At 44.6% G+C, this 144,179-nt stretch overlaps 1 protein-coding gene across 3 annotated transcripts; it reads left to right on the top strand.

Moving 5' to 3' along the window:
* The first annotated feature begins 83,534 nt into the window (after positions 1–83,534).
* NPFFR2 (neuropeptide FF receptor 2) lies at positions 83,535–127,015 on the top strand. Of its 3 annotated transcripts, none has more exons than XM_007065513.4 (6): positions 83,535–83,659; positions 112,617–112,720; positions 114,400–114,459; positions 117,059–117,398; positions 123,233–123,332; positions 125,199–127,015. In XM_007065513.4, exons 4-6 carry the CDS (start codon positions 117,071–117,073, stop codon positions 126,040–126,042), a joined length of 1,272 nt encoding a protein of 423 aa, XP_007065575.2. In that variant the 5' UTR covers positions 83,535–83,659; positions 112,617–112,720; positions 114,400–114,459; positions 117,059–117,070; the 3' UTR covers positions 126,043–127,015. The 3 variants fall into 3 exon arrangements, with proteins under 3 accessions (XP_007065575.2, XP_043401597.1, XP_037752610.1); XM_043545662.1 differs by having other exon boundaries at positions 83,546–83,659; positions 114,400–114,455; XM_037896682.2 differs by lacking the exons at positions 83,535–83,659; positions 112,617–112,720 and adding an exon at positions 116,293–116,399.
* Positions 127,016–144,179: the final 17,164 nt, after the last annotated feature.

The raw sequence follows: 144,179 nt of genomic DNA, 5'->3' as shown, positions 1-144,179 counted from the left end.
ATTCCATCCCCCTGAGCAATATAAGTTACATCAACAAAAGTGCTTGTGTGCACAGCGCTATGTCAGCAGGAGAATTTCTCCGGCCAACATAGCTTCTGCCGCTTGAGGAGGCGGTTTTTTTATGCCCACGGGAGAGCTCTCTCCCATCAGCATAGAGCGTCTTCACCAGACATGCTGCAGGAGTGCAGCTGTATTGGTACGGCTGCGCCACTGCAGAGCGGGACATGTAGACATGGCCAAAGTAGTCTTTAATCTGTTCTGTCCCTCTTCAGGCCCAAGAGCCTTCTCCCTTACTGTGAATAGTGTGTTAACCATCAGGTCACAATTAACTTTTTTAGTGAAGACTAAAGTAAAAAAAGGCATTAAAACTTCAGCCTTCTCTGTGATTCATCGTGTTATATATGGTTCAATGAATCAGAAACTGGCGAAGAGACAGAAAAGAGTTTAGGGATAAGTCATCATTTTTTGTCATGGGGAAAGGTTTACAGTGGGCTGCTACCAGGTTCTGTGTCTTGGCTGGTGTTCTTTAATATGTATTAATGATCTGGAAAAGTGGTTGACCTATAATCATTCAAGAAAAAGACCTTTGTGTCATTGTGACCAGTTCAATGAAAAATTCTGCTCAACATGCCTCTGCAGTCAAAAAAGTAAACAAAATGTTAGGCTTCATAGGGAAAGACAAAAAATGCTGAAAATATTAAGACATTATTTAAGTAAAGGGCATTCACTCACCTTGAATACTGTGTTTAGTTCTGGTCACCTACTATGTCTCAGAAAAGATTTATCAGAAATCAAAGGGGTTCACAGATGGGGAAGAAAATGAATAGAGGTGTGTGGAGAGACTTCTGAAAGACTGAACATTTGGGACTGTCTCCAGCGATCAGATGACAAGACTGGACTGTGATAAAATATACAAAACAATAGGTTGAATTCAGAAAATTTATCAGGCCCTTTCATTTACCCTCTCATAACACAAGAACAAGAGGACATTCAATAAAAGTGAAAGGAAGCACATTTAAAACTATCATACATATTTCCCCCCCTACAATAAGCTTGTGGCACTCACTGCTCTGAGATATCATTGACATCAAGAGCTTTCCAAGATTCAGAAAAAGAGTGGTCATTTGTACTAAAAGATTGATGTCACAGACCTGGTCAAAATCCCCTTGTCAGACAGTCACCAGGCAGGCGTATTAGATCCAAGCACTAGACCCAGGCACTTCTAAGCTCTTCTTGGTCTGGGTAGTCTCCAGGCACTGTTTTTCTTTGGCCTCTAGGCTCAGTCCCTGAACATATACTCTCAGATTGGCACCCATCTTTGGAGGTGGGGTCCTGCAGTCCAGCTGCTCTAGCCCCCTGAGAGCAGTTCTGAACCCCCCAAGACTCCCCAGTAGTTTAAGTGCAGCTTCAAGTCTTGTGGGTACTCTGGATTATAGTTTAACGCTCCAGAAACACATGATAGTTGAAGGAAGAACACACAGACTTTGCCAAAGGAGCTCTAAACCAGTCACTCTTTACTTTTAGACAGCACACGAGATATACAGATCCATAAAAAATAAACGCACGTATGCACCCACGGTCCCCTCTTCCGGACTGCCCTTCTCCCTCTCAGGTTTCTTTTCCAGGCCATGGAGTTTCCTCTCAGTCCTGCCATGGGCTGTTTCTACACTATGGAGACTGGACCAGCATAGCTATGTTTGTGCAGCTATGCCAGCATAATGTTGCAGTGTAGAGGCCACCTACACCGACAGAAGGGGTTTTTCCATTGGTGTAGGAACACCACCGCCTAGAACAAAGTTAGCTACATCAATGGAAGCATTCTTCTGCCAACATAGCTGCCTCTACACCGGGGATTAGGTCAGCATAGGTGTGGGTTTTTTCACACCCCTGACTGACGTTGCTATGTTGGCTTAACTTTTAAGTGTAGACCAAGGCTAAGTTTCCTCACCAGGCTTAAGCATTTCTTGGGATTTGGTCAGTATACTTCCCGCGCTCAAGGTCCCCTCTTCTGGACCATCCTTCTCCCTCTCAGGTTTCTTTTCCAGGCCATGGAGTTTCCTCTCAGTCCTGCCAAAAGCTCCTATTTTGTTGTCCCCTGAACCTCTCAGTTTTTAAAGGCCAGTTCTAACCCCTCTGTATGTTCTCTTGTCCAGCTGGGGAAATTCCACTGCTCCAACTCCCACTCCCTGCAAACAAGCTGGAGAAAACTGGTATTGCCTAGGTTACAGTTACCCCATTGTTCTGATAGGGCAGGCCATTCCATTGTTGATGATCCTTAACAACAGACTCATTCAGAACAGACACCCAGATGACGTTCCCATTCTCCTCCGTCCAAGAGGTAGGATGCAATATTGCAGTACAAGACAACCATGTGGTCATAAAACACTCAGAGTTTATAAAATCAAACTGGAATTCAGAAGTTAATGAAGAGGATTTCCAACATCGTCACAATTAGAAAGGATATAAGCCTTCATGCTTCAAGACAAAGGTTAACCTGTGACTGGGAAGGTTGGAAAAAAGTTTAACTTTGGGCAGGTCACACCACAAGGTCCTGGTCCTGCTTCCACTGAAAACAGGAAAGCTCCCATTGATTTCAAGTATCAATTGCCTATTTTAAAGCGTTTCTTGCCTCTTTCTCTAAAAGAACTGATAATGGCCACTGTCAAAGACAGGATACTCAACTTATCAGGCATGACAATACTTCTGTTCCTATTGCAGATGACTGTTTACCCTCAATAAATAACAATATGCTGTCGGAAATGTGTTGGTGACACAGAGTAAATGCTGACACTATTATCCCTATATGGCATTTGAGGAAAATGTGCAATATTCAAAGTGCTTTTATGTAAGTGATGTAGTACGTGAACAGAGATCCTGAACACGTCTGATCATCGAGAATCCTAGGGCACTTCAGAAGAGATAGAAATATTACTCCTGCTGTTCCAATCTGTTCTGCCATAAAATCCCCCTGTGGTTTCATTGCATTTGGCATTTTGAAACACACCCTAGCCTAAATTTCCGGTACAGCTCAGGTTCAGTTCTCAGGATGGGCTGAAAATGAAAGGGGCTCTTCTTTGGGGCTAGTTCTATGAAGGGAAATCAGCCTTCTGAGACTTACCAATAGTTGAGATGTTGAGATGGACAACCCAAACCATTCCTGTGAGCATCCATGGAACATTCATTATATGATGTCACAGTAAATCAACACATTGTGATGCAATGTATAAATTTAATCTTTGGCTCTGCCTGGAATCAGATTATTTTCTTAAGATGACAATTGTTGTCCATGGACAGTGTTCAGAAAGTTCAGATGCTCACATACTACAGTGGGGGTTGACATATAGGATCATTTAGATGATGTGAGGAGTGGCGCTGGACATTCTGTGGATAGCACTTATCCCTCTGCCGGGCCACCTCACGACACCACTATAGAAAAGTGCATTCCCAAGTGTCAAGGTTCCTCCCCCACTCTGAACTCTAGGGTACAGATGTGGGACCTGCATGAAAACCTCCTAAGCTTACTTTTACCAGCTTAGGTTAAAACTTCCCCAAGGTACAAATTAATTTTATCCTTTGTCCTTGGAATATCCACTGCCACCACCAAACTCTAACTGGGTTTACTGGGAAATGTAGTTTGGACACGTCTTTCCCCCCAAAATCCTCCCAACCCTTGCACCCCACTTCCTGGGAAAGTTTTGGTAAAAATCCTCACCAATTTGCATAGGTGACCACAGACCCAAACCCTTGGATCTGAGAACAATGAAAAAGCATTCAGTTTTCTTACAAGAAAACTTTTAATAGAAATAGAAGTGAATAGAAGTAAAGGAATCACCCCTGTAAAATCAGGATGGTAGATACCTTACAGGGTAATTAGATTCAAAACATAGAGAATCCCTCTAGGCAAAACCTTAAGTTACAAAAAAGACACACAGACAGAAATAGTCATTCTATTCAGCACAATTCTTTTCTCAGCCATTTAAAGAAATCATAATCTAACACATACCTAGCTAGATTACTTACTAAAAGTTCTAAGACTCCATTCCTGGTCTATCCCCGGCAAAAGCAGCATATAGACAGACACAGACCCTTTGTTTCTCTCCCTCCTCCCAGCTTTTGAAAGTATCTTGTCTCCTCATTGGTCATTTTGGTCAGGTGCCAGCGAGGTTACCTTTAGCTTCTTAACCCTTTACAGGTGAGAGGATTTTTCCTCTGGCCAGGAGGGATTTTAAAGGGGTTTACCCTTCCCTTTATATTTATGACACCAAGATTAATAGGAGCACGGGGGAAAAGATAACACAGGGTTGATACCAAAGTAGAGAGGAAATGCAAGTGACTCCACTACATGAAAGCAAGATCATTTAGTCTTAGAGAACTACAGAGTGGGGTAATTCTCTTTTCTCTGCAATCCCCCAAAGAGGCTTTACAATTACATCATATTGTTTCAAGTTCCATTAATAATTTCAATGCTGTTTTATGGCACCATACAGACTTCTGTCCAAATCAATTCACAATTGTAATAAACCAATGTACACACCTATTAAAAGTGGCATGTGATGGGCATACAAGGAAAAAAAACGGAGCTTTTAATTCCATATGGATAGCACTAAAAACCCATTACTGCTTATCACTAGTGTGTGACATTGCATTGCCTGCCACATTTATCAGCCTTTTTAGATAAATGCCAGAGCTGCTAGTTCATCTCACAAGCCCAGGAAATCCCACCAAAGACAGGTTGCCTATCTCTACCAAGAGGTAAATGGTGGTAGTGCTCCAACTGGTGAGAGCTTGGAAGCCAAGCTGGAGATGCAGCTTGATGAAAGTCAAGATGGAGATGCAGCTGGAGCAGGAAGCAGTGCAGGAGATAAGTAGTGCTGGAAGGTATAAAGGAGGGAGAAGATGACAGCATAGGAGAAAGAAGATGCCCTTCCTTATTTTTCTGGCCCACATCCAGGCTGTTTTGAATGTCCAAAATAAAGTTTCATAAGCTAAAAATAAAATAAATAATAAATAATAACAATCAGATCCTTACAAACTATGATGAATCACTTGGTCACTTTCTATATGCAGAAAACTTACGAGCACTGAATAAGTTCTGTTAAAGTTGCATACCCAGAATAGACCCATGGTTTAAATAAAACCATTCAAGCATTTTCAAAATTAAGCCTTCTACCCAAGGATAATGTACAGAATGAAGTCTCAATTGTTGCACAGCTGGATGCTTCCTCAAGAAGGCACGAATTTAATAAATGGAAACTCTTTTAAAGGCAAGCAATTTCCTGTTAATAATTGGCATGGAAAGCCAAAGGAGACAGATGAACACAATAGGATTGTGATATCAGACTGAAGTCAGCTAAGCGTCACCTGGCCTTACACATCTCCTCACTTCCCCAGCTATCTGTTTTCCCAGAAGTTTCTCGGCTACTCGCCACCTTCATCTACTTTACACTTCTTTCCTTTCTGGCTTTATATCTATACAGAATAATGCGTAGCAATAATTAAGCCTGTTGGGGACACTGGGGCATGGCCACTAGGTAACTCGAGGGGATGGAAGACCACGAGTGTCGATGAAGCCCCCTCGCACTAGGCCCAAGTGTCCTTGGCCCCCCCGCCCGCCTGGAGGCACTCGCAGCAGCTATGCGTACTAGGCCCAAGTGTCCTTGGCCCCCCGCCTGGAGGCACTCACAGCAGTTATGCTGAGGATCTGCAACAATATGTTGCAGAGTCAGACTGCCTGAAACTAAACAAGGCCAAACAGGGCAGATATGGAAGAGCAATGCTGAATAAAGCAGCTTTATGTATAGTTTAACAAATGATACAAAAAACAAGGGAACTAGCTGGGAACTGGATTGGCTGGCTATATGGATACTTAGGGCAGCTTGCTATTGGATAAGTATGCTGGGAAAAAGGATGTTTAAAAGCCTGCGTAACTTCCTGCTCTGGGTGCAGGATTTGAGATTCTATTCTCCCTGTACCTTTTTGCAGCTGCAAATAAACTTTTCTGCTTCTCCACCCCGTTGTGATTATTGGGTGAAGCATACCGGGTAGCGAACCAACCCCTGCTGTTGTTTTGCCTCTCGGCACTGGGTGCCGGCAACAAACCCTTCTTAAAGACCAGTTGTGCTTATTTTCAGTAGCTCAGGCAGTAAAACATCAACCACTGTAAAAGGCTAAAAGGCTCTACTTGAGATTGAGAACCAGAAGAGAGACAATGGTCAGATACATATGCTACCTCAGCACATGCAGGTGAGGGAGGCCTTGAAGGAGAGCAACGCCTTGCAGGAGGAGAGCCATGAGAAGAAGATTCAGGAGAAGGTAATTTGGTATTTCACATTATTGTCTGAAGTTATTTAAAATTGCAGGGGGGAGAGAAATGTGTGTGTGTTTCACGTGGTGAACAAGAGCAATTTGTCCCAATGAACCTGAGCCAGAATTCTGCCACATTTCTTCTGGTTGCACTGTATTTGTACCTTTCTCACTTTTCTTCCCAGGCAGACCCCATTACCATTACACTAGTGTGATGTTCTGAAGTGGTCAATAACATCCTTTCTTCCATTTCCTGCAGCTTATGAATGAGCTGCCACCTCATCACAGAACAAAACAGATGTAAGACCTGGACAACTTGCCAAAATCCAAGAGAAACTGCCCTTCCCCTTCAACAGAAGCTGATGACCAATAAATCAGCTCACTGCAATTCTTGCTGTGACTTTTGCTTTTGTCTGCAAACTGTCTTCCTCACTTATTAAGATGATCTAGTTTTCCAGGGTTAAGATTAGTCTAAGGACGATATGATTATGCATTTGTCATAATTGGTGCAGCTACAAAATTGTTAGTAAAACATGGCTTGAGAATAAATAGATGCTACTGAATGTGCTGGGAAACCATCAATAAACTACAATGGAATTCTACAAGTCCACTGTGATGCTTCCCGGGGTAGCCAGAGCGGCGAGTCATCTCGCTGCCACCTGCCCTTAGCCCAAACTTATCCCAAGCTTTCCTATTTAGTCTCAACTTTTTTTTTTTTTTAAACAATAGGTTTCGTCATTTTGACATTTTAGTAGGTTCTGAGTGTGATGAAAATAACTAGGCCGATCAGAAAAAAGCAACGCAGTTTCAGGTTTAATGACAGGTTTGACCATTGCTCCTTTGGTAGAAGGGTTCCTAAATCTTGGAAAGATTGCCTTGATGGTGTTGATTCAGTGACTTTTCAGAAGTCCCTAGGTAAGAGAATGGGAAGTTATCTGTTTTTGCTGGAGGAATATACACTATGAGTAATGATTGCTAGGCAGAGGGAAGAAAGAATGAATAAGTAAAAAAGGGTTTTGGAAGTTTACCTGCTTACAATTCAAAAGCTTAAAATTCTAATTAAAAATCAGTGGAGCACGTGGGAAATTAAACAAATTAGATAGAAGCTATTTTTTTAGCCAAGAAATTGCCAAGCTAATTTCCTGGGTTTAGTGAGATCTTTCTGCAAAATTATCTAATACCTCTCTCCCCCGTGTCCATAGCTAGAACAAACAAATTAAATACATTCAGTCAGATTCTCTTTACTTCTTTCTCTTCCCTGCTAACCTAGGTCTCTTCCTTCTTCTCCCACACTGCCGCCATCTCCTCCTCTTCCTCCTACTGGCAAGAGGAGGCCTAGAGGGGCATCCTACCATTTCAAGGCAGCTGTTGTAGTAAAATGGAGAATGCATTTTAGGCAGGGCCGCCCGGAGGGGGTGGCAAGTGGAGCAATTCGCCCCAGGCCCCGCAGGGGCCCCCACGAGAGTTTTTGGTGGCACTTCCGCGGTGGGTGGTCCTTCAGTGCTGCCGAACACACACGGAGTGAAGGACCTGCCACCGCTTCTTCCGCTCTGGGTCTTCGGCGGCAATTCGGCAGCGGGGGTCCTTCCGCTCCATGTCTTCGGTGAAGTGCCCCAAAGACCTGGAGCAGAAGGACCGCCACTGCTGAAGACCCCTGGCCCCCTGAATCCTCTGGGGTTTTAGGTTCAGCGAAACCAAACCTGCCTTTCCTGATGCAATTTCTGAGCCTCTGAGATGAACTTCAGCTGGTTCTCATTTCAAGGGGCTGGCACCTATGAATACATACAGTGCTTGTGTAAGTGGGGGAATGATCCCACCGTTGGGAACTTTCCTGGCTTCTGCACTACCCCAGTGGAATTGGATAGCGAATGAGCGGACTCGCTCCAACTCCCGTTAGCTGGATGCCTGCCTCACCTTGAGGACTCCCCTTCCACTCTCCTCATAACCCTGACAAGGCTGGGCTTAGGATTCTTGGGAAACCTCACCCCCCAGTCTCGTCGTGGTCAATTAGGACAGGAACTAGGGCGTCCCCACTCTGGGGTACTCTCTGCACACCGGCCACTTCCCTGATCCCCTAATCACTACGTTAAGTTCAAACCAAATACAATGTATTAAACAGTGACTGTAAGAAAAATAAGGACAAAAAATGGAAAAGGTTGAAGGAAACAAGGGACCCCACCCTGGGCACTGGGAAGACCACAAACAGTAGTTCTATATGACTTAAAAATAAGCCTCCAAGGCCCTCTTGTCTGGCGACGTCTCCCTGCACTGAGTCCTCTCTGCCCAGAGTCCTCACCTCATTCTCCCCAGCCATTCACTGTGCTCGGCTGTAGTGTTACTTGTGTCACAGCCGGCATCCACTATCCTGGCCCTGGCCCCGGCCCCGCAGCTCCCTACTGTAGTTTAGCCCTTCATTCCTGACTCCCTCATTGACCTACCTGCCCTGTCAATCAACCTGACCTAGAGCATTGTCCTCTCCCCATTGGCCCTGTGTACTGTCAGTCTCAGGATCGTGATTTGTCTTCGGCTCTTCCCCTGTCTTTTGGTATTGGAAGAGGGCCAACCAACCCCCGCCACTAAATTTCAGTAAGGGGCCCCCTTACATTTGTATCATCCTATGTCATTTTAAAGTGACCACATACAGGAAAGACAATTTTAGTTAATCTACTAGGTGGTAGTCATGAGATACATGATTAAGGGTTAGATCGTACTTTCAGAAGCATCTTAAGATGGGGCAAGGAATGAAGACTTAACTTTACCACAGATTTTCAAAAACATACCTCAAGTGCTTGCTACATTTTACATTTTTTAATCTGGAAATTCAATTATTAACTGACATGGCAAAGCAAAGTGCTGTGAGTAACACAATATCATGAATACATACGCTGATCCCAAGCTTGCATCCTATCACCCATTATTACCAGATGGTCCGGTTGCAAAAAGGCAAATCCAAATCCAATTTAATTACACTTCCAAATGGATGTCCACACATTGGAAAGGGTTAACAAAAGAGCAACAGGAATGATTTGGGGTTAGAATACCCTCCCTTATAGCAAAAGACTTAACAGGTTCCATCTCTTTAGTTTATTCAAGAGAAGGTTCAACTCATAAGCTCTATAGTGAACAACAACAGTGACTAAATTTTAAAAATAGCAGTGACCGAATTTGGCCAAGGGGCCAATGGTAAACTGTTAGACTCAGACCTGCATTTTGTTCTGCATGTGTTCGGTGGTCACCCTGCATGGATCACAGAGTAGAAATGAGATAAGAGACAAGGTCAGAGATATAGGTTGGGCAGAAGCTACAGCAAGGATTTTGAACTTGATACCAAGGGCAAGAGGGAGCCTAAAATATCAGTGATGACAGTGTACAACAAAACAAATGCATGCCGGGCCAGATTCTTGGCCCTGGCTCCAACAACTCAGAGTAGGCAGCCGAGGATTCTCTCTCGCAGAAAGGAGTGTTCAGATGGTGTTGAACTGATGTAACTAGCTTTATGTCACATGCCCCTGGCTCTGTGTCTGAAGGGCAGGTGAAGGGAGGGGGTGAGAGGCAGAGATGAGGCAAAGTAATGATACTTGGATGTTGCAGCATTCCCTGTGATACTGATTTTGCCAGGGGCCAAAACAGCTCCTGGTTGGCCCAGGATCAGGAGAAAGTGAAAAGGTAGCTTAGCTTTTCCTTCTGCTCTCCTCAGCTCAATCAGGTGTAAAGTCCACTCAGATAAGTATATGATTCATCAGATTTTTAAGATGTTTGATTTTTCATATTTGATTGTTATATTTATTTAGCACTTATCTAAGTATTTTGGATTATATTGGTGGAATAATTGTATCAGGGACAGGATAGCTCTTAATTCTGTAAGTGTTGTGATAAGGCTGACATTGTGAAATGCTGAGCACCTTCATTCATTATATATGTGAGCACTTGAGAAAGACATAACATGTTAAGGTTTTCATACTGTGCAATTCCTTAGATGTCCATTTTGGATAACAAAGAATCTTCTGTCATTTGCGCGTAATTTTAGACTATTTTCTCCAACAAATGGGGGATTTCACACATCACGTCCTCAACTATTGTGAAGTGTTGATACACCACGTTGGTTGTGAAGTGACAGCAGTCTGGGATCTTCAGTTTAAAAGCTTTTTATTTTTATTATTATGGTTCAGCAACAGGATAATGAGGAGAAGGCAGAACGACAGAAGAAAAGGAGTTTAGAGAAACAAGGGTATAAGGGTGAAAGCAACACTGATCACATCCAACCTGGTTCTGCCTACTACCTAGTAAATTAAGGTTATTAGGGATTACTAATAAAATGTCTGTTTCATTACCATATATGGTCATTTTTCAGCAACAAAAGGGACCTCTTGTGTGTGTTCATATTACCAGACCCTTTAAAATTACATACAGGCTTCACTTCACTTCACAAGCTCAAAAGTACCATCAGAGTAGGCAGGTTGGCTTGGCTCAGCCAAGAGATGGTCTCTCTCTTCTTCTGAAATCTTTAAACAACTAAATTCACTGGAGGATGGCAAGATACAGAAGACAGCGCCGCACCCGCGGCAGAAGAGAGAGGAAAGTTCCTCCAAGTAGAAGGAACAGGAAGAACAGGAAGTTCTATAATGAACCACTCGGAAAGAAGAAAGGTAAAGGTCAACCCACATTAATATTCTCAAACAAAACTATGTTAAAATGGAGTTGCGGTCAAGAGTTGCAAATAAAAGATCTCTCTCCCGCCTATAAATCACTGGAGTAATTGTTTGTTGGCTATAAACAAGCCCCACGTATGGAGCGTCAATATAAAGAACTAAAGTAGCTTTATGAAAAGATACAGTTTCCATTCGGTGCACTGCATATGGAGTCATCCTGTGGCATTGCCACTCCACTTTGGAGACCTCAACCTCAGTTCCGATGAACCATCCATTGGCCCTATGGCCTTTTACTTCCTCTCACCATTAACTTTTGGTTTTTAGGGTAAAAAAAATAAAATAAAAATTGAGAGATGGTGTAATTATCCTCAAACCAAGCCTTATAAACCCAGGAGATTTAGAGTTAAATTTACACTGAAAAAGAAGTTTCAGCAAGTTACTGTAAGGAATCCACAGTGAAGGCACTACACCACCTTAACTCTGCCCAGTACTGACTATATCTCTGTCCTGTTGTGAATAAACATGTGATTATGATTAGGGCATTTTAGAGTTTGGGGTCCCAGATTAGATTAAACTGATTTTTAAAGACATATTTGATTCTCTGCTTCTCCCATATTTTTCTCCTCATGGCAAGTTAGCAGTACAGGAAGAATGATTGACTGAGTTACCTCTGATGTCACAATGGCTCCATTTAAGAGTAACCTGAGGCTGTCAGTAGCTTTTCATAATCATGAAAATTGGATAGAAGGCCCAATAAGTAAGCTTCATTACAGTCTAATTTCTTCAAATAAAGCCTATGCATTAGATTTCAGTGAATTTTGACTATAGGGAAAGTTTGACCTATATATATATATATATATATATATATATAATTCCATTAAGACTGACACAGATGCCACATTTCTTTAAATACATTCATTGTAAACGTAAACTACTTGAGAGATTTACTTGTACAGACTAAAAAAAGTTATATTTTTTCATGCAAAAGAGATGTTGAATCCCTGCTTTAAGTGCAAAATAGAACTCAGCCTTAAATATAGAGTTGAAACTAGCACCTCCATAATATTGTCTTCTAGCCACTTAATATGAATTATTTTGGTGTGTCAAATAATTTCAGAAGAAGCCACCAGCAAATATGTGATTTGGGAGGGTCAATTTACCTGTCTGAAGGAAGACTGAATAGTTTTATATCCATGTGCTTTAACTTCCCACACACTATTTACCAATGAGTCACAATTAGTTAAATTTCCTCCTCCTATTTTCTTAACAGGGTACATACGTGTCTGTGCCACGTACTACTACTGGAAAAGAAGTAGATAACCTCCTGCAATTCCTTTTTTCATTCCCATTGATCATCATCACCATCTTCATTGTGAAAACAAGCAGTTCCATTGCACAAGACACCAAGAACCAGATAACCAGATGGAAGCCGTGGCAAGTTCCAGGAGCCCTCCTAGTATAGGACAATGCCAGATCTGTCAATAAACCCATAGAACGCATCTCTTCTGTGGTGTGGCCTGTCACCTCTTACAGATTTTATTATTTTCTAATTGTCTGAACTATTTAAGATTTTCCAGTAATGTTTCAGTAAGCTGTTTTGTTTTAATTCGGGTGAATTTAAAGTTAGTTTGAGAATAAAATCCAAAGCCATTATTCTTGCTACAAACGGGAAATCCCTGATTTTGATGCAGTCCACTTTCCTTCAGATTTCATAGATAGTGATATCTTTAATGGCTCTATAACTAATGACAGAAAGCAAGAAGCATAAAGAACTACAGTAGAACCTCAGAGTTATGAACTCATCGGGAATGGAGGTTGTTCGTAACTCTGAAGAAAACATGATGGTTGTTCTTTCAAAAGTTTACAGCTGAACGTTGACTTACTACAGCTTTTGAACTTTACTGTGCAGAAGAAAAGTGCTGCTTTCCTTTTATTTTTTTTTAGCAGTTTATGTTTAACTCCGTACTGTACTGTATTTGCTTTTTTTTTTTTTGGTCTCTGCTGCTGCCTGATTGTGTACTTCCACTTCCACTGAAGTGTGTGGTTGACTGGTCAGTTCGTAACTCTGTTGTTCATAACTCTGAAGTTTTACAGTATGCACTTCCATGAACAAAGGATGGAATTAGTTATAACAATAAAGGGGCCTTATATCACAGCACCTTTCAGTAACAGTCTCCAATAAATCACTATGAAATATTTGCTCAGTTCTCGTGATTGCTAAGGTCTCTATGGCCTATGTAAATAGCAATGGTGATAATAATACTTAGGCCATACATAAAGGGGCAAAGCTGCAAGCACTGCTATAAAGAAATCCATTTAGCCCAGATGTAGGGGGGTAGGGTGCAGCTACTTTGCATCGCACCACCGGTGGATTCTAGACCTAACATTGGCTATGAGACAATCAAAGTTACCCCCCAGGGTGTCTCTTTCTTCTATTCCTCTTACGAGGACACAGGCAGAGAAGTCCTTCGCAGTGGTGAGGTAGATAAATAACATTATGCCCATTTTACAGATGAGGAAAGTGAGGCAGAGAGCATTCCCAAGGTGTGGCAGAGATGGATTTAAAACTCAGGAGTTTCTAGCTCCCCATTCTCAGTCTGGTCCACTAACTATAAAGCTTCTGTGCCTCTTGCACTGCCACATTTATTTTCACGATGAACTGTACTATGTAACTCAAGATATCGTTCTCCATCTTCTAAGGAGGGGGTTGAAGTTCTGCCATGGGTTAATTCCCTTTTGGGAGAGAAATGAATGCACACAAACTGAGGCTCTTTTTCCTATGCTAGTCAAACAATTATTTACCATAGCCCTATTTCAGCATGAAACCTAAGCACATGCTTAATGGTAAGTCACATAAGCAGTCCCTTTAAAGTCAATGGGACTACTCATATTTAAAGTTATGCACGTGCATAAGTACCTTACTCAAAAGGGACCATATGCACATATGGACTGATCCAAAGCCCATTCAAGTCAATGGAAATCTTTCCATTCCGCTTCTCTTACACAAACAGTCCCCAAATGCTGTGCAAAACCCCTGACTGTTTCCACCCTGACACTTCAACATCCTTTGGTAAGAACATGTACTTGGGACATCATTTAAAAAGCAACTACGCATTAAGGGCAGGCAGGCTTAAGCTGAGGGTTGCCTGGCTTAATCAACACAAAGCAACTTTATCCTTTTACATTTGAAAGGCACTTATGTGTGTGAGACAATGAATGTGCTCCCAATCTCTCCTGCCTCCCCAGACTCAGGAGCCGCTACATTGAAAGGCATGCTGGGAATACCATGGTGTCTGATGGGACAGAAATTTCCCTGTGCTCTCTATCCTCCTTGTACTCCTGAATCCAGCACAGTATAGTCACATTCATAGCTTTTCTCCCTTGTCCGTCTTGTAGTGTTGCTTCCTCTTCCGATTTTCATGTAACTCTGGAACACGGGTGGGTTTAGCTCTGTCAGGTAACTCTTCGGGGCTGCTGCCACCTGTAGGGCAATATCGATACAAAATAAAGTCGCATTGTTCCTGCCAGCACTGTTGCTGTTATAGCAGTCTTCTCTCAGGGAACAGCCAGAGTCCTGGTGCTTCCGACCCGTGACGGAAAACTCTGTGTGTATGTGGGGGGTTGTCATAGACTATAACAGGCACTAGTGCACTGCACCATTTCATCCGGGGAAGCAGTGTATTTCCCTGTGTACCCTGTAGGGGTATTCTACCTACCACATTTCTCCACAGGCAGAATGCCTATAGCCATGCTGTCACTGCTGCAGGGCTCCCTGCCTCTAAGCAAGTTTGGTTTTAAAAGCCACAAGATATACCCCAAATGGAATGACTTAGAAAATGTTTTGGACTGGTTTCAAAGAGCAAGCTGTTCAGATGAAATGATTGCATTTCCCTGCAGATCTTTGCCCAAGCTCAGATACCATATTTACACAGAGTTAGTTTACCACTGTGTTCACTTATGTACTACTGTGCTGGACGTCTGCACCAATTACACACTTCCCATGTTTTACAGTTCAGCTACAGAATGCAAGATTCTATTGACCAGACAGCTGGCTGCTTCCATTTTCGATAAAATTAGAAAAAGTCACATAAGTCCTGGGAGTTAGGGGGACAATTTAGAAGATTTTTCAGTGCACGCTAGTGGTTCTAATCACTATTACATCTACTGTGGGGCTGGAATTTCCAAAGATGTAAAGAAATAGTTCCATTTTTATTCTGAATCTCAAAACATCTTCAAACTTTTTGGTAGCAGCTCTGCTGTTAGTGCTTGGACATAGCATGTAAAGAAGATTTGCATTTATATGTGAACAGCTCAAGGTCAATGTGCTTAGAAGCACTTTTGATTTTTCTTTTAACAATTGTTTTAAAGCAGATTTCACATTGTACAAGTGTGTGGGAATATATAACACCAAAACTGTTAATACCAATACAGTATGTAAGCAAGTATAGTGCACAACTGCCTGCTTCTGTATTCTATTGCCCTTATCCAGGGAACAATATCATAGAGAGGACAAGACAAAAGCTGCTTTCTTGATGTTTTATCCTGCAACCTTTGTGTGGCACTAGAACACAACAGCTCATCTCAGATTGATATTAAAAATGGAAGTGAACCCAATTTCAATAAAGGCTAATAGATTTGCTTTCAGCAGCATCCAGAAATGTCAGGTAAATTGATCTATTAATATGTGATTTATTATATACCCCCAAATATAGAAAACTACCCAAATATAGCAGTCTGCAATGGATCTGACAGTATGATGGCTTATTATTTAACAGCTGTATAATGATCCCTGTGCTTTAAATAACATGTTAGACAGCGAGGACCAAATTCTTCCACTCTTACATCCAGTAGCCTTAATCTGTGGATAGTCCCCTTAACTTTTTGAATCTCAACATCTGTTGTTACTAAGTTATTGTCTGACCCCTGCATAAATTTCCCAAAACTGTGAAAATTTAAATGTATACAAATCTAAAAAAATGCTTAAAAACAAACATTGATATTATCTGCCAAAACCATTTAAAAAAAATCTAATTTTCCAAGCCTATACACAACCCACTACGAAAAGACTTAGGACCTGATCTAAAACCCATTGGGTCAATTCGTGGGAGTAGCTCCATGGATTTCAATAAGTGGTTGATTGGGCCCCCTGGATCTATATGAAATGCAGCAGTTTGCTTCACATAGATTCTGGCAAATATTTTCTTCAATTTCAGTCCACGTGGATTGACACCACTTGAGTTTGTTTCAAATGGACCCAAAAATCTCAAATCCGGAACTTAGTCAAAATCACCAAGTTTCACCTATATATATTGTCAATATCTAGAATTTCCCATTATTTTGATACAAAATCATAATTAGCACAGTTTCTCTTGAAAGATCAATGAACCTTAGCAAACCTTTTCATGAGTTTGGTCTGAGTTTTGAGTTTGTTAACAAAACTTGAAGGCATGTGAATATTATATGTGGACATTTTAGTTCTCGACTGTGAATGCAAAATTCACTTTCCACAAATAGCCTCCTGTCATAAATATAAAGGGAAGGGTAACCACCTTTCTGTATACAGTGCTATAAAATCCCTCCTGGTCAGAGGCAAAACCCTTTCACCTGGAGAGGGTTAAGAAGCTAAGGTAACCTCGCTAGCACATGACCCAAAATGACCAATGAGGGGACAAGATACTTTTAAATCTGGAAGTGGGGGGAAACAAAAGGTTCTGTCTGTGTGATGCTTTTTGCCAGGAACAGATCAGGAATGCAGCCTTACAACTCCTGTTAAGTTAGTAAGTAATCTAGCTAGAAATGCGTTAGATTTCCTTTTGTTTAATGGCTGGTAAAATAAGCTGTGCTGGATGGAATGCATATTCCTGTTTTTGTGTCTTTTTGTAACTTAAGATTTTGCCTAGAGGGATTCTCTATGTTTTGAATCTGATTACCCTGTAAGGTATTTACCTTCCTGATTTTACAGAGGTGATTCTTTTACCTTTTCTTTAATTAAAATTCTTCTTTTAAGAACCTGATTGATTTTTCATTGTTCTTAAGATCTAAGGGTTTGGGTCTGTGTTCACCTATGCAAATTGGTGAGGATTCTTATCAAGCCTTCCCCAGGAAAGGGGGTGTAGGGCTTGGGGGGATATTTTGGGGGAAGACATCTCCAAGTGAGCTCTTTCCGTGTTCTTTGTTTAAAACGCTTGGTAGTGGCAGCATACGGTTCAAGGACAAGGCAAAGTTTGTACCTTGGGGAAGTTTTTAACCTAAGCTGGTAAGAATAAGCTTAGGGGGTCTTTCATGCAGGTCCCCACATCTGTACCCTAGAGTTCAGAGTGGGGAAGGAACCTTGACACCTCCAATATGTGCGTAAAATTCATTGTTTCTGCAAACATTCCTGCCAATCAACTCATTGATGTAAAAAGTGGACTGCCTTTTTGGAGTATTGCACACCAGTTTCTTATTAGCCAGAAAATTTCATTACAACTTAGTATCAGTGTTCTGAGTAAATACGGTTTTGTTGATTAGCACCTGTGACAAAGTTCCTCCTCTGCCTTGGTGAGTCCTGCGCTTATTGGCAGATTTGCTCGCCTCAGAGGTTCACGGCAGCCCTCAGTTTGGCCACTTTCGTGGCTCAAATCTGCCATTCACTCAGTTAGCCTCATCGCTGGCCAGCCTGGGGAAAAGGAAGAAGAACAATCCCCGCAGTCTCTGCTGATCCACCTAGTGGACTGGGGAAGAGGCCAGAGACCTTCCCCTATGGTGGAACCCACAGTCTAGGTCAACTCCTCTGGTATCAAGTCCGGAGCTGGGAGGATGGAGGGATGGGGGGAACCCGGGCCCGCTCTCTACTCTGGGTTCCAGCCCAGGGCCCTGTGGATTGCAGTTGTCCAAAGTGGCTCCTGTAACAGCTGCGTGACAGCTACAACTCCCTGGGCTACTTCCCCATGGGCTCCTCCAAACACCTTCTTTATTCTCACCACAGGACCTTCCTCCTGATGTCTGATAATGCTTGTACTTCTCAGTCTTCCAGTAGTACGCCTTCTCACTCTCAGCTTCTTGTGCCTCTTGCTTCCAGCTCCTCGCACGCCCACCACAAACTGAAGTGAGCTCTTTTTTAAACCCAGGTGCCCTGATTAGCCTGCCTGTCTTAATTGAGTCTAGCAGCTTCTTGATTGGCTGCAGGTGTTCTAATCAGCTTGTCTGCCTTAATTGTTTCCAGAAAGTTCCTGATTGTTCTGGAACCTTCCCTGTTACCTTACCCAGGGAAAAGGAACCTACTTAACCTGGGGCTAATATATCTGCCTTCTATCACTTTCCTGTAGCCGTCTGGCCTGACCCTGTCACACACCATAGAAGATGACATATTTAAGCAATAAGCCATAGCAGACAGCTAATTTCCTCAGTAACTAAAGAATCCAGACAGCCTGTTGAAGCACAGAAGAACAGCAAAGGAAAAGGTGACAGGACTCCTGGGAACAAAGCACAAATCCCAATTAAAACAAGAACTTCAAAGGCTTGTTCAAGATGTGGGCCAGTCTTTGAACTCACACTGGTTTTATGTCAGTGTGACTCCACTGACTTCAGTAGATTTATTGCCAATTTACACCACAGTGAGAGCCACCTCAGGCTTGTAATTTTCTGAGTAGAAAGGAACAAAGTGGAATTGATTTAATATTGCAGTATTACTTTTCTCATTGCTACAGAATAATACTTTGCATTTCCATAATGCCTTTAATTCAAGGATATCAGTGTTACAAACATTTAACCTTAAAATGGTTTAACAGAGGCACAGTGAAGTTATGGTTCAGATTTCTAAACCTGAGCACATATACTTACGCAGTTATGTAACTGGGGAGCAGTCTGATTATCAGAGGTGCTGGGCACCTGCTGCTCCCTTATTTAGTTGCCAAACTTTATGCACTGGGATTTGGAAGTTTGATTAAGTCATGTTTCTCCCAGGCTATTCATCCATACAGGTACTGATGAAACTTGCGTGCTGCAAAGATCACTCCCAATTCTTCCATTTTCAATTTGTACGAGTTGCTTTGTGCTTTGCTCAGTGCCCTTGAAACACAAGCAAATGGTTTTCTTGTTGATATTATGTGGGATGACTGCTCCCACCCCATATAGGGAGGCATCACAAATCCACTGTACTGGGAAATTGGAATCAAAGTGTGTTAACACCCCATGCCTAGCAATGAGTCCTCAGCCTTATACTCATCAGTTTGCATCAGCTGCTGGAGTGCCTGAAAATATTTCACATTTATGTTTGGGAATTCTTAGGCCATAATCTTTCAGCGTAAGAGGAGATGCAAAGAACTTTCTTGTTCCAAGTTATTTGTTTCATCGGCCTGAACTTGATGGCTACTGAGCACTCAGAACTCCTGTGGGAGCTAAGGAATCTTAGGAATCATACTGTAACATCTTTCTGATTCTGCTGCAGAGAATACAAGCCTTTTTTTCCCCTTGCCACACCACTGTTCCAGTAGCCAATGGAGCAGTGGATACTAACTCCTGCTATCTAACAGGGACATTAATCTTTTGTAAATCTGACTCACGTCATGTGACTGGGGCAAAGAATTCTTCCATTGACTTAGAATGTCGACAATGGGGCTTAGATCAGGTTAACTAACTAATTTTTCACACCCCTGAATGATGTAGCTAGGTCAACCTCACTTTAAGTTGAGACCAGGCCATATTCTTATTACAACTGGTTCTGTTTTGTTTTTAAAAGACAGTCTTTCCTGCAGTCAGTCTTTATTCATTGTGCATTCAATGGGACCCTTTTCACCATGTTGCTGGCACGTCTGGTCTTTACACTAGCACTTTGCATCTGAACTACCTAGTTTGCCACATTGGTAGCATTCCTTTGCACCAGACATTTTGCTTGACGATTCAACTGTCCTCTTGTACATTTTGGAGATACATTTAGCTCTCAGAAGTCTCTTGTAGCGGTTTCATAGGCAGTGCAATTTCTACAGCCTTCTGGGATGTAAGACCAAAGACAGGCATCTCTGTATTACCAATTCTGTACTGTAGAAAACAGACCAGCCTCTCACAGCATCATTTAACACAGCACCTCACTGACATTTCAAGAAGCTCACTGTATAGACTGTCATGCATTGTGAAACCAGTTACCCCGTTTTGTTTTCTTTAATGAAACTAATCTCTCAGCAGTTAACAATGAATCCAGGTAAAAGTGACCAGAGTACTTCCATAAGACCAACATGTGTTTGTTCCAATTCTGTCAGCTCATAATAGGATGAACATTTTGTTTCCCATCACAATATGGAAATGAAAATGTAGATATCAAGACCTCCATATGGAGTTTGCAGCTGCGAAGTATTCAAAACATTCAGTTTTGAAGTTCCACCATTACAGTGACTTTCATTTAACTCAGGTTCTTTAGTGTATCTCTCATCAACTGCACCAATAAACGGTCTTTTCTCTCAGGTTCTGGTCAGTTGTAGCCAAAGTGGGTTTGCTTTGCTATTGTTACTAGTGTTTTAATCTGTTTTTCTCCCCATATGCATTTCTCTAATTTTTTTTTTTTGCCACAGATGCCATACTCCCAACTTTCTTTTCTCTTCAAGAAGCTTTCTTTCTCATACTCCAAACTCTAAGAGACTTTGGGACAATGACAGTGAAGATATTCACTCCCCTGTGACAAAGTAACAGGGGAGTGAATATCTTCAGAGTAACAAGCAACCCCTACAGCCGCTGAGACAATACAATTTATAAGTACAGCAAATCAAGGATATCAAATGAACAAGGATCCAACCAATGCCACAGCTGTCCCCTGGCTCCTGAAGACCTACCAGGCCTAGCTGGTAGTCAGTCCTCACAGGAGCAGCACAGTTTTGAGCCTCCGTCCCTTCGTGGAGCTGGGGATGCCAGGTCAGTCTCAAGCCCCTTTGGCTGAGAGAAACAAAATGGCATCTGCCCGCCTGCTGCAGGTAAAACTCTGGGGCTGCTGCTGTAACCCAACCCCCAGCAACTAGCTCTCCCACATGCAACCGTCCCTACTCTGGCTCAGCTCCCACTTTGGGGCAGTCCCAGCCATGTGCAGGCTGTCTGGGGCCTACAGTTGGGTGCCTCGCTTGTCCTTTGGGTTCCTCGTCCAGCCCCTGCAGCCCATTTGTGCTCCTTCAAGCGCAGGCGAAGCAGCCAATCTCAGTTCCAGTTTCTGCTTTTATAATGCTGGGAGCTGCCCCCATCAAAAGCCCAAAGTAGCCAGGGGGCCACAGAAGGCATTCCAACACCTTGAATTTCACTTGGACACTGACTGACAACCAATATTTATCCCAGAGTACGAGTGTGAAACTAAATGTCACTAGCCAGCACCAGCATCCTGCACTAGCCCCGGAGTGTACTCAGTATGTAGCCCAATATTGTGCACTTGCTGAAATTATATGCTGTGGCCAAGCTTTTTAAAAATGGGTGCTGAGACTCCTAAATCCATATTTAGGAATCAATGGTCCAATTTTGCAAAAGGTGCTGACTTCCCAAAGTTCAAAGTGAATTAACTAGGAGCTGGTGGGTGCTCAGCAAGTGTAAGTGTAAATAGGAACACTTGATTTGCCTTCACTATATTACTCATTAGTTTGTACATATAGCTTATGTCCTCTCTTATTCATCTCCCTTCAATCTCTTCTCCTACACAGCTCTGTCTCTAGTCTTCTGTTCATCACATGTCTCTGCATCCCTTCTATATCCGCTCTACTGGCTTTCACATTTACGTATTCCCCTTTCTAAAGATTCCCTCCTCACAATTGTTTTTATTTTATTTTTTTTCTAAAAAAAGAGAGCACTCTCTCCATGTTCCCCCACAACAAACAAATAAAGTAGGCACGCTAGAAGACAAGGGTAATTGAGAACCGTCTCAAACATTAATGAGCGAAGCAACAATGCGTGCCAAATACAAGGGGAAAAAAATGAACAAGCATTAGCAAAAAGCGTAAATAAAATAAAGTTAGAAAAAAGGGTAAGCAACGTCATAGAGGTTTAGTAGTTCCCAATACACTGGTACTTAAGAGCCTGATCAGCAAAGCACTCAAGTACATGCTTCAATGTGAGTAGCTGAAGTAGTTCAACTAGTTAACTCATTTAGGAGCTGAGATGGAGAGGGTAAGGAAGGAGAGGAGACAGGAGGAAGTGTTCAAATCCTTTGGTTTTCAGAACAGCTGCATGATGGAGAATAAATCCTAAATAAATTTGATCATCAATATTAAAACAATCAAATAAGCTGTTTGCAGAAAGATATTGAGTCATTTACAGAGTACTAGAGTAATGATAGAATTCATAATTTTTTGAAGAAAAAATACCAAAATGTGATGGAAGTTATTAACAAATAATTTGACCAATTCCAGTTCTAAGGATTCAGGAAATAAAAATTGCGAAGGAGGAATGATTTGAAACCTGATTGTGCATATTTGACATTACTCATGCTCTCATTTGAGAGGCTATATTAAGGCCTGCCACTGTGCATAGAATCCTGTTAATCAGTAACAAGAATAAATAATGTATTTACTGAGTGGAAGAGGGTAAAGCACAGAGAACAATGAGCTGTGAACAGTAAAGACATGGAATCCTTTCCTTCATGAGTATTGAAAATCCATGTCCATTTGTTTTCACCTGTGAGTAATGCAAAAAGTATTTCACATAAAATATACATACAGCAATGAACTAAAGCATATTTCTCTTATATCTTAAGGGTTCTTTTTGTCTTAACTCAGTGCCTGATCCATCTCCCAGTGAACTCAATGGGAGCCTTTCCAAAGGGTTTAATGAGTGATGAATGATCAGTCCCTTGGAGCCTACGAAATAGACCTTCTAATCTGCACAAGCTTTTGCCAGGTGTATTGCAGACAGAGACATCTGAGCTTCCTCATGATTAAACCTTTGGCTTCTTCTGAACAGAGCTTGCCAATCATCATGAATTGTGCCAATCTGTAAACTGATTTAGTGGTATTGCCAACTGGGAACTAGTATAAGAGCTTTAAGTTTTCAACACAAGAAACCTACCAAGAACAGCAGAAATTAGATTTGTGCCTAGGATTTGATAGCATTTTACATCCACTTGGAACTGGTATAACCGACTACATAAAGTGCAGGGCAACAGTGAAATGGGCCCATGACTTTTAACTTTCTGCTAACTCATCGGTGTATGTCAAATAAATATTTGTGGGTGTGCCCTGAAACTCAGAAGCAACCCTTAGATCGGGTGTGTTTAGCAAGCACGTCTTTAGTATTCAAAGCCTTTCAAAATGTATATTTTCATATACATACTTTGAGTTAAAGGCTGCTTTTCTACATTTTATATATATATATATAAATAAAAATAAAAGAATCAGGGGAAAACAGCTAACTTTGGAGGTCAAGCTTTATAAATATGATACAATAGGACATGTACTGTATTAAAGGCTTCACCCACGGGGGACCCAGGGGCTGGGCTACTGGGTTCAATAGCTTGGCAAAGTCATCACAAGCTTTGGGACCTGGCCTTGACTCCAGCAAACAACCAGGGTCATCCACTAAGCCACCTGGGTTGTCTCCTACTCCTATTTTATAGCTTCTCTCACCCGCCACCCCCAGCTCTTCTTGGCTCAGTTCTCCAGTTATGAATATTTATGACTCCACCCATGATGGAAACTTACTCTCTAGCTCATGGAGAAACACTGATCTGCCCAGTAACACCCAGCCATGGTTTCTGGATAGTTCAGGGTACATCAGGTAAACGGCCTTGTTCTGTCTCCTTGCAAGTGTACACAGACAGATACAAACAAACAGGAATCCATTAATTTCTCAACTGCTTCCCTCTGTGTCTAAAAAAAAATAAATAAAATACTGCAATGCAGTTACATGAGCAGAAGCTTTGAACTGTTAGTTCTTTTATTTTCCTGGGGGTGGGGTGGGGCTGGGGAGTTATATCACAAAGGAGAAGGAGCAGAGAGTGCAACCAGAAAAAGGAGCCACAGGAGTGGTGTCAAAGCAGGACACTATGGGAAGAAGGGACAATATTCTTCAGAGTGCAGCACCTAACCCCAACACCTGGGAACTGGAGAAAGAACTGCCATGGCTGCAAATCCTAAAAAGAGATCCTATTTGGAAATACTTTCAGCAAATTCCTGTTCCTCTGCGTAAAAAAGGAACACATGCCAAATGTAAACAGTGCAACGAAGGGATGCGAGGCCTGGCTGTCAGAGTGAAACATGTTTCTCAGAAGGCAATGACTCAGAAGATGGTGTGGAGATGTCTGAACAACCTGGATCGACTGGTTAGTATACTTATTTTTGTACCGTCCTTGTGGACTGCCTACCATGTCAGTAAATGATAACATAGGTTATCCTAAATTCGTGTTTTGGGTGGATTGCTTATGATTTTCAAAATATTTGTGTCCATATATAATTGTTGGAATATTTATCAATTATATTTTTATGGTTCCTGCTGGACTTTTGAAATGATTTTTTTTATGGTTCAATATAATCAAACATGCTAGGTGAAGATTTCTTATTTAAAAGTAAAGTTTGATTAGGCATTTATGAATGTTAACATTTAAAATAATTTTTCTTCAAGCTGTTTGGTATGTTGCAAGAGATAAGGGTTTAAATACAAGTAGGTAACCCTTACGATTAACTCATTATTTTCCCTGTAAAAATGGATTTAGAATAAAATTAAATAATTTAAATAGTGGTACAAACAGCTGCTAAGTTATACTCAGTGAGTGAGAATGACTTTTTGTTCAAAACCATTTTGTCACGGGACTAGCTTAGATATACGTGTTATGAACGTCCATCATCTGTAACGTCTACAACTTCAGAGTCATCTGCTAGTACCACCAGCAGTGCTGTAACTAGAAATACGTCAGATAGTAAATTACTTGTATAAAAAAAAAAAAAAACTTTGTTCCTCTTCTAGTAGAACCATGGATGAGTTCGTAATTGGAACTTGCAAGATTCCATATATGAAAAGATTGCTCAGTTCATTTATGAAAAATTTCTACCTTTTGTCTTGTTCAGAACAAAAATTTCATTGACGTGGTTCAATCATTCTGACCAGGCTAGACTCCACCTGGCAGAGCAGACACTGGTGAATTCAATGTAAGAGAAGGAAATTGAACAGTGTGCAAAAAACATTGACCAGAAATCTGTTAATCTGAGTCTTGATGGGTGGCGTAATACACTCAGTAATCCAGTAATGTGTGTTTGTGTGACAACAGAAGATGAGACTGTCTATGTTGCAGAAATGCCCATACTGCAGAATACTTAAAAGAAGTAGCAGTCAAAGCTATAACAAACTGAACAAAAAGTGAGGTAAATAGCTTTCTCCCAGAAAATGCTGCAAATACAGCAAAGAAGCAAGTTAGAAGAAGATAATGAACAGAATCTGAAATTAATAATACATGAGTGTCGTTCTTATTTGATGTATGTTGTAACCAATGGCTTAAGTACAACTCCAGGAACAAAGGAAAAGTGTTGACATTGCAAAATACTTCCATAGCAATCACTTTGCTTCAGCTTCAATGGAGAGTGCAAAAGGATCCAAACGGATTCTCCTCCAAGATGTATGATGGAATTCAGTGGTTGACTGTTTTGAGCGGTTTAAGAACTGACCCATTCTGATGACAATTTGTGAAGAAAATCGTGACTAAAGTAGATGAGATGATCACAGCCGAAGTAGTAAATACTGGACTAAAGAGAAACGTAGAAGTTGCGTTGAATCTATTTTCCATGGCCTTAAACAAACTGCAGAAAGATCGCTGCTGTATTGCTGATGCTGCTGAAATTTGAAAAGAACTTCAAGGGACACTGAAGAATAAAATACCCAGTAACAAAGTTAAACTGCAGGCAGTAAAGAATTGGATGGATCAAGCACTTATTCCACCTCATTTTCTTGCCAATATGCTTTACCCAAAGTACCAGGGTAGATACCCAACTAATGAAGATGCTGCTGCTATGACACGGGCATTTAGTGGTCACCTTTAGTCATGCCACCCGAATACATTTCAGGGCTGGAGGTGAAGTATTCAAGCAACACATGTTTGAGAAAGTCACACCACTGAACTGGTGGAAGTCACTCACTAACGCACCTGGAACCAGAGTCTGTTGAAGTGCTTAACCAGCTTTTGACAACAGTAGCTTCTTCTGCAAGCACAGACAGAATACTTTCTTCATTTGGACTAATTCATTCAAAGCTGAGAAACTGATCCGATGAAGTGAGCTGTAGCTCACAAAAGCTTATGCTCAAATAAATTTGTTAGTCTCTAAGGTGCCACAAGTACTCCTTTTCTTTTTGCGGATACAGACTAACGCGGCTGCTGCTCGGAAACCTGACTGGGAGTTAAAACACAAAGTTTTCCTGCCCTTTCTCATCCAGCCTATGAATGAAAATGACGGAGGGAAGGGATGAGATCTACTCATTTTAAAAGTTTGAAGGACAGCCTAAGTAACTAAGGAGACTGCTGTCTCATTTTCAAGAGACTTAGGCGAGTAGGAACTTAAGTTCCAGTCACTTCCACTTAAACATATTTCAAAATGTTCCTGGGCTGACCTGAAATAATCAGTTTAATTCACTGAGTCTGATTAATCCATCTGTTCATTTAAGTCATTTAGTTGTAAATGTGAAATGTGCTTTGATAAAAGAAGTTTATCTATCCAAAACATTTAAGGTTGTTTTGTTTAATAAAAATAAATTTTATTCGCTATTGTATGCTTAATTAAGTTCCAGTTATCCTAATGCAGCTTGACACAAATCATAAGCAAAAAGTTAAGCTAGTAAATAAGCAATATATCATTCACTGTTTTCAAATATACTAAAAACATACCATTAATAAGAACCTAAAAATATTAAGCTATATAATTGCTTAAATAAATGTACATAGTTATAGTGTTTCCTGCTAGGTAGTAAAATGATGTACCAAACCTAGTGTAAAGGCTCCATTTAGTTGTAAATCAACATGCTTTAAAATGGCTATATCAACCAATGAGAATGCATCTTTCTTTTGAAAATAACTGAAGTACAAATGAAAAAATGTATTCAAATTGTTTTAAATCGAGGCTTTCCACTGTGTGGTTTAAATCACTTTGATGTTAATCAATCCACCCTGCTCTTAAGTGGGTATTGACATATTGCCCTGGAGTGACTGACTCACATAGATGTTAAGGAATGGAGATCACTTTTAGCTCAAATAGTAGATCAGTGGGTTTAATCTCTGTCTGCCTGTGTTTCTGATTTATCCAATATCTCATGTCTGTAGCCTACAGCACATGGATGGATTACAAAATGACACTTAGATGTGATTTGAACTTCTGTAGCCTTCAGATGTTTGTCTAATAAATGATGTACATAATACACTGGCTAAGTGTGCGTAATCATGTCTCTGCTACTGCCACAGAAAACAAGAGCCTGCTACTTACTATTAAATAAAACCGTTGGCTCAAGGGGTTTGGAGCGTGGGAGGGGGCTCCTGGCTGATTCTGGGGCAGGGGGTGTGGGGTGCAAGAAGGGCATGAGGGGTGTAAGCTCTGGGAGAGAGTTTGTTTGCTAGAGGGGGCTCAGGGCTGGGGCAGAGGGTTGGGGTGCAGGAGAGGGTGTGGGATGCAGGCTCCAGGAGGGGGCTTGGGGCTGGGGCAGGGAACTGGGGTGCGGGACAGGGTGAGGGCTCTGGGAGGGATTTTGTTTGCAGGAGGGGGCTCAGGCCTGGGGCAGGGGTTGGAGTGCAAGTGAGGGATGCAGGCTGTGGGAGGGAGTTTGGGTGCGGGAGGGGGCTCTGGAAGGGAGTTTGGGTGCGGGAGGGGGCTCAGGGCTGGGGCAGGAGTTTGGGGTATGGGAAGGGGTGAGGGGTGCGGGCTTTGGCCGAGTGGTGCTTACCTTGGGCGGCTCCCGGGTGGCGGCGCAGCAGGCAAAGGTGGGCTCCCTGCCTGCCCTGGCCCGGTGCCACTCCCAGAAGCGGCCGGCACGTCCCTGCGGCCCCTGGGAAAGGGGACAGGGGGCTCCGTGTGCTGCCCCTCCCTGCTGGCACCACCCCACAGCTCCCACTGGCCCCCCTGCGCTGCCGGACTTTTAACGGCCTAAAATCTCCTGGTTTGGCTTCAGAAGCCTCTGGGAGATAGAGCCCGATTCCGGGAGACCCCTGGCAAAACCGGGTGGTTTGTTAACCTTACTGCTCCTGTGCAGAGCTGGATTAACTTTTTGTGGGCCCTGCACCCCCACTCTGCCCTGCGGCCCCGCCCCCGCTCGGCCTCTTCCCCTTGAGGCCCGCCTGCCGCTTGCATGGCGGGGAGGGGGTGGAGAGGAGCAAGTGGGGGTGTTATGGGGAACAGGGCAAGTGGGGCCGGGGCCTCAGGGCAGAGTGTAGGTGGAGCAGGGTGGCCACAGTCTGGGCGCTGAGGCCCCTTCTGAGTGTGGGCCTAGCAACGTGGTGCCACTGGCACCATTGTAAGCTCGATACTGTTCCTGTGGCAGGAGCTGACTGCCACTGCTCCAGCCCCAGAGGGGCTGACCCAACCCCGACTGCTGCTTCATCCATGGGGCTGCTTCTCCAGTGGCCCCAGGGTCAATCACTGGCCAGCTGCTCCGGCAGCCCCAGGGCTGGCTGCAGATCTGCCACAGAAGTAGTCATGGAGGCCCTGGAAAATCACAGAATCAGGGATCTCTGTGACACAATCGCACCCTTAATCATATCACTAAAGTGCAATTTGAATTAGAATGTATTTAATCCTTTTCTGCAGGACTTGGTATTTTTAGTCAGTTCAATTGCTACTTTCAACATATATAATTTCACCCCTCATTATAAGTAAAGTTTCTTCCCCTCCTCCTCATCCCCACTTATGTTTCAACTGGACTTTGATCAGTGGTCTTAGTGGACACTGATGAAAGCTTTAGAAGGTCAATCTTAAATTTCCTATTAAGTCAAATGACCTTTGAGAGTGTAATTTGGAATGAGTGTCTTCCTCATTATCAGACATTACAGAATACATTGTCACAAATCAAAGAACTACCTGACAATCACCACTGAATGAGGGAGCATTTCGTTCTTTGATACTTACACCATTAAATCTGGTAAAACTAAAAAGTTAAAGCTTTTTACATACCGTAAAGCCAAAGAGCGAGCGAGTGAAAGTGTAGTCAGTCTACATTTGTTAACTCAAACTAATCCTACCAGGCCAGATTGTGAGACCCTTACATTGCATAGCACCTTGCTTCACAAAAGTCCCAACTGAAGGCAACGAGACTACTCATGGAGTAAAGGACTACTCAATGTGAACAGAGTGTGCAGAATGGAGGGGGGCAGGGAAGTAAGCAGAAAAGACGGGGAGACTGCTGAGGCCACCCCTCCACTGTCAGCAACCCCTGAACTAAGAACTGCGCAGGGAAGAGGTCCCCTCCTCTCTGGGTACACTGGGGTCCCACTCAGGGCCCTGCCATACATTTTTTGTAGCCATTTGGGTTTAGGGAAAGAAGAATCTCCAGGCTGGAGCCAGACAACAAACCAGAGAAATTCAAGCCAACAGGAGCAAACACAAGTAGCAGCCTTCATAGGGACCATCAGACACACATGATGTCAGGTAGCACGTTACAGTTTGAACTTGCTTTCTCTGTCGATTTGACTGCTGGCTCCCAGCCCCTCCCCAACAGTCTCTTCATACCAACTTTCTTCCATGCACCTCTGAAGCCTTTCCTCCCCATTTCCCAAATAAAGTTAACCAAACCCCAAACCAAAGCCAAGTTATTTAAAAAACAGACCAGCCAAACAGAACCCCAGCCTTCAGCAATTTTTGGAGAACCTAAGGGAAATCCCTTCTGATTGGCTGCCTTGTCTTGCCCACCACTTCCCCACCTCCCGGGGAAGGACAGCCAGTCAAAACTGCTACAGGAGGCAGGAAGAGCTTTCTTGTCTCCCTCTCCCTTCAGCAACTGAGAGAAGGTTTGGGGTAAAGGGGTGGGGGGAGGGAAGAGAAAAGGAGCAGCTGTTATTATCACAAAAGGGGAGAGCTCATGGTGGCTCTGCTCCCTGCTTAAGCCTCTGCAGTGCTGCAATACCCGCCCTGGCAAGAGGGAGAAAAGGAACTGTGGGAACTGCCCCTCCAAGTCCAGCAGAGGACCGGATAAACCTTTGGAGCTGGAATTTCCCACCCAGGCCTGGAATTTCCTAACTTTTGAGAGCTTGCAGCCTTCACATTCTTGTAACCATTTTTTTTTTAAACGTAGTAAGCTGTATATACCTATGAAGGCATACTAATCCACCCCAAATAACTGCTCCTCTGTTTCCATTCTGCTCCGTGGACTAGATACCCGTATGTAGCGACCAGACTGGAACGACTCCATGAGTCTGTTCTGTCACTCTCATAAATATGTCTGATGATTCCATCACAAATACTTTTCTTTCCCTGTCTATTGTTTGCTTGAAAAACTGAGCAAACATTTCTTCCTTCAGAAGGACGAGGCCGGGCTCAGCAAGATTCTGAGTCAGACTTGACTGAACTCTTATGGTCAAGCCATAAACCTGCAGGCAGGGTTTATAATGAACATGTTGATATATAGCCTTCACTCAACCACTATTGCCATGTGACTAGAATGTAGTTGAAAATCCATTACTCTAGACAGCTGCCACACTGTTACCATCTATTATACAAAGTAATAAATTTAAATTAAAATAATAAAGTGTCTGGCTAACTCTGAATTGGATATATTTGCTGAACAGATTCATCTGCTCTTTTAGATCTTTATAAAAATTGCCTGAAGGGAGGAACTTCAAAGTAAAAATCTCCCTCTACATTTCACAATGCACATTTGTTTTAGTTTGTTCAGTAGCTGCACGTTAATCTTTCTTCAGCCTGGTCTACACTAAAAAATTAGGTTGACTCACCTATGGTCGCTCAGGGGTGTGAAAAATCCACCCTGTGAGTGACATAAGTAAGTGGACCTACTTCTTCCATCCATCTAGCTGCTGCCTTTGGAGAGGTGGATTACCTACACCAACAGGAGAACCCCTCCCCTCGGTGGAAGTAGTGCTCTGCTGGCACATCTCCAGAGCTGCAGATGCGCCACTGTAGTGTTTCAAGTGTAGATAAGCCCTTAGTGTCAGTGTTGGAAAGAAGTCTTTAAACTAAGGCTCTGTCTACACTACAACCTATGTTGGCAAAACATATGTCACCCAGGGGTGTGAATATTCCACCCCCCCCAAGCGACATAAGTCACACAGACATAAGCGCTCGTCTACACAGTGCTGTGTTGGTGGGAGTGCTGGTATAGCTCCTGCCTCTTGCGGAGGTGGGGTTTTTTATGCCGATGGGAGAGAGACCTCTCCCATCGGCACAGAGTGTCTTCACCACACGCGCTTCAGCAGTGCAGCTGTATCGGTACCTCTGTGCCTCTGCAGCACTGTATGTACAGGCATACCCTGATACACTATTCCAAGAGATTAGCACCGCTTCAGTAGCTACTTAATGATGCCGACTCCACAGAAAACCCCACACAACTGGCTCAGGAGAAAAAGGCCACGAGGTCCCGCATCACAGTGGAGTCGTACCCTTTGTGATATATGTGCTCCTGTGCTCCTTGAGGGCAACCTATGGGCATGAGTCCCATCAATGGCCCAGGCAGAGTTTGGAAAGCCCACTCTCTCAAAGCCAGCAGTTACCTCAGCAATATCTTTTATGCCTGCCACCTTGGGTAAACCAGATGCCTGATTTCCTCAGAAACCTCTACTTCCACTTTCCACACTATCAACTTTCCAATGCCAAAATGGACCTGTAGCAGTCTGGGGTAACCAGGTTCCAGATGGCTATAGCAATCCCACTTCTGGACCGGCAAGGGTGTCCTTGTGTGTCTCTTTACGCTGGAGGGTGGGGGCAAGCTGCTAGATCGAGTCTGCCATGTCTGTGTCCTCCTCCTCCTCCATCATAACCTGTGTCAGGTGCCTTCAGTGGGTCAGAGTTTAGTGGGCTGTGCAAACTTTCTGTGATGGGCAGGGTGGACAGTCAGGTTTTCCCACCCTGCATGAAAACCAAAGGGCTAGAGCAGCCACATTTCAGGAGGGCACTAGGGAGTCTGGGATATGGTTGGTTTGCCTCAGGTCTGTGTGCTGAAGTGTGGATGCTAGATCCCCTGGTTTGAAAATTCTTAACTTTAGATTGTTAATCACTTAGATACTCAAGACCTCAGTTCTCTAACTCAAGGTGAGCTGACTTGAGTACCACTAACCCTGGACTAACACTTGGATGCTGGCACTGTGTCTTTGTGTTTGTAAAGTGCTGTATAAAGTTTATGATGCTATAAACAAACTTCCATCTCCTTTAACAGGAGCTCTAATCTGTTATGCAAAGAGATACATCGATGATGTCTAATCCTGTTCGGTTAAAATCATTTAGACATAAATGTTTACCAGTCAGAGGCCTTATGAAAAATGTAATGTACCTAAGGAACGAAAATTAAGTTATTTATGTATAAAGGTTATACGAGTGTTCAAGCAGGTAAGATGACTTGATAGTGAAACACTTGGAAGTTTAAATCTTTACCAATTAGTTATAACATGAGAGTTACACTCTGACTAGGGTTCCGTTTTTTTATTTTATACAAATATGATCCCATGCTTTAAATGCTGAAATGGATGAAGCACAGGCTCCAACTTCTTTGGAAGTTAGTCACACATTTTAAATCATTCGGGTAAATTAAGTTTATAACTTAATCTGTTTTTATTTATCATTAGGAAATTCGAAAGTCATTCTAAATGGACAAGCTGACTAATATAAGACCATTAGAGGATTACATGCTGAAAAACTCTGCTGTACACCGTGAAGAAATAAATGAAAATAATGACACTCATCTTCCTAAATTGCCCCAGTGACATTTACTGCTAACATTTATTGACTCCCGTGGCAAATATGTCAGAAGATCAAGCGATAATTAGGCTATTGGCCCTATCTTCCTCCAAGAGATCATAATCTCCTGGAGAGAGATCATAATCTATCATAATTACTGTGTCTTTCAGTTATGGTGTTTTTTTTTTTTAAAAGTTCCTTCATTGCAGCATGACATCTTTATTATATCATAATGGTTTATTGCACCTCTACTGAACAATCTTTTTAACAGAGTTCTTAAAATGTTTAAATTAAAGTGAAGTACTAAGAGCCTGGATGAGCACAAGGTGCATTGCAAATTAAAATATTTTACTGTGTTCATCATTTTACAGGAAATCACCTTGTTTCCAGCACACCTTCTGAGGTCCATTTCCTTAGTAATGTTGCTTCAAATATCTCTTGGATACAAACAAAGAGAGAGAAAAATTCATCAGTCCTAATTCTAGCACAGAGAGCTTTGTTTCAGACAGCTAATGTTGTTAAGTGAAAATGCAATCCTCAATCAAATATTTACAAAGCCCACTTAATAGCAAGGAGATAACTGAAGGGCATTTCCTTTGTATAATGGAAATCTGCTGGTGGCGTATGCCCAATGTTCTGGCTCTGTGGGGACATGGTGGGAGATAAGTTAATGCGGCCAAAGTGCCACTCCGCTCTAGTGATGATTGATTTCCGAAACGGTCTCTGTTGTGTTGTGGTCCAAATTGGCCCCTGGAAGTCCCCTGGCATCAGGGACTCACAAAGGTAGCATAAAGCCACCTTTAGTGCCTCCAATGACCTCTCCTGTTCTTGGACTGAGCACAACTTGGTCAGCCCAGAGAATCTGAGCTATTATCATCAATAGAACGAAATGCGCATTTCATCATAACTCTCACTAAAAACATTTGAAGGGAATTGTCAGGGTTCCCTCCTGACTCTGAACTCTAGGGTACAGATGTGGGGACCTGCATGAGAGACCCCCTAAGCTTATTTCTACCAGCTTAGGTTAAAAACTCCCCAAGGCATAAATTCTCCCTTGTACCTTGGATTAGGCAATGCTGCCACCACCAAGTGATTTAGACAAACTCAGGGAAAGGACCACTTGAAGTTCCTACTCCCCCCTAATATCCACCACAAGCCCCCACACCCCCTTTCCTGGGGAGGCTAGAGAATAAACAAGATGAGCACAGACCAAACTTGGGGTTTTTTTAGGACACTAAAAAAAACCCCCAATCAGATTCTAAAAGAAACAGAACTTTATATTATAAAGAAAAAAGGTAAAAGAAGCACCTTTGTAAGATTAGAATGGAAGATAATCTTACAGGCAATCAGATTAAAAAAAAAGAGGATTTCCCTCTGGGCCAAACTTTAAAGTTACAAAAAGAAAACCAGGAATACACCTTCCTCTCAACACAGAGAAAATCATAAGCCAAAACAAAAATAAGTTAACACATTCTCTTAGTACTTATTTATTCTAATGGAGTTGGATTGCTTGCTTCCTTGATCTGTGTCCGGCAAGCACACAGAACAGACAGACCAAAACCTTCCCCCCCCCACCCCAGATTTGAAAGTATCTTGTCCCCTTATTGGTCCTTTTGGTCAGGTGCCAGCCAGGTTACCTGAGCTTCTTAAGCCTTTACAGTTAAAAGGATTTTGTGCCTCTGGCCAGGAGGGATTTTAATAGTACTGTATACAGGAAGGTTGTTACCCTTCCCTTTATATTTATGACAGGAGTGATTCTCAGTGAGGTCCAATCCATCATACATGCAGTGCTTAAATTATTTTACTTCACATGTATTGTATTGTGGTCATGAAGATAAGTTTCATGTAGGTATAGCCACAGAAAGTACAAGGCTAATAAGTAGGACTGAGCCACTCCACTAGTCATTTAAACTGTGGTTCAGGAGAACAGGAAACCAAAACACAATCTTCATTCAAAATCCCTCTACTTAGATACTTTGCACTAACCATGAATAATACTTTCTTTAACGACAGATGCCATTAAACTCTATGTGCTATAATATTGCACTGAAAAGGAAACCTACAGTGAATTCTAATGTGTAAGAACAAACAATGGATTTATGGGTACCTACCAAAACTAAATGTCTCCACAGTGGAGAATAGCTAGCATATGGCTCATAATACGTTGCAGAAAAAAAATGACTCAGACCGATGCCACTGTCGAACCAAAGATCGGACTCCTTTATTTTTTGCAGCAATTTAAACTGCTAATTAATGTGCATTGAACGAATATTGCTCATCAATACTGTTTGTTTAGTACACAGGTATTTTAGAGCCAACAATGTAATTTCTTCGGCTCTCTGTCTCATCATTAGCAATGATGGCAGGATATACAGAAACAGTTTGTGTTGTGTCAGTACATTAGCTGAAAAATGAAAAGATATCTGTGGTTCCAGCTGTATTGGTAGAATGAGTTGTAAAACTACTTCCAACAATCAATCACAAGTATACTGGTGGTCCTTGCCTCATCAGCGTGCATGGGCAGAACTGTTTAAGGGATTTCTGAAACCAGCTTTTTTAGCTGATACCCACAGTAGAGTATAATCTTTAATGAATAGTGGCATCAATTGATGTTACACTTCTGCAGTGAATTATGGTTTCCCTGAGTCATATGCCAGGTCTTTGGAAATCTGTATTAGACAATACCTAATATTATCAATGCTCTGCCCACAGTGGTTGACATTCACCAACACAACTATGCTAATAAAAATTGTTTTTAAAATCTGTGATGAAGATGGGATGCAGAAAATGGATGATTTCGCCCTTTAATCGTGACCTAAATTGTCAATTTCCCCTCAGTAATCTCCCCATCTAATATTGGTTCTTTTTATGATTCTCTATCATCTGCTGCTTGGAATATCAGACCTGCTGAAATTAATGTGATTAGCATTCTGCCCAACAAAGACATAAGCCATGCTTTGTAAAATCTGATTGTTGTGCTTGGCAACTGAAGACAAAAACCAAAACCCCATAACCACTGTTGGTCTTCCTATTCCCCATGATTTTAGGACACCAGAGTTTTGCTTTAACTTTGAATTCATACAACAAGACTCACCTGGAGCTACATTCTCAAAGGCAGCTCTCCTAACAGGTCCTGTATGTTTTATTTTAACCATCCTTGATCATGGGGTCAAGGTGGGGCGCACAGTGGAAGAGGAGACCAGGCGGTGTTCTCTCTGTTCACCATCACTTCAGCTGTCATCAGGGGAAGCCAGCTGTCTCCCCGCGCCCATCATCTCCCTCAAGTTCTCCATTAGCTTCTTCTGGAGGAAGACAATCAACCCATTTCCCCTTTCTGCAGTAGCAGGACCAGATAGGCTCCCTTCTGGTCCACTGCTGCCATTACAACTGGTCTTTTAACTCTGCTGCTGAGACACACTGGAGTGCCCTAGGCTAAGGAAATCCCTTTCCCACACAAGGACAAAGTTTTCCAGGATTAACAGAGAACTCTGGCACACCTCATCATCATAGTAATAGAGCTAGTACTAGAGGACCAGCTGCAGGATCGGAGGAACCGTATCACTAAGAGAAGAAATGAGACAGGGAGCTTGGCCGGCTGCTGCAAAGATCCTTCCTGGAAGATTTAGAAAGGAATCAGGGTTACCATGTGGCCCCTCAGTGGATCAGGATGGGGAAATGGGCCAGTAAGCCATTCCTGAAAGGCCAGGAGAAGAGGTGCATTGAAGACACTGGGGCCACCAGACCTCGTCTAGGAGCTGTCTAAGGATTAAAAAAAGGGTAGCCAAGGGCCTGTTGGCGAGTAGGGAAGTGAGGAGGATCTGTGCTTTCAGAGCACATGTTTGAGTTCTCTCTCTTACACTGCCTGTGTGATTTAGTTGGTGTGATGTTCTGGGGATTACCCAGATCAGTAAGGGGTTCTGACACCACCTGCCTTGTAACTATAAGTGCCTTATTGCTGTGGCTCAGAGCTCTGACCCCAATAGCCAGCCTATAAGAATAAAGGTCTCAACCCTGGCTTCCAGCAGCCCAGTTACTCCTGCAGAATGACCTCACAAGCCCTTCTGGTCCTGAGTCCCTCCACATCCATCTCCCCACGTTCTTAATTACCAGACCCATGGACTGTTCCCCTCTGGTTCATCACCCTAGAAGGAGTAAAACCTGACCCCAATTATCAGTTCACTTTAGCACACATGCTCAACACAGTTTGCACAACAGAGAAAGTGCTTGGGGGGGGGGGGGAAATAAAGTGTTTATTTACTAGAAAGAACATAGATTCAAAGATGAAGTGGTAAGGAAAAGCAAACAGACAAGCTACACAGAAAACAAACAGACGCAGTCTGGGGGCTTGTCTACACTTAACATGCTACAGCACAGACTCTACCTATGCTGACAGGAGGGACCCTCTCGTTGGCATAGTTAATCCATCTCCCCAGGAGGTAGTAGCTACATCAACAGAAGAATTCTTCCATGGACCTAGTGCTCTCCACACAGGGACTTAGGCTGGCTTCACTATGCTGCTCAGGGGGGTGGATTTGTCACACCCCTGAGCGATGTAGTTATGCCAACCTTATTTTCGAGTGTAGACCAGGCCTTGGGCTTTACACTTCTATGTGAAAAGGGAAATTTAGCTACCTAGTGCTTCTAAACAGTTTCCCAGAGTGCCCTCTGTCCTAGAGGGGATCCAGTGCTTCACAGACAGCAGCCCGCTTAGATCTGGCTCTTTTAGTTTCTAGACAGCTGTCACTTCAAACCCTCTTCCTTTTAACAGAGTTTGCAAATGGTTTCACAGAGCTGTGGAAATCGCCTCCCTTCCTTAGTTTTCCAAGACTGGGGTTCTCTTTTCACTTTCAGTTCCTTTCCATTGACTGGTTTCAGAGTAGCAGCCATGTTAGTCTGTATTTGCAAAAAGAAAAGGAGTACTTGTGGCACCTTAGAGACTAACCAATTTATTTGAGCATGAGCTTTCGTGAGCTACAGCTCACTTCATCGGATGCATAAAAGTGGAAAATGCAGTGAGGATGCTTTTATATACAGAGATCATGAAAAAAATGGGTGTTTATCACTTCAAAAGGATTTCTCTCCCCCCACCCCACTCTCCTGCTGGTAATAGCTTATCTAAACTGATCACTCTTCTTACAATGTGTATGATAATCAAGGTGGGCCATTTCCAGCACAAATCCAGGTTTTCTCTCCCCCCACCCACTCTTCTGCTGGTAATAGCTTATCTAAAGCGATCACTCTCCTTACAATGTGTAAGGAGAGTGGGGTGGGGGGAGAGAAAACCTGAATTTGTGCTGGAAATGGCCCACCTTGATTATCATACACATTGTAAGGAGAGTGATCACTTTAGATAAGCTATTACCAGCAGGAGAGTGGGGTGGGGGGAGAGAAAACCTTTTGAAGTGATAAACACCCATTTTTTCATAATCTCTGTGTATAAAAACATCCTCACTGCATTTTCCACTTTTATGCATCCGATGAAGTGAGCTGTAGCTCATGAAAGCTTATGCTCAAATAAATTGGTTAGTCTCTAAGGTGCCACAAGTATTCCTTTTCTTTTTCCATTGACTTTAATGTTTCACCATTGTCTTTCCCTAGGTTGTAAAATGGTAGGTGCTTGCAGTTAGTTCTGTGTAAAAAACAAATCTAGGCGGTGACCCTCCCCGCCTGATTTCTTCACCCCCTGTTGTGAGGTGATGTTGCAGTTGCATTCTAGGTACCATTACAACGTTCTACACACGGACATTTGTAACCTATATACAGAACTCCTAATGACCATCAGGTTCAGAACATTACAAAGTTTTATAAAAGACCTTATTTAACATATAACTGTATACAACTGGATGATTCAATTGCTTATTCATTGAGGGTTCTGATCCCCTGTTCTCCCTGTGAGATTTCCGGACCCTGATTGTCATACCTGGTATCCCTGATTTCATATATGCCTCCAGATATTCATTACAATGCAAGTTCCATTAAGGCATGTGAATCAAGAGGGAAGAATAGCAGAGGCATTATTTCAGAAATATTCAGGTGGTGGGTAAAGCTGTCTCAGTATATTAAACATTATATGTGATGATACTGTAGTCTTGAAAGTTGGGGAGGGAAGTAAGAAGTGGAAGACATAATGACAGATCTAGATCTACGAACAGTCAGGGGTACAAACAAGTTTGGGGGGGCAACGGCCCTGCTTGCCCCATAGCAACCGATGGCCCCAGAGAATGGATCCATAAAAGAAAAAAGAAAACCAAAGGCATTATTTGCCATTTTATTCTAGTGTTGCAAGTCTTTTACTGGAGATTTTCCTTCAGCTCTGACCAATTACCAGCTAGAAAAGTAGCAGATAAAAGTAGTAATTGCTCCCAACTCTATTATTCCGCATGCCATTTCATGCTTTAATGAGCCTGGTGGAATCTCTGCACAGCCCAGTGTCAGTTATCTGAATACCTATTGTACGGGAGAGAAACACTCACAGGGTGGTAATTAACTAAGCGAATAGTAGCAATAATCTGGACTCTATTATCCCTTACATTACATTATATATTTTCCACCCTAAATTACAAGCCTTAGTATCACTTCCTCTTTTTTCCCCTAAAATGTACTTAGCATGTTTTTTTTCCTCATTTTCATTGGTACATTGCTGTAACGCACTATATAGACTGATGCTCTGCGTAAATGGTTAGAAAGAAGAAGGTTTCTTCCAGATTATTTTTCCCAGTATACCTCTACCCCTATATAATGCGACCCAATATAACATGAATGCGGATATAACACGGTAAAGCAGCGCTCTGAGGGGCGGGACTGTGCACTTTGGCAGATCAGCGCGTCAGCGTGTCTGGCTCCGACACGCTGTTCTGAGCGGCATGTTAAGGGTGCCGGGCCGGGGCCGAGGAGTTGGATAAGGGGCAGAGGGTCTCGGGGGGCAGTCAGAGAACAGGGGGGGTTGGATGGTTTGGAAGTTCTGGGGGAGGGGCGATCAGGGGACGGGGAACAGGGGCGTTGGATAGGACATGGGAGTCCTGGGGGGGCCTGTCAGGGGGTGGGGGTGTGGATAGGGGTCAGGGCAGTCAGGAGACAAGGGGGGTTCGGGTAGGGGGTGGGGTCCTGGGCACAATTAGGGATGGGGGGGGTCTCTGGAGGGGGCGATTAGGGGACAAGGAGCAGGGGGGCTTAGATAGGGGGGTAGGGTCTTGGGAGGGGGAATTAGGGGCAGGGGAGTCTCTGGAGGGGATAGTCAGGGGACAAGGAACCTGGGGGTTGGATGGGTTGGGAGTTCTGAGGGGTCAGTCAGGGGGCGGGAAGTGACTATTAATAATGAAAATGCTCAAGGCCAAAGTAAGTTCAATATAACACAGTTTCACCGATAACGCGGTAAGATTTTTTGGCTCCCGAGGACAGCGTTATAATTAGGGTAGAGGTGTACTTCATTTCCAGTACATAGTCTCATGAGGGCCTATCATCTCCTAGGGACTGAGGTGCTGGGCCCTTTACTCCCATCACAGAATGGGACCATTGGTATGTATAAAAGTGGATAAACTGGTAAAGTTAGCCTGGAGAGCCTAAGGGGTCTGACTCCATGGAAAGACTGTTATAGTGATCCAGGAGTTCACATTTGTCATTGGGTTGGTGAAATCCAGTTATAGACCATACCACCAGTTTGGAGTGTCTGCCCTGTTTCCTGACAGTCTGCCCTGAGGTTGGCCCTCACTGTCGTGAGCCACTCCAGAAAGCCTGACAATCACTACCAATGTACTCCTGTTGCATAACTCCATTACACTGCTGCAAATTGTCAAGATAAGATGAGTCTTATTTCTTCCAAGACATGTATACACCCACCCTCTCAAAATGTACTCAGAGAGACATAAGACTTGGATTGAAAGATCTGCCATAGTTTGTCTGCATATAAACAAAAATAGACAAAAAATTCATTCCCTGGAAATGTTAAGGTGCATTAACCCGCCCACCCCCCAAAATACCAGTGGTTGTGACAGTTTGAGGAAGAAGCTTTTCTTTAAAAAGGATGTGTAAAAAATACAGTTATTCTTCAGTTGGTTTCTTTTATTCCTAAATGCTGATTGCTATAAACAAAACAGACTGTAGCTTTTTAAGATATAGATCTAGTGATCTAGGGTGCATGTTTGTTTTTTCCAATGCACAACTACGCACAGAAAAATTTGTAAAATTGAAAAAACTGGCCTAATATTTACATGCACCTCAAAAATACATACTGATTTCAAAAGCAGCATGTATGCATGCTCTTATTGTGGTCAGTATTAGCGTCAGGATATATGGACTTTTTTACATCTATACCAGAGAGCCAGGAAATTTTAATGGCTGAAACTCTGCAAGGAAAGAGAGGCTTTAGAGATCTTACTGTTTTGTTTATATTAAAAAGTTCCCTGTTTAGTGCTAGAAGAAACTATTTTTTCCTGGGATTCTTTCACGTCACATGACAGTGTCAGAAGTGGACTCATTTTTAGCTGGCATAAGAAAGAGGAAAAACACCCCAAACCCCTGAAGTTCAACACTCTACAAAAACCCACAGAATGGGGTAAAGTGGAAGAAGCACGTCGTTATATTCTCAACCACAGAGAAGCTTAACAAAGGATTACTAGGACATTGCTCTTAGATTTATCAAAGTGCTTATCAAACACTCTAACAGATGAAAAGGGATGTGTGAAAAAAAACAAATGGACGAAAACGTAGAAAAATCACCAAATGAACATGAGCTCCCAGAGAGACTACAAGAACAAACACAATCCATATACATAGAAACAGGAGACTATCAAGTAGGAAGGAGGAGGCAATATTGCCTCTGCATATGGAATGCAGAGACCCCTACTGGAATACTAAGTCTAGTTTTGGGGTCCACACTTTAAAAAGGATGATGAGAAATTGGCAAGGAAAAAGAGAAAAGAATGGTTGCAAGGCATGGTTTTCCAGACCTCAAATGTGAGACTTAAGGGAGTAATGTATTTATCTTTTTGAAGAGGTAGTTAAGAGACAATGTGATCATGGTATGCAAGTACCTACTATCAGGTATCTTCTCTGTATTTAGAGGGCTCTTTAATCTGGTAGACAGAGAATGAAATACAGTGGCTGAAAGCTGGAACTAGACAAACTGAATACTGATAGAAACAGAATTCTCTTCATTTTGTAAGATTCCCAAGTAATTTCCATAGAAGTCTTTTAAGCGTCTATAGAATTTTTCCACAAAAGCAGGGCCAATATTTCTAAAGTTCAGAAATGTTTGATTCTGGGATGTTGTTGTGGGCCAATTTACAAGAAGATATGGCAGCTTTAGTAGTGGCAAGTATAAAGACAGAACAGATAATAGGGCCAGTTTTGGCAAAAGCTTCCAGGGGCCACCTCACACAAACCCTTTTCTCTTTTAAAAGAAATTGCATGGCTGCCTACTTAGAATGAATGTAGACAGTGACAGGCAAACAATAGACCTTTCAGGAACAAACCATGTCAGCAAGAACTTGGAATCTCTCTCACATGACGACTTTTATACCAGCTCAACATCAGTACAGCATTTTGGGCCAAAGCCCACTGAAGCTGATGGGAGTCTATTGACTGCAGCGAGCTTTGGGTAGAGACCTTTATGCCTACTATCTTTGCCTCTTTTTGGAACAGAGATGTGATGATGAAAAACATAATATTTTTTTTTTTAAATTAAGAAAAGTCAGCCGTTTAACGTGGTATTTGCTATGCTTTCCCCATGATTGGTTTTACTGGTCTACTTACCACCAAGTGTCAGATATTTTCAGATAACTGCCCTAAGAAAGGGAATCCAATTACGATAAGAGATCTCTACTTCTATACCCCATTTCAAAACGCACATTGTACTGTACTATCAATATAATTAGTATATTACTGGAAACACAGTAGACATTTTATTCAAGGGTACTGAATATACACATTTATTTGCCCTGTGATGTTGGAATTATAATCCCGTATACATGAAATTATAAAAATCTAGTTCGATCCTCAAACTAAGACTCCAGTTCAGCAAGGTTCTCACCGATGTGCGTAACTTTAGAGTTTGTCATGTGTTTAAGGACCTTGCTGAATCAGGACGCAAGTGTTCAAACCAGAAATTTTTGAATTATTATTATTTACAAACTACACTGCCATATACATGACGAAGAAATTATTCAAATGTTATTCTGCACATTCTTGTGAGGTGCATTACAAATATTTTTTTACTATAGTTCCTGAGTAGTCTACTCATTTTATATCAGGGTTAGGGCAATATTTAGGAGCGTCGTTATATCATTTAAACCAAGAATTGCACACAGAGCTCCTTGTTGAAATTTCAAAACAATCATGTTACAGAAAAAGCAAAGTTTTAACAATGTTTTCCATGAAAATGCCTCAGATATGAATAGAACCTTACATATGATATGTGAAGGCCAATCTAACAAATTTCTGGAAAGAACTTGGCTGATAGCATAACTGGAAGTGAATGAAATAATTTGTGAATTGCCTGCTAAATACCAGTGAATAATTCCATATTATATTATAATGTGTTGTGTCCAGGGACTCTTATTTTTACAGGCTCATATATACTCAAACAGTTAAATTTAATGTATTTCCACTCAAAAACATCAAGAGATCAAAGGCCAAGTACTTCAGCCTTCCATAATCCTTGAGAAATCCCCTTGGACCAGCATTTTGTCAGCTTCATTAATGCCATTTGTGGAACATAACACACACAGCAAGAATGGGAAGCCACCTGTATTTGCAGTTAATGAGCGCTGTTTAAACGTGAGTTTTGTTCTCAAAAAGAAATAGAAAAATTTGAGAACAACTAGTTTATCACTTCTATCAAAGCACATCAACTCTGGCCGCACCTTGATTTGTGTTAGGGGAATATTCATAGATATTGGTTATTAATACAGCACTATGATACTGAGATATAAACAGCTAAAATGGACTTTACTTTGGCATGTATCGGTGATGAGGGAGCTGCTTTGTGAGCTTGGACTTCAGTTGGTGCCAATTTTTCAGAGGTGGCAAGTGACCTGAAAGTCTCCCAGGAAGAGGGGATACAACACAGGGACAATGGCTAACGGGAGTCCCCATTCGGATTCCTCCAGCTTTTTCCTTTCTCAACGCTACTCAGCTCCCCCTTGAGTCCCTGTCCCGTCTCTCACCCTTCCTTGCCAGAAGGGCCCTGAGGCTTTCAGCTACTGCCTCTTGCAATCCCCAATCTGGGCAATTGTAGGGGGTGTGCTGACAGAGTCTCCTTATGTTCAATGACAGCACCAGTGGCTCAATTCCAGGCACTCAGTGGTAGTGTAACAAGGTGGCTGGGTCAGCGTGCACGGCAGTGAAAGATCCCTAGACAGCTCCTGAAGGGTGTAGTTCCTTCCAGAGAAGAGGGCCCATGAAGTAACCCTGAGAGGAAAATCGGGAGGGGGGGTGATTCCTGCCTGGGGCAAAGTGAAAGCTGCCTCTGTCCCCCTTACCAGTAATCAACACATGGTCTTTTGTTACTGAGCTGGTGCCACCACCCTCAGTGTCTATGTCAGCACCTGGTCCATAAGCACTAGGACTGTTCAAATAAACAGGAACATGGCGGGGACTTGGCCTGCTTGAGCTAACCCACCACGAAGGAGACTGCAAGGTTACACAGCAGTATGTTCTTATTTTCACATTTGTAAATAAAGACAGATAAGAATTTCAGTCAATAATCTGAGAAAGCCTTGTTTAAACAATTTAATTCTCATGAAGGCAGTAGTAAGGGTATCTAGGGCATACAGTTAATTGAAACCAACCAGTGCTGGCTAGACTGACAGGCAGTCAGTGGTACCCTGGTTGAAACATAATTTATAAAAACAAAGGAATTTAAGTGATGCAGAACCACTGAGCTGTACCCTTAACTAACCTATGTAATTATGTGCGCTAGTTACTGTTACCTTGTGTTCCCTGTTCTCTTGCCTCCCATTAAGTCTTACACCCTTTGTGTCATGTTTCGAATAAAATGGCAAAGCCCTTCAGGTCAGGGTGCACAGGGCCCTGTGTAATTCATATATTTCCCAGCACTACAAGCTCCATTCTGATTGGGGTCTCTGAGCAAGACGACGACCGTTTTAAATAGCATCACTTTGTCCCTGTAGAAATAACAGAAAGTCATCCAAAATAAAGAGCTATAGCTGGTGGGTACAGATTATTTTACCTTAGAACAGATAAACCCAAGTATTTCTTTCTACCTGGAGACTAAATCTAGAGAAGAAAGTTTTCTAAAGGTTAATAAAACCCCAAAATGGGTATCCTAAATCCAGTTTAATAGAGGTATCTGTGTAAACCTCCTATTTTCATCAGGGGCATTTTATTATCCCTAGTGTATAAAATTCCAGTGACAATGTGATGTATTGTCAATAAAAAATAATACACCAATACAACTTGGTCTTTTACTAGCAGCACCAGATGGGGAAGTAATAAAAGTTTAATAGTACAATGGAATGATATAACTGGAAGTAGTTTGAGAGAAGGTAGCTGAAACAATTGTTCTAAACAGCTAGATTCTTATCCACATCTAGGATTATTATCATGGAGATCTAGGTTACTTTACAGCTTGATAATATCCCCAGAAGTCATTGGTTTATTTCCGAGACTTCAAAATCAGCTTACCTCAGTAAAAGTTAAATTATGAATGGATGAGGTTCAGCATCCTTGCAGATGGAAGTGATGCTTTTTTGTGTATAGGGCACAGAGATACAGTGAGAATGGGACTGATTTTCCTCTGCCTTACTGCTTATAAAGACTTTTACACCACTGGTGGAGTGCAAAGGGAGTGTAAAATGCTACCATGCTGATAGGGTGCCATTTTACACCACCTGCATGACAAAGCTTGTTGGAACAATACATTGCCACCTTTCATACAGAGCCGAGTCATGCATTCTCAGAAGTTCAGCTGAAAGGAATCCTAATGTCTGATGTGATGTGGCTCACTCTAGCTAGATAAGCAAAAAGAAAAGGAGTACTTGTGGCACCTTAGAGACTAACCAATTTATTTGAGCATAAGCTTTCGTGAGCTACAGCTCACTTCATCGGATGCATACTGTGGAAAGTGTAGAAGATGATCTTTTTATACACACAAAGCATGAAAAAATACCTCCCCCCACCCCACTCTCTTGCTGGTAATAGCTTATCTAAAGTGATCACTCTCCTTACAATGTGTATGATAATCAAGGTGGGCCATTTCCAGCACAAATCCAGGGTTTAACAAGAATGTCTGAGGAGGGGTGGGGGGGGGGAGGGGGAATAGGAAAAAACAAGGGGAAATAGGTTACCTATCTCGCGGCCTCTCCTTCTGCCCCTCCACCCCCACGAACATGATACAGTTCTGTGGTGACCTAGAATCCTATTTTCGACGTCTCCGACTCAAGGAATATTTCCAACATACCTCTGAACAACATACTAATCCATAGAGACCTCCCTACCAACACTACAAAAAGAAGGATTCTAGGTGGACTCCTCGTGAAGGTCGAGACAGCAGACTGGACTTCTACATAGAGTGCTTCCGCCGACGTGCACGGGCTGAAATTGTGGAAAAGCAGCATCACTTGCCCCATAACCTCAGCCGTGCGGAACACAATGCCATCCACAGCCTCAGAAACAACTCTGACATAATCAAAAAGGCTGACAAAGGAGGTGCTGTTATCATCATGAATAGGTCGGAATATGAACAAGAGGCTGCTCGGCAGCTCTCCAACACCCCTTTCTACAAGCCATTACCCTCTGATCCCACTGAGAGTTACCAAAAGCATCTACAGCATTTGCTCAAGAAACTTCCTGAAAAAGCACAAGATCAAATCTGCACAGACACACCCCTGGAACCCCGACCTGGGATATTCTATCTACTACCCAAGATTCATAAACCTGAAAATCCTGGGCGCCCTATCATCTCAGGCATTGGCACCCTGACAGCAGGATTGTCTGGCTATGTAGACTCCCTCCTCAGGCCCTACGCTACCAGCACTCCCAGCTACCTTCGAGACACCACTGACTTCCTGAGGAAAATACAATCCATCGGTGATCTTCCTGAAAACACCATCCTGGCCACTATGGATGTAGAAGCTCTCTACACCAACATTCCACACAAAGATGGACTACAAGCCGTCAAGAACACTATCCCCGATAATGTCACAGCTAACCTGGTGGCTGAACTTTGTCCTCACCTGTAACTATTTCACATTTGGGGACAATGTATACCTTCAAATCAGCGGCACTGCTATGGGTACCCGCATGGCCCCACAGTATGCCAACATTTTTATGGCTGACTTAGAACAACGCTTCCTCAGCTCTCGTCCCCTAATGCCCCTACTCTACTTGCGCTATATTGATGACATCTTCATCATTTGGACCCATGGAAAAGAAGCCCTTGAGGAATTCCACCATGATTTCAAAAATTTCCATCCCACCATCAACCTCAGCCTGGTCCAGTCCACACAAGAGATCCACTTCCTGGACACTACAGTGCTAATAAACAATGGTCACATAAACACCACCCTATACCGGAAACCTACTGACCACTATTCCTACCTACATGCCTCCAGCTTTCACCCTGCCCACACCACACGATCCATCATCTACAGCCAAGCTCTGCGATACAACCGCATTTGCTCCAACCCCTCAGACAGAGACAAACACCTACAAGAGCTCTATCAAGCATTCTTACAACTACAATACCCACCTGCTGAAGTGAAGAAACAGATTGATAGAGCCCGAAGAGTTCCCAGAAGTCACCTACTACAGGACAGGCCTAACAAAGAAAATAACAGAACGCCACTAGCCGTCACCTTCAGCCCCCAATTAAAACACCTCCAACGCATTATTAAGGATCTACAACCTATCCTGAAGGATGACCCAACACTCTCACAAATCTTGGGAGACAGGCCAGTCCTTGCCTACAGACAGCCCCCCAACCTGAAGCAAATACTCACCAGCAACCACATTCCACACAACAGAACCACTAACCCAGGAACCTATCCTTGCAACAAAGCCCGTTGCCAACTGTGCCCACATATCTATTCAGGGGACGCCATCATAGGGCCTAATCACATCAGCCACACTATCAGAGGCTTGTTCACCTGCACATCCACCAATGTGATATATGCCATCATGTGCCAGCAATGCCCCTCTGCCATGAGCATTGGTCAAACTGGACAGTCTCTACGTAAAAGAATAAATGGACACAAATCAGATGTCAAGAATTATAACATTCATAAACAAGTCGGAGAACGCTTCAATCTCTCTGGTCACGCGATTACAGACATGAAAGTTGCGATATTACAACAAAAAAACTTCAAATCCAGACTCCAGAGAGAGACTGCTGAATTGGAATTCATTTGCAAATTGGATACAATTAACTTAGCCACTCCCAGTCTCTATTCAAGCCTAAGTCATTATGCAAGGTAACCTATTTCCCCTTGTTTTTTCCTACCCCCCCCCCCCCAAGACGTTCTTGTTAAACCCTGGATATGTGCTGGAAATGGCCCACCTTGATTATCATACAGATTGTAAGGAGAGTGGTCACTTTAGATAAGCTATTACCATCAGGAGAGTGGGGTGGGGGGGGAGGTATTTTTTCATGCTTTGTGTGTATAAAAAGATCTTCTACACTTTCCACAGTATGAATCCGTGGAAGTGAGCTGTAGCTCACGAAAGCTTATGCTCGAATAAATTGGTTAGTCTCTAAGGTGCCACAAGTACTCCTTTTCTTTTTGCGAATACAGACTAACACGGCTGTTACTCTGAAATCTCCTAGGGAAGTGCTTTAGGTTGGACTATTGCCAGAGTGTTAGTGCTCCCAGCTGTTTACAGTTATTACATAGCAAAATTGATATTCATTCACTTAAGGTTAAAAGGGGATAATATTCTGTGCACAAAGGAATCAGGCACACCTCCCATACAGCTGCATGCAATGTTGTACACCAATTATCTTACTTTTGTAAGGGAACGTCTTACATTCCATCCCCGCCCCCGAAAAAAAAAATCCAGTTTAAGGAGTGAAAAAAGTGAGCCTCAGAAGGAGTGGAAATCAGTCCAATTAGAGAACAATACTTGTAGAATCTTATTGTAGTCCACAGTCATCACTGACAGTTCATTTGGCTCCCTGCTAGGCAAAAATGGGCTGAGAAACTGCCATGTGCAGAGGATGGAAGGTTAAATGGGAGAGAGTAGTGAAAAACCAGAGTTTAAAAAAAACAAACAAAAAAGTCACATTATGTCATAAGCAGCTGCTTCCCATTTATGACATTCCTTGCCATTTATCCCCTTTGTGTACCAGAAGTTCAGTACTTGGTACAAAGACTGAATAGTGGTTCTTTGACCAGTTTCCGGTGGAGTGCATTAAAATGTCTGATCACAGTGAGCCTCCCCAGGTAAGCTTTCCAGCTAATCATAAAGACGGGTTCAAAGAGAAGCTTCTACTTGATGTGAAATGGAAAAATATATACATATACACACACACACACACACATACTCCTTATGCCAGGGGTGGCCAACCTGAGCCTGAGAAGGAGTGAGAATTTACTAATGTACATTGCCAAAGAGCCACAGTAATACATCAGCAGCCCCCCAATCAGCTCCTCCCCCCTGCTCCCAGCGCCTCCCGCCCACCAGCAGCCCTGCTGATCAGCACCTCCCCCACCCTCCCTGCACCTCCCGATCAGCGGGCATGCAGGAGGCTCGGAGAGAGAGGGGGAGGAGTGAGGGCACGGCAGGCTCAGAGGAGGGCATAGGAAGGGGTGGAGCGGGGGCAGGGCCTGGGGCAGAGCCAGGGGGTTGAGCAGTGAGCACCCCTGGCACATTGGAAAGTTGGCACCTGTAGCTCCAGCCCCGGAGTCGGTGCCTATACAAAGAGCCGCATATTAACCTCTGAAGACCCGAACGCGGCTCCGGAGCCATAGGTTGGCCACCTCTGCCTTACGCAGTGCGTTTTGCCTCAGTGAATACTTGTTAATGCTGTTTTGTACCCAGAACCCTACTGGATGAAATTCCTGTGATTTGGATGTCTAAGAATCAGATTTCTTCCATAATTTGTGCTAGCAATTGTTTTTGCCAAGGAGAGGCCTTTTTTTTTTTGAAAAAACTAAACTGTCCCACTCTGTCAAAATATTAGGATTCTGCATATACAATTTTTTAAGTTGCGTGTTTTCTTTTCTTCATTCCTCTTGCTTTCCTTCCCTGTCTGTCTCTTCTCATTAGTTGGTTTATGTCCATTTCCTCTCAGTCAACTTACATTTTGAAACATCCATTTGTTCTGTTAGAACCAGCTTTTCTTCCATCCTAAACCGTGTCTCTGTTTTGAATCATCCTTTTCCCTAATAGCCAAAGAGATATATATTATGTATTATGCCTGTTTTTTCCTCTCTTCCTAGTTTTCTTCCCCAGGGGAAATGTCTTTTTCCTCCTCTCCTTCCCGTTTCAATCTTTAGCTCTCCTTCCATCCCTTTTTCAAAAAAAATCAACAGCTTCCTGCTTCCCCCGGCTCCATTCCTTCCATTGTTCACCCACCTTCTCTTTCTTCTTCCTCCTCTTTCCATTTTCCCTTTTCTCTCCTGACCCTTAGTCCACTCAAAGAATCTGCTCCTCTCACCTGCCTGGGTAGGAGATCAGGGCTGCTCATTGCTTCCTCCTCTCAACTAGCAATGACTGTCACTCCCAATTTAGGAGAAAGACAGCTGAGTGGCAACATCAAAATGAGCAGTGGGGTGGGCAGGAGCTCTGTACATTACATATCTTAAATTATCAAACCCAAGGCCAGATTTAGGGGCAGGTGACCCAGGTGACAGTCTAAGTCAGGGGTAGGCAACTATGGCATGTGTGCCAAAGTCGGTATGCGAGCTGATTTTCAGTAGCACTCACACTGCCTGGGTCCTGGCCACCAGTCCTAGGGGCTCCGCTGCTGACCTGGGGTACCAGCCGCCAGCCTCCTGCCAGCTGGGGTTCCGTCTGCTGGCCCCAGGTCCCAGCCACTGGTCCCAGGGGCTCAGCTGCCGGCCTGGGGTTCTATCCGCCGGCCCCGCTCAGCCCGCTGCCAGCCCTGGGTCACGGCCACCTGTCCCAGGGGCTCCGCTGCCAGCCAACCCACCGCTGGCCCAGGGTCCTGGCCCAGCCGCCGGCCCAGGGCTCTGCAGCAGCCCCCAGCTGTAGCCCTCTAGCCCCAGCCGGGGGCAGTGAGGGTTATAGACAGGGCCAAGAGAGGCCAAGACAGCTCAGCATGGATCGCAAAGATTCTTTTACTAGCACGCGAAACCTTAAATTAGAGTGAATAAATGAAGACTCGGCACACCACTTTGGAAAGGTTGGCGACCCAGGTTTAAGTCAGTAAGAAAGCACTAGTTCAAAAGTGAGATTTCCCATGAGCATAAAATGCCTAGAAATAGAAATGCAATTAATATTTTGTAGGAAACAAAAACAGGCATCCAATGTTTTCAAACACGGTCAAAGGAAGATTCTGTATTGATAACTGATGAAAAAAAATGGATGAAAAAACCCCTGCCCTCATGGGACAGATGTCAAGCAGATGCTCACTTGCTTACAAATTGCTGAAGTTCCATAAAAGGAAAAAAGACAAACAGTTTTTTAAACCTAAAAGGCTTTCATTCCCATTCTGCACTTAAGCATCTGTTATACAATAACAATCAGCTAGTCTCATTTTCACAATATGAAAGGCAGCCGCTATATGTAAGAAATAAGTCTATCAGAGAAACAAATCAAACAGATTTTGCTGATATGCTCAGCTTAGCGTCCCCCCCCTCCCCCCAATACCCAGCCTTGACTCTAGTAATAAACATTTATTCCAAGATTAAACTCCTCTACATTCAGATAAAACAAAACTAACAAGATGACCACGTGCTATAGTGCCATCTATTGAATCGTGGAAGTCAACGAATGGCTACGCAGGTGGTGTTGGAGAGAAGGCTTTGGATTCTTTGACCATGGGATGGTGTTCCAAGAAGGAGGAGTGCTGGGCAGAGACGGGCTCCACCTAACGAAGAGAGGGAAGAGCATCTTTGCGAGCAGGCTGGCTAACCTAGTGAGGAGGGCTTTAAACTAGGTTCACCGGGGGAAGGAGACCAAAGCCCTGAGGTAAGTGGGAAAGCAGGATACCGGGAGGAAGCACAGGCAGGAACGTCTGTGAGGGGAGGGCTCCTACCTCATTCTCAATATGAGGGACGATCAGCAGGTTATCTCAAGTGCCTATATACAAATGCACAAAGCCTTGGAAACAAGCAGGGAGAACTGGAGGTCCTGGTGAAGGCAAGGAATTATGATGTGATTGGAATAACAGAGACTTGGTGGGATAACTCACATGACTGGAGTACTGTCATGGATGGTTATAAACTGTTCAGGAAGGACAGGCAGGGCAGAAAAGGTGGTGGAGTAGCACTGTATGTAAGGGAGCAATATGACTGCTCAGAGCTCCGGTATGAAACTGCTGAAAAACCTGAGTGTCTCTGAATTAAGTTTAGAAGTGTGAGCAACAAGAGTGATGTAGTGGTGGGAGTCTGCTATAGACCACCGGACCAGGGGGATGAGGTGGATGAGGCTTCTTCCGGCAACTCGCAGAAGCTACTAGATCACACGCCCTGGTTCTCATGGGCGACTTTAATCATCCTGATATCTGCTGGGAGAGCACTACAGCGGTGCATAGACAATCCAGGAAGTTTTTGGAAAGCGTAGGGGACAATTTCCTGGTGCAAGTGCTAGAGGAGCCAACTAGGGAGGGAGCTTTTCTTGACCTGCTGCTCACAAACCGGGAAGAATTAGTGGGGGAAGCAAAAGTGGATGGGAATCTGGGAGGCAGTGACCATGAGTTGGTTGAGTTCAGGATCCTGACGCAGGGAAGAAAGGTAAGCAGCAGAATACGGACCCTGGACTTCAGGAAAGCAGACTTCGACTCCCTCAGGGAACTGATGGGTAGGATCCCCTGGGGGAATAACATGAAGGGAAAAGGAGTCCAGGAGAGCTGGCTGTATTTCAAGGAATCCCTATTGAGGTTACAGGAACAAACCATCCCGATGTGTCGAAAGAATAGTAAATATAGCAGGCGACCAGCTTGGCTTAACGGTGAAATCCTTGCGGATCTTAAACATAAAAAAGAAGCTTACAAGAAGTGGAAGATTGGACAAATGACCAGGGAAGAGTATAAAAATATTGCTCGGGCATGTAGGAATGAAATCAGGAGGGCCAAATCACACCTGGAGCTGCAGCTAGCTAGAGATGTTAAGAGTAACAAGAAGGGTTTCTTCAGGTATGTTGGCAACAAGAAGAAAGCCAAGGAAAGTGTGGGCCCCTTACTGAATGAGGGAGGCAACCTAATGACAGAGGATGTGGAAAAAGCTAATGTACTCAATGCTTTTTTTGCCTCTGTCTTCACGAACAAGGTCAGCTCCCAGACTTCTGCACTGGGCATCACAGCATGGGGAGTAGCTGGCCAGCCCTCTGTGGAGAAAGAGGTGGTTAGGGACTATTTAGAAAAGCTGGATGTGCACAAGTCCATGGGGCTGGACGCGTTGCATCCGAGAGTGCTAAAGGAATTGGCGGCTGTGATTGCAGAGCCATTGGCCATTATCTTTGAAAACTCGTGGCGAATGGGGGAAGTCCCGGATGACTGGAAAAAGGCTAATGTAGTGCCAATCTTTAAAAAAGGGAAGAAGGAGGATCCTGGGAACTACAGGCCAGTCAGCCTCACCTCAGTCCCCGGAAAAATCATGGAGCAGGTCCTCAAGGAATCAATCCTGAAGCACTTACACGAGAGGAAAGTGATCAGGAATAGTCAGCATGGATTCACCAAGGGAAGGTCATGCCTGACTAATCTAATCGCCTTCTATGATGAGATTACTGGTTCTGTGGATGAAGGGAAAGCAGTGGATGTATTGTTTCTTGACTTTAGCAAAGCTTTTGACATGGTCTCCCACAGTATTCTTGTCAGCAAGTTAAAGAAGTATGGGCTGGATGAATGCACTATAAGGTGGGTAGAAAGTTGGCTAGATTGTCGGGCTCAACGGGTAGTGATCAATGGCTCCATGTCTAGTTGGCAGCCGGTATCAAGTGGAGTGCCCCAAGGGTCGGTCCTGGGGCCGGTTTTGTTCGATATCTTCATAAATGATCTGGAGGATGATGTGGATTGCACTCTCAGCAAATCTGCGGATGATACTAAACTAGGAAGAGTGGTAGATATGCTGGAGGGCAGGGATAGGATACAGAGGGACCTAGACAAATTGGAGGATTGGGCCAAAAGAAATCTGATGAGGTTCAACAAGGATAAGTGCAGGGTCCTGCACTTAGGACAGAAGAACCCAATGCACCGCTACAGACTAGGGACTGAATGGCTAGGCAGCAGTTCTGCGGAAAAGGACCTAGGGGTGACAGTGGACAAGAAGCTGGGTATGAGTCAACAGTGTGCCCTTTTTGCCAAGAAGGCCAATGGCATTTTGGGATGTATAAGTAGGGGCATAGCCAGCAGATCGAGGGACGTGATCGTTCCCCTCTATTCGACATTGGTGAGGCCTCATCTGGAGTACTGTGTCCAGTTTTGGGCCCCGCACTACAAAAAGGATGTGGATAAATTGGAGAGAGTCCAGTGAAGGGCAACAAAAATGATTAGGGGTCTGGAACACATGACTTATGAGGAGAGGCTGAGGGAACTGGGATTGTTTAGTCTGCAGAAGAGAAGAATGAGGGGGGATTTCATAGCTGCTTTCAACTACCTGAGAGGTGGTTCCAAAGAGGATGGTTCTAGACTGTTCTCAGTGGTAGAAGAGGACAGGACAAGGAGTAATGGTCTCAAGTTGCAGTAGGGGAGGTTTAGGTTGGATATTAGGAAAAACTTTTTCACTAGGAGGGTGGTGAAGCACTGGAATGCGTTACCTAGGGAGGTGGCAGAATCTCCTTCCTTAGAAGTTTTTAAGGTCAGGCTTGACAAAGCCCTGGCTGGGATGATTTAATTGGGGATTGGTCCTGCTTTGAGCAGGGGGTTGGACTAGATGACCTCCTGAGGTCCTTTCCAACCCTGATATTCTATGATTCTATGAATCTGGATAAAATTATATCCACTCACATTTTCATCTGGCCATTCAAAGCTGCAAGCTAGTGACTTCCTTCATGCTGATGTTTTCAGTATTTCCATTCTGGTTTTCATTATACAGATGCTATGTGCTTATATGAAACTTCAGCAATATTTCCACAGCCTATGGCAGCTCTCTTAAATGCAAGTTTTAACACAGAAAATATATTCATACACTTTTGTTACAATGAGAGGACAGGCACTGTAAGCGTGTTATCAGTGTTTGGTTAGATCAGTGGTTCTCAAACTTTTCTACTGGTGACCTCTTTCACGTAGCAAGCCTGTGAGTGCGACCCCCCTCATAAATATATTAAAAAGTATTTTTAATCTAACACCATTATAAATGCTGGAGGCAAAGCGGGGTTTGGGATGGAGGCTGACAGTTCGTGACTCCCCCATGTAATAACCTCACGACCCCCTGAGGGGTGCCGACCCCCAGTTTGAGGACCCCTGGGTTAGATAATATCCATAACTTCTCTGAAAAGGCTCAGCCCACCCCTTGTTAAAACAGGAATCTAGCAAAACATGAATAAAGCAGACAGCAGAGGCAAATCGTTTGGTGCCATCTTTTTCTGTTTTCCTTTAGTTTTTAGTAAATTTTATACACCTAGAAAATGCCTGATTGCATTGTGTCTCTACTGCATATAAACAGCCTTCCATTTATTGGGGAGCCAAACTTCCTTCCTTGTCCTACCATCATGCCCCATTCTCCCTAGAGACCATCTAAGAGTAATGGGCTGAATCATCCTATGCCCACTCAGAGCTTGGCCACTCTGCTCAGACTGCCAACCAAGGTGGCAATTATTTACATTTGTTAGGGTGGTTTGGTCTGAAATTAACTGGGCAGCACAGCATGGGGAGGAGGTGACCAGCCCTCTGTAAAGAAAGAAGTGGTTTGGGACTATTTAGAAAAGCTGGACGAGCACAAGTCCATGGAGCCGGATGCGCTGCATCCAAGAGTACTAAAGGAGTTGGCGGATGTGATTGCAGAGCCATTGGCCATTATCTTTGAAAACTCATGGCGATCGGGGGAGGTCCCGGACGACTGGAAAAAGGCTAATGTAGTGCCCATCTTCAAAAAAGGGAAGGAGGATGATCCTGGGAACTACAGGCCAGTTAGCCTCACCTCAGTCCCTGGAAAAATCATGGAGCAGGTCCTCAAGGAATCAATTCTGAAGCACTTAGAGGAGAGGAAAGTGATCAGGAACAGTCAGCATGGATTCACCAAGGGAAAGTCATGCCTGACTAATCTAATTGCCTTCTAGGACAAGATAACTGGCTCTGTGGATGAGGGGAAAGCAGTGGACATGTTGTTCCTTGACTTCAGCAAAGCTTTTGACACGGTCTCCCACAGTATTCTTGCCAGTAAGTTAAAGAAGTATGGTCTGGATGAATGGACGAGAAGGTGGATAGAAAGCTGGCTAGATTGTCGGGCTCAAAAGGTAATGATCAATGGCTCCATGTCTAGTTGGCAGCCGGTATCAAGTGGAGTGCCCTAAGAGTCGGTCCTGGGGCCGGTTTTGTTCAATATCTTCATAAATGATCTGGAGGATGGTGTGGATTGCACCCTCAGCAAGTTTGCAGATGACACTAAACTGGGAGGAGAGGTAGATACGCTGGAGGGTAGGGATAGGATACAGAGGGCCCTAGACAAATTAGAAGATTGGGCCAAAAGAAATCTGATGAGGTTCAACAAGGACAAGGGCAGAGTCCTGCACTTAGGATGGAAGAATCCCATGTACCGCTACAGACTAAGGACCGAATGGTTGGGCAACAGTTCTGCAGAAAAGGACCTGGGGGTTATAGTGGACGAGAAGCTGGATATGAGTCAACAGTGTGCCGTTGTTGCCAAGAAGGCCAATGGCATTTTGGGATGTATAAGTAGGGGCATAGCCAGCAGATCGAGGGACGTGATTGTTCCCCTCTATTCGACATTGGTGAGGCCTCATCTGGAGTACTGTGTCCAGTTTTGGGCCCCACACTACAAGAAGGATGTGGATAAATTGGAGAGAGTCCAGTGAAGGGCAACAAAAATGATTAGGGGTCTGGAACACATGACTTATGAGGAGAGGCTGAGGGAACTGGGATTGTTTAGTCTGCAGAAGAGAAGAATGAGGGGGGATTTCATAGCTGCTTTCAACTACCTGAGAGGTGGTTCCAAAGAGGATGGTTCTAGACTGTTCTCAGTGGTAGAAGAGGACAGGACAAGGAGTAATGGTCTCAAGTTGCAGTGTGGGAGGTTTAGGTTGGATATTAGGAAAAACTGTTTCACTAGGACGGTGGTGAAACACGGGAATGCGTTACCTAGGGAGGTTGTGGAATCTCCTTCCTTAGAGGTTTTTAAGGTCAGGCTTGACAAAGCCCTGGCTGGGATGATTTAATTGGGGATTGGTCCTGCTTTGAGCAGGGAGTTGGATTAGATGACTCCTGAGGTCCTTTCCAACCCTGATAGTCTATGATTCTAAGACCACCACGTTCCACAGCCTCTGTGAAGTGCAAGAGTTCATTTCAAAATTGTTGACCCAGAGATTAAAAGCTCCATATCTCATTCCCATGAATACGGTAGTCTCCCTTGAAGATTTTTTTGGTAGAAGCTGAGACCTTAAATAAAATACATCAAGAGAACTTGAAGTGGACATCAGCTGTAGTGTCTCTCAGTATCTCTGGAATGCTTGACCTATTTTTAAACCCAGAGAAATTAGAACAATATGTTCCTCCTTTTAGCTCCTTATTTCATTCTCTGTCTCACCTCGGGTTCCTGCCTGTTTCACTTGCATTTCTCTATTGAGTCTTCATTCCCACATCCTGCACAGTACATGTTCTCTGAAAGCTTTCCTGCTCCTTTTGATTGTTCTTCACGTGTCTTATGTCTGTTTTTTCCAAACTTTCTTCAATAGCCATTTTAGGAGAAATGGTAAATAGTCAGTTATTGGGAACAATTAAAAGCCGTCAAGCATTCCTGAAAAGTAAACGAGGAACAAGAAAGTATTTGTAATTTCTGTGCAGAATTTCCTCCAAAGGGCTAGTTTACAGAGCGAGCCAGACCAGTAAATCAGAGAGGAAGCAGGGTTTTTTAAAAATAACCAGTAAAGCCATTTTTTAAAAAACATTGTTCAGGCTACAAGAAATTAATCTTTATTTACACCTACTGTGTTCTTTAAAACCCACTGATGTGATAGTGTTATACAGCTAGAAATCATTAGAAGTTTCTTAGTACCTTACAATATTCAATTGATATGATTGTGAATGTAAGGTCTCTCTTTTCATCTTACATGCTATATCACTGTATTTACTATTACTGTGTATAGTAAATTCCAGGGTTAGGCAATGCCAGCAGATGCACTATAAACACTGACTCTTAATGTAAGAAATATTTGACTGTACGTGTGAACCAACAAGGCATATACAGAGAAAGTTTCCATCTTGTATTACAAGGTTCCTTTTTTCATTTTAATAAACTGAATAGTTCATTGCCAGCTAATATAATGGGCCAGTTTCACTGGTACATGCCACCATTACGTTGTACCATTCTGGCAAGGAAAAGCAGCCACAGTCTTGGCTAATCCAAGTCCCTGGAGTGGTGCAAAGCAGCTGGACTGCACCAATGTAGCTCACTTATTATATTTAGATGGCACGATTGTGGCTATTGCAGTTTACCAAATCCCCTTTGACCTAATCCAGATCTCAATTTTACAGGTGTAAATCAGGAATAACTCCATTAAGTCAGTGGTGTTTTACTGCTTTTTTACCAGTGTGCACTGGACAAGAATCAAGCTCCTTGTGTGTGTTACAAATGTTCCCCTTTCACTTGAAACATGCTCTAATTTACTGTTCAAATGAATATTCTTAAGATTAACCATAACTCATTAATACCTGGGGCTCAGGGTAGAAAAACTGTTAGATGAGGGTCATCCAGGAACTCTTGAAGACAAAGAATATAAAACCAACAAATCAAACAACAAATTCTTAAAAGATGTGGTAGAAACATCACAAATCAAAATCAAATTTAAGAGTTTGCAGAACCATATATCTGAGGAAATACTGCACTAGGAATAAAAGATCAAGTGATATTTTTGAAGAAATAAATGGAAGAGGCACTCTCATGCTTTCATTTTTTTTTAAATAAGGAATTATCCATGGGTCTGACAGCATTATAAACCAAAACAAGTTTAGTGAGGCATGTGCTATTTCTCCCCATCCTCCTAATATGACAAGATAAGAATTTATTGGGAAAGAAATATTGTACTTTCATTTATCTAAGGCTGACAAACATACAGGTTATTTCTTACGTTTCACTCCCAAAAAAAACTTTTCAGTGCTTCTAAGATGTTCAGCCTGTATATTTTAATTTCCATCACTGTTTAGAAAGCACAACCCCTGCACCTCAAACTCCCCCCCCCCCCCCCGGCTAAAACAAAAACCCAACAACCCCTCCCACCAGATCCTCTTCCTCATGTTGAGTAATCCTACTGAAGTCAATGGGACTATGTTGAGTAAGGTCCTAGATAATGTGAGTAAGTGTATTAGAAGCCAATCCTAAATAATATTTTAAACCTAAATCTGTCCTTCTATGGAAAGTCTAGAAGCATTTTGTTCTATACATTACAGAAAGCTAAATCATTTCTGCAAAGTTTCACTTCCTAATTTCCTTGTGACTGGCAATTTTGTTTGTTGATCCAGGTAATCACAGTGCACTTCGTCACCAAAATGTTGTCTCCTGTTTCTGATGGATTCATTCCAAGGACACAAGTAGCCTTTTGGCTTTATTGTTTGGTCAGTGTAGTGACTTTAGACAAATGACTGTACGGTTCACATGGGAGGAAAGAGCCACTGTACATTTGTGAATAACGGCAAAGCATTCTGCTCTGACATCTGAGTACAAGTAATGTAACGATTTCTCAGGGGCCCAGGAAAGCTGTCAAATGCATGTCTCTGATGAAAAGTTATGATTTTCACATGGGAGGTGATAAAGGTCCATTGAAAGAGAAAGTTACAAACTGAGTCAGATACAAGAGTGTAAGAAAACAAAGTAACAGCTGCAACAAACGAACATATTTTTGTCAAGATCCTACTATAACTGAACTGCTTTATAAACAGAACCAGAACTGGATCATTCATACATTATATGGGCCAAATGATGCAGTGCTTATTCTGCCAAGGATTCCAAATCCTTGGGATTAGCTATAAATGCTCCAGGATTTGTCCCTGTAATACTACAGGCTTGTCAAAACTTAAAACACTACAGGGGCACCGCCTGCAGCGTGTCAGCATGGACACTACCTACTCCGACAGGAGGGATTCTCCCATTGGTGTAGTTAATTCACCTCCCCAAGAGGTGGTAGCTATGTCAACAGAATAATTCTGCCATTTACCTAGTGCTGTCTACACAGGGATTTAGGTTGGCTTAATTAGGTCACTCAGAGGTGTGAATTTTTCACACCCCATGAGCAGCGTAGCTGGGTTGATCTAATTTTCTAGTGCGGACCAACCTTAGATGTTTCCTCTAAACTAACAGCGATTACCACTTGGAAACAAGTAGGCCTGGTTGAACTCTATGTTGTGAGAATTTGTTGGGAATTCATCCCTTTTTTCCCTGTCTGGAAACCAACCTTGACTTTTTTGAACTTAGTTATTCACAAGGACTCAATACTTTTGATTAGTAATTTTTACCCTATTGTTTGCAAACTGTTCTCCTGTAATATTCCATTTTCATAATTTATGTCATGCAATCGATCCCTTAAGTCATATGGTAGTATTTCTGCTTCCTGACTAGAACTTTTTAAACAGGAGAACAAAGGATTTCAGATTAATTAATGCTAAGCTTGAATGATTTGGGGGACTTGGAGCCACTTTCATGCAAAGCTGGTGGTTGTCCAAACAGTGAAGAGTAATGAAAAACATGACCCAGAAATCATAGCAAACTCAGCTTGGTGCTTTGTTTAGGCTGGATAGTCAGAAAAATGATTTGTGAATGTTTTCCCCAATCTAACAATACTGACCATTTTTGTATGGTCGCCATTTCTGGGTGTCATATCCAAAGAGGTAGCTTAACAGTTCCCCCCACCCAAAAATATCTAAACAAAGCCATATATATTCTGATGCCCCGATTCTCCTCTCATATCACTTTTAATCAGAAGTATCTCCACCAAAGTCAATGGAGTTACATCAGTATAAGACTGTTGAGAGGAGAATCAGGCTTGGACATGGAATGGTATGTTTACCAGAACATTGCTCTTCCTCTATTTACACAGCATTCTTCTAGTGAAACAGCCCCCTACATGTACCTGCTTTTAACTACAACAGAATAGTGGGGTGGACGTTTATAAGGTTTTCCTGGCCTCGTTCCCTAACACCATTTCACTGTCGGTATGTTTTCATTTATAGTAGTAGTGTATATGGTTTCTCTTCAGAGGATTTTTCTTTAGTCACCAGCTACTGTACTAACAGATTACACTGATCATCTAGTTGCAGATAAAGTGAAGTAATGTGTGCCCTCCTATCCCTCCCTGTGCTTTGTATCATGCTCCATTTTGTACATTATCATTTTTAAATACTATTTACTAATACAGGGCCAAGTTCAGCCACCCTTATGCCGAGAAATACTCATGTGAATGGTTATGTCTCAGGGTCACACTGTCAGTGTGAAGGCAGGCCACAGACCTGATACGTCATTCCCTGGGCAACAGCAGTCATGTGGTCCAGCCCTGAGAGTCCACACAAAAAGGAAAATATTTCCACATCCCACAAGGGCCAGCCCCCTCCCACACACAACGGAGGGGAGGCCAACTCCCAGGAAGTCTCCGCTCTCAGGATTTAGTCCCGGAGGTTTCCGCAAAAGAAACCAACTGGGCCTTGTTCTTTCCTCAGAGGCCTCAGGCTGGCAGAGCTCTCAAGCCATTCTCCGGCCTATAGCCCACACACCCCTGGTAGGGAAGCGGGAGTTCTGCTTGTTTCAGAGTAACACTCCAGCTAGGTTGGGTTCCTCCCTGCTAAGGGCCTGCCCCCAGGCCTGACAAGCCACACAGCTGCAGCAGGTGGTTATGACCACAGGAGCTCTTTAACCCCTTCTTCACTGCTGCGGGTAGGGTCATCTGCCCCCACCACACTTGAGTATTCCCATTTAGATCGGTGGGGTTTTGCCTAGGATAATACATTACTCCTTATGAGGAGCAAAATGTAGTCCTTAGACGTTTAGATTTCAAAATCATTGTTTTATTAAATATTTTTAAAGCAGTAAAGAGAATTAAAATAAAGGCTGCCATGTGGATTCTGGCATTTCTCCTGTTGTACCAACAGGTAACATTTCCAACTACATATTTGTTATGCTCTGTACCTCAGGGGAACACCCAGCACCATGTTCATCCTTATAATATGATTGTGTGGTATCTAATGCAAAGTTTGCCATGTCGGGTGTCTTTGGAAGGCTCATGATGTACTGAGCATTGTTCTTATGGTAATGTTATAGTAATAGTTGTTATAGTAATGTTATAGGTTGTAATTTCATATATTAGTTATGAGGCTGGAAAATGTGTTCTCATGGCTTAAAGCAAGCCCAAGAGGCCTTGTCTGCATGTTGGACTACATGGCTGATAGGATACATCCATCGGACAAAATGTTTATGTCATCTACATGTCTGCCATAACTAAGATGCATTTATAAGAAAATGCTAGTGGATCTGAAACAAATTGGAAATTGATTACAAGCACATTTCAGGGCCATTTGCACCTGAGGTACAATGCAACTGTCCCTGAACAGACCATTGAGAAAAGCAACTCTCCTACTCAGGAGATACTTATGCCAACCTGAACTACATGATTGCATTACATACACATCTTCCCTTTTATAAAAAGGGAAAGTCTGGCAGATTTTCCAACTGCTTTTGATATTGCAACATGTACATGTTACAGTAAACCAGAATGCAGTTTAGATCTTATCAACCAAATGGTCCTTTAAAAAGAATAAAGAAGAGAAAAGGTTGAAACTGCCAGTCCATGCTTAGACTATATTGAGAAGAGGAACTTTCCAAAAATTGTATTAATAAGGGCTAGATTTAGCCCATATGTCACTACACCACCCTAAAAGTATTTCAGGCTCATGGAGCATAGTTCTCTCTTGGCTCCCCACTTCCTCCATGAAGGGAAAAAGAAAAGGAGTACTAGTGGCACCTTAGAGACTAACCAATTTATTTGAGCATAAGCTTTCGTGAGCTACAGCTCACTTTGTCGGATGCAATTGGTTAGTCTCTAAGGTGCCACTAGTACTCCTTTTCTTTTTGCGAATACAGACAAACACGGCTGCTACTCTGAAACCTGTGATCCATGAAGGGAGTAATCTGCTGATGGTCTATACCAACATGTTATCAACTCCACCCCTGCTCAGTTCTACTAGCCAATGTCCTGAAGAGCAGAACTAGTGCTCTACCTCCACCCACTGAGTCCTTGCCCAATGGCTTGCCGCAAGCCCTCCATATTACCTCAGCAGACCCTTATGCCCACACTGAGCCCCAGTGAAACGATTGGGCTCTGCACAGGCACAGGGGTCTGCCACTGAAGATGCACTTGCATCATCAGGGCCTAAAATAGTAAAAAATAGACAGACAGATATGCAAATAACGGCTAGCAAAAATATCTTGTGCTGATAGCAAATAACGTAAGCTATACGCACAAGTATAAATGCAGCCGATGAAAAAAAAGGAATTTATATTCAGGATGCAACTAATCAGTTAGTACTTCATCCTCAGAGCCCATTAGAATTACCCATCATACCACTTTTGTTCAGAAAGAAGTGTTTTAGCTCATTGTATTCAGAAGAGATCTTTTTATCTTGAATAGTTAAACACATTTGGCAAGAGGAAGCAGTGATGCATTAGAATCCGATAAAGTACACTAGGAAGGAGACTGACTCTTAGATCTATCTTGCTTGCCTTGTTAATTAAGTTAGTTCCTATTCTGTAATCTGCAAAGGTGTTTTTAAAAACAACTGACGTATAAACATGGACCGAACCAAATGTAATGGGAGAATGGCTCCATTAAGAACTGATTCAATGATTCCAGGATATGACTATAATTGACATTTTCACTATTGTTTATGAAAACTGATCTGTTGAATCACAGTCAATAACTGCTATCCAAGGGACTTACCGTTCACACAGCGGAAGACCCCTAGGGACTGGAAAGAGTAATTGGAGTACTAAACCTCTGACTGCTAGGAGCTGGGACTGGATGACAGAGGGTGGATCACTTGGTCAATTTCCCTGTTCTGTTCACTCCTTTTGAAGCTTCTGGCACCGGCCACAGTCAGAAGACAGGATATTGGGCTAGATGGACCAGAGGTCTGACCCAGTATGTCCATTCTTATATAGCATATCACATTAGTCATTGCAAGTTAAGAATGGAGCCCTTTTTCCATTTGCCTGTCATTCATGAACCAGTCCTATTTCTGTGGATATATTTGTTATTTGAGAATTCTTTGAGTAGTCGCAGAAAACAATATGAAATAATACAAAAACTATTTATGTGAAATTTTTCTTCTGTGGCTAGTCATCTAAATCAGTGTTTTTCAAAGTTCGAGTAGCGACCCAGTGCTGGGTCGCGGCATGTAAGGCACTGGGTTGCCTTGCTCAGCACCCAGGGACCCTAGCGGCTCTGGTCAGCGCTGCTGACCGGGACGTTAAAAGTCCAGTAGGCAGTGCTGCCCACCTAAGGCAGGCTAGTGCCCACTTGTTCCGACACCATGCTGTGTCCTGGAAGCAGCCAGCAGCGGGTCTGGCTTCTAGGCAGGGGGCCACAGGGCTCCACACACTGCCCCTGCCCCGAGAATTGGCTCCATATTCCTATTGGCTGGTTCCTGGCCAATGGGAGCTTGGGGGTGGGGGAGGCTGTGTCTGAGGGCGAGAGCCGCTCGGAGCTGCTTGAGCGCCTCTGCCTAGGAGCTGGACCTGCTGCTGGCTGCTTTCAGGGTGCAGCGTGTTCTGTGATGCCAGGACAGGTGGGAAGCCTGCCTCTGCATCCTGGCTGTGCTGCTGACCGGGAGCTGCTGGAGGTAAGTCTGCACCCCAACCCCATGCCCCAAACCCCTGCCCCAGCCCTGAGCCCCCCCAACCCAGAACCCCTTCTTGCACCCCAAACCCCCAGCCCCACCCCAGAGCCTGCACCCCCAGCCCAGAGCCCTGACCCCATCCTGCACCTCAACCCCCCACCCCAGCCCTGAGCCCTCCCTGAACCCAGAGTCCCTCCTGTGCCCCAAACTCCTGATCCCCAGCTACATCCCAGAGCCTGCACCCCCAGCCCAGACCCCCTCCCGCATCCCAACCTCCTGCCCTAGGCCAGAGCCCCCTCCCACACCCGGAGCTGCTTCTGCACTCCAAACCCCTCATCCCCGCCCCACCCCAGAGCCTGCACCCTCAGCCTAGAGCCCTGACCTCCTCCTGCACCCCAACCCCCTGCCCCAGCCCAGAGCCCCCTCCTACACCTTGAACCCCTCATCCCCAGGTCCGTTGAGTCACGGGCATCCACAATTTTCTTCAACTGGGTCCCCAGAAATTTTTTTTGAAAACCACTGATCCAAATCATATGCTGATGATATTTCTGCTTGGATGACTGGAAAGCTTTACATAAGCTTTCCATTACAAACAAATAGAAAATGAATTTCTACTGGGAATACTCATATGAATTAATCCTTTGTGCTAGAATTCAGGAAATTTTCTGGATTCACACACACTTTGTCCAAATATTTGAAAATAATGAACAAGATGGCCCCATGAATAGTAGGGGTGTGACACGGGGCTTCAATTCACAAATAAGTTAATGAATCAGGTTTGGCACTATTCAAAAAGCTACAAACGAAGCCAACCGGATATCAGTTTTAGACACACTGTTCACCTCCCATCTGCCGCAGAAATTAACGTGGCTGTTTGTATGAGATAGAACCCTAAAAAAAAAAAAAAAATCACTCTTTTCAGGCTACTACACTCAATTAATTTTGTTGTAAATACTCTCAGCACCTAGTTCTTCTCACTGAAGTCAAGGAAACTACAATGGTGTAAAACTATCATGAGAAGAGACTTAAGCACTCAATCACTAGTTAATACCACCACTTACTGCAGTGCTAGCCTGAACGCTGTGGGATTTTGCTCATGCACTAACAAGCTAGAACATACAATAATAGCTCTATTAGGTCAATCATCTTCAAACTAAAAACTTGTTGGAGGCAGGCATACGACACAAAAGGCATAATGGCATTTACTTTTCTACTCCGTTGGGGTATGTTAAGGCAGACACTATCTGTACCAGGGACCAGCCAGTGAGAGCAACTCTGGAACTGTTAAGCAAGGCTGCAAGTTTGACACTAGACAGAGAACAGAAGAGATGTGAATGGTCTTCTCTAACAATGTTTTTAATAGTTAGCCTATTCAGCACAGGGGAAAGTGAAAACATTCACATGACCTTTAATATTTTTTGTTGTTGACAAACGCAACGGTCATCCAGGATAGCCCTGGCGTTACTAGGAAGGTGCAAATGTCCCCCGGACTAGCCATTTTGACACATGAACACCATTCATCTAGGTATATTGGCAGGAATCATTCCTTCACGGAGGACAGCACAAACACCTACCCACAAGAAACTGGTCAGCCTCACGAATAAGAGTCACAGTCATTAAGCATCTGAAGGCAGCTATGGATGGAGGGTACCATCTGATAATTGTAATAGTCATATAAATGCTGACTGGCACATTGCTTTGTCTCCCTCAGAATTTGAGAGGCAATGGCTGGAGCTTAGCATTTATGGGAGAATTTGAGAGATGCCTTGGGACACTCCCAGGACACACAGAAAACCACTTCTGGTGCCCTTCTGCTGTCTTCGTGGTAGTGTTCCTGGGGTTCTACTATAATCTACATGGAATAGTGATTTGAGAGGCGAGAACACACAACACTGCTGATGGATAGTAAAGCCTTTATGTTCTGAGTTTAGTTAATTAAGAGTCAGCATAAGGGGAGGTGACTTTACACATCACCTCTGAATTTGGCTTGATCTTCCCCCCACCCCAAGGCTATGCGAGTCAAAATACCTTCTGCTAGACCTCTTCACCAACCACCATGTGGAGTCAGTCAACAAGGAATCCAGAACTCAATGTACACTCTCTCCACCCAAGGGGGCAATGGAGAGCTGTGGGTGCTCTGTAATGCCTCAGGTGCACCACAGTGCCAGCGATCAGCACGGAAGCCTCTATGCCTGCATCTGGTGAGTTCCCAATAAGCACATGCACACACGGCTCAAATAGAAGGATTCATCACGAGAGCGGACAGAAAGGAAAGGCTGCAAAATACCCTAGGGATGAAGGCTTACCCAGGCATAACCAAAGCTAAATGCATCATGCCCAACTTGGCCCCCTGGAGCAGTCTGTTAGAGGGCTAGTCTGGCTTCCTGGGACTATTCAGGCCTAGCACCTGGGGTATCCCATTCTAGTTTATCTCTGCATTTGAGGGCAGTTAGGTACTGGCCTATAGATCTCACTGACCAAGATTCAGGCCCTTCTGCTTAATACTCCAGATTGCAGGTTGCTCGCCCTGTGGGCTATAATTAAGCAGCAAGCCCCGCCCTGCAGGGGCCTATCCAATATCTCTGCCACCTATCTTCTCTTCTTGAGTGCAGCAACCCAATCCCTTCAGACCTAACACCAGATGAGATCACACTGCCCCCTTTCCCACAGTAATCCCCTGTGTCTGGGATGCATAGAGGCAGCAGCCCTCTAGTGCCCTTCATACGAGATGAGCTGCTGCACTCAAGATCCCTCTATTCAGCTCCTTGTTGCACAGCCCCTGTCCCCGCCCCCCACGACTTCTCATCAGACCTGTATGCTGTATCTTCTGCTAGACCCCGCCTAGGAAAGCCTGGTTGTTGTTGATGCTGCTGTGACATACTGTCAAGGTTGAATTCCCCCCTCTGTCACTTTGAGTACAGAAGGTGGGGGCCTGCAAGGATTTTAAAAATTAATACTTGCCACTCCAGGCTTGTCTTAAACTCCCAAGGTTACAGCTTTTCTCTGACCTTGGCTTGGTAAACGCTGCCGCCACCCAAATGCCAAAAACCCCCTTGGACCTAGGAAGAAGCACTTGGGAATTCCTCCATGCGGGGTACCTTCAAGTCCTTTCACCCCACCTCTGGGGAAGAGCTGAGAAAGAAAATAAAGGAAATTAGCTGTTGCTACCAGCTAATCAAACAACGTGCACAAACCTCGTAGGACACCAAATATCCAATCCTGTTCTTTTTAAAAAAAAAAAAAAAAAAAGTAAATGTTAAAAACAAAGAGGAAGAAAATACATCTGGAACTTAGGCTTTTGCTAGATTTTAAAAGAGCAATTCCAAAAATTAAGCACCCAAAATAGCTTTCTTGGGGGTTAGTTTAAAGAAGGGGTTCTCAAACTGGAGGTTGGGACCCCTCAGGAGGTCATGAGGTTATTACACGGGGGGTCGCGAGCTGTCAGCCTCCACCCCAAACCCTGCTTTGCATTCAGCATTTATAATGGTGTTAAATAGATTTAAAAGGGTTTTTAATTTAGAAGGTGGGGGTTGCACCCAAAGTCTTGCTATGTGAAAGGGGTCACCAGTACAAAAGTCTGAGAACCCCTGGCTTAAAGGTTACAAGCAAACAAAAGCATCTGGGGTTAGCACAGAGGAGTCCACAAGCTTTAAAAAAAATAAACAGAAATAAACCTCATTGCATCTTCCTAAACATTCCTAATTTACTTAGGAATCTGGGTTGTTAAAAGTAGTTCTAGATATGATCTGATGGTTTTCATAGCTGCTGCAAACTTTACAGAGCATTCCTACTGCCCCTCTCTTCAGCCCAGAGAAAACAAAGGGAAAGTTTCTTTCCCCCCCATTTTAAAAAGTTCTAGCCTTCCCATTGGCTCTTTTGATCAGGTGCCCACTTCCCCCCCCGCCCTTTACCCTGGGGGACTTTTTAACCCTTTAGAGGTAAAGCAAGTATAGAGCAGCTACTAAGACGGATTTTACAGCTAACTGACTGGCTGGGTGTCCATCAAAGGGAGCTAGCCGCCCCCCCAACACACACTTTTCATTTATCACACATGCCATGCCATAGAAACAACAAGCTCCATCATGGAACAGATCCTTTTAAAGGATGCCACACCTCCATGCACAACTGACTAGGAGAAGAAACCCAGTCTGCTGACCTACAGCCCACAAGAACTGATGGGGCAAAAAAAAGAGTAAATTTGCTTCTCAGCAGATTGATCCTTCATACCGTGTGATTCGAACCGGAAACCCACAAAAAGAATATTAAAGCCAGCAATGACATTTTCAAGGACACCCACACAGCGGGAGACATTTCTGATGTTCAGTTCTGATGAAGTGATCACTTTTGTGGAAAGCTCTGTACAAACTGCTGCATTTCAACCCACGCTCTGCAAATTCTGCCGGCGGTACATTTCCCAGAGAGAGTTTTGAACAGCTTTACTGAAGCTTTTTTGATGTGGTGACAGCATTTTCAAACAGGAAATGACCTGTAAGGTCATTTAGGCTCCCACTGCAGGAGCATTTACCATCACATCTGCCCCTCCCTCTGCCCAGCAACTAATCCTGTTCTCCCCCGCCTCCATCCAGCCTCATCCCTGCTCCTCCTGGGGCTCTCTACCTCTCTCTCCCAGCCCTGAGGGTGGAGAGCTGCAGCTGCATCTCCTCTCCCCATTCCATGGGGAGGGACTCCAGGTGTCCTTCACCCCTTTGCTCCCATCTCAGGTGTTGGAGGGAATGAGGGAGGACCAGAGGAGTCTTCCCATTGCTTGCAGGACAGGACATGCAGCAGAGCCGCCCCGAGCTGCCAGGCTCTTTCTGCCACCTCCCTTCCTGTGAGGACAGCCTCAGCTTCTAAGAGGAACTCTGCTGGCTTCCTGAAGCACCTTGATTAGCTGCTCCACCTCAGGAGCTGAGGAAGGCTAATCAGAAGGGGTTTTTCCCCCCAGCCAGGGTTGAAGTTTGCTAGAGGGCTGGAGCATCTCAAACTATCATCAGTCCGGCTCCTGGCTCAGCGGGCATCCCATCGCTCACAGAACACACATCACAAGAGTCGGCGACACTGTAATTAGGCGCCTCGTGGAAAAGCCAGCCTTGGAGAAGGGCTCAGCAGCTCTCATTGTTCTCAGTGGGTGCTGAGCAATTCTGAAAGGCTGGCTACTCACATCTTTTAGGTACCAAACGGCTGCTGAGCTCTTTTGGAAGCCTGGCCTCTCATTTCTTGTCTGTTTTCTGATTGGCATCACAGCATGCCTGCCAGTTCTGCCTCCCACAGGCACCATCACGCATAGGGAGGTGAAGACAATATGAAGACAGAGCTAATCATCTGGTTCCTGAATGCAAGCTAAACAGGTTTTATTGATGAGATGCATGAAAAGGCAAAAAAAAAAAAAAAAAAAAAATAGGTACAGTTCTAGGTGCTGTATGCAAAATTAGCCAGGCAATAAATTCTTTAAGAAAAAAATTGACAACCATCTTTGCCATCCCAGGTCACCCAGCATTTAGCATATCCCAGTAAATATGTGGGATCTAATTCACTATTGCCCTGCAAATTGGGCAGTAATTTACACCTGTAACATGCTACCAGAGCAGAACAATTGTTTTAGATTAGGGCAAGAATGGTCTGTTTTTTCTATGTTTGTACAGCAATGAAAACAAATTCACTCATTGCTAGGCACTCCCTCATGGCCAGGTACAACATAGCAGCTCTCTCCTTTCACAGGTACCTCAGGCCAACAGTTGCTCCAGAGCAGAGGTGGTTTCTCTGCCAGTAACTCAGCCTTCTGGCCAGGTCACCATCTTAAATCCAATCCTTCCAGGTGGGCAAGTGTCCAAATTAAGTTCTCAAGTGACATACCAGGAAAAAAGAAGAATCCTTCTGCCATGGGACTCTTTTTCAGTTTGCTTTCAGTCCTTATTTGCAGCCCCTTTGTCACCCTAGATAGCCCTTGAAGTTAGCTTATGGCCCCCTTCCCTGAGGCCAGCAGGAAGAACCTAATCCCATCATCTACTCTGGTTTCCAGCCAGGGATTGTGTACTGGACACCTAGACCTGCTCCTTCTCCTGTGCTGCCATTTTCTCTGGGCCACTTCCTAGCTCAAAGCTTCTTGGGTTGCTCCTCTACCCTCTGTGCTCCTACTTTGAGGCTTCTTGCTCCCCCTCCATCTCTCCCAGTCTCTTCCCTGCTTAGCTAGGGTCTCTCCCAAGCCTGGTCTCTCTCCTCACTCTCTGTGCTTGAATCTCTCCTGCTCTGAGCTTCCTGCCTCTCCCTCCAGCTCTTTCCTCACCTGAACTGGCCACTCCCTCTTTACTGTAGCCACCTTCTGCTCTTTAGGGGGAATGGCCTGATTCCTCTCAGTGGGGCTCATTATGTAATCAGGCTGGCTTAGCCACAGGCTCTCCAGCCCATGGGCCAAGCAACCCTCTTATAAGTATCTACTACAAAGGGGGCTGCTGCACCCCTGGCTTGAAGTTGTCTCCATTATATACAGGGTTTACAGTTTGCTTCAATGGCTCTCAACACCCCCACTATACACATTGTTTCAGCACCCCTGATCGGGTCGTGGTCTATGACTGGGGCTTCTAGGCACGAGCATAACACAAATATATAGGGCTGTCAAGCGATTAAAAAAATTAATCATGATTAATTGCACAATTAATCGTGCTGTTAAACAATAATAGAATACCATTTATTTAAATATTTTTGGATGTTTTCTACATTTTCAAATATATTGATTTCAATTACAACACAGAATACAAAATGTACAGTGCTCACTTTATTTTTTTTTTTTACAAATATTTGCACTGTAAAAAACAAAAGAAATTGTATTTTTCAATTCACCTCATACAAGTACTGCAGTGCAATCTCTTTATCATGAAAGTTGAACTTACAAATGTAGAATTATGTACAAAAAAAACCCTGCACTCAAAAATAAAACAATGTAAAACTTTAGAGCCTGCAAGTCCACCAGTCCTACTTCTTGTTCAGCCAATCACTCAGACAAACAAGTTTGGTTACAATTTGCAGGAGATAATGCTGCCCGCTTCTTGTTTACAACGTCACCTGAAAGTGAGAACAGGTGTTCGCAGGGCACTGTTGTAGCGGGTGTCACAAGATATTTACGTGCCAGATGCGCTAAAGATTCATATGTCCCTTCATGCTTCAACCACCATTCCAGAGGACGTGCGTCCATGCTGATGATGGGTTCTGCTTGATAACGATCCAAAGCAGAGCAGACACCACCAGCAGAAGGTTGATTTTCTTTTTTGATGGTTCGGGCTCTGTAGTTTCAGCATCGAAGTGTTGCTCTTTTAAGACTTCTGAAAGCGTGCTTCACACCTCATCCCTCTCAGATTTTGTACAGCACTTCAGATTCTTAAACCTTGGGTCGAGTGCTGTAGCTATTTTTAGAAATCTCACATTGGTACCTTCTTTGTGTTTTGTCAAATCTGCAGTGAAACTGTTCTTAAAACGAACACGTGCTGGGTCATCATCTGAGACTGCTATTACAGGAAATATATAGCAGAATGAGGCTAAAACAGAACAGGAGACATGCAGTTCTCCCACAAGGAGTTCAGTCACAAATTTAACTAATGCATTATTTTTTAACGTGCATCACGAGCATGGCAACAAAAGTGCCATGTGAACACCTGTTCTCACTTTCAGGTGACATTGTAAATAAGAAGCAGTCCTACTTCTTGTTCAGCCACTCGCTAAGACAAACAAGTTTGTTTAAATTTACGGGAGATACTGTTGCCTCTTTCTAATGTACAATGTCACCAGAAAGTGAGAACAGGCAATTGCATGTCACTTTTGTAGCCGGTGGTGCAAGGTATTTATATACCAGATATGATAAACATTCGTATGCCCCTTCATCCTTCGGCCACCATTCCAAAGGACATGCTTCCATGCTGATTATGCTCATTAAAAAAATAATGCATTAATTAAATTTGTGACTGAACTCCTTGGGGGAGAATTGTATGTTTCCTGCTCTGTGTTTTACCTGCATTCTACCATATATTTCATGTTATAGCAGTCTCGGATGATGACCCAGCACATGTTGTTCATTTTAAGAACACTTTCACTGCAGATTTGACAAAATGTAAAGAAGGTACCAATGTGAGATTTCTAACGATAGCTACAGCACTCGACCCAAGGTTTGAAAATCTGAAGTGCCTTCCAAAATTTGAGAAGGATAAGATATGAAACATGCTGTTAGAAATCTTAAAAGAGCAACATTACAACACAGAAAATACAGAACCTGAACCATTAAAAGAAGAAAATCAACCTTCTGTTGGTGGCATCTGACTCAGATGATGAAAATGAACACGCATCAGTCCACACTGCTTTGGAACATTGTCGAGCAGAACCTGTCAGCCGTATGGAAGCATGTCCTCTGGACTGTGGGACTGCATTGGTTTGGTCAAGACCAAACTATATTATAATCACGTTATCAAATCATAGAAAAGTAGGTCTGGAAGGCACCTCAAGAGGTCATCTAGTCAAGTTCATCCCCCTCTGCTCTGGCAGGACCAAGTATACCTACATCATTCCTCACAGTTGTTTGTCTAACCTGTCCTTAAAAACAAAGAATAATAGGGATTCCACAACTTCCCTAAGTAATCCATTCCAATACATAGCTATCCTTATAGTTAGAAATGTTTCCCTAATACCCAGCCTAGATCTCCCTTGCTGCAAACTAAACTGATTACTGCTTGTCCTACCCTCAGTGGACATGGAGAACAACTGATCAAATATGTAAAAGGTTGTTCTAAAGAGCATGGTGAAGACTGTTACCTGTCCCCCTCATCCTTCTCATCATGTTGTATCCCTACTGGGCATATTTATAGTAGGTTAATAGTGGACAGAAATCAGCAAAACTATTTACTGTGTGGAAAATTGAATACTTGATTAAGCTAATGGAGAGAAAATTCTTTGCTGAAATTAATGAACCACATACAATATTGCTTATCATTTTAGAGGACAGAGGAAAACAATGGAAGAGATAAGGTTAGAAGAAAATTAATACAGTCTAATTAAAAATACATTTACCTTTTCTTATAGAAATCTGTATTTTCCAGCATCCTGAGGGAAGACAAAAATAAATCGGTATTTGAAATGTTATCAGAAGAAAGTGTAACTGGATTAGAAGTAGGTATTTAAGATTTTAGAAAATGAGAAAGCAACAAATATTAATTTTATACACTGATGGAGATATAAGTATCTTCAAACGCACAGCATGATTATTTAATAGGGTCCCAGATTCCATGTAATTTGAAAAAAAATTATTACATTGCTTGCCAGGGAGTGCAGAGCAAGGAATAACTGTGCCTTGTAATCACATGAGCCAATAATGTGATTATGTTGAAACAGTGTCCCAAGTATGACCAGTAGGTCCCATAATATTATTAAGAATTAAACTGATAAAGAAAAGAAAGGCATTATCATACCCTGTCAGTCATTTTGCCAATTCAGAGTAGACATGTGTTCAGTATTACTTCTTGGAATGAGTGAAGCAGATTTCAGTTTGTAATAGCCTGGTATGCAGAAAAGGTTTTCAGCTAAACAAAGGGAGACTATGAACACATTTAAATCTGTAGCAGGAAGCTAAGCAGGAGAACAGGGCACAGGTTCTAGGCAGAAGCTCTACAGTAAAGCAGAGCGCGAGAGAGTAGAATTAGAGAAAATGTTATCTTCCTTATTATAATAAAGCCCCTTGTTCAGCGTTAAAAGAAAGTGACTTTCTGTGTATCTTTATCATTTTCATGTATTTCTTTATCACCTGGATTTGGATCACACATTAGAACCTGCCTACCAGCAACTGAAAGCGATGAAATTAGAGGGTCACTTTTTTTTTGCAAAGAGACACTAAAGGGGTGACTTCAAAACCTCTTCATTTTTTCCATAGTGTATCCATTTGTTCAAGCAATAAGGGACAATCAGGATATACAGGAATTATAGGGTTCAATTCTGCATTTCTTATGCACCCCAAACTCCTACTGACTTCATGGACTTCAATGGAGTTTTAGGCTCACAAAGCGTACAATTTTGAGTCTATGCAGGGAAACAAATTAACATTTTTCAGAGTAGCAGCCGTGTTAGTCTGTATCCGCAAAAAGAACAGGAGGACTTGTGGCACCTTAGAGACTAACAAATTTATTTGAGCATAAGCTTTCGCCATTTGTCTGCTACTGTTGTTTAACTCCTTTGGCTACAGAGATCACATTAGGTTTTCTTTTAGTCAATGTAAAAAAGCTGGCAAAGTTGTTGGTCTATTTAAACAGAGAATAAAAAGCAGCTGGATGCTTATTTCTCATGGGTTGAGTGGGCTTCTAAAATGTTACTGTTTGGGAACTGGCAGTATATCCGATGTGTAGGTATAGATCAGGGGTCTCAAACATGCGGCCCACAGGGTTATTTTCTGTGGCCCACCAGCTCCCCGCAGCCTCCCCGCCCCCCCAGCATTTACCTAGAGCTGCTCTGGCCCAGCGCGCACCATTCCCGACCAATGGGAGCGTCGGGGGAGGTACCTGGAGGAGTGGCCAGGGCAACACACAGACTCCTGTGCCCCACCCCCCTCTCCCAGGTCCCGGTCACTTCCCAGAGCGACGCAGGGGCAGGGAGCCTGCCCTGCCCCCAGTGTGCACCAGGCCGGACCCGCCCCCCGAACCTCTCCTGCAGCCAAACCCCCTGCCCTGAGCCCCCTGCTGCACCCCACACCCCTCCTGAACCCCAACCCCCTGCCCTAAGCCCCCTGCTGCACCCCTCCTGCACCCCAACCCCCTGCTCTGAGCCCCCTGCCATACCCCACACCCCTCCTGCACCCTGACCCCCTGCCCTGAGCCCCCGCCACACCCCGCACACCTCCTGCACCCCAACCCCCTGCCCTGAGCCACCTCCTGCACCCCCCACACCCTGCCCTGAGGCCCCTGCCGCACCCTGCACCCTTCCTGCACCCCCTGGGGACAGAGAGGGGGCGGAGTTGGGGTGGGGATTTCAGGGAAGGGGTTGGAATGGGGGCAGGGAAGGGGGTGGGAAGAGGTGGGGCAGGGGTGGGGCCTCACAGAAGGGGTGGAGTGGGGGTGGGGCCAGGGCAGCAGGGGCAGGTGATCAGTGGTGTGGCCCTCGGGCCAATGTACTAGTCCTCATGTGGCCCTCGTGGTCATTTGAGTTTGAGGCCCCTGGTATAGCTCAACTAATGTCCTGTCAATATCGGGCAACTGTAAGTAGGAGGCTGTAGAAATCTCTTTGCCTTAGTTAGCATAGAGAATTAATGTAACAAGAATAAATTGGTGCCCACAGTCAACTGCCTTAGGGTTTTATATTTGTTGATCTATTGGTTCATTGCAAAGGCGGATTTACAGTGAAACACAGGGTGCCCTGGCACAGGGCCCCCCAAAGACAGGGAGTCCCAGGGCCAGACAGCTGCGGGGGGTAGAAGCTTGGTCCTGCTGGCTCCTGGGGCTCCTGCTGAAGGCTCCGCCCCCACCGGCAGCCAAGTTCCCCTCTCCCCCACCTTCTCCCCCAAGCGTGCTGTGTTCCCGTCCCTCCCCCCTCACCGAACAGCTATTTGCCAGGGCTCCGGGCACTCTGGGAGGAAGCGGTGGGGCCGCAGCGCCCTTAGGGGAGGAGGCAGAGAAGTGGCGGGGCGGGGCCTTGGGGAAGGGGGTGGAATCAGGGCAGGGCGGAGCAAAGGCGGGGCCCCCGCACTCCCCCTACACATATCCCCCTCCCCGCAGCCCCCTGCCGTGAGCCGCTCCTGCACCCCTTGCACCAAATGGGAGCTGCCCCAGGTAAGTGCTCCACACCCCAACCCTCTGTCCCAGCCCTGAGCCCCCTCCCACACCCTAACTCCTGGCCAGACCCTGCACCCCAAAATCCAGCCTGCTCCTGGACCCTAACCTCCTCCCAGACCCTGCACTCCCAGCCCTGAGCCCCCTCCTGCACCATAAGTCCTGGCCAGACCCCACACCCCAATGCTTTTTTGCATTTTTTTTTGTAAAGCGCTCTTATCCAAAGCACTTTACAATAGTTAGCTAACGGTACAAACAATATTTGGAGAGATCATTAAGTGATCCGCTGAGACCCTCAGCAATTTTCAAGTGGTCTGTGGAAAAATAAGTTAGACTACAAAAACAATCAAGGTACCTCACTTTATTTTCATTTACTTCCTATTACTTATAGGATGAGGATGAAGAAATTTTTCAAGCCATAGGCCGGAGGGAGATAAGAGAGAATGTTCTTTTTCTTGGGTGGGTGCCAACGAAGGGCCCCAAAAATGAAGCTGAGCACAGGGCCGTAGGCCCCACTAACTCTAAATCCACCACTGGTTCATTGACTCATGAATGCCACCTGAGGTATGTAAGTAAGTTTGACTGTTATCCCCGTTTTACAGAGGGAGGCAATGAAGAGGTGAGATTAAGTGACTTTCTCAGATTCAGAGATTCCAAGGCCAGAAAGGACCCGGCTGACCATATACTCTGACCTCATAGAATCATAGACGATCAGGGTGGGAAGGGACCTCAGGAGGTCATCTAGTCCAAGCCCCTGCTCAAAGCAGAACCAATCCCCAATTTTTGCCCCAGATCCCTCAATGGTCCCCTCAAGGAGTGAACTCACAACCCTGGGTTTAGCAGGCCAATGCTCAAACCACTGAGCTATCCCTCCCCCACATCACAGAGGCCACAGAATTTCCCCAAAATAATTCCTAACACAGATCTTTTAGACAACCATCCAATCTCGGTTTAAAATTTGTGAGTGACCCTGGTAAGTTGTTCCAGTGGTTAATTACTTGCCCTGTTAAAGTTCACATGGTGAGTATCACCTCCAGCACTGGAACTCAGGAGTTCCTGGTGCTCAGTCTTCTGCTTATTTCCACTAGATCATGTTCGTTCCCCCCTCCCACCCCCCTTAAGGATCCTGCAATAAAGCAATTTTGGAAAATATAAGGGTCAAAAGAGGCTACTTGGACTAAAATGTGTTCTCTGTAGTATTTTACATCTTATTACACAGAGATTACTATACAGTGATATGCTGCACACCAGTGAACATAGATCTTACCACTGCTGCTCCTCAAAATCGAATCTCAGGCCAGGCTACCTGCATAAAAGAGTCAGTTTACACAGGAACTTTCTTAACAGTGACAGTGAAAGTGATGAAGTGAGCTGTAGCTCATGAAAGTTTATGCTCAAATAAATTTGTTAGTCTCTAAGGCGCACAAGTACTCCTTTTCTTTTTGCGGATACAGACTAACACAGCTGCTACTCTGAAACCAGTGAAAATACAGTGGCTTCTTTCAGATGCCTCTTCATTAACTCTTTTTATATCATAACAAATGAGATCTTTTGGATGGGACATTTTGATGTGTCACTAATTGAGACTGAGTCATATTACTCCATGAATCCATTGTTGAGGGATGCCCTCTACAGACTTATTTGTAAAATGATTCAAAATAAATCAATCCCTCTCATCATTCAGAGAACTACTTTGGAATTCCTAAAGTAACCATTAGTTCTTTTCATTCTCTATCTCCCATGCACCTTGGCCATGTGGGGTATTATGCCATTAAATTATTGCAAGTAAGGCTGCAACATTACTGAGGTATAGTTCTCGTAGAAATTCAGATTCCATAAATTCATAATAGAACATAAAAATGAGAATTTTTATCATTGAGATGGAATCATGTTACTTTCTGAATCTATTTGTAAAGAGATGCCCTCTAGAGAATGATTTATGGAGTGGTTCCAGATAAATTATCCCTGCTCATTATTTAGAGAAATACTCTGAAATGCCTAAAATAACCAAGCTTCCTATAATTCTTTGCTTTTCTTCCCCCCTTCACCCATACACTGGCCATCTGGAGTACTATACTATTGAATTACTGCAAGTCAGGCTACACAGAGCCACGGCATAGTCCTTGTGTAAATTCAGTTTATAGGGCCCAGTCTTGCAAGCCATTATTCACATAAGTAATCCTCAATCAAGCATCTAATCTTACTGAATTTAATGGGAATACACTTGTGAGTAAGGAGTACATGCCATGCATAATAAGAGCTGGTCTACGCTTAAAAATTAGATTGACTTAGCTACATCACTCAACACTGTGAAAAAATGTGTACCCTCAATACTGTAAGGTTTCCAAGTAGCAGCCATATTAGTCTGTATCCATAAAAAGAAAAGGAGGACTTGTGGCACCTTAGTATGCATCTGAAGAAGTGAGCTGTAGCTCACGAAAGCTTATGCTCTAATAAATTTGTTAGTCTCTAGGGTGCCACAAGTCCTCCTGTTCTTTTTCCTCAATACTGTATTTAGGTTGACCTAACCCCAGTTGTAGATATAGCTAAATCAATGGCAGAATTCTTCCATCAATCTAGCTAGCTACCTCCTCTTGAGGAGGTGGGTTACCTACAGTGGTGGAAAAACCCCTTCTATAGACAGTGTCTACAGTCCAGCGCTACAGCATTTATGGTCCTAAGCTTACAGCTCTGGGAATGAGACCAAAATGGTATTGAAACGAAAGCTTTCGCGTATGCTCGGCTTTTACGACTGTATGCTATTTTGACATTTAACTTAATATGTTTCAGCTACAAATGGATGCATTTTTTACAATGTATTTAAATTAGGGGGGAAATCTTTCACTTGACACTCATGATCCAATTGGTCTGAACAGGACTGTCTAACTTCCTGCCCTCCAGAAGTTTGCCAAATTGCCTTGAGACTTCACCACCGCCCACTGAGAAGCAGATAAAGACAAATGGGATTTTCAAAAGTGCTCAGCGTTGGTCCAACGCTCCTTCCATGTAAGTCTCAATGGGAATTTTACCAGTGATTGCAATGGGAGCAGAGTTAGGCCAACACCGCATGTTTTTGAAAAATCCCATCCTCGATCATTTGCCTACCACCAACACCATGATGGCTTTTTAGTTCAGCTGTAAAATGTTTAACAGTTACTGCAAAATTAATGGTATGCGACTCGAACATCCAGCTGCTCCGTGAAATTAATTATATTTTAAATCCTTGTGCCCTCTTTCCTGCTGCAGATTGCAGCTGCTCCTCTGAGCTACACACAGTCGAGTTTAGTCTTTGTGCCAGAGTGCGATCTTTGGCAGGCTTTTTAGAAGTTTTAATAAAACCTATCACTTCAGCTCATGGTGGAAAACTATTGCCCACGGAGTTGAAAATTGACCAGTATTCACCCTGCAGCTAAGGTCGTTGTAATCCACCATATGGAACTCTCAGTTTAAGTGTACCCTTCCACCATATGGCCAAACTCCACTCAATGTATAATGAAATAATACATCATAGAAGATGCACTTATTAAATGGAAGCATTGCCTTTAGACAGGAAACACCCCTCCCTGTGTGATTCTAATCGTAATCCTACACCCCTTTATTGTCTTGGCATGCATTTACCCATCTAGTGCATTCCAAAGCAGTTCACCTGCACAATGGGTGCCCATGGATTCTGTGGGCACAAGTTTTTGCATCCATCTTGGGAAATTTGTATTGTTGTACAATAGGTTGCTGTTGTACTGTGCCTTACATCATGGAGCCCCCCACCTCCATCCGGGATGGATCCTCAAGGTGCTTCTGTAACAAAAAAGAATAATGTATTATGAGAGAGGGCAAGATGCGTGAGGTCATATCTTTTATTGGCCCAACTTCTGCTGGTGAAAGAGACAAGCTTTCGAGCTAACACAAGAGCGCTTCTTCAGGTTTGGGAACGGTACTTAGGGTAACACAGCTAAATACAAAGAGGAACAGATAAAGCGTTACATGTTGCAAGAGACCATTCTAGGGGAAGTAGGCAGTTAGCACCTCTATGGCTGTAGGATAAAGGGGGGCTTAGTGGGTTACAGATTGTTGTAATGAGCCATAAATCCAGTGTCTTTATTAAGTCCATGATTTTTAGTGGCTAGCAAAGTTATGAATGTAACCTCCCAGGCTCGTCTTTTGAAGGTGTTGTGCAGGCTTCCTTTGAGGACAAGGACTGAGAGATCAGATATGCAGTGATTGCTTTATGAAAAATGTTTGCCCATGGCTGATGGATGATATTGTCTTTTATCATTTTTCAGTGTGAGTTTATTTGAGAGTGTAGTGATTGTCTCATTTCACTTAGTTGTTATTGGGGCATTTAGTGCACTGGCTAAGGTACACCACACATTGTGATCGGCAGGTGTAGACCCATGGATCTTGAAAGGTGTGTTGTGGGCAGGGCCTGTGTAACCACTAGGTGAACTAGGTGGCCGCCTAGGGCGCCAAGATTTGGGGGCGCCAAAAAGCAGTGCCCCCCAGTTTTGTTTTACACTATTGCTTAGGGGCAGGTACCTGTCAGTCTCCAGCGCTCGGGCCACGCCAGGGCCAGCAGCCTCTTCACCTCGGAGTCTCCCCCATTTGCTCGGGGGCCACTCCTCCTCTCAGGCTCCCCGGCCGCTGCCGCCGCGGCCGCCCGGGAGGACACAGGCGGGGGGCGCCGCCGCGGAGGAGACGCAAGGGGCTGGACTCGGCTGGCGCCCTGCACTTGCCGGCCGAGAGCAGCAGGAACCGGGCGCCGCTCAGGGGGAGCCAGGCAGCCCGAACCCAGGGCAGTGGCAGCCTCCGCACCAGCAGGCAGGGAGCGTAGGTGTCCTGGGCTCGGGCCGCCCGGCTCCCACCCAGTGGCACCTGGTTCCTGCTGCTCTTGGCCGGCAGGTGCGGGGCCCCAGCCGAGCCCAGCCCCTTGCGTCTCCTCTGCGGCGGTGCCCCCCGCCTGCATCCTCCCGGGCGGCCGCGGCCGGGAAGCCTGAGAGGAGGAGTGGCCCCCGGGCAAGCAGGGGAGACTCCGAGATGAAGAGGCTGCTGGCCCCGGCACAGCCCAAGCGCTGCAGACTGACAGGTACCTGCCCCTGCCCCATCCCGGCACCGCCTGCCCCCCAGCCCAGTGAGTGTTACCTGCCCCACCAGCCTCAGTGCCCTGCCCCATGCTGTCAGCCACCCCAAGCTCACTGTGACACCAGCACCCCTTGGCGAAGGGCCCCCTGATCTTCACAAACAGTTGTCACCGCAGGCCTGACAAACTCACTGCACCCCACACGTGTCTTACAGGGCACTTACCCACAAAGAGGAACGTGGAAGGGATCTACACAAGGCTGGTAACTTGTCAAGAGTGAGAATCTTTGTGAGATGTGTGCATGGGTAATATTGAAGGAATAATGTAGTTACCTTAAAAGTCTGCTTTACAGACTTGGAGTAGAAATTAGTCACCAGGGGATAATGGCCCTTTGGGGCAAGGGGGACTTGTCACCCTGCCTAACCTGGCTGGTGATGCAATGCAAGGCTCAATTGTTTAGCTTTGCATAATAGTAAGACTTTGAATGAGATACCATCAGAGGCGATGGCAAACAACTGAAACGCCTTAAAGGTAAAAAAGAAACATTACAACAGCCCTTACCCGTTCTGACAGGCTGTTTATAATGCTAAGTTTACTAGTTTTTCGAGGTTGTGGGGGGAGGGGAGAGGGGCTGCGCAAGGTGGAAGTTTCGCCTAGGGCCCAAAATATCCTTGCACTGGCCCTGGGTGTGCCTGTGTGTGTGTGTGTGTGTGGGGGGGGGGTACTGATCATTATAGCGTTGGAGATATGTCTGCAGGTTTCTAGTCTGTTGTTATGGCTTTGGCTGGTGCTGCTTTGACTTGATGTGTCTGGGGGAAGCTTGCTTCTGCTGATGAGCTTGGTGAGGCTGGGCAGTTGTCTGACAGCCAGAAGAGGGGGTTTGGGAAGGTGCTTTCAGGATGTGGTTTATTTACTAATTATTATTGTCAGTACAGCGATCTCCTTCAAATTCAATCGACTTGCTAGCATGTCTTGGGGAAAGAAGACTGAGGAGGGACCTGGTAACAGTCTTCCAATATGTTATAAAGAGGAGAGTGATCAATCGTTCCCCACCTCCATTGACGTAGGACACAAATGGGCTGCATGGGAGATTAAGGTGCCATAATAGGAAAAACTTTCCAACTCTCAGGGTAGTTAAGCTCTGGAACAGGCTTCCAAGGGAGGTGGCAGACTCCCCACCACTGGAGATTAAGAACCCCTGTCAGGGATAGTTTTAGTTTACTTGGTCCTGCCTGAGGGCAGGGGGGCTGGACTTGAGGACTTCTCGTGGTCTCTTCCAGCCATACCTTATCTGTGATCCCATGGCTAAGGCTGGAGCTGGAGCAGTTAATGCAAAGTGGATTTAGAAGCAGAGCAGGCAGAGATGGAAGACACGTGTTAGGCAACCAACACCTCCTCCACCCCTCGCTGGAGCCTTGCTAGGAGGACGGAGTAGATGTCGCCTAATGACCAATTCCTGCCCACTGGCTCTCCCCTAGTCCCCACCGCAGGCCCGGCCAGGAATCCCCAGAGCAGCGAGGCGGGGCTCCGGCCAGCCCTGGGTGCGGAGGCGAGCTGTGGAAGGATGCCAAGGGGCTGGAGCTGGGTGAGTGGTGGCTGCTAGCCCGGGCACGGGGCTGGGGGGCGGGCGCTCGGGGCTTTGAGTCTCTCTCTGCGGCGTTTCTCCGGCTGGCTACAGGCGGCTCGTCGCTGACTCCCTCCCTCCTCCGCTCCCCCAATACGGGGCAGGGCTGCCCCCCCGCCAGGCCCGCCCCCTTCCAACGCTGCTCAAATGCCGGCCCCGGCAGCGGGGCTGGGCGGGGGCCCCCTCGGCTAGCGGTCGGGGCGCCCGGCTCGCCGCCGGGCCATGGAGGGGGACGCCTCAGAGCCCCGGGCCGCCCCACTCCGGCTGGGCTTCCTGCGCTGACCAGGTAGGGTGGGCACCGGGAGCCGGCCCCACGCGTGTCCGGAGCCGCGCGGCGGGGACCGGGGACCGGCCCCCGGCGGGGTGGGCGGGGAAGCCAGCGGACCCTCCCCTGCGCATCCCGGCGCACACCGAGCCCCGCTGCCGGCGCCTGGCTCCCTCCGGGCCGGGTCCCGGCTCGGTGTCCGCAGCTCCGCGCCGGGCTTTCGTTCCGCTGTATTGCAGCGTCTTTCTGTCCCGAGCCGCCAGCCGAGACACGGGCTGGAAATGCTGACGGGCGTGGACCTCCTCGACCCACAGGGCAACGCTTCACGCCTGCCCCGCGGGGCACGATGGCTGTGAAGAGCCAGGGTGCCCCATGCTGCCCGCTTTCCACGTGGTAAAGAGAGCTGCCCCTGGGCGCCGCCACCTTCGCCGCGTGGCCGAAGGGCGTTCACACCCGCGAATGAAAAGTTTCAGAGGAGCAGCCCTCTTAGTCTGAATCCGCACAAAGACCAGGAGGAGGTGTGGCACCTTGGAGACTAACACATTTATTAGCGCATAAGCTTTCCTGAGCTACATCTGTGGCTGAATGCATCCCATGAAGTGGCCTGTAGCTCAGGAAAGCTTATGCTCAAATAAATGTAAAAAGAAAAGGAGGACTTGTGGCACCTTAGAGACTCACCAATTTATTTGAGCATAAGCTTTGGTGAAGTGAGCTGTAGCTCAAATAAATTGGTTAGTCTCTAAGGTGCCACAAGTCCTCCTTTTCTTTTTGCGAATACAGACTAACACGGCTGTTACTCTGAAACCCGTCAAATAAATGTGTTAGTCTCTAAGGTGCCAGAAGTCCTCCTGTTCTTTTTACATCAGTTAATGGACTCCGTCATTTTACATTTAAATACAGCGAAGCTGGACAACTATTCTTCTTCGGCTTGATCCACGCCCAGCTTTTGTACCAGTCTAAGGAACTTGGTTTATAAACTTACATATTTACATGGAGACAACTCCCCCAGTGTGGACACAGTTATACTGTTAAAAAAGGGGCTTATCTAGGCACACTGATAATTGACAGAAATGAGCTCTGTGGTACAAGCACTTCAATGCTGGTACAGCTGCTTCCACACTGGGTGGGTTGCACCAGTGTAACTACATTCGACTCTAGCCAATATAGTCTATTTAATTGGTACAAAAACTGCAGAGAGCTACAATCCAAAGGAGCTGTCAGTTTCATTTCATGTGTTACATAATGTATGGAGCTCTGGGTTCCCATCCCCTGGACTGGCAAAATTGATGTATTTGCCGCTAGATGAAATATAATGTTTATTTGTGCCAGTCAGGCAATGGGGCTGTGTTTTTCCTCTGCTAAACTGTGAATGGCTAAAGGTGTATAGGGTGGAAATCCTCTTCCTTGAAATGATTTTTTTATAGGGCTCAGCTGCTTTGAATTGGCATAGAGGTATTGGCTTACAGCCGCAGAGGATCCGGCCCATAGATGTGCATTTACTCAGGGGCATCTGTACTATTTACTGTGGATTCAGTAGAACAGCAGCCAAGTTCTGCAGTACAGTGTCCTGCCGCACTAGTTTTAATTAGTGTAACTCCACTGATTAAAATGGACCTATCCCAAATGTATACTGGTGCAAGTGAGAGGAGAATCAGACCCTAAGACTACAAGTTAGCACTGAAAAGCAACCTGAAAGACATCCATTAAAACAAGTTGGTGCTATTGTTCTTTATCATAAAACGTAATACTTTGCACCTAGCCTGGCATATTGCTCGTTCACCTCACAATATGCCTTTAGGGCAGGGGCAGGCAAACTTTTTGGCCTGAGGGCTGCATCTGGTTTCTGAAATTGTATGGAGGGCCAGTTAGGGGAGGCTGTGCCTCCCCAAACAGCCTGGCATGGCATGGCATGGCCCAGCCCCCTATCAGACCCCCACCGCTTCTCACCCCCTGATGGCCCCCCAGCAACCTCTGCCCCCCCCCACTCTCTGTCCCCTGACTGCCCCCCGAGACCCCTGTCCCATCCAACCGCCCCTTCTCCCTGACCGCCCCTGGACCCACCGCCCCTAACTGCCCCCCGCCACCCCATCCAACCCCCCTCTCCTTCCTGACTACCCCCCCCGAGACCCCTGCCCCCCCGCTCTAGCCTCTGACCGCCCTCAGGACCCCTGCCCCATCCAACCGCCCCTTCTCCCTGACCGCCCCTGGACACCCCACCCCTAACTGCCCCCCGCTGCCCCATCCAACCTCTCCTCTCCTTCCAGACTGCCCTCCAGGACTCCTGCTCCCATTCAACCCCCCTGTTCCCTGCCCTCTGACCGTCCTGACCCCATCTACACCCCCGGCCCCTGACCATCCCCCGAACTCCCCTGACCTCTATCCAACCCCCCCTGCTTCCTGCCCCCTTACCGTGCTGCCTGGATCACCAGTGGCTGGCAGCACAGCTGCATCAGGACAGGCAGCTGCGCCACGCGGCACAAAGCACCAGGTCAGGCAGGAGCTCACAGCCCAGAGCATGGTACCGGTGGCACGCTGAGGCTGCGGGGAAAGGGGGACAGCGGGGGAGGGGCCGGGGGCTAGCCTCCTGGGCCAGGAGCTCAGGGGGCGGGCAGGACGGTCCCACGGGCCGGATGTGGCCCGCGGGCCGTAGTTTGCCCACCTCTGCTTTAGAGGATGATTTGAGCATGCAGGTTACCTTCTAAATGGAGAAGAAAATGTTTTCCATTTCCTTTCTTTCCTTTTATTTGCATATCCATGGTTACAAGCAGCAGGCGAAACAAACACCGTGCACTAAACAATTCTGTTGACAGAAGACTCACTTTGCTTATGGTCTTCTAAATATTACTTCTCAGGAGCTACAGTGTATAATGTCACCAAAGAAAACAATGACAGATTCTGGGCTGGAGTCCTACTGCTGTTAAATGGAGGTACACCAGTGTACTTCTCTGGATTGAAGAGCACAGGTATGAATGAGAGCAGAATCTTCCAGCAGTTCATGGGCTGAGTGTGAACTCTTCGACTCCCCCCCCGGATATTTTAACCCCAAGTCTTCTCCGTGACTCCTTTATAGAGGACACAGTGGAGATCACAGCAAAATGAACAGGAAACTGCCCACAGGGATTTTTCTGAATAGTCCCTGTTACAAACTGGTTTATAAATTCTCTGGGCCTGACCCTGCTCCCATACTTAAATTGTGAACTCTTTGGGTCAACTGCCTTTATTGTGTGTGTGTGTGTGTGTGTGTGTACAATGCCTAGTACAGTGGATTCCTCATCCTACACTGGGGCCTCTGGCTGCTACTGCAATACATACAGTAATAATATTAATTGAAGTCCATGGCAAAACTCCCCTAATCAGTTTTCTCTTTAGTTTTTAATGCGACATGTGGCTCGGTGATTTGATCCAGGACGAGGTTACAAGACTGATTTACTAGTGGATCATGCATATGTCAGGCAATATACTGTGCCAATACGCACCTGAGTAAATAGTAAAATGTGATGACACTTTTTGGCTGAATTACTTCTGGGGACGCTGGCTGAGCACTTGACACTGTACCTTGTTTACCAGTTTTAAAATACATTTGTATTCATGTTCAGAATTCACATTTTAATCTGATGAGGTTCTCACTCAACTAAGACCAGATTCTGTCATTATTTCTCATGTTTAGTGGTGCCTTCTCTGTGTTTTTCATTTTGAGAGGGATTCAATTTATTTTAATGGTTCAGAATTAGATCCTTTACCCAGCTCTGTTTTTATATAAGCGAGCCATTGGCTTTTTTTATGGCCAGAATCTGATATCTTTTCTCACACTGAGAAGTGCCTTAGTCCGCAAATAGTCCTAGTCACTAGTGATTTATAGCAGGACTACCCCTGAAATCAGATACTCTTCAAGATGAGGAAAGCTATCAAAATCTGGCCCTCCAATTTTTGGGGCCAGACTATCCATTTCTCCATTACTATACTGACACCTTGAAGCCAACTTTGCACGGTCTATATTCCAGGTTCTTCTGCGGGCATGCCCAGCACCCAGGGTAAATTACAGCAGCCTCTCCAGGGGCCATTCTGTAGCACAGAATAGCTCGGGTACAGTCTGTTCTGCCCCCTCCTCCATTACATGCCCTCAGTAAATCCCTTATGCTGGGGGCTGCAGGAGACAGTGTAGATCTGTTGTGGCAGCTATATAGTGCCTGGGGACCCCCCCTTATGCCAGAATTATTACCCAGGCGTGGTTCCAGCCCCTTTATGCCATGAGGGCCACAGGGCGCTGCAGAATCTGAGCTCTCATGGCATCACAACTTTTGGTTCTTAGAAACAGCATCGGGTCTTAGTCCAGTGAGTCGTCTTCGTTCAGTCATACTGTCTCAGTGCAGAAGGAAATTGGGGGGGGACTTGCAGAAATAAGGTTTGAAAATTGCTGAGTACCTTCAACTTCCACTGACTTCAGAAGTAGTTTTAGGTGGCTTAGCACCTCACAGTGCTTTCAACTGTATCAGATCAAGACCTATTTATTCTAGGACAGGTTCCAGTCAGTCAAGTGTGGCAAATGAGCCAAGTATTTAATGGTATTGAAACGAGATTTTTTTCCAGCTGCTCAATTCTGTGTTGGAAATACGGTATTATGGACATTGCCCTCTCACCTGAAGCAAGGGAAAGATTGAAATTAAACGTATTTCAATTAGAGCAGGTAATGCATCAGAAATGGTTATGGTTAGGAAAGACATGTTTCCAGACAATTAAAAATACTATTAATCCAAACCATGCAATTACATTTTCTCATTGCTGTCCTCAAATTACGCTCCTTATAGAAATCAAAGCAGAGGGTACTTTGATGATTGGGGTGGAGGATGAGAGGAGACAGGGGAAGGCCTAAGTTTATTGCTAAGTATCTTCTCCTTTAAGAAAAGGAGTACTTGTGGCACCTTAGAGACTAATTTATTTGAGCATAAGCTTTCACGAAAGCTTATGCTCAAATAAATTGGTTAGTCTTTCAGGTGCCACAAGTACTCCTTTTCTTTTTGCAAATACAGACTAACACGGCTGTTACTCTGAAACCTATCTTCTCCTTTGAATTCTTCCCCATGACAACAAAAGTAATGAATAGGTCATCTAAGCTAATGGTGCAGGAAACTGAACTCTCCCACTACATAGCCTTGGTTTTATCTTTTATTAGGTAGATGACTGAATAATTACCTCCTCAGGCAAGCTCAAATTTATAGGCTCATGAGGGAGACTGACTGTGAACAATATAGGAATGGCAGAGTCTGGGCTTGAAGGCTCCAATCCAGCAAGGTATTTAAAGAGATGCTCAACTTTCAGCAGGTGAATTGTCCCAACCTGCCAAAAATTAGGGCACACACTCTAAGGGTATCATTGTGCAACCCTTACTTATACTGCTGGGTGTTTATTTACACAAGGTCTTCTTAAAGCCAGTGGGACCACTTGCATGAGTCTTCACCAGTGTAAGGATTGCACAATCAGGCTATCAATAATTTGGTGCTAGAAGGAGAGTGTACCTCCAAGAGGTAGCAGGAGAGTCTGTGGGAACCCCTGGTCACCAGTCCTATATTCTCTGTGTGTGTGATGGGGCACACCACTCACCCTCTCCTCCTGGTCCCTCTGGGGATTAGCTCTTGAGGGTGACTCCCCTTCCTGTGATGCCAACACACCACCTCTCTCTCTCCAGTCTGCAACTCCTCTCTCATTCCAGGAAACACAGCGTCCTCTTTGTGATTCAGCCCTCCGGCTAGGTCACTCAGCCTTTCCCCTGCTTCTGGGAGGAAGGGGTATACTCCTCCAAATTCTCTGTCACTGCCACAGGGACCCAAGCAGTCTTCCATTCACTGCCCCGCCGTGCCACTTCCCCAGTGGCCTGGACCTGCCTTCTACTCTGGGTTCCAGTCAAGGGACCCTCAACTCAGCAGTTCAGGGCTTTCCTCTCCTAGCCCTCACTGCTCCTTCCCTGGACTGCTTGAGGCCACAACCTGTGGAGTTAATAGGCCTACGGGACCACCTTAACCGCTTCCAGTCCTGTTTGGGATGGACACCCCATCACAGTGGGCCACACACTTTATAGTGAGTCTATTTCTGTTTTAGGGAGTTTTAGAAAATGTACATTAGAAATATTGCATAATTTTTAAAGCTAAGTCTCTATTAATTTTTCATGTTATAAAAATCTAGTCAGGTTGCTCTGTGTCCTTATGTTAAAAAAGAACTCTCATCTACCCTGATAATTGTGACATCCTTTACAATTGAAACTGCAAATCTACGGCATGAGAATCTTATTAGAACACAACTTTTTCATTAGTATTTAACAATATCCAAAGGCAGGAAGTGGTCTCTTGTTTTGGTAAGTAATTTTAGGCGAGCAACAGAAACCACTCCTTTGGTCAATTTAATGTACCCTCTCACATTCACATCATACATAATCTGAAAGCTTTTTATGTCTACTTTAAGATGAGGTATGATGTACAGCTGTCAGGTGGGGCTTTTACCAAAGAAAAAGGGATAAACACCAACACATTAAAATGACCACTTTGAAATATTTGCATTCATTTTTGTTAGTTTAATGATTCTGTGTATTATTTCAAGACATAAACATGGATTTATTTGTGATATCAAAGCATCAGAAAACAACCTAAAGGGCAAAACAAAATCTAACAATACATTTGTACACGTATCATTGAAATGTAATAGCACTGGTGACATTTCTAGTCAACATCATCATTGTTATCTTGTTCATCATCATGATCTCTGTCAAGAGTGCATAGATCACCATTGCTTCATTGCCTTGGCATGTACACAGTTCTGTGCAGGGAAGATTGTTTTGACTACAGACACAGTTGATTGTGCAGTGATCCCTACTGGTACAGGCACAAATAAGGTCTCATAGAAGCTCACAAGCCATTTGGCCCTTGGGAAAAAAAGAAGAATTCGCTTATCAGCCACATTTTCCCATCTGTGTTGCAATGGTGATCCAATATTTGGTTTACCTATGTGCGAAGACATCCAAATCTTTGTTTGCCAAGACGCTTTTTTGACATGCTCTTCAAAACTGTCCTCACATAGTGTGAATTTGGCCAGTGACCTGTCCTTTTTGATGGCTAGATTGAGGCGCAAGCAATTCTGGTCCCTGTGGATCTCCTTTTTTCTTGCTGTGGTCATACAGCACTGCTACCAGCTTCCTTGCTGGAGAACATTAAATACAGATTTTTCCCCAATACCAAATAGGGATGACACAGAGTCACATCCTGTCACTGCGTGTATAGCAGGAAGCATGTTGCGGAAGTCAGATGTGATTGCAGCACAAATTGCATGCACAAGTATGAAGCGATGCTAGTCAGTTGTACTGGTAACAGTGCACATTTCAATCCACATTTTATCTATGTGGTCCGTTTTTGGGAAGTAGTGATCAGCAAGGACCAAAACATCTGTATCAGGTGACCTAATTATTATGGTTCCTTTGACATCAAGCAACCCAAAAGCCATATTGGCACATACAGCATGCAGAAGCAACCTTGTGTCCACTTCCTCTTGCATACTGTACAGGTCCTGGGCTTCTTCAACATCTCTGCTGGTGATGGACTTTGCTATTTCACCATTGGAAAAGCTTCCAGCAAGGAGAGTTTGTGTTGGGTAAGCTTCTATGCTGTCAGGTGCATTTTGAACCATACATTCACACAGGAATTTTACAAGTGATTGCTTGTTGAATGCCACGTTTAGAAACTTTTTCCATGGAGCCATAGGGCATCCACCAATCACCTGATATTACTTGCATCCAACATTAGATCCTGTCCAGTGCTGTCTTTCTGCAGTTTTCACAGGGTTACTGTTCTCATATTTGTCAAACACTTCACATACAGAGTTTGCTTTGTCAAATCCTTTAGGACCTACCTCAACTGCTCAGCAGACAATTCATGAATGTGTGGAATTTGTCTCCAGCTACATTTGTATGACAGTAGCCATCGTATCTCTGATGTACACTATGGACTCTTTGTTGCATGCTGTTAGCTCATGGATTCTTTTTAGCTTGAGCTTCCACCTGATGCCCTAATTCAGCGTTGTCTGTTCTTATTGTTCCATCAGCATGGAAAAGGGACTTAGGCACAGGTCCTATTGTGTGACTGAGAACAGTTACCATTGAAACATCATCTCTTGCTAAGGACAGGGCTGTGCAGAAAATAATTTCTTGACTGATGGCTGCTCTGATTATCTCTCCCTTGCTGGACTTAAATTTGGTCTTCTTGGCCATGTCAGCAAATGTTTTGATATCAAATTTAATGACTGGGCTGAAGAAGCTACGTGTCCTATTAGAATCAAGTGCATCTCTCACAATCTCTCCATTTGTTTTCAGTAGGGGCTCTTGTACATCTGATATTACATGCAGTGCAGTAGAGGTGTCAGTAAGCACCTCTGGATGTGATTCAGGGTTAAAGGGTTTGGCATATTATTGATGAAGGGGTCGGTAAAAGATGCCTCTGCACGGAAGAGGAGTGAAGAGCATGTTGCAAGGACTTGTTTGTGGACCTTGTCTTTGCTACTTCTTGTTAGGCCACATCTGTTTCTCATAGTTTTTGCATATTCATAATATGAAGCTGTATAATGTCATCTCCAACACTAATAGTGACCCGTGTATAAGTGTCAGTGAATTAAAAAGCTAGCTTCTTGAATATTTCAAAGGCTACTACTGCATGCATAGGCATTTACAAATTAAAACCTTCTACTAGGCAGACTAGATCCTACACGGTACGTACAAAAGCTTACAAAGGAGAAGCATTACATTAGATGTTCACGTACATTTATATCTATCCCCGATGCAGTACAAACTGTGAGCACACAGTCTACCACTGCTGGTGCACAGTCTTCACTGTAAGACTCATCTGGTCACCAAATTTCAATTTAAAATCTAGAAAACTATTATAACACTTGTGAGACACTTTGACAATTAAGAATATGCGATGTGAAAAAGTGAAGCTGAATGAGGTTTAAGTTGAACAAGTGAAACTTTATTAAAACCTGTGCATTGCTCTTTCTGTGTGGCTGGGTAACTCCCCATGTTCCCTCTTTCATAAGTGACCCATCACTAACAGAGGCTCCTGGGAACATTGGCTCTCTGACTCCAGTTCCATTGTTTCTGATACAGTGGTTGGCTTATACCCTGAAGTTGACACATTAAGTACTAGTCTCTGTCAGAGACCGTTTACCAGCACCTATAAACTAATCATCTAGAACTGAGAGCTATATCTCTTTTAAAGTTTTATGAATTTTAAGCCATTTCACTGATTTAGGGCAATGCATCCCCGCATTGTAACTGCAGGGTTTTCTATAGCGAGCCACAAGCTGACTAAGCAAAATAGGAGCTTATAGTGGCATGCACTCACCTCATGCAAGCGTCCCCTGGTTGAGTGTGTGTGTGTGTGCGTGCAGTTTTTCCTCAATTTCCTCCCCTCACAGTGCCTCGTCAGCTGCTGCGCTTGTCAGGCAGGTCTTCGATGACTCAGCCCTCTGCCAAGTCAAACACAGTCCTTGTGCGAAAACCAAACCCAACACAGTCTAACCAGGCCTATCTCAAAGCCCTCAGTAATGTCCTGTAGCCCTCCCTGGGCTTAGTCATTTAACAGTCCAGCCATCAGAGTATCCTCAGTTGGTGTGTCCCTGCAGCCCTTCCTGGGCTCAGTCCTTCCACAGCCCCATAGGGCCCATCACGGTACCATCAGTTGGGGTCTAGCTAATTTGCAAAGGTTCCTGGTCTGGCGGGGAGCAGCACCCAGAGGGTTTCCTCCCTGGAGACTCTTTACCTTTACTTTGAATCATCAGTGACCCCAGTGCTCCAGCTGAGTCAGTCTCAGTTTGGCCCCCTTTTGGAGGAGAGGGGGTAACAGTTCCACATACAGTCCCTTCCCTGGGCCTGTCTAAATTCCCTTCTCTCAGGGCATAGTCACTTCCCCAGTGTCTGCTGGGGGTGGGGGTGGGGAGACTCGGGCCTGCCCACTACTGCAGGGACCTTTTAAGTACAGCAGCCTTGTGCCATGTCCTTTTAACTAACTGCATTTCCCTGGACCACTTCCCTTGTCTTTGTTGAGTCCCAGCAGCCAGCCAGGAGCACCTTCCTTGCTCCCCGGTCCCTGCCAGCAACTACCTGCCTTGGCTCTTGCAGCTCCTAGAACCTGCCAGGAGCCCCTTCCTTGCTCCCCTGTGTTAAAGTACAATTTAAAAAACTTTGATTTTTAAACAATTTCTTGAATATATATCTACATAATTGTTCTAGGTTTGTCATGTTTAGTATCATGCTGTTCGTGCGAGAAAGGACTTTTGAATGATATCCAACTCAATCTATTTCTGATGCCATTGTATTATCAACATTTCCACCAACTGGAGGAGCTGGAAGCTGGGAGGAGGGGCAGCAAGCACTGAGACTGAGGCAGAATAGGAGGAGTTTGTGGGGATATCAAAAGGATACGTTTTATATTTCAGCTTCATAGCAGTTTAACTGGAAATGAATTTCCTGGGCAATCTAACCAGAAAATTACTTGCAAAATTGTACAACTTAAAGACTGACTAATAAAGAATGTTACTGAAAGTAGGTTTTTTTTTTTTTTTTAAAGCAACTTGGGATGATGATGGCTGGAAATAAAAGTAATTTCCTCATTTCCAGTTGCTAAGTTATATTAGCTTGTGTCTGGCATATAAGATTAGTATTTTGTTATACAACATTAAAAAGATTGGAGGGATACTAGAAAACAAACCTTTTATTAAGAGATAAGTCTTCAGTTTCCTTGTGCCATTCAATTTAAGTCTGTGGGCCTGACTCTCTACTGCTTTCACTTACACTTGTGCAAAGTGAGTGTGAAATGGTACCATTCACATTTGATAACATTTCTTCCCCCACTTCACTAAATGTCAAGGGCTATGCAAGGCAGTGGAGAATCAGACTCCATGCTGCATTTCTGACAGAGACGCTCCATCTCCAGGGAAGAGAAGGTGGTTCCTTGAAATGCCGTCACCAGCCTGGAGACACAGCTGACATACCTGGCAATGCCCCTATTTTATTATGATTCACCAGAGGCCCCTGTCAACTTGGAACATTTGTTGTAGGGTGTTTGATTACCCTAGCCAAGGGAGCAACAAAGGAAGAAGCCATGACTCCTTGTCCCTGCACGGATCCAGGGTTCGTCTACACAGTAGCTGGGAGGTGTAATTCCCAGTGCTGGCAGACATACATGTGCTAGCTCTTGTCCAGCAAGCACCTAAAATTAGCAGTGTGGCTGTGGCAGCTTGGGCTAATCACCTGAGCATGTACCCAGGGGACTGGGTGGGCTTGTTCTCACATAGCTAATCCGTGTTACCACCCACACAGCCACAGCCATGCTGCTATTTTTAGGCTCTCGCAGAGCTAACAAGCATAGGTCTACCTGGGCTGGGAATTGCACCTCCCAGGCACTGAGAGGACATACCCTTCGTCAAGGCTAGAAGGAACGTGGCAGTCTAGGCCTGAGTTACTACATATTAAATGCAACTTGGTTGTGAAAGGAAGTTATAGTAACTACATTACAAGTATCTCAAGACCCATTAAAATAGCTCTAGCAAACCGAATATATTAATCAAACTAAGAGTGTCCTACGATGCTAGGCTTAAAGCGGAACGGGACCTGGAGATTTATCCAGATCACCCGTACATGGAGCACAGATTATTGCCTTGTTTATTTTTCTGATCTGTGTATATCCTACCATTCTCTGGCTCCCATGCTGCCGTGGCTGGAGAAGATCTGTTTGCATACTTGGCCAAAATGACTGCACTAATGGAATAATACAACGAAATTAATGTTGAAAATCTATTTGACCAGTCAGTTGTTTCTGCCAACATTTAAATAGCTGATTGTTTTGCTTAAATTCTTTCTCCAGCTTTTTCCCATGTCATCATAACTCTCCTTGAACACTAGAAACATGAGCCAATCACTCTACATAGTAGCAACTAAATGCTAGTCTGTTCCTTGACCCAAGCAGATCTCAGGGGATCAGCCAGAAATCAAGGCCATACACAGTGTGGCCCCTGGCTTCTGCATTGCTGGCCGGCTGTCTGGCTTCCTGCAGTGCCAAACAGCATGGGAGGATTCCACAGCACAGAGGGCAGTGCTTAACTTGTAATGAAAGAGGTGCCAGGGCTCAAGCAATTTTTTTACTTTCTTAACCGATGCTGCAAGCCCAGAGGTGCCGGGGCTATGAACTGCCAAGCCTAGAGGTGCTGGGGCTCAGCCCTGGCACAAATTAAGCCGTGATTGAGGGGGAATCTGTGCTAGTTATTGCAGACTCAGTCTGCAGCAACTTGCTTCCATTTGCCCTATGGGCTTTGGGTGACAAAGTGTGACCAGCCCTACCTCTGTTCTCCCCCTCCCTACTTGCACAGAACAGGAATCCCACAGACCAACCACCAAGTAACTCTGGTGGGAAAGGGGTTCCATGCTAGCAGCACCCCCTCTTTCCATTCACCCCCTGCTTGCCACAGCTGGGATCCACAGCTTTCAGCCCCCTCTCGCATTCTTTCCTCCTCTGCAATTTTGTTTAGTCACCTGTGCTCAGACTAAACAAGTAACACATACAGCCAGGTGTCTGACACTCCACCTCCATTCTGGCTCTCCTCACCGTTTACAATGATACAATTGCTCTGGCCTATTTTATGGTTCTTCCGGTCCTTATCATTCCCAAATATTTGCCCCTGTTTTCTACAGTTCATGTGTTGAATTAAATATACAACAGTAATATTTTTTTCAGATGAGTTCTTATAGGGAGTTCCAGTACAAAGCATAAATTAGGGTTTAATTGGCACATAAATGGCATGGTATTTTTTCACACAACACACAGTCAACTTGTGGAACTCCTTGCCAGAGGATGTTTAGAAGGCCAAGACTATAACAGGGTTCAAAATAGAACTAGATACTTTCATGGAGGATAGGTCCATCAATGGCTATTAGCCAGGATGGGCAGGGATGGTGTCCCTAACCTCTGTTTGCCAGAAGCTGGGAATGGACGACAGGGGATGGATCACTTGATGATTACCTGTTCTGTTCATTCTCTCTGGGGCACCTGGCATTGGCCACTGTTGGAAGGCAGGTTACTGGGCTAAATGGACCTTTGGTCTGTCCCAGTATGGCCGCTCTTATAGTCTTAATACTTGCACACTGCACTGGGGTGAATTTCACCCATAACGAAAGGACGGAGCGGATGAAAATCTGTAATGATACAAGATGGCAAATTAGAAGTCTAAATCCCCATTCCCTGACACCAGTGGGTATTTCGCATGCACAAGGACTTCAGCATCAGGCACTGGGAAAGATGCAGGAAACAACTAATGATTGACAGTACAGTCATAATTGATAGTACAGCTGATAAGGTACAAAAGCCAGATTCCTTGTGGCCAAGAGCACCTGCCAGGTGTGGGAGCAGAGCTCGAAGCAGCTCACGTTATTCCAAGGGAGATCTCTAGCCAGTAGAATGTGATGTGCACAAAGTCATTCTTTATGGAATGGCCTGGAGACAACACAGGACATTCTAAACAAGCCACTTTAACTTCATGCCCAGCCTGTAGTTCCCTACAGCTGAGGCCATTTTCCCTCATGGAATTAAAAAATAATCTGAGGGCAAAGGGTAGCCATAAACCGAGCTGTTCTCAAGCTGTAACAGAAATTACAAGCAGGGTTCCAAAGGGATCAATATTTAATGAACCTCTGTCTGTGTTTTATTAGAGAAATGGGCCCCTGTCTGCAGTATCCTCCTTTGGCTGGTAGATTTGAGGAGGCAAAGGATGCACAAGTTCCATTCTTCCCCGGGCCTGTTTCCAAAACACTCCCCTGTGCTCTGCAGCTTCTTGTGGTGTGAACTGCCTGCGCTGATTCACACCTGCGGTGGAAATGTTCCAATCCCACAGTGTTCAGGGTCTTCTGCAGCCCTTCCTGTGACTGCAGCATCTGGCCTCTCCTGAAGACCAAGGACCTGATCCAAAGCCTTTCCCCGTCCATTGGACTCTTACCATTGAGTCAACGGGCTTTGCCCGTGGCCCTAGGGTCTCATCCCACATACACGGGCAAACTACAAAACATGCCCAGTACTTTTTAATGCTGGTTTTAGCACCGTGCTGGTTATCAACATTTTTACAACTTTCTGCTAGTGAGTCCTAGTCTCTCTCTTTTGGAAAATGCACAATAAAAAGTAACAGCTCTGAAGGGGTCATTCTGATCAAGTAAATATTATGCATTTGAAAAGGGTCTAAATACAATGCAAGTTGCACAGTCACTTAAATGTACACATTTGGGAGTCCTTATGTACCATACATAATATTACATTAAAAGAACATTACAGTTGCAAAATCAAGCATTCAAAAGCTAGGAAATGCGAGAATTAAGGTTGATCGGGCAACCTTAATTCAGTCCCCATGTGCATATGCATTATGATACAATATTTAATTACATGGTCTCATACCTTTTTTCCCCCCACAGGACCTCTGAATGGGAAGTTTTTTCAATATTTCTGTTTATCCTCAGTCAGTGTGTGGTCCCATGTATTATTTAAAGCACACTATCCAAACCCTGCCCTGAATACATTATTAATTTCCTCATGGGTATTTCTACGGTGATCTCATTATAGTGTCTGAGTGCTCCACAAGCTTTAATAAACTTATCTTCATAAGACCCTGTGAGATTAGGTGATGTTATTCACCACAGAGAAGGAGAATAAAACAGAAGAGGGCATTTTTGTCATATAGTTTTGGCAGTTGCAACGTGAGTGATGCAGCCTAGAAAAGTGTCGTCTTCAGTGATCGGTTCTATGAACAACTCTCACATTACTTCTCCTTTTGCTTTATTGCACTTGAGTTTGCTAAGTACCTTCAACGTCTGCTGAAGTTAATTGTGGTTTTAGGTGCACCAGGGATGAGCCATGGGGAGGCATAAGTAGCAGACTCATGTTCTCCTAGCTAATCTTAGAGTGGTTTGGGGGGTGGCAGTATGCTGCAGTAATAGCTCTGCTAGTCAAAGCTTTGTGTCTAGCTTTCAAAACAGTATTTTTCATTGGCAAGGTCCATTCATAGAGACTAAAATCTGAGTTTTGCACATACACAGTAATGACTTTTTCTGTCATTGAGCAGTGCAGTACTATCTGCATAATTAAAGTAATATCATAGATAACATCTATGCAGAAATTTTTCAATTTAGTAAGCTCTGTATTTTAATGCAGAAACAGATTCTGTAATGAAATCTTTATGCTCCTGTGTAGCTTATGAGCTCCACAAGACGGAGCCTTTCACCTGTTAAATGGTGTTAATTAATTAATGGTTGTCTGTAAGTGAGACTAGTCCTCGCTTACAGACAGCCCCACATCCTGAAGCAAATACTCACCAGTAACTACACACCACACCACAGAATCACTAACCCAGGAACCAATCCCTGTAACAAACCCCGTTGCCTACTCTGTCCCCATATCTACTCTAGTGACACCATCAGAGGACCCAACCACATCAGCCACACCATCAGGGACTCATTCACCTGCACATCTACTAATGTGATATGTCATCATGTGCCAGCAATGCCCCCTGCCATATACATTAGCCAAAACTGGACAGTCTCTACGTAAAAGAATAAATGGATACAAATCAGACATCAGGACTGGTAACAAACAAAAGCCAATAGGAGAACACTTCAATCTCCCTGGACGTTCAACAACAGATTTAAAAGTAGCCATCCTTCAACAAAAAAAGCTTCAAAAACAGACTTCAAAGAGAAACTGCAGAGCTACAATTCATTTGCAAATTTAACACCATTAATTTGGGCTTGAATAGGGCCTGGGAGTGGCTGGCTCACTACAAAAGCAACTTTCCCTCTCTTGGTGTTGACACCCTCTCATCAATTATTGGGAGTGGCCCACATCCACCCTGATTGAATTGGCCTTGTCAAGACTGGTTCTCCACTTGTGAGGTAACTCCCTTCTCTTCATGTGTCAGTATATTTATGCCTGCATCTGTAATTTTCACTCCATGCAACTGAAGAAGTGGGTTTTTTACCCACAAAAGCTTATGCCCAAATAAATTTGTTAGTCTTTAAGGTGCCACCGGACTCCTTGTTGTTTTTCACCTGTGGTGGTTGTAATCATTGCAAGAGCAAACTTTGGGGCTACAATTTCTGGTGGGGCTACAATTTCTGTCTATGGAGCTGTCCAAGAGCATTGCCAGTTCTGCGTGTAAGTTCGAGTCTGCTAGCTCTGCAAGCCCAACCTTTGGCTGCAGACGAAGAGAGCTCAGCATGGCTCAGAAGTAGGATGCAAAGGTGAGTCTTGCTTGTCAAGAATCACAGAAAAGTCTCCTCCAGATCAGGATTGTCTAAATGGTCCAGGCTAGGAATCCTTGCTGACCTGCAGAGCTTTCTTTCATGCTGCTGTAACATAAGGATTTTTGAAATGCTTGGCAGGAGCTTCACAGCAGAGTTTGCTGTGTCTTTATGTTGGGTTGGAGCCCAGTGCTTTGGCTGATGGATGCTGGCAGGATACGTTTCCCTTAAATAAGTAAACCCGTAGTCCAAGCATACAATGGACAGCTTTGCTTTCATGTCAAAAAGTGTTGAAATTATTAGTTATGAATGTTAAAAATATAGGGCAAACATTAACTTAACCATACATTCTTTTATGAAATCCAAAGCCCAAATGCTATTCATACTACTGCTCTAAACATGTATAAAAGCCTAACCATTAAGCATTTACAACACCCAGTTAACAAAACAGTTACAAATTTACGATCATTTATACTCACTGATGGACCAGACCAGAGAAGAGTCCTTTAATCCCAGTTCGCCCCAGTGTGATTGGACTGGATCCGATGAACAACCTCAGATTTATGGCTCTTCAGCAAACATAATTGCTAGTGTCAGTAAAACCCAGTCAGGGACAGTTCACCCTTGCTACTTTCCTTTTTCTAAGGCCTTCCCTTCTTTTCTCCTCCTCCCACCTTTCTTATCAACCGTTTTTCTTCTGTTGCCCTTTTCTTCACATGTGCCTCAGTTTCAAGATAACATTGGCGCTGTCAAGGTTCCTCCCCCACTCTGAACTCTAGGGTACAGATGTGGGGACCTGCATGAAAAAAACCTCCTAAGCTTATCTTTACCAGCTTAGGTCAAAACTTCCCCAAGGTACAAAATATTCCACCCTTTGTCCTTGGATTGGCCGCTACCACCACCAAACAAATACTGGTTACTGGGGAAGAGCTGTTTGGACACGTCTTTCCCCCCAAAATACTTCCCAAAACCTTGCACCCCACTTCCTGGACAAGGTTTGGTAAAAAGCCTCACCAATTTGCCTAGGTGACCACAGACCCAAACCCTTGGATCTGAGAACAATGAAAAAGCATTCAGTTTTCTTACAAGAAGACTTTTAATAGAAATAGAAGTAAATAGAAATAAAAAAAAATCCCCCCTGTAAAATCAGGATGGTAAATACTTTACAGGGTAATTAGATTCAAAACATAGAGAACCCCTCTAGGCAAAACCTTAAGTTACAAAAAAGATACACAGACAGAAATAGTTATTCTATTCAGCACAATTCTTTTCTCAGCCATTTAAAGAAATCATAATCTAACACGTACCTAGCTAGATTACTTACTAAAAGTTCTAAGGCTTCATTCCTGGTCTATCCCCGGCAAAGACAAAATATAGACAGACACACATACCCTTTGTTTCTCTCCCTCCTCCCAGCTTTTGAAATTATCTTGTCTCCTCATTGGTCATTTTGGTCAGGTGCCAGCGAGGTTACCTTTAGCTTCTTAACCCTTTACAGGTGAGAGGAGATTTCCTCTGGCCAGGAGGGATTTTACAGGGGTTTACCCTTCCCTTTATATTTATGACACGCCCCCCAAATCTCAGCTAGGGTGAAACACTGGCTGGGATTTCTTCCTGGAGCTCTAGGAAAACCAGAGTTAATAAGACACATGCATCTCTAAATATACTACCAAGTACATAAAGACTAACAATATTTTCTACATCTCAAGGACGATTTTAACCAGTTGATTCTGGGAAACTTTCACGGGAGAGTGCATCAGCCACTTTGTTAGAAGCTCCTGAGATGTGTTGGATGTCAAAATCAAAATCTTGGAGAGCTAAACTCCACCGAAGAAGTTTTTTGCTATTTTCTTTGACCGTGTGAAGCCACTTCAGTGCAGCATGGTCGGTTTGCAGGTGGAAACGCCGTCCCCAAACATATGGGCGTAGCTTTTCCAGAGCGTAGACAATGGCGTAACATTCTTTTTCAGTGACTGACCAGTGGCTTTCCCTCTCAGACAGTTTTTTGCTGAGAAACACTACAGGGTGGAATTCTTGATCAGGTCCTTTCTGCATTAAAACTGCTCCCACACCACGCTCGGACGCATCTGTGGTTACTAGGAATGGTTTGTCAAAGTCTGGGGCCCTTAGTACAGGGTCAGACATGAGTGTCGCTTTAAGCTTGTTAAAGGCCTTCTGACACTTTTCGGTCCACTGAACCGCATTTGGCTGTTTCTTTTTGGTTAGGTCTGTCAGTGGGGCGGCGATTTGGCTGTAGTGCGGTACAAATCGTCTGTAATAACCGGCCAAGCCTAAGAAGGATTGAACCTGTTTCTTTGACTTTGGGACAGGCCACTTTTGGATAGCATCCACTTTGGCCTGTAGGGGGCTGATAGTTCCTTGACCCACCTGGTGTCCAAGGTAAGTCACTCTGTTTAGGCCTATTTGACACTTCTTAGCCTTAACAGTTAGTCCTGCCTCCCTTATGCGCTCAAGGACTTTTTGTAGATGTTCCAGGTGGTCTGCCCAGGAATCCGAAAATATGGCCACATCGTCAAGGTAGGCGACTGCATATTCTCCTAATCCTGCTAGGAGACCATCTACAAGTCTTTGGAAGGTGGCGGGTGCATTTCGCAGCCCGAAAGGGAGTACATTAAATTCATACAGCCCGAGATGTGTGGTGAAGGCTGACCTTTCCTTGGCAGATTCATCTAGCGGTACCTGCCAGTACCCCTTGGTTAAGTCCAAGGTAGAGATGAACTGGGCCCGTCCCAGTTTCTCTAATAGTTCATCTGTGCGTGGCATTGGATAGTTGTCTGGGCGAGTTACAGCATTTAGCTTATGGTAGTCCACGCAAAAACGTATTTCCCCATCTGGTTTGGGAACTAGAACCACTGGAGATGCCCATGCACTTTCAGAGGGGCGGATTACACCCATCTGTAACATATCCCGGATCTCCCGTTCTATAGCAGTTTTAGCTTGAGGAGACACCCGGTAAGGTTGGACTCTAATTGGGCGAGCATTACCTGTGTCAATGGAGTGGTATGCCCGTTCAGTCAGTCCTGGGGTGGCTGAGAACGTTGGCGCGTAGCTAGTGCACAGCTCCTGGATCTGCTGTCGCTGCATACGCCCAAGGGTCATGGAGAGGTTCACCTCTTCCACACCACCAGCACATTTCCCTTCGTAGTAGACACCTTCAGGCCACTCAGCGTCGTCTCCTCCCTGGGCTGTAAACTGACAAACCTTTAATTCTCTGGAATAAAAGGGCTTTAGAGAATTAATATGGTACACCTTAGGCTTTCGGTTGGAGGTGGGGAATGCTATGAGATAATTAACAGCTCCCAGGCGCTCCTGGACCGTGAATGGCCCTTCCCACGATGCTTCCATTTTATGGGCCTGGAGCGCCTTTAAGACCATGACCTGGTCCCCTACTTTGAAGGAACGCTCTCTGGCATGTTTATCATACCAGGCTTTTTGCTCTTTTTGAGCATCCTGTAAGTTTTCTTTAGCAAGGGCTAAAGAGGTTCGGAGGGTGTTTTGTAGGTTGGTTACAAAGTCCAGAATGTTAGTTCCTGGAGAAGGTGTAAATCCCTCCCATTGCTGCTTCACCAACTGCAATGGCCCCTTAACCTCACGGCCATATACAAGTTCAAATGGGGAAAACCCTAAACTGGGGTGTGGTACAGCTCTGTAGGCAAAGAGCAACTGCTGCAACACTAGGTCCCAATCATTGGAGTGCTCATTTACGAATTTACGTATCATGGCCCCCAAAGTTCCATTAAACTTCTCCACCATGCCATTTGTTTGATGGTGGTAAGGAGTGGCAACCAAGTGATTTACCCCATGAGCTTCCCAAAGGTTTTTCATAGTTCCTGCCAGGAAATTAGTCCCTGCATCTGTGAGGATGTCGGAGGGCCAACCTACCCTGGCAAAAATGTCTGCTAGTGCCTGGCACACACTTTTAGCCCTGGTGTTGCTTAGAGCTACTGCTTCCGGCCATCGGGTGGCAAAATCCATGAAAGTCAGTATGTACTGCTTTCCTCTGGGTGTCTTTTTCGGAAAAGGACCCAGAATATCCACAGCTACTCGCTGAAATGGAACTTCAATGATGGGGAGTGGCTGGAGAGGGGCTTTGACCTGGTCTTGGGGCTTTCCCACTCTTTGGCACACCTCACAAGACTGGACATAGGTAGAAACATCCTTGCCCATTCCCTCCCAGTGGAATGACCCCCCCAAACGGTCTTTGGTCCTGTTCACCCCAGCATGGCCACTAGGGTGATCATGGGCTAAGCTCAAGAGCTTGGCCCGGTATTTAGTTGGAACTACCAACTGTCTCTGAGGATGCCAGTCTTCCTGGTGTCCACCAGAAAGAGTTTCCTTGTATAAAAGTCCTCTTTCTACAACAAACCTGGATCGATTAGAAGAGCTGAGAGGCGGTGGGTGGCTCCGTGCCGCCGTCCAAGCTCTCTGGAGGCTTTCATCTGCTTCCTGTTCGGTCTGGAACTGTTCCCTTGATGCTGGAGACATCAGTTCCTTATTGGATTGTGGACCTAGGCTTGGTCCCTCTGGAAGCGATATAGGGGATGGGGCTGTTTCTGTTGACTGTGAACCGCTCTCCGCTGGTGAACTATGTTGGGATTCAGGCTCCGGCTGAGCCTCTTGTGTCGGGTTATCGGCTGCTGTCGGTTCAGGGTCGGTGGGGCCCTCTGGTGTTGAGGTTGCAAGTACTGGATTCAGTGCTGGCAATGGGTCTGGTGTTGGTTGTTCGGCTGGTTCCGGTTCTGGGACTGGTTCCGTCTGGGTCTCTGGGACTGGATCCACTACTGCTGTTGCAGACATTGGTCTGGGGTCCGGATCCATCACCTCTGACCGGGTCCTGATAGAAGTTTCCGGAACAGAGCTAGGCCTCACGGCTTGGTTAGCCTGGCTGCGGGTGACCGTTCCCACCCTCTTGGCCTGCTTCACATGATTGGCCAAGTCTTCCCCCAACAGCATGGGGATGGGATAATCATCATAGACTGCAAAAGTCCACGTTCCGGACCAGCCCTTGTACTGGACAGGCAACTTGGCTGTAGGCAAATCGAAAGAGTTGGACTTGAAGGGTTGAATCGTCACTTGGATCTCTGGGTTGATTAAATTGGGGTCCACTAAGGAAGCATGGATAGCTGACACTTGTGCTCCGGTGTCCCTCCACGCGGTGACCTTCTTCCCGCCCACACTCACAGTTTCCCTCCGCTCCAAGGGTATCTGGGAGGTATCTGGGCCTGTGGACCTCTGGTGCGATTCCGGTGCAATGAACTGTAATCTGTTGGGGTTCTTGGGGCAGTTGGCCTTTACATGCCCCAGCTCGTTACATTTAAAACATCGTCCAGCTGACTGGTCACGGGGGCGAGGAGGGTTGCTGGAGAACGGGGTGGAGGGACGATAAGGGGTCTGGAGGGTTCTTTGGGAGGTAGGTGGGGCTTTGGGCGGCCCCCGGTAATAGGGTGTGGTCTGGGGTTGTCCCTTCTGGTCTCCGCTCCAACTGCGACCAGTTTTCTTCTTCTCTGCCACCTCCACCCATCTGGCTCCAATCTCTCCTGCCTCGATTACAGTTTTGGGCTTCCCATCTAGGATGTATCTTTCTATTTCCTCAGGAACACCCTCTAAGAATTGTTCCATTTGCATTAGGAAGGGCAAATTTACTGGAGATTCAACACTTGCTCCGGATATCCAGGCCTCCCAATGCTTCACAATGTGGTAGGCATGTCGGGTAAATGACACATCTGGTTTCCACCTTAGGGCTCTGAACCTCCGACGAGACTGCTCGGGTGTTATCCCCATTCTGACTCTCGCCTTGGATTTAAACAGTTCATACTTGTTCATGTGTTCTTTAGGCATTTCAGCTGCCACCTCAGCTAAGGGTCCACTGAGCTGCGGCCTCAGCTCTACCATGTATTGGTCAGTAGAGATGTTGTACCCAAGGCAGGCCCTTTCGAAGTTTTCTAGGAAGGCCTCAGTATCATCACCTGCTTTGTAGGTGGGGAACTTTCTGGGATGGGAAGTGGTACTTGGAGAAGGATAGCTAGGGTTTGTTGGGATATTCTCCTGAGCCTTTATCTTCTCTATCTCCTCCACATACTTCCTCTCTTTTTCCTTCTCCTCCAGTTCTTTGTCCCTTGCTTCCATAGCTCTCCTGTGAGCAGCCGCTTGGTGTTGTTCTGCCTCTTTCGCTGCCTCTCTCGCTGCCTCCCTTTCTTGTTCCTTCTCCTCCTTCTTCAGCCGCATGAGTTCTATCTGTCTTTCATGTTCCCTTTGTCTTTCCTCAGCCTGAAATCTGGCTAATTCCAGCCGTAGTCGAGCCGCAGATTTTGTCATTCTAACCTCTCTGTTTTTAACTAACTTTACACCCGAGGTTTAGAAATAAACAAAAAAAAAACTTGGCTGTAAAATTTTGCTGTGCTGGAATAGAATACCTATTCTCTGATAGTGATTGTCAGCCTACAAAAAAAAAAAAAGACAATTCCCTTGTCTCTGCTCTGGGCCCAAATCAAAGCAAAAACTTCCAGCTACTTTGAAACCTGTTTACCCAGCCCAAAGAAAAACCAAGTTTCCTTTTTAAACTTGTGCTCCTTGTAAAAAATCAAAATCCAAAAAAAAAACCCTTGCCACTTTTGTCTCCAGGCAAATGGGTAGAACACCCCCCCTTCTATTTACTTTTAGGGAAAAAAAAAAAACTCTGGGTTGGAAGACTGTGAATTTCCCTGCAGGAGTTAAGTACCCTGCCTCCAGGCAAAGAAAACCTGCAATTCACAAAGATAATCCCCTTTTGTCTCTGCTTGGCCACAAAGCAGAGAAAAAAACAAGCTGCTTTCAGTTTCAGCTGCTTCTGGACTTCCTTTCCAAAGGAAAGAAAAAAAAAAATCTCCTTTTTTAAAATCTGTATTTCTAGTTCAAAAAAAAATCTCAACTGGATCTCAAAATGATTTCAGGTTAATCCCACCACTCTGCCACCATGTCAAGGTTCCTCCCCCACTCTGAACTCTAGGGTACAGATGTGGGGACCTGCATGAAAAAAACCTCCTAAGCTTATCTTTACCAGCTTAGGTCAAAACTTCCCCAAGGTACAAAATATTCCACCCTTTGTCCTTGGATTGGCCGCTACCACCACCAAACAAATACTGGTTACTGGGGAAGAGCTGTTTGGACACGTCTTTCCCCCCAAAATACTTCCCAAAACCTTGCACCCCACTTCCTGGACAAGGTTTGGTAAAAAGCCTCACCAATTTGCCTAGGTGACCACAGACCCAAACCCTTGGATCTGAGAACAATGAAAAAGCATTCAGTTTTCTTACAAGAAGACTTTTAATAGAAATAGAAGTAAATAGAAATAAAAAAAAATCCCCCCTGTAAAATCAGGATGGTAAATACTTTACAGGGTAATTAGATTCAAAACATAGAGAACCCCTCTAGGCAAAACCTTAAGTTACAAAAAAGATACACAGACAGAAATAGTTATTCTATTCAGCACAATTCTTTTCTCAGCCATTTAAAGAAATCATAATCTAACACGTACCTAGCTAGATTACTTACTAAAAGTTCTAAGGCTTCATTCCTGGTCTATCCCCGGCAAAGACAAAATATAGACAGACACACATACCCTTTGTTTCTCTCCCTCCTCCCAGCTTTTGAAATTATCTTGTCTCCTCATTGGTCATTTTGGTCAGGTGCCAGCGAGGTTACCTTTAGCTTCTTAACCCTTTACAGGTGAGAGGAGATTTCCTCTGGCCAGGAGGGATTTTACAGGGGTTTACCCTTCCCTTTATATTTATGACAGGCGCGTGGGAAGGTTCGTGCTTATTTTTTACAAGATAGTTTTTCTTTGTCTTGTAGCTTCAGCCCCCTCTCGTTGAGAGAAAACTTTCCTGTATTTTATTAGTTACTTTTTAAACCATACATCCTTCCCATTACATTCTGGTCTTCTAACTCATTGTTCTCATGGCCTTCCTGTACTTGCTGATTAGGATCTTTCTCTACTTACCACCACAAACTAGAAAGCAAACATATAGTTTTCTTAACCAAAATTAAGCTACCTTTAATTCTTTCATTCCATAGCTATCCCCCAGAGAGCTTAGGGGTGTGAGTGGTTTCTAGGGTCTGCTCCTCTGGATGATCCTCCGTGGGAACAAGAAGTTCATAGTGAATTTTGAGTCCTCTGCCTCCTCTGGATTGTGAGGGGCAGAGCTGTGAGAGACTGGGGGAGCTTACTCCGTGGACAGGACAGCTTGGGGAGGGAGAATTGGGAAGTTCACTCTCTTGAAGTGGAACAACAAGGGTCTGCAGGTACAGAGGTTTCTTCTGAGCATCCTGGACAGATGCTTGATGGACCAGAGATGCTCTCAGCTTCCAATGTCTCACTGTCATTGGGCATAAGAGTCCAGAACAAATATCAAGCAGATGGAGTGGCAGAGGATAGATGCCATTGACCACATCTACTGGAGGGAGCATGCTTCCACATGGCCTGTCTGAGGCCTTGTCTACACTACGAAATTAGGTCGAATTTATGGAAGTCGGTTTTGTAGAAAGCATTTTTATATAGTCGATTGCGTGTGTCCCCACGCAAATGCACTAAGTGCATGTAGTCGGCGGAGTGTGTCCACAGTACCGAGGCAACCATCGACCTCCAGAGTGTTGCACTGTGGATAGCTATCCCACAGTTCCCGCAGTCTCCGCCGTCCATTTGAATTCTGGGTAGAAATCCCAGTGCCTGATAGGGCTAAAACATTGTCGCGGGTGGTTCTGGGTACATATTGTCAGGCCCCCCTTCCCTCCCTCCCTCCGTGAAAGCAAGGGCAGACAATCGTTTTGCGCCTTTTTTCTTGAGTTATTTGTGCAGACGCCATACCATGGCAAGCATGGAGCCTGCTCAGCTAACCGTCACCATATGTCTCCTGGGTGCTGGCAGATGTGGTACTGCATTGCTGCACAGCAGCAGTTTATTGCCTTTTGGCAGCAGACTGGTAGCCGTTGTCGACGTAGTCCAGGGTGCTCTTTTAACCAACCTCGATGAGGTCAGGGGCGCCTGGGCAAACATGGGAGTGACTCAGCCAGGTCATTTCCCTTTTAAGTTTCGTTTCATGGCGATTCAGTCCTACCGGCAGTGCACTGTCTTTTAATCTGCAGCCAGCAGAAGATGATGGCTAGTCGTCATACTGCACCGTCTTCTGCCAAGCACCCAGGAGATGATGATGGCTAGCGGATGTACTGCACAGTCTGCTGCCAGCAAGATGTATAAAGATAGATGAAGCGGATCAAAACAAGAAATAGACCAGATTTGTTTTATATTCATTTTCTCCTCCCTCCCTCCATGAAATCAATGGCCTGCTAAACCCAGTTTTGAGTTCTATCCTTGAGGTTTTGAGTTCTATCCTTGAGGGGGCCATTCTGTTTCTCGCAAAGCCACCCCCTTTGTTGATTTTAATTCCCTGTAAGCCAACCCTGTAAGCCATGTCGTCAGTCGCCCCTCCCTCCGTCAGGGCAACAGCAGACAATCGTTCCTCACTTTTTTTCTGTGCGGACGCCATACCACGGCAAACATGGAGCCCTCTCAGATCACTTTGGCAATTAGGAGCACATTAAACACCACGCGCATTATCCAGCAGCATATGCAGCACCAGAACCTGGCAAAGTGAAACTGGGCGAGTAGGCGACGTCAGCGCGGTGATGAGAGTGATGAGGACATGGACACAGACTTTTCTCAAAGCACAGGCCCTGGCAATGTGGGCATCATGGTGCTAATGGGGCAGGTTCATGCGGTGTAATGCCGATTTGGGGCTTGCAAAACAAGCACAGACTGGTGGGACCGCATAGTGTTGCAGGTCTGGGACGATTCCCAGTGGCTGCGAAACTTTCGCATGCGTAAGGGCACTTTCATGGAACTTTGTGACTTGCTTTCCCCTGCCCTGAGGCACAAGAATACCAAGATGAGAGCAGCCCTCACAGTTGAGAAGCGAGTGGCGATAGCCCTGTGGAAGCTTGCAATGCCAGACAGCTACCGGTCAGTTGGGAATCAGTTTGGAGTGGGCAAATCTACTGTGGGGGCTGCTGTGTTGCAAGTAGCCAACACAATCAAAGATCTGCTGATATCAAGGGTAGTGACCCTGGGAAATGTGCAGGTCATAGTGGATGGCTTTGCTGCAATGGGATTCCCTAACTGTGGTGGGGCCATAGATGGAACCCATATCCCTATCTTGGCACCGAAGCACCAAGCCGGCGAGTACGTAAACCGCAAGGGGTACTTTTCAATAGTGCTGCAAGCTCTGGTGGATCACAAGGGACGTTTCACCAACATCAACGTGGGATGGCCGGGAAAGGTACATGACGCTCGCATCTTCAGGAACTCTGGTCTGTTTCAAAAGCTGCAGGAAGGGACTTTATTCCCAGACCAGAAAATAACCGTTGGGGATGTTGAAATGCCTATAGTTATCCTTGGGGACCCAGCCTACCCCTTAATGCCATGGCTCATGAAGCCGTACACAGGCAGCCTGGACAGTAGTCAGGAGCTGTTCAACTACAGGCTGAGCAAGTGCAGAATGGTGGTAGAATGTGCATTTGGACGTTTAAAAGCACGCTGGCGCAGTTTACTGACTCGCTTAGACCTCAGCAAAACCAATATTCCCACTGTTATTACTGCTTGCTGTGTGCTCCACAATATCTGTGAGAGTAAGGGGGAGACGTTTATGGCGGGGTGGGAGGTTGAGGCAAATCGCCAGGCCGCTGGTTACACGCAGCCAGACACCAGGGTGGTTAGAAGAGCACAGGAGGGTGCGGTGCGCATCAGAGAAGCTTTGAAAACCAGTTTCATGACTGGCCAGGCTACGGTGTGAAAGTTCTGTTTGTTTCTCCTTGATGAAACCCCCCGCCCCTTGGTTCACTCTACTTCCCTGTAAGCTAACCACCCTCCCCTCCTCCCTTCGATCACCACTTGCAGAGGCAATAAAGTCATTGTTGCTTCACATTCATGCATTCTTTATTAATTCATCACACAAATAGGGGGATTAACTACCAAGGTAGCCCAGGAGGGGTGGTGGAGGAGGGAAGGACAAGGCCACACAGCACTTTAAAAGTTTAAAACTTATTGAATGCCAGCATTCTGTTGCTTGGGCAATCCTCTGGGGTGGAGTGGCTGGGTGGCCAGAGGCCCCCCCACCGCATTCTTGGGCGTCTTGGTGAGGAGGCTATGGAACTTGGAGAGGAGGGCGGTTGGTTACACAGGGGCTGTAGCGGCGGTTTGTGCTCCAGCTGCCTTTCCTGCAGCTCAACCATATGCTGGAGCATATTAGTTTGATCCTCCAGCAGCCTCAGCATTGAATCCTGCCTCCTCTCATCACGCTGCCACCACCTTTCAGCTTCAGCCCTCTCTTCAGCCCGCCACTTACTCTCTTCAGCCCGCCACCTCTCCTCCCGGTCATTTTGTGCTTTCCTGCACTCTGACATTGTCTGCCTCCACACATTCGTCTGTGCTCTGTCAGTGTGGGAGGACAGCATGAGCTCAGAGAACATTTCATCGCGAGTGTGTTTTTTTTCGCCTTCTAATCTTCGCTAGCCTCTGGGAAGGAGAAGATCCTGTGATCCTTGAAACACATGCAGCTGGTGGAGAAAAAAAAAGGGACAGTGGTATTTTAAAAGACACATTTTATAGAACAACGGGTACACTCTTTCACGGTAAACCTTGCTGTTAACATTACATACATAGCACATGTGCTTTCGTTCCAAGATCGCATTTTGCCTCCCCCCAGTGCGTGGCTAGCCCCTCATCCCTCCCCGTGCTAACAGCGGGAAACATTTCTGTTCAGCTACAGGCAAACAGCCCAGCAGGAACGGGCACCTCTAAATGTCCCCTTAAGAAAAGCACCCTATTTCAACCAGGTGACCATGAATGATATCACTCTCCTGAGGATAATACAGAGAGATAAAGAACGGATGTTGTTTGAACGCCAGCAAACATACACTGCAATGCTTTGTTCTACAATGATTCCCGAGTACGTGCTACTGGCCCGGAGTGGTAAAGTGTCCTACCATGGTGGATGGAATAAGTCTGCCCTCCCCAGAAACTTTTTGCAAAGGCTTTGGGAGTATATCCAGGAGAGCTGCGAGTGCCAGGGCAAATTAATCATTAAACATGCTTGCTTTTAAACCATGGATAGTATTTTAAAAGGTACACTCACCAGAGGTCCCTTCTCCATCTGGCAGGTCCGGGAGGCAGTCTTGGGTGGGTTCGGAGAGTACTGGCTCCAGGTCCAGGGTGAGAAACAGTTCCTGGCTGTCGGGAAAACCGGTTTCTCCGCTTGCTTGCTGTGAGCTATCTACAACCTCATCATCATCATCACCTTCCTTGTCCCCAAAACCTGCTTCCGTGTTGCCTCCATCTCCATTGAAGGAGTCAAACAACACGGCTGGGGTAGTGGTGGCTGAACCCCCTAAAATGGCATGCAGCTCATCATAGAAGCGGCATGTTTTAGGCTCTGACCCGGAGCGGCCGTTTGTCTCTGGTTTTCTGGTAGGCTTGCCTCAGCTCCTTAAGTTTCATGCAGAACTACTTTGGGTCCCTGTTAAGGCCTCTGTCCTTCATGCCCTGGGAGATTTTGACAAAGGTTTTGGCATTTTGAAAACTGGAACATAGTTCTGATAGCACGGATTCCTCTCCCCATACAGCGATCCGATCCCGTACCTCCCGTTCGGTCCATGCTGGAGCTCTTTTGCGATTCTGGGACTCCATCATGGTCACCTCTGTTGATGAGCTCTGCACTCACCTGCAGGTAATTACTCCCCCCACCCCACTCTCCTGCTGGTAATAGCTCATCTTAAGTGATCACTCTCCTTACAATGTATATTTTTTCATGGTCTGTGTGTATGTATAAAATCTGCTCACTGTACTTTCCCCTTTATGCATCCGATGAAGTGAGCTGTAGCTCACGAAAACTTATGCCCAAATAAATTGGTTAGTCTCTAAGGTGCCACAAGTCCTCCTTATGTTTTTTTGGGGACTGGCTTCTGGTTTTTAAGAACACGTGGGGTTAACTGTACTGCCAGTGTCCCACTTAAGCCTTCCAAATAGGCTGTGAAACTTAACTGATGCAGCGGCTTCATGCTGGCCCTCCGCATGGGTGTGAATTTCCTACATTTTGATTGCACAATCCCATTAGCTTTATAAAGGTATGTTACAGTGCTTTGTTTACCCTGCAAGACTATTGGGGATGCAGTATTGCTTGCACATGATGCTTCATTCCTTGGTGTTTCATTTACTTTTCATTAAGTATCTCAGTGAGTCTCAGCAGCAACCCCGCAATGTTGGTAGTGGGACACCTCCACAGGTTTGTCTGGCTTAGTAACAAAATGAAGCCAAATACGACTTTTAAAATAAGTCAGAACTGCCCACCGATTTCTGGTGTTTCTACTGGGACAGAATGTGTCAGTATCATAGTCAGCCCAGCAGTGGAATAAGGTCCATATGTCACATATGATCTACCCAGAGCCTGGCTCTGGAGGTACGTCTACACTGCACAGATCTTATGGTGGCATATGGAGGACGTGCATTGCATGCCCCTAGCAGGAGTATAAATAGCAGTGTAGATGGTGAGGCATTGCTTAGACGAGTAAACCCTGTGGATATGTACCATGCACAGCTCTCTCTCGACGTGCCCAAGCAGTGCCTGTCCCGTCTACACTGCTGTTTTTGGCAGTGTAGTTTCCGGCTGTCTCCCTGCTGGCAGAGCCTTTCCCCACTGCAGGGAACTTCTGGAGCCTTTCCCCTGCCATAGATCAGAGCTAGCAAGGGAATTTACCCCATTCCAGCTCTAGTATACACATCCCTTCTTCAGAGCCCTGCCTCAAGGCCCAGTCCCGGACGTCATTATTTGCCAGTGTCTATATTCACACTCTGTTGACATACTTTTAACGCTCTTGGGCCCATCACAATTCTCCATTAAAAAGAAGATCCTGCCAACATTTCCCTTCTCTCCCCATGACTAATCACGCTGATGGATGCTCATAAGTTCAATTTACAACCCAGTCAAGAGAAACAAATATGGGAAGTGTCTTGAGCGTGTCTAGAGTGTGTGACATATAAAGAAAGGCTGAATCTAAAATTTCTGCACAGTATAACTCCGAGAGTTGGTGAAAGTGTGGTGGAAATATTTTGTCAGCTGTATCATTAATATTTGTTGTGTCTTTCAGGTTCAAGGTGAAGAACAAAAATCTTTCCTGCACAAAGATTTCTGCTTTTCCCCTCCTTTTAATTTTATTTATAGTTTTATATAAAAGCATAGGGCTAGCAACAGAGCTACACCGATTTACATCAGCTGAAGATCTGGCCCATAAAGTGTTACGTATTACTGTGATATATTTTAGGCAGCGATCTAGAAAGTTACTTTCTGTACAAGACATATAACGCAAAAGGGTTTCATAACAAAATTTCCCTCTTTTTCTCCATTGGAAGGCTTTTCTGAACAAGGCTGATTTGCTGTGGGACTTGAGGCCTGCTTTTCAGAGGCGGTAGGTAAGTACCCACAGTGTCCACTGAAGTCAGCCATTTTGGTTGGTGTGGTGTCCACTCATTTCTTGAGATGTACGGACATGCAAACCGGGGGAACATCTGGGTGACTTATTGTAACTGCACCCACCAGGCAATCCTCTTGTTCTGTAGCAATCCTTGTACTCACATTGGTCTATACTAGCTCCCACACAGCACCTGCTGGGGACGGTCCTTGCAGAGCCCTCATTTTTGATTAAACGATCCCCTTTTCCTCTGAAGTTAGTGACCCTTTTCTCTCTGAGATCAATGACCAGGTTCCCTGAATTATGAACATCTGACAAAAGCATAGCCCTAAATGTGCAGTCTCTGCCACCAATTACACACATGCAAAGTGAAACAAAGTTTGAAAAGAGAGAGACAAAAATATCTAAATAAAAATTAAACACAATAAAAGCATAGCTGGGCTGGCACTGAGAGAACAGGCTCAGCTCTTGGTTACAAATGAGTAGTAAAGCAAAGAAAAAGCGAACACTTTTATAATTTCCTTGTCTCTCTTTACAGCTGCACAACTCCTGTGAGTGGCATCCTATTTTGGTGTGCCATGGGTGGGCCAGCTTGTGAACCCCTTCCTCACAAAGCAGTTCCATTGATGACAACGTCACTCATATGAGGAATGGCATTACAATCTGTCCCTAAACCCCTACATTCTATGCCCCAATATTTAGGTGGGAGCGGAAAAAAAGCACTTCAAACATTGATGGAAACAAATAAGGGGAAAGACATGTTTTAAATTCCCATGCGCTTTCTTCTAGTTTGTTTGCAAAATATTATGGTTCATGCAGCAACCTTGTCATAGTAAAACTGAAAAATATGTTAGACCAAGTCTTTGCAGTGTGAAATTCTGCAGGATGTTCTGAAGTTCCAAGGCAGGTGAATGGTTCAGGTGGAAATGTTAACCAGCTGCATTCAAACAGGCTCAGCGGCACCTATCTATTGAGCTACTATCAATACAGTATTATTACTGTGACTCAATAGCTGAGCTAGCGTATGATCCCTGACTCCTTAGCACAGCTGAGCAAGCTGGGTCACAGTTTGGCTTACAGTGTTATTTTCAATAGGTTACTGTGTGTAGTTTGATGGGTGGGTTCTTTGGGGTGGGGTGGGGTGGGGAAGAGAAAACTGTAGCGATCACACTGCCTCTAAGGGCCACTCTAGAATAGTCAACAACACTATTGAAATATCTGTGGGCAATTACTGACACAAGTTTGACATGGTCAGACTCAGATGCCTGTGTCATCAAAACACTCCCACCTCATTTCTAATACTAACAAACATCGCCACGCTACCATTCTTGGTGAGTCAAATCTACTGCATTCCAGGATGATGCAGAACTAGGTTAGGTTTCTAATATACCCAAGGAAGGCACAAAGATGGGAAACATTTCACAAGCCAGGAAATTAAATAAAGCCCAAAGAAACATAATTCAGTATTTATTATTATTATCATTATTTATAAATCGCATTACAGTAATACCTAGATTCTTCAACCAAGATCAGAGCGCCATGGTGCAAGGTGCTGTACAAACACAGAATGAGAGATGACCTCTGCTTTACGGATGTTACAATGCGAATACATGAGATGGACACAGAATGGGAAAAGCAGTATTATCTACTTTTTATAGATGGGGAGCTCACAGAGAGATGAAGTACGACTTACCCACAGTCACATTGGAAGTCAGCAGCAGAGCCAGGAAATGAATCCAGAAATCTTGAGTCCCAGGCCAGCACCTTAACTGCTAGATGATCCTAAGCACAAAATATACATTTCCTGGTTTAAATGTCTTATTTCTTGTTAAAGGAAAGAACAAACAACAAACAAAATCTCTGTGAGCGAGAGAGGACAGTGATTCACTAATACTCTACACCTGAAGTGAAACACAGTCTCTCAGCTGCCGTTGCAAGCAGGTAGCAACTTTCTTCATTGGAAGGTGCAACTCACAGAAAACAGAACGACCACATCCCCTTTTAGATCCACAGTGATATGCACCACAGTAGAAATATCCTGACGTTAAAGTCTCGTGATATCTTATGGTCTACAGTTGCTAGAAACAAAAGCCTCACCCATCGGAAAGGGAGGATTCCTAGATTCCTAATGACTGAAATCTCCTTATTCTAGCTCTGAGGGGTGTGAAGTACCAGATGGAAAGGCCTACATTTTTTAAAGTGGCCATTAATTTTGGGTGCCCAATTTTAAACACAGCGCCCACAGAAGCCACGTCTAAGCAGGAGGCCCAAGCTGTCTCAAACTGGACACCCAGAAACCACAGCACCCAAATTAGTGAAGGAAAGAAGGAATAACTTCGATGGTACATTGTATATTTTGGAAAAAAAAAAAAGCAGCAGCTATTTGTGGCTGCTCAGACGATGGGCTGCTATAATCAGTCCTGGCAAATATGAGTGGGCAGAGGGCAGGTGCCAGATGTGGTATATATATAATTGTTTGTACAGGTATTACAAGATTATAAAACAAGAGTAGTGCCTATTTTAATGGGAAATGGGCACACAGATTCCTTTAGGCAGCTTTCAGGCATATTATAATGTGCTCTTGTTTTTAATCTTACAAGGCACAACTCAATATGAATGAGGAAGTGGATTCCAATTCTTCACTCAGTTGGCCTCAGATGCTGAGTTTCAATGGGACATACAAGCATCCATACCCAGACCACAACATTTCTTATGTGGACTTCTACCTTCATCAGCCAGCAGTGGCAGCCATCTTCATCATCTCCTACCTCCTCATCTTCCTCCTGTGTATGCTTGGCAATGGAGTGGTTTGCTTCATTGTTCTGAGGAGCAAGCACATGCGCACAGTCACAAACCTCTTCATCTTGAATCTGGCTGTCAGTGACTTACTGGTGGGGATATTCTGCATGCCCACCACTCTCCTGGATAACATCGTAACAGGTAGGTAGAACCTGATGATATAAATGTTGGAGTGATCATGGAAATCTCCTACAGAGTTTGGTTCTCACTCAGGATGTGCAAAAGAAGAACCAACAAAAATCTTTGCCCAAGCCTGCCCTGGACTAGAGCCCTAAATATATATCAAGTTCAAGAACATGCAGAGCCAGATCTTTGGCCCTGCTTTAGCTTCTGGGCACCATGAGAGTGGTTCAAAGGCGCCAGGAAGCTGCCATCACAGCATAGGTGGTCTCACTACCCTTAGCGAGGGTGAAACCCACCCCCACAATGGTAAAAAGTCAGTATAGCTAGCTCTTCACCACCACTTCCAACTCCCCCTGGCATCAGGGGGTTATGGGGGAAGTTGATGTGTGTTGGAGGCGTGAGTTAGCTACTCAGGAGGCTACTCAGATGTACAAAAGGGAGCCAGTCCAATCCCTGGCTGCCCCCAGGATCGAGAGGGCACCAACTTGGCCACCTTTCCCATCAATTCTGTGGTCCTGCAGTGAGTGAACCTTGGCTGGACCTAAGGACCTGGCCTCCAGTTCACATTTTTTCTTCATTGTTTTTCACGTCCCTGCACTTCCAAGTCCTAGCCAGAGCTGGGAATGGAAATTAGACCATGAGCCAATCTCCCCTCTTTCTGTTTCCAGATGGATTAAAATCAGACCGCTTAAAAAAAAAAAATCTCACAACAGATTCTTTTTTTTGTAAAACCTCAAACTCAGTTTTGCAGCCTCCAAAGGCTCAGAGATATGTCAGAACCTTCTGAGATCTGCCTGTCACCAATCCTCAACTAACCATGGCAGAGGTCACCAAAATGGCATACAGGGTTGTCGTCAATAGTGAGTGTTTGCCAGCCATTCGCGCACACACACAGCTAAGGCACATCTGTTTTTTCAGGGTACCTCAGGCATTCCTAGAAGGCCAGTGCACCATTCCAGTGCACCAGGCGTACAACAGCAAAGCTCTGTTGACTTCAGTTGACAAAAGACTGGTGTAACCAAGAGCAGAACCAGGAACAGACTAGGAAATAGTGTGGCAACTGTGTGTGATCAGTTGGCAAATTTTGACTTTTTATATTGACTATATACTAGATTTTTCATGTGGTACATTTAATATATATATATTTTTCATTTAAATAGGTATTGTCAGCCCTTGTTTTGATGTCAGCGATTGGACACAATTACACAATGTGATGAGTATTAGTGGTAATAACTTTATACATTTCTTCCCCACATATTTTTTTGACAGGTGTCCACACCCAGTGCTGTGATATAAGCCAGTTAGAAGCCTGCATTAAATTACACACCTCTCTTCCCCCTTTTTTTCACATAAGTTGGCTGTATGGATTTCAAAGTCCTGTCTACCCTTTCTGAGGTCCATCCGTATCATTTTTGGACAGGTGTGCATTTATGGTGCCATACAGCTTGAGAAAACCCTATTTTTTTTAAAATCTATTCTTATGAGACTGACTAAAACCAAACATATATATATCATGCCCTTTCCTTACCTTTTAGGAAAATGTGCTTTTATGCAGTTAGCATAAATCTAAATATATTCAATTAAATCATTGTACAAAACTACTAGTACAATTCTAAATCAATTAAATAAATGCAGAAAGGCTTGACAACAGAGGAATAAATGGGAAATAATATATATTTAATGCATTTTACCTCTTTTCAGATGAAATTATTCTGGTATGCCGTTAGTACAATTCGGTATAAATCAAATTAAATAAACACTCAGACGCTGCAGAGGAGTTTGCGGAAAAAACACTCCTCATTTGCTGAGCCAATCAAAAGGTATTTTTAATCATCTTTAATGGAATTATACATCAGAGCACATTAAAATGTACCACATTTTCCTGAGTCAGCTGCAGGTTTTCTTTAACCCTCTGGCTTTTTATGGAACTACACATAGGAGCATATTAAAATACAAATTAAAACTTAAATACCAAAATCAGAAGAAGCACACATCTAGATTTATTTATCAAACTTTAAAAAAAACCCTATATACCATCTACTAGTGAGCCAGTTTTTTAATTTTCAACCAGGAATAAAGTTTCCTCTTTCTAATAAATCCCTCTAACAGCTGTCTTTAAAATCTGGTAGCAGCTGTGTTTCAAAACTGGTAGAAAGCCCCTAGAGGTATCATAGGTTTAATCTCTATTCATATTCCATTTGCTCAAAGTAATACCTTTCGTCTTATCTTTTTACATTTATTAGAAATTAGTACCTATTGGCTTAAACTGTATAAGAGGCCTTTTAATTTTAGTACATTTTTACCTAATTAATTGCATAGGATATAAAATACCCTATAGAAGCAGTTTATAAGTATGTATTTACCCTGTCATGGAAATTTATCATTTGTGAATTGCAAAGAATGTATTAGTTTCAAGGACACAGCAAAAGAACCCTTGCTTCCATAGTTGTGTTAGAGTAAAACAAACATGCAAACAAACAAAAAAACATATTTTTGACCAGTAGCTATTGACAAAACAGCCTGTCTAGCACTTGTGTACCTATCAGAGGAATGTTCGTCTAGATTTCTGTATCAAATTTTAAAAATCTATTTAATTTCAAATTATTTTAACAGATATAATGGTATGCACAGTATGCGAGCACAGCAACATAATGGCACTCAAACCACATGGGATACATAGACACAGCTTTGAATTTATCTGGTTAAGACCATAGCCCATTGTATGGGTTGTATTACTTCTACGACATTGAATAATAGGTGTTTTGTTTTTTTAAAGATAAGACAAGACTTTGTGTTCCAAGTATCCTTTATTTTATGTATTATCTAAGCTCCCACATGCATTTTGGATCTCAGAGCCTGCTGTCAATATTTGAAGAATGACTGCATAGACTTTCATAGATTCACAGATACTAAGGTCAGAAGGGACCATTATGATCATTTAGTCCGACCTCCTGCACAACGCAGGCCACAGAATCTCACCCACCCACTCCTGTGAAAAACCTCTCACCTATGTCTGAGCTACTGAAGTCCTCAAATTGCGGTTTAAAGATTTCAAGGAGCAGAGAATCCTCCAGCAAGTGACCCGTGCCCCATGCTACAGAGGAAGGTGAAAAAGCTCCAGGGCCTCTTCCAATCTGCCCTGGAGGAAAATTCCTTCCCGACCCCAAATATGGCGATCAGCTGAACCCTGAGCATATGGGTAAGGTTCACCAGCCAGACACCCAGGAAAGAATTCTCTGTAGTAACTCAGATCCCACCCCATCAAACATCCCATCACAGGCCATTGGGCCTATTGACCATGAATATTTAAAGATCAATTAATTGCCAAAATCATGTTATCCCATCATACCATCTCCTCCATAAACTTATCGAGTTTAATCTTTGGTTTTATTGCTACTGTTTTTGGAATATATAAAATAAAAGGCGTCTTTATCTTTTTTTTTGTGCCTAATCTTAGCCTGTACATTAGCGTACAATGTTAAAATAGTAGAGGAATTTTTACCCTGATCATTGAGCTACCACCAACTTTGCTGCTATCGTTAAACTAGAGATTTAAACTAGAATACCCACCAAAAGGAGCACGCATCTACAGTTATCTAACATATCTAAATAAATTTTTCCACACATTCCCTCTTACATGTTTATTTAAAACTAATAAAGAGCCCCTAATGGTATTACAAGCTCTGAACCCCTCACCCCCAAATATTCCTATATTTCTCCCACCAACTCATAAATGTTATGTATTTCTTCACGTAACTTTGAATTATTGGAAATTAGCCCCTTTGGCTCAAACTATGCAAGAAGTCTTAATTTTGGGAGTTTTGCTTGGTGGAAAACATAGCATTCAAAAAACAAGAGAAAACAAACAAACAAACCATCTTGCAGACAGTTTACAATGCTGCATTTCTTTCTTATACTGGATGTAAATTAAGCAAGTTTAATTTCCAGGAGAATACAAACCCCGCATTCACAGAGCAACAATCCATAATTTTGTAACAGTTTGAAGCACAGAGATAAAAATGTTATTTGTTTTGTTTGTTGTTCATTAGACTTCTAATGAAACATCAAAATGTTTATCAGAAGGAAATGGAGAGGTTGGTACCCAATGAACATCTCTTTTACCATCAGATATCAGGAAGAGAAGGGTAGAGAAGTGAAGGATGGGAGTTTGTGTGGATGACAGATGTTGCAATTTTTATCTCTGTACTCCAAACAGATAGAAAAGCATAGACCGTGAAAATTTGTTCGTGCTCTTTTTTTTTACTATAATACATCTCTGTAAATGAGGGGGTTGTTTGCTGAATCCTGGAAATAAAACTGCCTTCTCAATTCACAAACGATGAATGTTTAATCCAGGTGTGACTGTCATGGAGCTGCTATATATTAAGCTATGAATCATATTTAATAATGATATGAATATTGTAAGTGACCTGGTCAGTGAGGTAAACGAGCTGTATAATTACGAAAATTTGGAAAACCCATGCAATATATATCATCACTTCCCATTTATTCTTCTGAATAAAATTTATGTATTTATTTAGATTTGAGCTAGTTACATAAAAGCGTATTTTCCTAAAAAAATTATTTATTTTTATTATTTATTTAAAGATTCACATATGGATGCATTAAATAGAAAATAAACACTCTTTGTTTTCCAAAATGGTGGCATGGCAGTGAAAATGCACACAGGTCCAGAAACGATACCGAGGCACTTTTGAAATTTAGGAAAGGGCTGGCAGGATCTTCATAGCCATGTAGCCAGATAAAAAGAGGGTGGGAAATGGGAGGGACATGCTGTCTAAAATGAAATTTTGATTGGTGCATTATTGTCTGGTGTCACACAACAGAGGTGGGACATGGACACCTGCCAACCAATACAATGTGATGAAAGGTACAGAGTTATTACTGGTTTCAGAGTAGCAGCCATGTTAGTCTGTATACGCAGAAAGAACAGGAGGACTTGTGGCACCTTACAGACTAACAAAGAGTTATTACTATGGCTATTTGCAATCAGTGTTGGGAATTAAACACATTCAGAGGTGGTGAAGGAGACAGTCTATGTTAGATGTACAGTCACACTCCATTAGCCCTACTCACACTCAGACATTTGTAACGGGGTCTGAAGTAGTCTTTGCTGGTGGAATTTACATGCTGCGAAACCAGGAAGTGTAATTTAAAATAAGATGTGGTCATCTTCAACACACACCTTCCTATATCTTCTCCTAATTGCTTTTTTTGCTACATTCCTCCTTTCTACCCCTTGGCACGTGCGTTTTCCCAGATTAGATGCCGTTGCTCTCTGTTACATTCAGAGACTCTGTTGGTCCGATGTAGAGATGACGACATGTAAAGGGTGGCGTGTAAATTGTTGGTAACCAGGAATGAGTTTAAGTGATTAACCAAGTCTAAGTAATTCTAATGGAGTCTAAGTTGATACACACTCTGGGGGGCTAGAAGAAGGTGAAAGTTATACCTCTGTAAGGTAAGGTCCCTGTTTTATATGGAAGCATGTGAAACCATTGCAGCTATAGTGTCTATCTCCCTTTCCTCTCACATGGTGCTGCTTTAACCGGTGCTCATACTAATGCTTCAGATACATGTGTGCTGCGATCAGAGTTATCAGAAGAACATCTCTGGCCAGACTTTGACATTAATCTCTGCCCCCCTTTTATTACTTTGTGGTGGGGCACTGTGCACCATCATTCACCTGCCCTTGGACAGCATTATGCCTGGGGGGAGCACTTCAGCTCTGGGAGTGTTCTGGGAAGGATGCTCCTTTACTGAGCCTTCAGTGCTGAAGTGACATGGAAGCAATTTACCTTTTTATGGCTATTTCAATTTGTACCTTCCAGGATGGCCCTTTGGGAGCATGGTCTGCAAAATGAGTGGGATGGTCCAGGGAATCTCTGTCTCAGCCTCCGTTTTCACTTTGGTTGCAATTGCAGTTGACAGGTAAGATGATGTAAAGCTCTGAAACCAATATTCAGTAAAAAAAAACAAATATATTGCTTATCATCCCGGGATCCCCAGCATTTTTACAATTACCAATTCATCCTCATTACACCCTGATGAGATGGGGTGTATTGTGCCCATTTTAGGGATGGGCAGAATGAGGCACGGCTAGGTTAAAGTGTGGCCATCATCATTTTTTCCCCACTTGATTTCCATAAAGATGGTAGAGGAACAGGCACTGCCGGGGAACCCCCTTAGTGTGGCTCCATCTCTCCCGCCTGCTGCTTGCAGAGCTGAGAACAACGGGTCTATATTCTGAGCCCAGGGCCCTCTGATCTGCTGCTGAGGGAAGGGGAGAGAAGTCTGAGAGTCCCCATCCCCCAGCAGAGCAAGGAATTCGCCCATCCCTGTCTGGGGAGAGTGCCCCAGAGGGGACTGGCAGATCCTGTGTCTGCTACTCTCCCTTCAGGTGGCAGATCAAAGAGCTGCTGGGACCAGAAGGCCCCCTCCCAGGTCTGTAGCAGCAGCAGGAGGGGTGGCAATTCCATGCTCAGGGCCAAGATCACAGGACTTGGCCTGCTGGGCTACTCTAAAGAGCTCCTCCTCCCTCCCAGCCTGCCCATCTTTTATGAAGGGATGTATGTCTTCTCCCATCCCCGAGCCAGGCTGCTCTGGGTCCCTCCTGGGGGTAGGGGAGGATGTTATAAATACTTTTTCCCAGCCTCTATTTCTGCCTCTTCAATGCTGTGGGGAGGGTGTTTCTCCCTTGTTCCCCGCCCAGAATACCACTGGGGTAGCGAGATAGCCAGTTGCTTCGCCTCAGTCCCCTGCTGCCGCTCTCATCTCATTTTGGGAGCAGGGGTAGGTCTCTTCCTTCCTGCCCCAGATTCCTAGCCGCTTCCTTCTCCCTTCGACGCCACCCTTTCCCTTCTTTGAAGCAGCTGCAGTCTCTTCAGGCAGCTTCCGCTGGCGCCACCCCTGTGGTGATATAGCAGTCTGCCGAAGCACGAGGAGGGATTCGGTCGAGGATGGTCAAAATTAGCATAAAATAAACTTCTTTTTTTAAAACGCAAGATTGGCCATTTGCTGGGTCTGACCCTTTTTTAATGGCGAGTGATGTCAGTGAGCAGGACCACATTTGATGCGACTGTCCAGTGTCACACAACAGAGAAGAGGCAGAGCTGTGTATACAGCTCTGCATCCGGGGGCCTGGCCCAATGCTCTGTCCAATAGACCAAACCCCCCAGGCCGTGCACCTCCTTCCTAAGACGTGGTAGAAAATTCCTTGTTCGTCAAGTACTGCAGGCCCAGCGAGAGAGGCTGATTTGCAGTGGAAGTAAATGTTTATGAATCCGCTGTTCCAAAACTGTGGTCCATGTGCTACCAGTGCATACTTCGCTCGTGGTTGGCAGAACTGATTAGTCACACGGTGCTGACTCCTCCTCATGGCCAGCTGCTAAATGACATTGAGACACCTAAAACTACATGACATACTTTCCTAACGCCACCTTTCCATGTAAGCAGCTATTGCTGTTGCCACAGGAATGTTATTCAGCTGTCACTGGGCAGAGAGGTGGCCCAGCCAATCGTGACTAGGAAGGGAACGGTCTATGAGGCAATTTCTCTACTGACATACGGACCACACTGTCAAGTTTGAGGACCCCCTGTTACAAATCATGGGCCAGATCTTCAGCTGGTGTCAAATGCAAAACTCCACTGATGTCAGTACATTGATTTACACCAGCTGAGGCCCTGACTGCGCATACATATTTCTTAGGTTTAAAATAAATGATTGAACTGGGTTTTATTGACATTGGTTATATGGCTTTTAGATCTATTCTCTGGCATTTCATCTCTTCACTACAGGTTCCGATGCATTGTTTACCCATTTAAGCAGAAGCTCACCATATCAACTGCGGTTGTCATTCTAGCAGTCATCTGGGTTCTGGCTATTGCCATCATGTGTCCGTCTGCAGTCATGTTGCAGGTACAAGAGGAAAAGTATTTCAGGGTGATCCTTGGCTATGGCAATCAAACCAACCCTATATACTGGTGCCGGGAGGACTGGCCCAACCAGGAAATGAGAAAGATCTATACAACGGTGCTGTTTACCAACATCTATCTGGCTCCCCTTTCACTCATCGTCATTATGTATGCCAGGATAGGGATCACTCTCTTCAACAAAGCGGCACCTGTACGGGGAAAACAGAGCCAGGAGCAGCGCCACTCCGTGTCCAAGAAGAAGCAGAAGGTGATCAAAATGCTCATCGTTGTGGCTTTGCTTTTCATCCTGTCCTGGCTCCCCTTGTGGACTTTGATGATGCTCTCAGACTATGCCAATCTGACAGCGGTCCAACTGCAGATCATCAACATTTACATCTACCCCTTCGCTCACTGGCTGGCCTTTTTCAACAGCAGCATCAACCCGATCATCTATGGCTTCTTCAATGAGAACTTTCGCCGAGGCTTCCAGGCAGCCTTTAAGCTTCAGCTCTGCTCCGGGGAAATGATGCGCAGGGAGTTCTACTCCCAGCGGGGCCAAAGCAATGCCATATTACCGGCAACCACCCACCAGCTGCTGGAGGACCAACCTTCTCAGAATGCCAAGGATGAGGGGAAACCAATTCAGAGAGGGAACTGGATGAATAACCAGCACGACTTGATGATGGAAGACCTAGAAAAGGCAACCAATGACAACAGAGTAAAATGAAATTTGCTGTGAACTGGTTTATTCCAACTTCCCTTGGCAGAGTCTGATGTGGTGTGAGGTTCACACGATTTAAGCCCTCATTGGCAAAAACAAAACAAAACACATCTTAAGAAGTTACTATTGTAAAGTATGTATAACTTGTATAATATCTGGTTGCTTGGACTAGATATGAGGCCTAATTCTGCCCCCCTTTATACCAATGTAAATCAGGAACAACTCCAATATAAGTATAAGTGAGAGCGGATTGAAGACCACTGATTTAAATGGAGATGCTCCTGATTTACATTTGGGGAGTAGAATCAAGCCTGTATTATTTTAGTTTTACACTGTTCTCAGAATAGGTGAAACAGGGTTGCATAAAGTTTTGTTAGAGAAATGTTACAGCATGTAATGCTATTATTAATCCATACAACAGTTTTGTCAGAGTAGAATCGGAAGAGGTTATTGATTTATTTAATATCCACTTAGACTTTGGGGTTTGGACTGGGTGCAAATCGTGGAATGATTCTGCTGGAACATTTTCATTATTTTTTCATTAGCCAATTTTGGACACGATCAAAATTTTATTTTGCAGATTAGGATGGTGGTTTATGAGACTAATGAAAAATCCTCAATTTTTAATTGAACAGTGCCCGTTTTACAAAGTCAGGATAATCGAACACACCCTCATTTTTACAAGTTAGCTGTTAAATTCACTTCATTTATTAATAGCCCGTCCCAGTATCATTGTTTTATATTTATGGATCAGACATATTAGCCTGTTCCTGATATCATTCATTCTGCTATGTTACCATTACCATTAACTCAAATGTTAGAGATTTGCTTAATAGATCAGCATTAATGTTTTAATATCTCTGAATGTAGAATATTGTGCCACCCAGCTTCCAGGCAAATGTGTAATTTGTCTTCACAGTGCTTCTGGCCTGGAGATGTTGTATGCTGTCTGTTTTTTTAATATATCTGCTTGTTTGAACTGGTGTGAGGCGTGCAGCTTCTATGGCTTCTTATTTGTTCCACTTTCTGGCTGATTCTTTAGTTAATTTTGTGATTGAACTGTCATTTCAGTTTCTCTTTGAGAAATAAAAAGGATTAAGGATGTGAGAAATAAAGGAAAAGCTGCTTTTATGCTGCAGTTTTGGTGGGTTCTCAGCATCTTGTTCTTATATTTTTTCAAATCTTTGATAAAGAAATATCTTGCCAAAATATCATGTTCAGTGTCCAAGTTGCAGAGTTTGATGGTAGCAGTACTGGAGACCATGACGTAATTGCTCCACCAAGAGACAGTAACAGGAGTATTTTATGGTTCCAATCCTCCAATCAGATCCGCAGGGGCAGAGACTTACACCCACACAGAGCTTCACTGAAGCCAAAGCACACACGCTTCTGAAATCACTGGGGTTCCACATGGACACAAGGCTCCATCCACACAGGACAGGCACTGAACTCTAACTAAGGTAGGCACTGAACTCTAACTACCCGAACTATTCAAAAGGTATGACATGGTTATTGATTTTTAAGGGTAGGCACTGATCTCTAACTACCTGAGCTATTCAAAGGAATGAAATGGTTATTGATTTTTATTAGGATTATTACTTCATTATTTTTATGTTGTATGCAGTGCTGTCAATTTGACGTAGCAGAGTGGAACGGCTGAGCTATTGGGTTACTGCCAGAATTGGTACGACTATAAAGCTTCCAGAAAGTCCTATTACCCTCCTATGCACCTTTAAAAAGAAAGTCGATTTAGGACAGAAGATAAAATACAGGCGTTCAAAAGCCTCCCCCAATAGATAAACTTTCCTATTTTTTTTCTTTTTTTTGGCAGAGTATAGCCACAAATTAAACACAGAACTTTACAAAACACAGAGTAAGGCATGTACCCTGCAGCAAAAAGCTTATTGACTGACAGAGACAAGCCAAAGGTGAGACAAGACTACAATATAAGTGAAGGAGAGTGTAAAGAAGTTATTGGTGAGGATAATGAGGGATGAAGGATTTCTGGACGACATGGGTTATAAAGAGATGGTGCTTAGCAGACAATAAAACAGAAACTCTTCCAAGTGCAGGAAGCTCCATTACTGGAGGCACAAAGCAGACCACGATCTCCGTGTGTGTGTGTGTGTGTGTGGTGTTGTCGTCATCTAGTATCTGGCCCACAGGGATGATAAGAGATTTACTACCAGCTCCAGTTATCATAGGGTCTGGTCTCAGCTCTCCGGGTGGGAGAGTGTGACTTGCTCTATAGCTGTGTGCATGGGAGTATTAGAGAACAGGGAGCAAGAAGACAACATATGAGAGAGCAATCTAGATTACAGTGTCAAGACAGGACAAGAGAGGGAGGATTTCTGGAAGAAATCTAGGGCACTGAAGCTGAGAACAAGGAACCTGAATCTAATGAGGAGAAAGCCACAGAAGGAGTGATGCAGTCAAAATGGCAGGCACAGATGTATTTACCAGTGGTGTTTTAGGCTGTCCAAATTGGTGGAGAAGTTGAAAGCCAGAAGAGGAGTCATTTAAGGAAATCAAAGGGATTCTGAATAACCAGCACCTCCCCTTCATATCAGAAAATGAAATCTCAGACACAGGTGTGTGTTGGAGGATATGCATTAACCTCAGGAACTCTGCAGCCTGAAGTTATGCATCTGTAAGTTGTAATGTTTCGGGGGGTGGGGGTGGGGGGGAATAAAAAATTAGATCTATCAGACCTCTTCAATATTTAAAAGAAGAATTGCTGTAGAGAAGACATTTAACACTAATTTTGATTAAAACTCCCTTGACGAGACTGAACACCAAACCATTTCAGTTGTTAGAAGAAATCTGCACAGAACAGCTGCTTGGAGGTTTGTTAAGCCTCTGGAGAAATGTTATTTTCTATTCAGAATTTCATGACCCTTCACCCAGACTAGACAGACATTATCACAACAAAATAAACAGCATTTAGAGAACAAAATTCTATCAAAGCAGGGCCCTGCAGAGACCTTCTGTGGTGCACTCCACTAGTTGGTGCGGCAGCCAGAGTAAATCTCAACAACAATGATGAAAGGGAGACGAGGAAGGAGATCAATTCTGCAACATGCTGGTCCTTACGTGGGCATGGAATGAGAATTGTGTAACTTTACTCGCATGAGTAGTCCTATAGCTTCCAATGGCTAAGTGACCAAAATTAAATACGTGCCTGAGTGTTTGCTGATTTGGGGCCTTAATCTCTTTCCCACAGACTTTAGAGTTTTTTGTTTTGGTATGACACAGACAAGTCAAAGGCAAAACAAGACCTAAGATAAAATACAAGTAAACCCGGGCATGAAAAGATTTTTGGCGAGAATAACGAGGGACTTCTGGAAGAAATGGGCTTTGAAGGGGGATTTGAAAGATAGGGTGCTTAGCAGACCATAAAAGGGAATCTGTCCCAAGTGCAGGAAGCTCCATTTTAGGAGGCATAAAGCAGAGCCCAATCTGTCTTTGTGTGTGTGATGTTGCCACCTAGTGCTGGCTAGTCATGCCAGCTACCACAGGGGTGATTTTTAGCTCAAGTGATATAAGCCTTGGTTTTTGGAACAGTTTTCTCCATCAAAAACCACCTCCTATCTTGGAAATAACCTCATAGGCCAATATCATGGAGATGGGTTGATTTCTGATGCCCAATTTGAGACATCTTAAAGAGGCCTGATTTTTCAGAGGGTGGGTACTCAGGCTTTTCTGAGAATCAGGCCTTTTTATGGAGTCCCAGATTCAGCAGCCAAGTTCACAATTCACTTTTGAAAACTTTGTCCTTAATTCACAATATGCTGTTCACCCCTCCTGCTTTCCAAACTTGAAGGCCCAATCCTGTTTCCACTGAGATCATTCAAACTGTGCCTCTTACTTCATCTGGAGCAGGATCTGGTCCTGGCTCTGTAGACAGGTGAGTCTGTATGAGAGCACAACTCTAAATAATAATAGAGGCCAGATCTGGGAATCCCATCTTTTCCCCTCGTCCTGAATACCTCTATCAGTCACTTCACTGATGGTTTTTATCTGCCTGTCCATCCAAGCCTGAAACCTCTCCATCGTAAAGTCCACAGGTAGAATCACAGTCTGAAGGTGCAAAAGTTCTTTCAATATTTATTTTTCAGTCTATGCAGTCAGCATGTTATGCTAGGCAGTGAATTCATCAATGGCAGAGTCTTTAAGTGGTAATAGTGAGGAGAAGGAACCCGCTGATCCCTACTTAAGCAACTGTGTCCATTCTAACCTTGCTTTGATCAGCTGCTCTGTTCATTCCAAGGGGAAAAGGCTATTCGATGCCAGAGAATCTAGGTCTACATTTGGAAGAAGTATCATTGTCCTACCTTCCCCTTGGTCAACATTTGTTGTGTTTTTAAATCTTTGATTTCTCCACCCTTGCCAAAGGCATTTAGTATATTGCTGCATCCTTCGAGCAGTTTGGCTCTGACTTTACCTACTGTTCCTTTACCACCTAGCCCAGTATCCTGTTTCCAACAGTAGCCAGTACCAGCTGATTCAGAGGAGTTAGGTGCCATGCTGCTCAGGCATTTTGAAAATACCACTAGGTGCTTATCTGCATCTTTAGGTGTGTCTACACAGCAATATAAGCCTAGAGTTAGCAGGACTCGAGTCAGCTGACCTGTGTCAGGGAGACCTGGGCTACACTGCATTTGAACCCTAGGTGAAAGATTTTCTGACCTGTGCTGAAACCTAGGGCTCTGGCATCCACCCTGCAATGCACAGACCCGAGTCAAAGTAACCCTATGCCAGAGTGCCTAGCCCCCTCCACCTCCAGTGCTGACATTCTAGCCCTACACATGTGGTGAACTGTGGGAAAACTCTACTGCATGCCCACCCTGTTCCTACCTGTGGGGGTGCTATTGATGGGATGCAGGTGCTCATAAGGAGCACAAATACACAAGCTGCATACGTAGCTCCTTTTGTGGCTGGCTCAGGAGAATGACTGCGTCTGAGAAGGCTTTACACTGAACTACCATCTAACCTGAGAACTGGGCTCCTCTCCTCTAGGCTGGGTGACATTGGCAGGAAAATGCCCCTGTTCTGAGGATAATTAGCACATCGGTCTCCAGGGCTGTCAGACTAGTCCAGTGAAGCTTTGAAAGGCTTAATTTTTAAAATGGGGCGTTCAGTGAAGGTGTTTGGTTGGCTTTTTATTTATTTTTACCTGGCTGTTTTGCAGTTTGACATAACATGTAGGTTTCAGAGGAAAAACACACACACACACCCCCAACCGGACTGCTGCCAGCTGCGGAGCAGTGAAGTGCATCCCCAGGGCTTGGGGTGCAGTGTGCTCCAGCACCCCCTACTCCTGGCCCCCTTATCCTTGCCCCCACTGCACCCAGGGAGGCAGGCTAAGGGATATCATGGAGGCTGTGGGAAGTTTTGGGGCTGACTCCCACCCACTGCCCTCACAGGGCACGCCACCCGGGTGCCTCTGCACACGCAGTCTCAGGGCAGTTGCGGGGGAGCTGGGAGCAAGGGCTAGAGAGTGTAGTGGGACCAAGCAGCTGACCTGCAGGGAGTGGAGCGGCAGGGCTCCTGGCTCAACAGGCTGGGGAAAGATGACCCTCAACCTCCCAGTGGCTGTCAGCTACCTCCGGCCTGTCAGCTTTGCTCCCTGCTCCAGGCAACCTCTGCCCAGCCGTGAGGAGAAGCCGGAGCAGGAAGGGTGAGCACGCTCCACCAGGCAGTACTGGCACTTCCGGCAGCTCTGCTGGCTGCCTGCAGCACGGCTCCTCTGCTGCCGGGAACTCTGGGATACAACTGGAGGACTTCCAGAACCCGAGTCAAGCGGGGCCGCATGCACACAGGAGAGCTCTAGGGCTCGAACCCTCGGTCCCAACTTAACACAGGCTTGGACCCTCCAGCCCTGCAGAGTCCTGGGACCAAGCCCTAGATTAGCACAATTGGTGCACGGACGCAAGGGGGTTTAGGCTTGAGCCCAGGCTCATTGCTGTGTACACATACCCTTAAAGAATCTGGCCTTAGGATCCTGGACTATTGACTTTTATTAAGACTTAGGTTCCTAAGTGCCTAAATCACATTTGAAAATGGAACCTAGACTTCTAAATCATTTGGGAACTTTTGAAAATTTTATTTCATCTCCTATGATGAGTGTGTATGTATAGCCTAGCACAATGGGGCCTTGAGCCCAGCTGGGACTTCAGGCACTACCGGAATCCAACTGATAATAAATAAATAGCAACAACAAAATTACCCTCTACTCTTCTCCTTGACAGGGGAGGAAGAGAGGGAGCACAATGCCATTTTTTTTAAATACTGGGAAATACCCAGATATAATGGTGATGAGAGCCATATAAGTACCTGTGTAGATAAATAAATAATAGTGATACTTGCAGTATATTATTCAGAGATGCCTCTGTGTGCTATAAAGCATTTTAGACAAGGTATGGGCCCTGGAAAAGATGGGAGACCTAGGTAGAACTCAAGCTTTGTGGAAGCCTGTCTGTTTCTCTGTAGCTAGCAGCTGTTTCCTTTAATACATGCCTCCTGTTTAAGAGAGATTGACATCTTTTCATCCAAATCCTAGCTAGATTCAAAATAAAATGAAAACCAGTATTTTCAAGATCCAGTGCAGAATACTATTTCAACAAGTTATCAGTTTAAAAAATCATGGGGTTAAAACGTCTCAACATATCTAGAACAAAGTTCAAACAAAGTAAAACGTATACTTCAGGTTGTGTTTACAGTTCTTCATCTCTCCACTGCAAATTGCAATGCACTCATTACCTGGCAAAATTGATAACTATGCCTTTGTCATCAGACAGCAGCAAAGTGGCCACCAGTGATTCATGATGCCTTGGACTTTTCTGTCAGCACCCAGGAGATTCGAAATTGCAAAGAAAAGCATCAATGTCAGAAAAATCAAATACACAAGCCTAATTTCCATGTATAAATGTAACACATAGTCAGCATGTTCAGTGTTCAAGCAAAGAGTTGTTTCTGCTAAAGCACCCCCCAGGAAGCCCCTGCCTTGCTAGATAATACGGACATTAACATTTAGAAAATGACTAAACTCTATTGAAAACATGTTGCATTTCTAAATAGCTTGTCTGTGTGGCATGACCGTTTTTTGTCGCATTAATATAGTTTCAAAGTAAGAATGAATCCACTCCTCCATACAGCATGGGAAATAATGTTCTGAGTACAGTAATAATGACAAAGACCTTTCCACTTCAGGATCCACTGTGATCCTATCCCCTATAAATTAAGATGGACTGAGTAAGGTCTGTACTTGGAAGGGAGACCTTCAAGGAAATTACAAGTTGTGCTGTAGGAGGACACTAGGGATTTTGTAAGTGGCATTTTCCCCTTCGTAGGAAGTACAGCGCCAACATTCCAGCGTGGTGTTAGGAGACACTGTTGCTAGAGTTTAGAACTGAGCTGCTGGAAAGATGTCTGACTTTCAAATGAAACGTAAAACCAAAAGGCTCTGAACGCTCATCTGCCAAGTCTACCTGGGGAGGTTGCATTTGGATTTGTTTGTTAGATCTAAATGCAGCGATTTAATATCAAACTGAAGTGCATCCACATGACTTTGTTATGACAGATTTAGATACTTTCCTTGTTAGCCATTGCATCTGCACAGCTCTGTGCTTGCTTTAATTAACCACTCATCATTCTGGGAAGCTATCCCACAGTGCAACGCTCCACCGCTCAGCTCTATGCACTGAGATTTTTCTCCTGGTGCATTGTGGGATGCCTATCAGAAATGACAGGAATTCTGGGAGTGGGGAATCAAACTAACAAACTCCCATGATTCCTCTGCTGGCATACATCAACTTGGCCAATTTTTGAACAGCTGTCAGGGAGCATGGAAGACATTCTGACCATGGCAGCCATTCATACAGACGGGATGGTAAGCATGCATTTGCAGTTGGACAGGTGGATGGATTTGGTTCTATAGTATCACAGAACTGTTGATACCACAGCGATACAGCTAAGGCAGGAATGCTCCCTTCTAATTCTTTGAGATTGCTCCAGGAAATCATCCCTCCACAAGTCTGCCTTTGTGGCACTTGGCTGTGATGAATTCACTAGTTCCTGGAACTGATCCTCTCTAGACTTGTTCTGTTCGTTTGTTTCAAGTGGAGTTTTGTCAGCCTCCCTACAAGTGATAACTCCAACATCACCTGGGGTGTGGCATTGCAAGTGCTCATGGAAATCAGAAAAAGCACAAATACTTACTGTTCCATTCCTAGTCTCCGTGCCAACAATGATGAAAACTTATCTTTTCCTATAAGTTTGAAATACCATTCCCGTCTTCTCTTCCCACTCTTGGGTTTGCTTCAAGAGGGTAAGACAAATCTCCAAATCACCTCCTCATAATACAGGTCCCCGTAGCAAAGGCTGGGTGTTTGGCCATATTGGTTTCAGGTGAGTGGGGAGCAGCAGTCGGCAAGTTAGTAATTGCATGTGCAACTTGGCAGGCTGTTCGTACACTGGAGGATGTTACTCTGAGGGAACATAAAAGGCAACGGGCAAACCATGAAGATATGCACCATTTACCAGAATGGTGTGTCCCCCCCTAGTTGGTGCAGGAATGGAAAGGAAACACTAGCTATATGGGCAGTCCCTAGAGAGCCACTTTGCCTTGCAATGTGCATGCCAAAACAGAGTACCATCTTTGCCTTATCGTCTCTTTTATGACGCCTACAGTTCAGCATAAATTGTGTTGCAAAATTAATAGACTGCTGCAGTAGTTGTTCTAATCCCAAGTGCCTCAAACTTTGTCTTTTGAAATGTCTCCGTAGCATGATTTGGGCCATTTACCTCATGAAATCTCAGCTTTGCTAAAAGCGGAGTGCATTAATGAAACTGAGCCAATGTACCTTTACTATTGCTTTTCTCTTTCTGTAGGAGTTGCTACAATAAACATGCTTGCCATGCAAGGAGTTGCCATGGTGCTGACACCTTGAACAGCCAGAGGAGGAGGAGTGGATGAGGGAGGCTGTGGTGGGAGGATGTGGGGGGCCAGGAAGAGGGGCAGGGGACAGCAAGCAGATCAGGAAGTTATGGGAGCAGCAAGTGTGGGCGATGGTTGTGGATACTGCAGGGAAATAACTTTAAAGTATTAAGTGTCTGGTGAAAACATCATTTTCAGCATGCTGGAAGTGGGGGAAGAGGGTTAAAATGCCAAGCAGACAGAATGAGATGCCTAGCTCCGTCCAAAATGTCAGCACAGGGAAAGTCATTGAAATCCCCATATGCAGTTGTTTTCTAATACAGGACATAAAATTAACTGGCACAGCTCCCATTCTCTGCATTGTCAGGCTGGCTCCCGACACAGCAACCCTGCATGGCAGTTTCAGTGCGGGGGCCTGTGTGGCGTTCTTGTGTAATCTCCAAATTTGGGGGTCACATAGTTCTTGGCTGCCCTGATAAATCGCCTGCTGATTGGACCCCATGGCATCAAGGGAGTTTTGGTGGGTTTTTGGACGCTGGCCATGCTGTCTGGGGTGCTTGGTAGGTAACTATCTAGCACAGAGTTTTCAGGTTCAGTGGTAGCATTGCTTGCAGTACAGTTCCTGCCAGCGTGGGCAGGCAGTGGGAGCATTACCGGAGCGCCTGTCCTCAGGTACTTCCACCAGAGCTCCTTTGCTTTGACTCGGAGTGGAGACTAGCTCTGAGAGTGCCCCCTCACCTTCATTTACTCTGACAATGCCTTGTAGATGTCTGCTGTGGAAGTATAACATTGTATAAGTATAACGTTGTATAAGGGGACATGCTGGATACATTGTATATGAGAGGGCATGCCAAAACATGTTACAAAGTATCTGAGGGAGCACACGTACGGACAGTTAGCTTTTGAATGGAGAAGCAATTAAGATAGAGCCAGCATGTCTAAGAAGCAGGCATCAGAATGGAAGGTGTGAAGGGCAATTAGTTAAGTTAACTGGAAGCTGTTAAAGGAGATTGTTAAGGGTGGCAGGTAATTGAAGATACGTGACTGGTCTCAGGGATCTCGAAGGGTGGTGACTAAAATCTTTTTCTTCTTTTGTCTGTAACTTCTCTGTAACTTGTTCTCCAGCAAGCTGTATAAATTAAGAGACACAAGCCCCACTCGGGGGGCTCACTTCTAAATGTATTAGCAGAGCAGCTTTGCTAATAAAACAGAATGGTCTGATAAATTGTGAGTCTGAGTCAAACTTTGACAATTTGGAGGTTCCACCGAGATGGCAAGTGGCTTCACTGAGGCTGTGTGATCCCTGACTGCCTTGCAGGACCATTGTGGCAGCCGGCGCCTGGACGCTTAGTCCAAGCGATCCTCTACAAGACAGAAAGGTACACAGAAGCAGCGCAGTCTACGCCATTGAACTTGTTGGTTCCCACTCTGTTTGGGTAGGGGTCTTTGGATCCAGCTTCTGGAATCAGACGTCTCAGGTAATTATTATTTTTGTGCTTTAACCGGTTTGAGGACTGTCTTGTCTTTGTGTCTATCCGTCTTCCCCGTGGTGTGTGTGTGAATCTGGGAGCCATCTCTGTCCGCAGACTGGCTGACCAAGGGGTCCCCGTCCCCACGGTCTGAATAAGTGGAATCTGCACAGCTGCAGCCGCACCACGCCTTGGGTATAACCCCTGGTGTGAAAGCAAGGGCAGTTGAGGCAGTAGCCTGTGGGTTCCTTTCTGTGTGTTGCACCGGGTACCGCTCTGCTGAGCCCGAATTTCCTTCTTGTGTGAGTGCTGTGTGAAGTCCTCCTGGATGGGTAATCAGAAGTCTAAGGTAGAACAGTTCCCTAAGGGAACTCCAGCTTATTTTATGTATTTTAGGAGGGGTCCGGACTCTTGTAGGTTTCTTGAAAAATGGTCCAAATTAGCTCTAGAGAACCCCAAATTACAGTGGCCACTGTTAGGTTCTTGGGACAAGGATCGAGTGGACGCTTTAAAAAGCAAACTCGTCCTCCCAAAAACCAAATTGGAGAGAGGAGAAGTAGACTGCTTCATGCAGTGGTGGGAAGAGGCAAATCGTAGATGGACTGAGTCAAAACTCACCTCTCTTAAAAATTCTATCAAAAAACTAACAGTTCAATTGGATGCAGTCTCTCCCACCACTAGTCCGAGCGCTCCCCTTTGCCCAGTCCTGTGCAATGATCCGGATCAAACCCAACCCCCACCATACTCCTGCGCAAATAAGAAATCAGAAAAGGAAAAATCTTCAGTGACTACAGATAATGAAAGTGAAGAAGATACCCTCATTGGCCTCGCAGCTCTGCAAAATATTATGAAGAAGAAATCCAAAGCAGACTGCAAAGATTCTCTTGACATCTCTTCTTGGAAAAGAGAACCTGATGGGAGGTTAATGAGAGACTCTGATAAAAACTGTTGTGGCACTCTTACGAGTCCTTAAGATGGGAGAAAGTGAGTCCATATGGGATTATAAGCCCTGGACTCGTACGGAACTTTTATCTATAGTTAAAAGTTTTCCCAAACCACAGGAAAACTCTGTCAAATTTGCTGAGGAGTTTCTGTTAATCTGTGAAACCTATGAACCCTCTGAGACAGATCTCCTCCAACTGTGTAAATTGTTAGCTCCTGCCAGTTATTATGAAAAATGGTTGGCTGCTGCAGACTGGCCAGCTGAGGCACGCCACTCAACCATAAAAAGTACTGGCCCAGATTCGGCATACAGAGACCGGTGTATGGCTCTTTGGAAGCGCCTGCATCAAGCCATTCCCAAAGTGTGGTCTCCTAAAACGAACTGGACAGCAATACGTTGCTGTAAGCAAGGGCAAGGAGAAAGCCCAGGTGACTATAGGTCCCAGCTAACTGATATTTTCCTACAACATTCAGGAATACAAGAGCCCGATGTAAATGGGCAGGGGGCCTTGGCACATGCATTTGTTGATGGTCTTCTCCCTGCCACAGGCAGCATGTTAAAACGAATAAGTGTGGGATGGGAGACTGAAACCATGGACAAATTGCTGGCAGTAGCAGAGCATTGCCACCGCACTTTAAAAGGAAAGGAGGAACAGTCCTTCCAAAAGTGAATGGCTCTGCAGATACAGCATTATTCAGGACTAAGCAGACCACACCGGGGACAGGGACGGGGTTGCGGAAGAGGGCGGGGGGTTGGATTAACTGGGGTTTGTAACTACTGTAAACAGCCTGGACACTGGAAAAAAGAGTGTCCAAGACCACCTAATAATTGTATGGGAAATCAAGTGAACCCCCCGCTGGTTCTTCCAGCTGATCCCCAACCCTATTTTTCACCCCAACAATGACGGGATGCTGGGGAACCTCACAAAGTTTTAGCTCCCTTATTACCTCTGTCCCCTACTGGAGAATGTGTCCTGACTGTAAATGATCTCTCTCTCCCTTTCCTTGTTGATACTGGAGCTTCTCTTTCTACAATCCGCACCACTGACTTGCCTGAGGTTCCCCGATCTGGAAAATCTGTGTCTGCTGTTGGCATTACAGGGATCCCTACCTCTTTTCCCCCTCTCAAAACCTTTGTCTGTTCAGGTCGGTCCCCTCTCTGAGGAGCATGCATTCCTCCTCTCTGATTCCACCCTGCAAACCTTCTGGGATGGGACTTGCTATGCGAACTTGGCTGTTCTATTTACTACTCCCCAGATGGTGTCTATCTGCAAATCCCTCAGTCTTCCTTATGTGATTCTGTAGCCTCCCTGCTGTCTGAAACTTCCCTCTCCACTCCGGTCCCTTGCTGTCCCTTAACTCCGTCCCTAGAGCACCTAATCTCTCAGGTTCCTTCCTCCCTATGGCCATCTCACCCCGACCTTTCAGATGTACCTCTCCCTAACTCTGACCTGGTATTATTCACTGATGGGTCCTGTTATAGAAATGACCAAGGCCACCTTCTTGCAGGGTACGCTGTGGTCTCTCTCTCTGAGACCATAGAAGTTGCGCCCTTACCCTCTGTGACCTCTGCCCAGGTGGCTGAACTGATTGCTCTAACCCGTGCCTGCTTTCTAGCCGAGGGGCTCTCTGCCACTATTTTTACTGATTCTCGGTATGCCTTTGGGGTTGTGCATGACTTTGGCACCCTCTGGCAGGCTCGAGGTTTTCTTACCTCTACTGGTACCCCTATCAAGAATGGCCCCTACATTGCCGCCCTCCTGTATGCAGTTTTACTACCATCTGCCTTGGCAATTGTTAAGTGTACTGGCCACTCAGCGGCAGACACCGAGGTGGCAAAAGGTAATGCACTTGCTGCTGCAAAACATGCCGCCACTATAAAACCTTCACCAGAAGCGTTTCTTGGTCCCCTCTCTGTTTCTGTAACGCCACCATCCCTGTCTCATCTCGCTCAGCTCCAGGATTCTGCCCCAGAAACAGAGAAAGACTCCTGGAGTGCTTTGGGTTGCTCTTTGCATTCTGATTCCCTTTGGCGATCGCCCACCGGTATCTTTGTAGCCCCCCTCTCACTCTACCCGTCTCTAGCCGCCCTGCTACATGGTGTTTCGCATGTCGGCAAGGAGGGGATGGTCTCTGCTATGAGTAAGGCGGGGTGGTGGGCTCCCCATTTCAGCTCCTTTGCAACCCACCACTGTGCCGCTTGTGTTACTTGTCAAAGCCACAATGTAGGCAAATCTGTAAAAGTAACACAAGGGTTCCGGGGTTTGCCTCAAGCACCTTTCCTACACTGGCAACTTGATTTTGTACAAATGCCAAAGTGTCAGAAATATGAATTCATTTTAGTTATAATATGTCTGTTTTCGGGTTGGATTGAAGCCTTTCCCTGTCGCAAAGCTGATTCATTGTCCGTTGCAAAATGTCTGTTAAACCACATTATCCCTACCAAGGGAATTCCTGCCACTTTGTCTAGTGACCGGGGAACACATTTTACTGGAAAAATTGTTCAGCATCTAAACCAGGTATTACATGTCACCCACCTGTTGCACTGCCCTTACCATCCACAGAGTGCAGGGGCAGTTGAAAGGCGAAATGGTGTGCTTAAAAATAAGCTGGCAAAAATCTGTAGTTCCACAGGGTTAAACTGGCCAGCTGCTTTACCACTGGCCCTTATGGAAATTCGGTCATCCCCATCCCAGAGACACAAATTGAGTCCATTTGAAATCATCATGGGATGCCCTATGTGAACAATGGCTACTATTACCCCAGCCCCAGACCTAAACCTAACTCACAGCACGCTCCTCCAGTACTGCAAAGGGTTAATGCAAGCTGTGAGCGCCTTCCATTCGCAGGTGCGAGCAGCTTGGCCGACGGAACCCACCTCTGCTGCCTGTCACACTCTTGAGCCTGGTGATTGGCTCTACCTGCGGCACCACCTTCGGAAGCACGCCTTGGAACCGCGGTGGAAGGGTCCATACCAGGTACTGCTCACCACCCAGACGGCAGTGAAATTATCCAGCATCGCTGCATGGATCCATGCCTCACAGTGTAAGCCAGCGCCACCTCAAGGGGACCAAGCACCTCTGCAAGACCACGCAGAACCAGCTTCAACACCAGAAGACAAAGAGGAACAGCCTGCAATACCTTACAATCTGCACTCTCGTAAGGGTTGTCAGAAGCAGAGGGTAAGCAGACAGCAGGACCCAACAAACAAGAAGCAGTAGTGAGCCTAGCGCCTGCTGCCTGGTGGACGTAAAACCGTGACTGCGGTTCCCTCAAAAGGGGTTGTCAGAACCAGAAAGGGTCCTGCTTCCAACATGTGTCCTTTGAGAAGCTTAATCCTCAGCTACTGTGTCCTGAGGGTCTGGGGAATCCAGAGTGACAGTGACAATTCTTTCATCCAACAACAGGTGCAGGTAGCCCAGATCCTGAATATTTCTAATTGCTGGGTCTGCAGCCACATCCCAGCTCACTCACAAGCTAGTATCCCCACCATGGCAATCCCTTTGAATTCCTCAGAGCTTGCTGGAGAACCCTATCCACTTAAAAGGACATGGAAGGAAAATGACACTTGGGGGCTGGGAAAAACATATGTTCTTAAACTTATAAGTGTGGTGAAAGGAAAGGGCCACTGGTGCTGGGTGTGTAATGGGACAGGGCTGAATCTAGGGAGGAGCAGCTGTCTCCAATACATCCTGTCCCATGGTGTATGGGACTATTCAAACAAGGTTGGAGAATGGCGAACCGGGTATGGAAAGATAAACTTCCTCTCAACCTGGGATCAAAGCAAAGATTCAATCTCTTGCTCCCCCTACAGCCTCCCTGAGAAAAACAGCACCATCTACAAATGTCATGTGAATGCTACCTCTTCTCCCAGTGAAAATCATCCTGTGCCCTTTGGGGGATACTATTCCTCCTTCGTAAATTCTTACATGTCAAAGGGTTGCAGTCAACCCTTCCCAGCTTTAATGGGACATCATTGGGTTTGTGGGGAAAATGCTTACACTGTGTTACCAGCAAATTGGTCAGGTATCTGTTATCCTGCTCAGCTTTTCCCACAATTCCGGGTGCTTCAATCCCTCCCACGAAATCGCCTCCGTAATTTCAGGTGAAAAAGGAGGGACTTGCCAGATGCTAAATGGAATGTGGATAACATAAGCCCCCTAACTTGGGAAGAAGCTGTTGACATTTCTTTAGTCCCATAGGGGGGGTAATCCACCATGCAAAAAGGCTTTTAAGGTTACAAGCGGTGGTTGAGATCATGGCCAATGAAACAGGAGAGAGCTTAAAAGCTCTAGCCAAAGAAGCAGGAGCGGTCCGACAAGTGGCCCTCCAAAACCGTCGGGCATTAGATATAATACTGGCAGCCAAAGGAGGGACCTGTGCTCTAATTGGAACAGAATGCTGTGTATACATACCTGATAATACTAATGAGGTAATAAATCGTGCTAGCCATCTGGAGCAAATTGCATACCTTCCCCACGAAGAACCAAGTTCCTTGTGGAAATGGATAAGTAACTTATTCAATTTCTCTAGTCTGGGAAACTGGTTGTTTCAAGGAATCCTGACTATCCTATTTGGAATTCTAATAATCTTTGTGTGTTTTCAATTGATTTCTTGTTGTATCCAAAACTGCACAAGACACACCATCCATCAGGTTACCCCTAACCAGAGTGCTAATCTAATGTTGTTAAATGTCACCAGTGAAAGTAATGAAAAAGAACGATTGATGTATGGAATCCAGTAAGTCATTGGTCATGGGCGTAGCCTTGACCAAAAGGGGGGATTGTGGAAGTATAACATTGTATAAGTATAACGTTGTATAAGGGGACATGCTGGATACATTGTATATGAGAGGGCATGCCAAAACATGTTACAAAGTATCTGAGGGAGCACACGTACGGACAGTTAGCTTTTGAATGGAGAAGCAATTAAGATAGAGCCAGCACGTCTAAGAAGCAGGCATCAGAATGGAAGGTGTGAAGGGCAATTAGTTAAGTTAACTGGAAGCTGTTAAAGGAGATTGTTAAGGGTGGCAGGTAATTGAAGATACGTGACTGGTCTCAGGGATCTCGAAGGGTGGTGACTAAAATCTTTTTCTTCTTTTGTCTGTAACTTCTCTGTGACTTGTTCTCCAGCAAGCTGTATAAATTAAGAGACACAAGCCCCACTCGGGGGGCTCACTTCTAAATGTATTAGCAGAGCAGCTTTGCTAATAAAACAGAGTGGTCTGATAAATTGTGAGTCTGAGTCAAACTTTGACACTGCATACTGGTGACTCTTCTCCAGATAAGACCAAACATGCAGTTCTCCACAGAGGACAATCAAGTCCGACCTCGGAAGTGATCCACATGGAAGCCCGGGTGGGTGGGGACATGGCTGCTATGATGGGTATGTGAACTTACTACTGCCTGGTATTGAAAAGGGACACTCATAGCTGCATGCCAGCATTTAAACAGAGAGGTGGCAATGGGTCAAGATGACCTCTGAGCAATGCAGGGCAAGCGGGTACCAAGACAGGTCATCCCAGGTGGGAAGCAATACACTGTGTAAGAGTAGTTGGAGGACTGGCAGGAGCAGAACAGTTAAGAATGTATCCACATGAACCTCAAAGTGAACAAACTCCCTGTGAAGAGGAGTTACTTCCATACCGGGGAGGTTTACTTACTGGGACCTACAACACCAAATAATTTGCTTTAATAAATGGTTGTATGTGGCTGTAAGGTACTTTACGGCAAACTAACCCAACATATTCTGATGTAACATTCCTATACATCCCTCAGAGTAATTAATGATCCTCTTGCACTTTCCATGAGAGGTAGGGACGGATCCATTGCCCAGTTAAGTCAATGGAAAGATGAGACTTATTTCTTCTTCCACAAGACATCCCACTGGGACAACTCAAATGAGAAAGGGCTCTACGGTTTGGATGCAAGAGTTTATCCAAACGCTACTGCAGTTAAAGGCAAGACTCTCTTTGACCTTAATGTGTTTTTGCATCAATCCCTAAATGTCCTGATTATAAAGTGTGGCAAATCAAGTTTGAAGCTCTCATTTCTAATTTTCATACTGTTTCGAAAGCTTTCTTCAGATACTCAGGCTCTCCGAGTCACTCTCTGAAGACTGTGCAGGGGAGGGTGCTCTTCTCTTTTACCAGGAACCTCTCTCTCCTTGATGACCCCAGAGAGCCCACCATTTCTCCGACTTCAGTATCACTCTGTGCCCAGCTCTCTAGACACTTCTCTCAAGATAATGCCTAAATTGTCACCGACAGATTGAAAAAGCCTTATGTTCTCATTCCAGGACGGCACGAGGATTGTGAGAGGGACTGTGCAGCTGCAACTACAGCAGTGTGAAAAATGGGTACTTTGGTTCAGTGGCCAAACTGAGCTATTTTTTAAATTCAGATCCAACAAAGCATTTTGTTTTGGTGGAAGCTTATTTTTAATACAGAACTTGAAACAAGTCTTTTTTAAACTGACAAATATAAAAGTGTTCTGACTTTTTTTCCCTCCCCCCGCAAAAAATTTCTTTGGCCAAAACACGTCAGGGAATTTGACATGAAGTTGTGAAATGTTTCAGCCAACCTGAAGGTGCATTTGTTTGGTGGAAAAAGATGTTTCATCTAAAAAATTTCACCCACCTCAAGCTGCAATTCCTGTTGAGTCAGTGGGAATTTGGGGCACCCTGCCCCTTTCAGGATCAGGCACTATCTGTAGATTCCAGGATCAGTCCCCTGATAATGAAACGTTGTAATTGAATTGATTTGTCCAAAAAGCTGTTTTCTGCTAATATAT

The sequence above is a fragment of the Chelonia mydas genome, chromosome 4, assembly GCF_015237465.2.
Source record: "Chelonia mydas isolate rCheMyd1 chromosome 4, rCheMyd1.pri.v2, whole genome shotgun sequence".
Lineage (NCBI taxonomy): Eukaryota > Metazoa > Chordata > Testudines > Cheloniidae > Chelonia > Chelonia mydas.
The sequence above is the reverse complement of the archived record's forward strand: the minus strand, read 5'-3'. Positions and strand labels throughout refer to the sequence as shown.

What these genes read in the sequence shown, in the direction of transcription:
- NPFFR2 (XM_007065513.4), top strand. Translation starts at nt 117,071, where the DNA reads ATGAATGAGGAAGTGGATTCCAATTCTTCACTCAGTTGGCCTCAGATG. An exon ending in CCTGGATAACATCGTAACAG is followed by an intron (nt 117,399 to 123,232) that starts GTAGGTAGAACC and finishes TGTACCTTCCAG; the next exon opens with GATGGCCCTTTGGGAGCATG. An exon ending in GTTGCAATTGCAGTTGACAG is followed by an intron (nt 123,333 to 125,198) that starts GTAAGATGATGT and finishes TCTTCACTACAG; the next exon opens with GTTCCGATGCATTGTTTACC.